Source organism: Vespa crabro, chromosome 15 (assembly GCF_910589235.1).
Source record: "Vespa crabro chromosome 15, iyVesCrab1.2, whole genome shotgun sequence".
Classification (NCBI taxonomy): Eukaryota; Metazoa; Arthropoda; class Insecta; order Hymenoptera; family Vespidae; genus Vespa; species Vespa crabro.
The window spans coordinates 3,162,978-3,303,629 of record NC_060969.1 but is presented as its reverse complement, the minus strand read 5'-3'; the positions used below and the strand labels follow the sequence as shown (position 1 = coordinate 3,303,629).

The following is a 140,652-nucleotide window of genomic DNA, read 5'->3' as shown; positions in this document are numbered from 1 at the left end:
ATTTTCGTCGTATTAATTGATCGATAAAAAGATTGAAGTCCTGTCATTTTGACGAACGTTTGATACATTCCTATAGTATTAAAAATAGTCTATTAAAGAAGATGCTTATGTAAGTATTCATTTACGTAAGTTATGTGTACTGTTTTGTCATCAACGCCTATCGCAAATAGACGTACATTCATAGATACGTACTTTTATGTCTTTGTTTGCAACAATAATGTAACTAGTTGGAGAAGATTATTTCCATTGCGAATTGTTTACTAATATTTTGCACGCGAAGTGACGTAGGGACGTCATTTTCCCATAATTTACAACAACGATACTTGCGTCAAATGTAATTTTATGCCTGTGTTAAAAAAAAAAAAAAAAAAAAAGAAAAGAAAAAAAAATTGCTATCGCTTATTTATAACTATAATAATTTCTTTTATGTCGACATCCCGTATATCTTCATTTCTTTATAAATATATCAAACGCTTTTCTCTTTCTTTTCCGTTTATAATACACTAAAAACACGAATATTAATAACTTTTTCTTTTTCTCTTATTTTTTTTTTTTTAACTTTACGTCAATGTAATTAACTTTACGTCAATTTTCCATAAGCGAAATTGAATTTTTAAATGTATTCACCCTAACAAATAGTTCGTATATTAATTAATACAATGCATTTCCGTACTTAGTGATTCATTGACAGAGGTCAATTAACATATCAATTAGTATCCGCACGCGATATCTTGCCACTCGGATAGATAACTTACATTGTTTCGTACCAAAATGTTATTAGCATACATTTTAAAGAAAATAATATAATCTTTAAATTTATCGACATTAAGGTGTCCATTCTTTTCACAACAACTTTTTATCACTTTAAACGTTACGGAAGCCACAAGAAGATAATTATCATAGAATAGACTTTCTTCTTTGAAGGATTTACTCATACAGATCTGATCTGATTAATTACTTATTCTTCCATCGAATTGCAGCTTAATATCTCTTGAAATCTTCTTCCTTCTCTCTCTCCCTCTCTCTCTCTCTCTTTCTTTCTTACTCTCTCCCTTTCTTCCTTCCTCTTTCATACCTAACACTTCTTTTTTATAACAACCAACTCATTTTACGGTCATTCTTTTCAAGACAGCGAATTTATGATATCGGAGTTGGGCCCGTTGTACTTACCGAGAGTTTTAGGTAAGGATAATAAAAGGGCGGCCCTTCGGTAGGGCCGAAGAAAGAAAGAGATAGACAGCGAAGGATCGGTAAAGTCCTCGTGGTAAGGAGAGAATAAGGAAGGAAAGGAGGAACGAATGTGATGGACGGTGGCCGATCAGCGCCGTCAAAATAATGATCAGCGTAAATAATAAGCCTCGTTATAATTCTAAATTCTTCTTCTTTTTATCCTTCTTTCATATATTTTTTTTTCTTCTTTTTCTTCTTCTCTTGTAGATGTTAAACCTTCTTTCCTCGTCTCGCTTCTCTTCTTTTTTTTATCTTCTTTTTGCTTTCATTTCTTTTATCACGTCCCCTTTTTTCGACGGAAGCCAAAGCTAATAATAAAGAAATAAAACAATTTCTTGTTTAGAAATGAGACCGACGAACAAACTTACTTCCAAAACTTCGTCTTCAATCTTCATAATCCGTAATTAGGATACACAATTTTTCGAAAAATATTGTCGTGAATGATGTTTTTTGTTAATACTTATAAACTATCTGTTGATACACTTTTTCAAAATAAATAAAGTAAAATGTTTTATAAATTTTTTTCGAAGAAAAAACTTGATAGGAAACTTGCCGTCGGTCTCTGTGAAATTTTCAAAATTTTTCACGGGTCTGTGACGTTTGATCCCTAGTGTCACGGTCGTCTGTAAACATGTTTTCTACGATCTCTACTGTTTATTCCCCTTTTTTCTTTCTCCCAAATGTTGTCGTCTGACGTTTCGCTACGTGTCGAATTTGATGGCGTAGGGATGTCAATTTTCGAACTGGAGTAGAAAATGTTTTAGGTAAAAATATCGTTGTATTGTTAGGAGGACTGTATAGTTCAACCACATTTTATATGTTGTAGTTACACATATAAAGTGTTATAGATTGCAATTTTGTATCAAAATTGTTTACAACTGTTACAGAACTGTTACAGAACTGTTACAATTGTTACAATATACTTTCATCTTCTGCTTATTAATTTCATAATTCAATAAATTGATGCGTAACATTAACATTAAATTAAGTTTTATCATGAACAAAATTTGTGTAACACTTCATATGGACCACTTTGTGTGTGGTTCATTCATGTATGCACATATTTTTTGCAAGTAACGTAGAAGATCATTTTAACATAACACAGAATCTATTTCTGTGTATATGTATATATATGAGCAAAACGTAGGAAAGAATATATATATATATACAGAAGGGTGCCATAGTCTATTATATTCGAATTACAGACTTGTTTAGGGTAACATTGTATAGATTGAGGCCGTGTTTTGGTCCCATCCCCCCACTACAACAACCCCCAATGGTGTTACGTCGAGGGGTTTGCGACCCCTTGTCGTCGTCATCGTGCTTGTCGTCGATGCTTCCTTTCTAAGCAATGCGAAATCCTATGGTGCATATTGCGGTTGCCTTTTACGGGATGGGCCAGAACAAATCGGCTAGCGAATCGAGCGGTTACATTTAAAATAAATTGCCCGCGCGATCCCTATTCGTCATCGACCGAGCGAGACGCGACTTTTACGCATCGTCAAAGATCACCATGTGGATGAATCGTCCTTCATTCTTTCTCTATCCGACTTTTTCTCTTTTTCCCTATTCTTCCCCTTCTTTTTTTATTTTATTTACTGCTGCTGTTCTAATGGATGGCACAGGACATATGACATATTTCTATCGTTTATGTTTCTATTGTTTAAAACGATTTGTTTTTATGTGTGTTATAATAAAAAGGCATTATAACAAAAACCACATAAATGATACAAATAATATAAAGAAGCTATCACGTTAAAAATGTTCAACGCTCAACGATACAATATTCTCTTCTAATTTTCTCTCGATAGATCATTCTTATGTTACTTTAAAGACCAGCGATATAATAGTTCCTACCCTTGAACAGAAATTGCGCTCGTACCTTCGTCTCGTAGTTTTACGGCGAAAAGTTACACCACGTTCGTTGATTGAATATCGTATTGCTGTTCTTTGACGAGAGGCCGCGTGCGCTCGCGCACAGCAGCTTTCTCTACGACGATGGGACAACACGGTATTAACGAAACATACGTATGTGTATGTAGGAGTCCTGCAAACCGCGACGGAAAGCTACAGCGTACACAAAGAGCGCATTAGCCCTGGCCATAAAATAAAATAGCTGAGAGAGAGAGAGAGAGAGAGAGAGAGATAGAGAGGGAAGGAGAGAGCCCATTTCAGTTGGTTCGTTCTACACCACACACACGCAGCAGCACAGACCCATACGCACGCGCGCGAGCGTTTGTATAAGAACACTCGCGAAGGGAGAATACAACAACGCGAGGTGCACTTCGTATTGCCTCGAACGTTATGAGTCGACTTATTTACACGAGAATAGAAGGTAGAAGGTCGACCATTACGTGGGGTAAACGATGTCAGCCATTTTGTGAACGCAATGTCCGTGACGGCGCGTATTCACCTGTACCGATACGCTGTGGTCATTTCGTGGAAGAGACAATTAATCTTCTACTTAAGTAATCTTCTCTTCCTTTTCATTGTTTCGTAGAGTTATATATATATATATATATATATATATATATATATATATATATATATATATGTATATAAAGACACACATACGCAATGAGAGAATATATTTTGTCAACGATCGTGACATTACTTTTCTACACATAATTTAAAGCCAGTATAATAATATAAGAGTGGAAATTTGTAATATATCGACGTCTTATAAGCGTAAGAAGATAGATAAGTAGTAGGAACAGCGCGTTCATCTTTCCTGAATAAAAGGGAGACTGCAAGAGAAGAGGACAAAGTCAGGATCGAAGCGTGGTATTAATCATCGAACGAGCTACGATTGTTAAGGAACAAAAAAGGAAACTCGTTCATTATTACTCGAGAGCTGAAAAGTAAAAGAGAGAGAGAGAGAGAAAGTGAGAAAGCTTCCTTCTTCTTAAGTTAGAACGGATATCCGTGTTAAGAAAGGGTCAAATTGATTGAAAACGTACAAGTTGGGTCGTTACGGGGGTTTTTTAAAACCAGTACTAATGAGGATCGAAAGGAAAAAGTCGAGTCATCGGAGATGAATCTCGCGGTAGGTAGACCTTCCTTCTTTTGCGAGGAAAAAGAAAAAGGGATCAAGTACGATAAAGAGGGATGGAGGGAGGAAGACAGAGAGAGAGAGAGAGAAAGAGAAAGAGAAAGAGAAAGAGAAAGAGAAAGAGAAAGAGAAAGAAGGAAAGAACAAGGGGTTCGCTCGGACAAGCTTTTATTATTTCTTCGGGCATTGTTATTCATTCTCCTCGGTGTCGGAACGCTAAGAGCGTAAGCTTGTCACGGCGAAGAGTCCCGCGAGGCACCCTCCGTACTCTCCTTCTGATCCTGCCGAGAAAGCGCTGTGTTTGCAGAATTCATTGAATCATTGCCATTCCGGACGCGAAGGCACCGGGCATGCAGTGGCTTCGCCCGTGCCGGTGAGCGCAATTTTTCAATTGTGATTTCCGCCAGTAGACTAGAGAAGGAAGGCGGGGGAAGGTAGGGGGTTGAAGTGTTACCGAGGATGCTTGGAACGGGAGGGATGGGTTGGGGGTGAGCTTGGATCGCGTGCACACTGAGGGGGATGAGTTTCGGGCGATCAAACTGGTAGGGTGGTGGTAGTGGTTGTGGAGAAGGAGGAGGAGGAGGAGGAGGGTAAATGGAGAGACCGCTACTAGCTCGATGAATAATGCCCTTCGCGAAAATTGCCACAGAGGCAAGTGTAAGAGGGGTTGCTACTAGTGAGAGAATGCGTGCAAGAGAGGAGGAGAAGAAGAGAGGGAGAGGTGGCTGGGACCAAAACCATTTTGATTTCATCTTTCGGAATTACGCCAAGTTTTAATTATCTCTCGATTACGTGCCGAACGGCCTCTGCAAAGTCATCGGACGGATAAATTGAGTAACTTTTCGATCGGTGCTGATGGTGGCTACATAGAGATAGGGTTGAAGTTTTGTTCGATCGTAATTCATTTTTATATGTCGTTAAGCTGTTCATTTATGACGAAGCAGTTGTGAGAAAATTATCTTTTTATAAATAAACTATTATTTTAATTGAAATGAATTCATCTCGTACTATGATCGTACGTAGCTTCTAAACGGACGAATATTTAAACAGAAATATGAAAATGTATATAATGCTTTTTAGTACAATAACATTTGATCTTAATCCTCGGCTACGTCGTAACATAAAGTCCATCGTAAAAGTAAGCAAATCGTTTTCAAGCCATTCTAGTAACTTTCTAGTAATTTTCTCAACGCTCGAAAAACATCGTAACGTCTCTGCGAATTCCGCTCTCACTTCCCACACACACACACACAGTCATTCGTTTTTATAATAATCAGGAAACACTCGAAGAAGCATGCAGCGTGAATAGATGTTAGTGAAAAAAAATAAGCTAAGTTGCTTGGTTAATATATAGTCGAATAGATATTAGTTTATAGCATTGAGAAGCTAATGCCGAAGTATAGTATTAGTGGGTAATTGAAGCCGGTGCTAGTAGCTTTAGTCTCGTTATTAGGAACGCGCGCATTCGTTCGTTCGTTCGTTCGTTCGTTCGCTCACTCGTTGTACAGCAAAGAAAGGAAACGTCCGTCGTAGATGTATAATTAAAGCGAGATGAATGCCATGCAGAGAAAAGCACATCGTTGAGTACCGGAGTCTATGAACTGAACGTGTATACCCGATTAACAAGCTTGGAAGATCTACTACATGTACACGGCGATTCATAAATGAGCTTCGATATGTTTCAAGAGATGAATTTAAAAAAAAAAGAAAAAAAAAAGAAAAAAAAAGAAAGAAAAAAAAGAAAAGAAAAAAAAGGAAGAAAAGGAAAATAAAACAAGTTAAATTTATTACATGAACGCACTCAGATAATCGAAAGCATAATAGTTTTTACATTTATAGGCAATTTTTAAGAAAGACCGTAAAAGACGCTTTTATTAATCCCCCTAGACTTTGTTAAAGCTTCCTTACTTTTCTGCATCAGGGAATTACAACATTAACCAATGAGAAATAGAATTCAGACACGACGTTGTTTCCCATGCCAGCGAAAAAGGAAGAATCTTCCTAACGGAAAGTCAAGCGTATGCATATACATATGTATATGCTGAGCGAGTGCAACGATCCTGAAGTATACAATTTTCCAAGATCTGACTACTCCTAACTACTTCTGACTTTTTATTTTTACTACTTAAACTCTTTTAGATCCTTTATTTCATTGCTAAGTATGTAGAACAGTAAAGAAAACTCACGACAACGAGATGTAATGGTATATATATATATTTATATATATATATATAATGTATAATAGTAGTAATAATAATTGTAACCACTTAAACAAAACGAAACACAGAAATCCAATGCTTATAAATAAGTAGAAAGTTAACGTGATTTCATTGAGCAACAATATCGGAATAAAATCATACGATCTTCACGAAATATTTTTATATTATACGATGTCAAAATGTACTTTAATGGTTTCAATGTCACCCCCTCGCTATTGTATAGATTGTAATGTACTGGTTCGTTAAATTTGAGAGGTATGATAGATCACAAGAAGATGTTAGTTTGAATCGACCACATACTTCTTTATACTTCGTCGAGATTTCCCACATAATATTGCCATACCATAGAGAAGAGAGAAAGAGAGAGAAAGAGAGAGACACAGAGAGAGACCGATATAGAGAAAAGGAGGAGGGTGAGCGTGTGCGCGCCCTATCCACCCTCTTTTCGAGTGTTTCGAATGCGAATGTAATATTCGCGTACCATTAACCCCAAACATGTGTAGGGCGTAATCGTTTCGTGGCCCCTACGAACTTCTAACTGATCCGAGTCGACTATAGATGATCATTATTATTCTTGTTATTATTATTATTACTACTATTATTATTATTGTTATTATTTAAAGAGCTAAAACTTTTGTTAAAAAAAGGCATCGCGTTTATCCATGATGTGCAAGCTCGATGTCGCGTTAAACGTGGACATGAAACTTTTCAAACTTTTTTATCACAATGGCGAGTTTAAACACGATTTAACAATTTAACCTGATACACGATAGCGTTCCTTTCTCTCTCTCTTTTTCTCTCTCTTTTTCTCTCTCTCTCTCTCTCTCTTTTGGTTTTACATTGAAATGCACGTTCTTGTGGATCTTATTCAAAATTAAATATACGTCAGTTATATAAATTAATTAAATTGTGGAATATCAACTTTGTTCGATCAAAAAAAAAAAAAAAAGAAAAAAAGGAGAAGAAAAAGAAGAAAATTATAAAAGAAAAGTGTTAAGAGAGAAGAGAAATCGATTATGTCTACCAGTTAAAATTTATTTGCTCGAATAATACTCACAGTTTAAGATAAATGTTTGGTACAACATAACGTGCGAGTTCCCGTAAACTGTTAAAGTAAAAGAGCGGTCGATTGTAAGAATGGTGAGTTTCTGAAATCATTGTCAAACCTTTAATCAAGCGTCAAGTACTTGTCAGACGTTAATGATCGTCGAAGACAATACCGAGGTAGTCGGTAACGAATGGTTAGAGTTTAACAGCCCGATCAAAGTTTCTTGCAACGTAACATTAAGGGAGGGGTTGCACGAATCGATCCGCTTTTGTTCTTCTACAGGGTATATCTATACCAGGAACTTATGGACAAGAGTACCATCTACCAACCTTACGTTGAATATCAATTATTCGAATCGAGACTTTGTCAGTACACGGATACTCAAATGCTCCGATATTCAAACGTAATAGGTTAAGAGTATCCGTAAATAGACTTAGGGGATGGTCAAATACACGCACGAATATATTCTATTATTTAACGATCCTATGACAGCAAGCACGGTCATTTCTTTTCTTTTCTTCTCTCTTTTTTTTCTTGTTCAACCCGAATATACTATCTCGTTGTAACGTCATAACTATCGTTAAAAAAAAAAAGAAATAAAAAAAGAAGAAAAGAAAATGTTGAAACGATTATAATCGATAAAACTTCAAAATAACATCCTAATGAAATATTCCTTGTTACCTATTTCACCATTTTCTTTATATCTTACTTGAATAACGAAACATTTATAATTATAATTTTCGTACAACATATTCTTTTTTTCTGTTCACTTACAAAAATTGCGTTTCTGTAGTTTCGACAGAGAACAGCTGTGACATGGTCAATATACACATACTAAAAAAAAAAAAAAAAAAAAAAAAGAAAAGAAAACGTAATATCGTATTTTACGGTATAACGAATATTTCGATAATGATAGGTAATAATCCGAATTCGTTCGAATTTACAGGAAATATTTCGTAAATAAAAGAATAAAAAGAAAAGAAAAGAAAAAAAAATACAAAAAGGAACAAGAAAGAAAGAAAAAAAAGAAGAAAGAAAGAAAAATACACACATTCGCGTAAATTTCTTGAAATCCATTTACTGTCAGACAGATAACAGGCAAAGCAAGTAGGCACGCTTGAGGTGTGCGCGCGCGCGCAGATGCTGTCGCTTCTTTTCCGTAATCTGGCTCGACCAATCACGCTACGGGAAGCCTCGTTGATCCCGCCCCTTTGACGAGACCTCTGCTTGTCCCTACCCCCTTCTCATTCACTCTGTCTTTCTCTATCCCCCTCTCTCTCTCTCACTCTCTCTCTCTCTCTCTCTCTCTCTCTCTCTAACTCTATCGCTATATATCTGCCCCTTTCGCAATTTAAACAAATCACTGCTGTTATTACGCTTCGCAAAGTATACACGAGTATCAATAACTTTGTCACGGTTCAAGATATATATCTACTTACAGGCAAACCATCGAGGATATCAAATATTATGCCGTACGAATGATTTCTTTTTTTTAAATTGAATTTCTCGCGTAGAAACACGAAAAGATTGAAGAGAAAAATCTGATATGCTCCAACGATTTTACTGTTCGTCTTGTATTCGAATGATATTTTTTTCTGTTTTTTTTCTCCTTTTTTTTTTTTTTTTTTATCATTATTATCTCGATTAAGTGTCAGTGTTTTTTTCTGACGTGTACATTTTAGCAGAATTACTTTCGTATAATGATAATACCTATATTAACGAGAATAAATGAAAATGTTAATTTAGAAATCGAAAAAATCAAAACTGTTGTCCTTAACGTAAAATTATAGTGAATTAAAAGAGTACTTGGCAATCGTAGAACGTAATTAAAATGATCACAAATAATGGTAAAAAGATAAATGTATAACAAGTAGATGTCTACTTGTCAATTTGATTTATGAGCCTAAAACGTATAATATCGATTTCGAGAATATTCCTTTAATATCTAAACAACTTAATCTCTACCATAAGTACATATTCTAATGCAAGAACATTGTAGGAGATATTGTATTAATTATAAACTTTGATAAAAATCAAATATACGTTTCGAAATACAAGAGATTAAGATTTTCATTTTAGTTCGATCTTGCAAACGAATTTCTAAATATACCTACATCCTTTTAGAAAAGTAGGTACCTGGTACGTTTAACGAGGATCATAATGATCACATCGATACGAGTCGTAGAAAAAGTGGAGTCATTTCGCCGGTCATTCAGATGGCTATCGAGCGAAAATAAATAAAATAAAGGCGGCATACGAAGAGCTGCATTATGCAAAAGCGTCATTAATTGAATGTACAAGAAGGAGAAAGAAAGAGATATATTAGAGACAGAGAGAAAGAGAGAGAGAGAGAGAGAGAGAGAGAGAGAGAGAGAAAGAGATAGAAAAAGAGCTAGAGAGAAAGAGAGAGAAGGAAAAAAGAAAGAGCAAACTGTTAGGAGTCTCAGAAACGTGGCTGTCACGCGAACCAAAGGAAAGCCTCGAAAGGAAATAATAAAAGGAACTCAGCGTGTTCCTTTAAACCACCAGCTGAACTCCAAGCTAAACGTGTTCGATGACAAACAGCTTTACCCTATTAAACCAGACCCCTTTCTGTCTTACCCAATATCACGAGAATTTTGAAATCTTTCAACACTTTACCAAGATCTAACCCGTCACAACGATCTGATCGATCAATCGCATTAATAAAACATATGAACGTACTAGACATCTAATTATCTTGATTTTCATGCAACATATTTCTGATACGAATAACCTTTAATTAATATTTCCTAAGTCAAATCGTTTCTAAATATTTCATAAACGAAATGTTGAAGATTGCCAATCGAAAAATTTTAATGTCATTATTAACGAAAGTATCACGAAAATGAAATATCGTGTCATTCCAAAGAATTCGAATATTAATTTGTAAATCTTCACTATGTTTCTCTAAGAATACATTTTATAATGTTATCTAATCAATCCGTCTGTTTAAATACGATTAGCAATATGTAATATATTCAAGTAGCGTAATATTTAGCCATAATTAGAGAAAAAAGAACATTTTGGAAACGTACTGAAATAATATGCAGCCATTCGCCCGATAGTACTTGCGTTACATGATTTACAATTAGATTTCGATAAATCGCAAGTAATACCGACCCAGATCTTACCACGTGGAGGTTGCCGCATCTGAAGATCCACGGACTAAACATCATGTTAATTAGTCGCGTTTCATGAATCTTCTTTCGACCCGATCGCAGTCGTCAGAGGATTCATCAACCGCGACTTTTCTCTATCCTACCCGTGAGAAAAAGCGTGGATTTTATCTTGAAAATATCATCAAAAAATACTACAAAACAACCTTGACATAATTAATTAACATTGTTCTTGCATGTAATTTGTATATCCCGGGAATATACAAAGTACATGTTCTTTATCTACTTAATCACTACTATGCTATAGTTATAATTAATATATTTATAATTAATATATTGTATCAATGATAAATCTAAAATTGGGAATTTAAAAGTTAAATAAGCTAATTGTGAAAATCATGAAAAAAATATTGTGTTAATTCATAAATGATTGCCGTTTTATAACTAACGACATTCATTCGTGAATCAATCCAATATATATGAAACAAAAATATTGTGTTAATTCATAAATAAGTGCCGTTTTATAATTAACGACATTCATTCGTGAACCAATCCAATATATATGAAAAAAAAAATATTGTGTTAATTCATAAATAAGTGCCGTTTTATAATTAACGACATTCATTCGTGAATCAATCCAATATATACGAAAAGAAAACAAATATTGTGTTAATTCATAAATAAGTGTCGTTTTTATAGCTAACGACATTCATTCGTGAATCAACCCAATATATATAAAAAGAATTATGAAATTATAAAAAAAAATATTGTGTTAATTCATGAATAAATGCCATTTTATAATTAATGGCACTCGTTCATAAATCAACCCAATATGTATCCACGCTTTTTAAACTATCTTAATTACTAAATAGCAGATAATAAACCGATCTGCCATTTTTGCCTTAAATTAACCTTAAAAATAAGATAACCTTATAACTATTCGAATTCTTAATAGAAGAAATTTTTATTTCTTCTTTATTATTGCCTTAAATTAGCCTTAAAAATAAGATAAACTTACAACTATTCGAATTCTTAATAGAAGAAATTTTTATTTCTTCTTTATTATTGCCTTAAATTAGCCTTAAAAATAAGTTAACCTTACAACTAGAACTAACTTAATAATACTATTAGGATAATTGTGCTAGAGCGTAAAATGATAAAGCATAAGCATCCGAATGTGCATCATGCATCATGCATCATGCATCATGCATCATGCTACAAGATTATACCCTAATGAATTAACATGCAATAAATGAAAAATTAAAACATGCAAAAAATGAAAACGTAAAAACTTACTAATATATTTTACCTATATATAGAATATTATATAATATTGAATTGTTCTTAATTAGTTACACATAGTTTTTTATTAGCATTGCAATGATCAAATTTTATTTTATTTTTTCGATGCAAATTTACGTTCATTCTCATTATCAAATCCCTAAAACATTAAAAAATTCATAAAAATAACAATTTATTAAAAACAAACACAATAAAACCGCATTGATATTTTATGCAATTTTATTCCGTGTTTCTTAACATATATTATGAATATAAAAAGCAAACCAAAATAGATCCATACAACGATTGAGGTCGTACATCTGAAACATACATTTTCAATAATTAAACATTTTATTAATAAATATTACTATATAGTGAGAAATGTTGCATTTATTACAAAAATAATAAGTACTAAATTTATATAATTAACTAGTAATTTTTAATAATGATATGACATTAAATAATAATTCTATTATACCAAACAAAGTATAATAGGTATTCGAGAAATTTTAAGAATACAACAAATCTTCAAAGTCTTTGGTACATCCTAAAAGATATAAGAGATTATATTCGTTATAAAAAGCTATTTTAAAGAAAAATAATTATATTTAATATTGTTAGTAGTAATAAGTGTTTGCCTTCAGAAATACATATACATATATATATTTTTAATAGCAATCATTTTAGACACTCTAATAGATGATAATTGAAAGTAATTGATGTTAGCAAATCCAACGATGATCACCTGTAACAAAAAGAAAATATATTAATCATACTATCAATGTGTGAAAAGCATGAAATATAGCACATCCACTTGATGTGCCAATGTGCTATAAATGCACTTATCAATTTAATTCCCTATCTATAGTTATTCTATTAATCCCGTGACTTTACGTTAAAAGCATATTATGTTCAAGCAATTGAAAAATTTCAAATATTACACTGTTAATAAAAATAAAATATATTTTAATTATTACGAGTATTATTTTTATATCGCGTTCTTTACACAGAAATAGCAAATAATATTAGAACAAAATAAAAAATTTTAAAAGCAAAAAAAGAAAAAAAAAGAGAAATTATTATAATATTAAAAATCGTTTAATTTAAGCTTCGAAATTTAACGATAAGCAAATCTAAATATTCTTGACTCCAATTAGCTAAAAACTTGTGCGTCTGTTGGATGTTTCGGGCACGAATTTTGCGTGCCGAAAAGATGATATGATCCATCATCTTCAATTATAACAAAAATTAATGACGAGCAAAATGACAACGTGGTAAAAAAAAGGAAAATAGAAAGATATGATAAGACTACGAGCTATTATTTCAGAGGAACATATTACGATCCTCTAAAAAAATGACTCGTCGTCGATAGTTGCCCTCTTGAGCCACATATTGTGGGGGCCTCTTCGGCATATAGCCTCTTCTTTGCTTCGTGCCCTAACCACTGCTTTATGGCATTCCCTAAATGCAACGCATAAAAAAAAATTAAAAATAAAAACTTATTATACACTTGATGAACTATCCTAGTCTGTGGACGATCAATGGATCGAAAAAATCCAACAATCGTACGCATTTACACAGACACATTTACTCGAATGCCCAAGCAGATATTTATTCTAATTGACGAACCTATTATTAACACTTCGCTTTGGAACAATTAAAAAGTATCGAACAAAACTAAAAAATCTATGATACGTCATATGGTCTTTTATCTGACCACTCTTACTTCGTATCTTTACTACTTTTACTTTACCATATATGTATAACAAAACTACGAAAGAGATTGCAAAGTGTTAATATACTTAAGACTAAGTATCCAACGCGTTAAAAAATCTTTGCTATTTCGAAAGAAATGCAAAGACTTTTAAACGGTTTGATACTGATATATCTCGCAATACAGAGCATCAGCAAAATATGAAAAGAAAAAAAAACAGACATGTTAAATAATTCTAAAATTTGCTGAAACTATGCAAATACCCGGAGACGGAACTTTCCACTCCTGAGTGGACATTAGATTTTGCGTCTTATCCGGCCCTTCCTACTTAAAATTAAAGATACATCCACACAGAAAAGTATGCTACCTGCCTGCCTATAACCTATATTTAAAAAATATCAAAACATTCATTCCAACACACACACTCCACGATTCTCTCACATACCGCCAGGGTGCAAAAGCCTACACTAGAGAGTATGCCCCGGGGCACCTCCGACACCCTAGCTCAACCACGTTTTTCTAGCTTACATACTAAGGTGGGTACGTACCAATTGCTGTAATCGACTGTTAAGGCTAATGATTATTGCGTAAATAACTAAGACAAAAAATACTAGTACATACTAATATATATACATACTAGTAATATACGAGTATTTCAAAGTTTCGAAAAGGTCTGATAACTCTACTACGTACAAAACGTTATTAATAATATATTAGGAATTGATAGGATATATATATATATATATATTTATTTAGAAGTTATCGCGAACCGACATACGATTCACCTCCTAATACGCACACACAGATGAACCATACATCGGGCACAATCACTAACGCATTGACAGTCGCCAATAAGGGAGAACTTAAAATTAAACCCATACGAACTGTTTCTCACCCATACGAGTAACACCTGGGTTCACGCATAAATGAGAACGCAGAAAGCACGGGGGGGAGAAACGGGAATTAGTTTATTAGAAGCTGAAAATCCTGATCTAAACATTAGATTAACTTAAATAATATTTTTGAGCTTACGAACTATGACTCTACAAGTCTCTTTGTTTTTTAAGCAATGACTCTACTCGAATTTTCACTTTTAAAAGCAATGACTCTACTCGATTTTTCTCTTTCAAAATCAATGACTCTATTGAGACTTTTTTTTATCAATAAAATTGACTGACTATTTAATAATATTTCATGCAACAATAATGAAAAAACCTCGGACGACTCCTTTTAACAAGTAGTCATTCTAATCAAAGAACAAGATCATGATCCACCACTTGTTTTCCAGAATCTATCCGTCGCGTTTGTCTTCTTGCACATTTTTTTGTACATCGATATATCCAAATAAACCGTAATTGAATAGACTATGGACGAAACAATGCATGTAATATAAAACCATATCACATGCTTTTTTCCACGAAATCGGGTAAATGAATGCCCGATTTCACCACTAACATCACGAACAAATACGAACAAAAAAGTGCTTATTAATAGCACTGTTAATTAAATGACTCGAACCGATGATACAAGAAGACCCTATCCTGAGCTAATATAAAAATAAGCATGCACAATAAATGGACAATGGAAAAATATACCACTCATGATTAAATCCAAAAGAGGAATTACTCATGGTCATGCTCGTCAATAATTTATTAAGAAAATTACAACCAGTAACTCGTACCGATTCGGACCTTTCGTCCTCGGTATGATTGAGTACCGGAGGGACTTTAAATTTGTTCACTCACTACTTAAGAAGTTCTCTGATGGCTCCAAAACACTCGTCCACATTGGCCCAATCGAAATTGAAGAAAGCTGATCCGTAAGAAGTTAAAGATAAGGAAGGTCGACATTAAAGAAGGTTGACATCGAAGTTTGAAAATGAAGTACCTCCACGTCGTTGTAGAATGATAAGTACAGGATCACAACGATGATCTGTAAAAGAACAATAAACAAATTTTTATTAAATTTATTGTAATAAAAAAGTTGTGAAATTATTAACTATGAAATCTAAAAATTTACTTACCAATATTATTCTATGAAAGAAAAGTATTAATTTCTCGATAATCTTCAATGATGCACTGACTCTAATACGCGAACAGTCTGTGTGACTGTTTAAAAAGAAAAATAATACTTTATACGAACAAACCCTAAATCTATGAATGACTGCTTTGCTCGCAGTCAATTTAAGTATATATATTTCTAAAATTGTAGTCGCGAAACGCGAGTGTATTCAAATTAACGAACGAACGATGATTCTAATTCGCGATTTTGATTTTATTTAAACGATACAATACTCCAACAATTGCCACGCGCACGATTGCAATGATGATCTGAAAAATTAAGAAAACCAAAGTTATATTAGTATCATTTTTATAATGAAAAAATTGTTTTAATTATTAAAAAAATGTTTGAGGAATTTACTTACTGGAGTCTTTGTTGATCCTTTGCACGATGAGCATCCTGCCCCAGGAAGATGATGAGTGATTCCTCTTTGGTTCGAGCTAGAAAAAAAATAAAAAGAAAATTATTAATATCATTGATATAAAAAAAAATCATTAAAATTATTGAGGAAACATTTAAAAAAGAATTTTACTTACCCAGAGCCGTTGTTGGTCCTTGCACGATGAGCATCCTGCCCCAGGAAGATGATGAATGATTCCTCTTTGGTTTGAGCTAAAAAAAAAGAAAAGTAAAATTATTAGTATCATTGATATAAAAAAATCATTAAAATTATAGAGGAAACATTTAAAAAAGAAATTTACTTACCCAGAGCCGTTGTTGGTCCTTGCACGATGAGCGTCCTGCCCTAGGGTGATGAACATGCACTAACACTGATTCTAATTCGCGGATTTATATATTGAATTTAATTTTATTTAATATTAAATATAAATATAAATCAAAAATATTACGAACAAACACTGATTCTACATCGCGAATTTATACCGAATCTACAAATTTTATTTAATTACTTTATTTAATTATAAATCAAAATATTGCTAACAAACACTGCTTCTTTTCAAAAAACACTGCTTCTTTTCAATAAACACTGATTTTCTTTTTATTTAAGAGACACAACACTTGATTTATTCACTATTTCACACACAATAATAATGGTAATCTGAAACAAAAAATAAAAACAATATTATTAGTATCTATTATTATTATAATAAAATGTTATTAAAATTATGGAGGAAACGTTTAAAAAAGAAGTTTACCTACCCAAAGCTGTTGTTGGTCCTTGCACGATGAGCATCCTGCCCCAGGATCATGAAGAATATACACTAACACAGACTCTAATTCACAATTTAGATGTAAAAAAAATAAATAACAACGATACGAGCAAACACTGACTCTAATAATTGATAAAAACTGAAAAGTTGAAACATACAAGAGATTATAGAACAAGAAAGAATAACAAATTTTCTGTATATCATTTCTGAAGGTAACACATGAAAGAATTTATCATCTAAAAGTATCAATCATAATGTATATTTTAAAATTGAATTTTTAATAAATTATGAAAATTTAAATTATTTTCAAAGCTAAATATATACTTTCGGAATGTACCAAAGTATGCAGCCATTTGCTCGATAGTGCTTGCTTTGTATCTTAGGATACAATCTCAAGCAACATCGATTGCCCAGGTCTCACCGCTTGGAGGTAACTGCACACGGAGACCCAGTTGTTAATAAAAATCTTATAAATTTGCAAAATATAAAAGAATAACTACAGAAATAAACTCGATCGTAAAGTACCTAAAAAAGGTATATAAATTCCTATACTATCCTATATAATAAAATACATTTCCTATAATATGAAATAAATTTAAATTAATGTGCGTTCATGATTTAATAAAATACAAATTTAGAAGAGAGTTTAATCGCTTCTTTCGTAAATGCGTACTCGACGACATCCAGCAGAGAAATAAAGATCTCTTTCTTATCCTTCAAGGAGTCGAACGTTTGATTGTTTTGTTTTGTACTTACTCGACCGGAGAATTTCTCGGAAATCTGGAGCCTCCTGATTGTTTACATACCAAGTATGTCTGTCTACCTCACTCTATTAAGCCTCGCTTTATGTCCTTATAAAGAGATCGAATTACTTCTGCGATATTGGCTTCGTAACATCGACGCTGTATTACTATATATTTCCAGTTCGTCGAATTCTCGGAAATCTAAAGAATGTGAGATCGATTAGAAGAGTATAAAGGTAAGTATGTACATACGTATGTATGGTACGTGAATGTGTGTACGAATATCTATATCCCTGTTGTGTGTGTGATGTGCGTATATTATATATATATATATATATATGTATATGTATGTATATGTATATATATGTATACGTATGATATGTATATATATGTATATATATGTATATATATGTATATATATGTATCTATATGTATATGTATGTATATGTATATGTATATATCTATATGTATATATGTATATATATGTATATATATATGTACATATATGTATATATATGTGTATGTATATATATAATATGTATATATATATCGTGTGTAAAAATCGAATATAATATGAAATACGATCTGTGAAAAATTATTAATCAGATTATCGTTAAAAATCGAGAGAAATATCGATTATCTTAACGATAAAATTGAAAAGATCGAAAAAGTAGTTATTACGTAATGCTCTCCGGGTGGATTTCGAGACGCCGATTTTATTTTCGCGAATATCTTTTAAATGAGATGGTACCACGTTTTATAAACAATACAGATTAGAATGCGCGTTTTAAGAAATCGATTGATATATACGGATACGATGTATGTTAGAAAAAAATATGCTAATTACCTGTAATTATATGGACGACGAAACTCCGTTGTTCCAACCTGTCAGCACGTCCAAGATGTCGACAAGACCACGAACAAGGAAGCAAAGAGGACCCCGTAGCTTGGGTAGAGCGTCACTTCAACTACCTAATGAATCAATGATAATATTAATTTTTTCGAAATTATTATTATCATAAATTAATATTAATTATTTCGAAAAGTCAAAAGATTATTAATTGTAATAATGAAAAAATAAATAATTACTTCCTAATTAAATAAATTAATTTTTTGTTAATTAAATAATACGTAAAATGATGTACGTGTGTGTTTGTGTGACTATAGAAGATATTTATACACGTATATATGTATAGACATATATGTGTGTGTGTGTGTGTGTATGAAAATCGGATATAATACAAAATACGATCGATAATAAGTAATAAATAGAAAATTACTAATTAGAACATTATTAAAAACCGAGAAAAGTAACGATAATAGTAAGAATAAAGCTAGAAAATTCGAAACAAATTATTACGTAATAGCCTCCGAGGGGAACGCCGAGACCAAGATTTTATTTTTGCGAATATCTTTTCAACGCATTGAGATCTCAACTAACAAGCCCGGCCTTATGAAAATCACGTCTTTAGCTATCGATTGATATATAGGAAGAGGGTATACGTTAGAAAAATTTTGCTAATTACCTGTTAATTAATGAGGGGACGACGTGGACCCCCGCGTCAAGCTGGCACTAATCGACTAATGGCGTCATCTTCATCGGTAAGACGGTTGAACAATTTATTTAGCGCATGCGCACTGCATTACCATAGGTATATTACACGCCAATAAATATATTAATTTCTTTATCTGTTATTAAAAATTAATATGTAATATCAAATTTAATAGGAAAAAAATCATAAAAATTTTTATTAATCCGAATTATGACGATAGATAACTATTTTCTATTACGATAACAAAAGTAAGTTCGCGCCATAAGTACATAAAATCCCTCCAAAAGGTACGTATATACATATATAGCTTTCTTTTCCGTTATACTTCGTGAGTCAAAAAAAAATTAATTTATTAATCGATCGAAGAATATAATAAAAAAATGTCTCTCTTTATCTCTCTCTCTCTCTCTCTCTCTCTCTCTTTCTCTCTCTATCTTCCTTGTTTTCTCTCTCTATTTATTGTATATCCATATATGCAAAGAATAATATTTTTTATAATTTTTACCAATAATTATTTAATTAAATAAATCGTTTATATACGACGTATTTATTATGAATTCGGTAGTAAACGGAAGTTATATTTTAACAATTTCGAAAAGAAGAAGAAGAAAAAGAAGAAAAAATTGAAGTGACATATATGCAGAAAAATGCCTTAGAATGCAATAAGAAAAAAGAAAGTTTCATTCCATATATTCGTACGCTACTGACCCATATGAATCTTCGGAAAATGCCTGCTTTCAATGCCAAGGTAATGTACAATTAAATTCTCGTGCTTGCTTCCACACAAAAACTATGCACACGTATAAAAATTGAGCTCGACGAGTATAAAGAAAATAAAAAGAACATTATGTGCCATCTCGAAATACTATTAGAATATATTCTACGTGATCAAAGTCGATAATGCAGAATGTATTTATGCGGAAAAAACGGTTATGGTACCAGTATTAATTCACGATGATCGTTTTATCGGCTTGATAATTTTTTATTTAATCTCTTATGAATTTATCACGAATGACAAGGACGATATGTAATTAGACGAAAACAAGGATAGAATGAGTTGGCTTTTAAGTATTTTTTGTTTTTTTTTCTGACTTTTTTTAATATCATTATGAGATGATAAAATTGAAATCTATCGTTCGAGGTTATGTTTGTTCTAATAAATTATTTCTACCGTTCTTTTAGTAGGAAAAATATCAAAATGATGGTGAACAAGGTTTACATTACATCAGTTTTTACTTTAGTGATTGTTTTTTTTTTATCGTCGTACGAATGAGTTATGTACTTTAGCTATGCAAATCTATTGTCAAAGAAAAAGAGAAAGAGATAGAAATATAGGAAAGATCATTTAATATGGCTTACGCGGAAAGAGGAAGCCGCGAAGTCAGGAAATAAGGAGGGGCGAAGAAAAAGAAAAAAAAGAAGAAGAAGAAGAAAAAAGATGATACGTTCGATTCGTCACGAACTCACGAAGCGTTACCTCGATGAAAAATAACCGGCAAGAAGAAATCGTGAAATTATAGTGAGTAGAGCATCCTCTCCTTACGTGCTGATTCAGTTCGTGACTCGATTATCGTTGTTATCAAACAACCGGTGTAATGAGCGTTCGTCTGCTTAGGTTTACTTCAAACTGAACTGAAAAATATATATGTTCGTTGTTGTCCTCGGAAGCTCTTCTGCAACGATGTACGCTTAGATATTGAAAAAAGAAACAAAAACGACACCTAAAGTCTATATGTATATTGTTTAGGTATGATTTCATGATTATTATATTTAAATTACTCGCTCGTTCAACTACTTTCTAACGATCTAATTGAAACAAATTTTCTTCTTTCAGTTATATGAAACACTATTATATAAATAGCATATAACTATTGTTATAATTCTAGGATGATAAGAAGAAAACAAAATATAATGTAAGTTAAAATACATGATTAGTTCTTTCAGTTATATGAATACTCTTATACTTGCAGTATAATTATATGTATGAAATATATCTATTATTATAATTCTAAGAGGATAAGAAATATAAATTTTCTTTTTTCAGTCATAAAAACTATTCCAGAAACTATTACATATATATGTATATATATATATATAGTACAACCATATATCAAATATAACTATTGTTATATGTATATCATTCTGAGAGTATAAGAAAAAAAAAGAATATCATGTAAGTTAAAACACAATTAGTGTTTCAATAATACTATATATTTGTTATTATTTATTATCGTATTTTTTACTGTCAGAGCTTCATCTCTACATGCAATAAAAAATTTTTTTCTTTTTCTACTACTTTCTCTTTTTCTTTCTCTTTCTTTTCTTCTTCTTCTTCTTCCTCCTCTTATACTTCTTCTTCCTCTTCTCTTCTCCTTCTTCTTCTTCTTCTTCCTCTTCTTCTTCTCCTTCTTCTTCTTCTTCTTCTTCTCTTCTTACGTTGCTTGACGAGAAATTCAATTCGTTGGGGTTCCGATTCCTATCGCGGTTAGCAGCTACGTGAGTTTGATCGAGTGACTTACAAGAGTTAATTGACTATTAGCACGAAAATCGCGCGAGGAACTCATAAGGGATTTTTGATAGCGTTTCGTTGATAGCGCTTTAATGAGTACGCGACGTCGGGCAAGTCAATTTACTTGAGTCGTTACTTCACGCTTATCGTGTTCGTTAGCTTGCTCGGATCAATGTTTACGTGGATTTATTTTTGATTTAATAATATAAAACTTGTAAGAACCACTTACGGGTCGTTTTTTGTTCATGTCTAAAAATCTATTATACATTATCATTAATTAATTTTTTTTTTTTTTTTTTTCTTTTTTCTTTTAAATGTCGATGACTCAAGACGAAGAACATTGATATAAATTTTACAATACATACATAGAGTATATATAATCTTAATAATATAATATTTTATTTTACATTTTAAACATTCTTAACATATGTTTTCAAAATATTACCTAATTGTTGCCTCCAAACATGATCCACTCATTTAATTTATCTATTTGCAGCATTCGAATCCACTAAACGTGAGATCTATCAACGATAAGAACAACAATATTTGTCTCGATTGAAGGACGTTTTTCACAGATAATATTGAGATACCCTTGTACGTGTCATTGAAATTACTTTCGTACACTGTGATAAAAACATAGCAAGGTACACACACACTCAATTCATTTTAGTTCAGTATTACTTAGTAATCCATCGTTAAAAGACGTATATATATATATTCACAGTGTATTCACAATTTCGATATCTTATCTCCTTGATATATGTAATTCTTCCTTTTAGATATATCATAATTACAAGCTGACATTAGACTTATAAAAATATTGTTTTCTAAAACTTGGTATTGTATACTGACGTAAGGTATTATTGTAAACTGTATGAGATTAGTCATCTTCTTATCGACTAAGACATGAAGAAGAATTCGCATTGTGTAAGATGGATCGCAAGATTCTAAGCTAAAAAGACATAAATGGGAGAGAGAGGGAGAGAGAGAGAGATAGCGTGTAAGATCGTGCCAACGGCGATAGGTCGTAAATGCGAAGTGCAAGGTTGTAGGGCACGGAAGAAGTGATTTATAGGGATTGCCTTTGTGCCGCGTTGTTTCGGCCGTCGGACCCGCCCGAAAACAGATACTCGTATACCGTCGGCGCGAGACAGAGAGGCGACCCAAGAGGAAGACAAAGCAGTAGAAGAAGAAGAAGAAGAAGAAGAAGGTACCATGCCGAAATCAGGATGAACGACGAGACTTTCCAGACAGCGTGGCTCTACGTGACCACAGGTGTGCCTTTGGGCATTCGCTCACCGTCCCACGCAGGAACCGCACCCACGCATCAGCCACTCATCTCTACTCTCTCTCTCTCTCTCTCTCTCTCTCTCTCTCTCTCTATTTATCTATCTATCTATCTATCTATCTATCTATCTATCTATCTATTTATCTATTTTGTTCTCTTCTCAAAAGTCATTACTTTTTTAGTAATACCGCATTAATCGATTTTTGTTCCATGAATTTTTCAAGGTTTTTGATTATATATGTTTTTTTTTGTAAATAATTTTTGTCAAAGTTTTGTGGCAAAAATTGCATTGCGTTTTAAATTAGAATAGACATTTCATTCAACAGATATCTCAATATATATATATATCCGTATCGATGTGATTTGAGATTAGATTGAAAACAAAAATGAATCATACAATATCGAATTACAAGATTAAAAATTAATATTCCTTTAAGATTGAACACATAATACAAAGAAAGTAAAGATAATGTCTATTGAATTTGAGATAAAGATAGAGCGTATTAAGATCAATGAAAAGTTAATAAAAAATGAGTCTTTCTTTCTCTCTCTTTCTCTCTCTTTCTCTCTCTTTAGAAGGAAAGATCTCGAAAATAATACGGAATGAAAAGGATTAATAGCAATATAATAGTTTATTCGTTCTCTCAACGAAGGTACGGCGATGGTGGTCGCGAATGGTTTCGTGTTGGGTAGCTTGCGAACGGACAACAAAAGACTCGCATTAAAGCATTCGGTCTGCGAGCAATTTTTTCTGCTTCGGTTTTGCCGCGGCACCACAGTGAGGAATTCCATCCATCAGAGTGCCGAGACTAGATTATGCTGGTGGTACGAGGCAGGTATCAATGTATACGTCACTCAACACATTCTCATCCATACCTGCACGCGTCTTCTTGGACCATACTTGGAGGGTGTTCAAAGGTGTTCTCGAGTAGAGAGGGTGAAACGAGCTTCTCCATCTCACTCATTCTTCTCTCTCTCTCTCTCCCTCCCTCCCTCTTTCTCTCTCTTTCTCATTTTTTCTCTCTTCTCGAAGGTGAAGAACGGGCGTCAAAGTATGCCTGAAGGCTAGGCGAGCTCTGGGTATTGAAGAAGGAAGAAACATTCGACCGATCGTGTATACCTTTCTCTCTTTCCCTTTCTCTTTCTTTCTCTCTTTCTCTGTCTCTGTCTGTCTATCTTTCTCTCTCTCTCTCTCTCTCTCACTCTCTCTCCCTCTCCCTCTCTCTCTCTTTCTCTGTCTCTCTCTTTCTCTCTCCTCTGTTTCTCTCTGTAAGTTAGAAAAAGAAGAGAGATAGAGAAGGAGGGAGAAAACGGTCTCAGGACTCAGGTGTTGATGACCAGACACCACGGCGACCGCGGTGGCTAAAGGCGGGATGCCTTTCATCTTCTCATCTCTGTCTTTCGCTTTACCAAGCGAACAACGTATAGTTGTCTTCCTCTTCTTCTTCTTCTTCTTCTTCTTCTTCTTCGTCTTCGTCTTCGTCTTCGTCTTCGTCTTCGTCTTCGTCTTCGTCTTTCTCTTCTTCTTTCTCATCCTCTTCGAACGAGGAGAGCATCGTTCGGTTTGTTCGTCCTTCCTCGTTCAGCCGTTCTCAAAGTTCTACTTGTTACTCCTCTGATTCCATAGAAGAAAGAGTAAGAGAGAGGGAGAGAAAGAAGGAGAGAGAAAGAGATCCACTTTCGACGTGCTTTCGTTTCCCATCGGAACGCCGAAAGAAGATTTCGATTTGGCGAGAGAGAAACTGGTTCGCCGCTCGATGGGACGAGTTCTGGTCAAGGTTACTCGATGTGTCAGATCGAGGATTTTTCTTTCTTGGGGTGCCGTCGCGTGCCGACGATGCCTCTTCACTCCTATGTTTGTTTCCCTTTCGATGAACTCATGAAAAAAAAAAAAAAAATCATCACCTTACGATCTTATTTGGATTCTTATAGATCATTTCCATAGACTTATTTTATTTTATCTCGGATCAATGAAATTGTGCAACTTTTCAAATATTATAATTATTTGAAGAATCTAACTATATCATTTAATCTTTAATAACAAACAAAAATGTCTCTTTTTTTTATAGGTAAATAATTATAATAAAATCCTAATTTTAATTCAAAGTCATTAAAAAAAAAAATGTTGTAAAGCATGGAAAAAATGATCATTTGGAATGATGAAATACCTGACAAGTGACCAAAATAGTAGGAATTATTTATATTTATCATGAAAACATGATGACAATACTACAAATGGAATACTTAATTTTTATCCAAGGTTATCAACCTATCGTCGCACAGCTACCCTCGGAGTTATTGCCCTTGGAGAACATATTTTTGATCAATAAATTACCTTAGTACAAAGCGAATGAAGTATTACTATTAATCATTCTTATTAGGTATTCTTATCCCTACGGCAATGACGCGCAATTTCTAAGAGTGCACCAGTATTCTTTCTAGGTATTACAAAGAGAATTTAATAAAAAAAATTTTTATTAAGTTGAGGAAATCTAATAATTATTATACAATAAATTAAAAAAAAAGAAAGAAGAAAAAAGCCAATGTAATCACTGAAACTATATTTTGCTTTTATTTATGTGTTCTTTCTATCAAAAAAATATACTAATCTTTACAATTTTCTTTGTGTTTCAGATGAGATCGTTTAAAATTAAAGAATTGACAAAATAGTTTCTATAAAAATTGATAAAAAGAAATGACAAAAAAGCTAAATGTCTACATATTTAACGCTTCAATGGAAGTCTTCTGTTGTGTACATTAGAAACGTCGACGTTAGTATGTAATACTGGTAACGTTTCAACGTTCACGTCAACAATTATAACATTACTGTAACGTATAATTTAAACGATAAGCCTGCAAAGTTGCGCGACCACCTATCGCGAAACTTGACAGCTTCGTGTTTCTGCAGCGAGCTTATCTGAAGATCGTGTTTTACATGTGTCAGTCATATATACACGAAGTATGCTTAAGGTTTGTCCGAGAAGAACTGATTTCTCGCATATTTTCATTATCATAAAACTGATGTTTGTGCCACTGAAAAAAATTCCTAACTAATTTCAATAACATTAGATAAACTTATTTTTCTAATCAATATTAACGACCATTCTATCGTTAAAAATAATTTATTTGATATCTTCTTATCTTCATTATAGAATATCTTCAATTTTATAATTTATAATAATTTTCTTTCGATAAATCAATTTTTATTTTTTTTTTCTTATTATTAAGTAAAATCTATATACAAGTATTATTTAAATTGATCAGCTTTTGTTCATCAACAGAAAACACGTGAATGATAATTGTTATATCATCAATAAAGAAAGAAAGAGAGAGAGAGAGAGAGAGAAAATCGAAAACAAAATGAATGAAGTAAACGTAAATATATTTTTAAACCAGAGAGATCTTTTCGCCGCACATGAAATGTTTCGATGGTTCGAACGAAAAGAATCCGACGGGGTTTCAACAGGGTTTCAACGGGGTTTACACGATCGACTTTCCTTCCTTTGGAGAATCGCATTTCCGTCGGTGCACGCGGATGTGGAGTCGAAAGAGTGTAAAAAAAATGCAATTAAGGAGCCACGAAGAAGATTGCGTGCCGTTCCTTTCAATAAAAGTTGCCCTGGCTGCGGGAGGTAGCCTATTGTACACTAGAGTGCGCCGTGTCGGCGAATGAAAGAGAAAGAGGTGGAGCGTGGAAGCGAAATGGTAGAGAGAAATACATTTGTATATGTATATGTAGATACATATGTACGTATGTAAGTATGTATATCTACATAGAAATATCTTTATGTGTACAAAAATGTATGTGGAAGTATGTTTTTAATACGTGTGTGCACGTACAAGTATATATACGCGAAAGAAAAAAAGAGAAAGAGAGAGAGAGAGAGAGAGAGAGGGAGGTAGAATGGAGGGGATGAAAAATAAGCGAAAGAAGAAGAGAGAAGGAAAATAAAAAAAAAGAGGGAGGAAAGAGGTTCGTGGAAGAGGAAAGGAGAAGTTAGCATGGGGTATAAACGAAGGTTGAGGCGTAAGGTACTCTTTATCCTGTGCTACCACAGCCGGCACCTACGTACACTCTCCTCCGACCATCTTTGTCCTTTTATGTCGGCGCGGATTTGCTTCGAGCCTTGTTAAATCCTCGCGTTCGAAGCCGCGTTAAAGGAAGAAAGAGAGACTCGCGTTGTAATAGCATCAATAACGATGCAAGGACTTACAAGTCGAGATACCCTTACTCTTTCCTTCTTCCTTCCTTTCTCTCTATCTTTCTCTCTCTCACTCTGCATCTCTTTTTTTACTCTTACGCTCTTCTCTTCGGCAATTCCACTGTTATGCTCCTCCCTTTCAAACACGAAAATCTTTTAGTTTTCTTCGTGCCTTGTCCAGAGAAAGATCATATCACATTTTGTTTTCTGTTCTTTTCTTTTCTTTTAATATGATTTTTCTTTTTTAATAAAATTAATCTTACAACGTGGATATACTTATATCTTGATCGTTTCAATTGACAATGGATAGATGATTTAAATGTTAAGAACGTATAAAAATAATAGCGATATCTATTATATAAATATTTTCTACTCGACAATTATTAATATCATTTTAGTAAGCATGACAAGACAACTCTAAACGCATCTTGATACATTATAATATTCATTTTGATACACCTAACGTTGCAAAATGAAAAGTTGCTGGTCGAGCGAAAAGAAATGGAAAGCCGCAAAAGTTGATTGTCACCGCGAAATAACGGAGGACGTCAGAAGAGAATGATCTTTGCAGAATACACCAGAGTCTTTACCATAATCGCCAAGCGTAAAATCTTCGATTCGATGTTTTCCCGGATTGCCGATCTCTGTACAGCTATCATGAAAGTTTTATTTTGAAAAAATATAGTGGGAGCATTGAAAGACAGAGAAAGAGAGAAAGAGAAAGAGAAAGAAAAAGAAGAGAGAGAGAGAGAAAGAGAGAGAGTTCAATACATAATCGAAACCACAACATCCGGCAGTTAGTGTTAAAGGATTCTCTGTCTGTCTTACTCTTTCTCTTTTTTTCATTTTCTCTCCCTCTCTCTCTCTCTCTCTTTCTCTCGATGCATAGATAGATAGATAGATAGGTAGATATTTTTCTTTTGGAATTTCATTTTATCCGTGACAGTGAATAAGTATCTGTTTCGTCAATTTCATGCTCGAAAAAGATATTTGCGGACTGTTTAAGAGTGTGCCATAGTCTTTCTAATCATACCACAACCACACTTTTATCTCTTCAAAGTTGACTCGGTCAAAAAACATTTGTCGTAATGTTAGATATCGCAAAAAGTTTTTTACAATTACATTGATTGATTGATAACATTTATTATCTTTTGCTGTACAGTAATACGATAAAAAACGGAATATATATAGGTATATATAATATAATAATAATAATAAAAATAATAATAATAATAATAACTGTAAATAAGTATCACAGTAAAAATAAAAATAAAAGAAGAAAACTTCTATTTCTCAATAATTTAGTTTATATATTAGTTTTAATTTTACTATTAATTTTATGATTTCTTGCACGTATATATATCTGCATACTATTAACTATTACAGATAAATTCTTTTTTATTATCAATGAATAAGACTTTTTCATTGTTAATGACTTTATAGAAAAAAAAAAATTATTGATGCTCTGATATCTATAGATATAACCAGTTTTGTAATCGGCGGTAAGGAATCGATAGCCGTTGATTCGTTCACATTGTAACATCTCACATTCTCTCTCTTTCTCTTTTTTTTCTTTTTAAAAGAAGAGAAACTATGAAAAAAAATTTTTAAAATAAAAATGAAAAAAAAGAAAGAAAGAGAAAGAGAAACGACGAGGCCACCGGCGCGATCATGAAACTGCAGTTCATCCTATTAAATCCACCACGGCGTCGATAGAAATAGAAGGCAGGGGTGTAATCCTTTTTATTACACGCACGTACATAAAGCGGCTCTTCTCTCTCTTTCTCTCTCTCATACTCTCTCACAGAAGGAGGGTTCCGGGCATCAGAGAAAGAAATCAAGCCAGGTCCGGCGGTGGTCCGTATTTCCCATTCCCGGCAACAAAGCGCTTTTAAACAATCTCCATTGTGCTCGGTAATTCCGAGCCATGCGTGAAATCAACACGTTTTTCCACTTAATTGACATACACACATAGTTCGACGTAAATGTGAGTCCATCCTCCTCATCTCTTCTCTTCACCTCATCCATCTTTTCATTCATATCGAGAATAATCACACTCTTTGAAATAAATCCAAAAATGATCTAATCAATAGTTCATTCTTTTTGTGTTAATTTCGCGCGTTGATAATAATATAAATGTAGGATGTTAGAATTTTACTTAAAATTCTGTAAAAAAGAAAAAAGGGATGACTATTGTTTGTAATAGTTTGTAATATCGAAGAAAATTTAATAAGAAACGTAATGTTTCTATGGTTCATTTCGAATGGTTAATTAACGCTTGATAAATAAATTATTAAGAAATCTTACCTTCATGTTCGTCAGTTCATGTTCATCAATTTTAAAGTTCATATGTTCAAGTTAAAATATCCCAAGTACGAGAAGTGATAGAAAAATAATCTCTACTTACCAATCATAATGATTTTTATAATTTCATAGGTATCTTAATAGTCTATTAATATTTACAACAGAAATTCCCAAGCTTTTTTGGACCATGATTCACTTTTAAAAACGAAAAATTTTGCGATCCATTAAATTGGTGTCGAGAATTTATTGGTAGAAACCATTTAAAATTAATTTAATACGTAATTCGACTTTGAATTGTTCATTCGACAATTTTCAATGATTAAAACTCTCCTGATGAGTATGTAAACATTTTAAATATGACATGAGTCATATTTAAAAAACTTTATTGCAGTCCACAGTTTAGGAATCTCTGTATCATAGAATATGAGTAAGATGAGCGTGTTGGCAATTGAATAATATAACATCGCGTTTTTTTTTTATTGATTACATATATATACAATAATTTATTTCACCACTCATATCTCATCCTCTACATTTACAAATACATTCTTCCGGAGAATATTAATAGAATAATCAGAGTAATTGCGTTTTTACGAAGAAGAATCGGAATAGTTTTTTATTTATTTATTTATTTATTTAGTTATTTATTTATTTTTTTATTTCTCCCTCTTTACTACTCTTCCTTCCTTCTCTTCGACGAGAACGATCATGAGAAATAAATAAAGAGAGAAAAGTGTCTTTACACTTTAACTAATACAATTACTCATTTATACTATAGTAAATATTGCTTACTATAGTAAGTCTCCTAGTTCTTTTTCTCTCTAATCTCGAAATAAACTTTTCAACTTTACGCCATAAATCGATGTTCTGCCATTTTTATTGCGACCAATAAAAATTTTTCTAATCTTAGATTATTCTTTCCTTTTTATTAGATGCTCATTGATCCTAACTTCATTTTATTCACAAAATTTATCATACTTTCTCTTCATGAAAAAAATCATGTATATAATCATATACTCATAAAGCTTTTACTAATAAGCAAAAGATTAAATGAGAATCATCGTAAATTAATTTTTTAAAAATAAAACAAATAAATTAATAGATATACATAACGATACTTTTTTTTTTCATACCTTCGTTAAACGAGAAGGTAATTAATTCTAATCTTTTTTACGAAGCTTCTTCGTTCTTAAATATACATACATTATATACGTATATGACTTTTTAATTCAGAATAAATAGATTTTCGCCGTTGACATTTATCACATTAGAAGATATAATTAAAGAAATTAATAGGAGTCTTCTTAACCTGGTAGTATACGATTGCCGAAGAGAGAAAAAGAGAAAAAAGAGAGAGAGAGAGAGAGAGAGAGAGAGAGAGAGAGAGAGAGAGAAAAGTCTTTGAACAACACCTTTGAGTTACACTAAAAAAGAAAAGAAGTATTTCTTTTGTCTCTTATTGATTATGTCTTTTCAATCGTCAATTTTTTATTTCCCGAGAAAAAAACACTTCCTTTATCGTTAACAGAACGTATCGACAGTAAAAATCTTTCTTAGTATTATTCTGGAGAACGTTCGATGTTTAACGAAATGGCCTCTCAGAATGATCACTAGAACGATCACTGTGTTCATCCACAATACTGTAAGCAATACAGAACGATAATACAGAACGGGAATCAATTAGTTTTGACAGTTTTGAAGACTCTTCCCCTTTTAATAGATCGTCGCTTATTAGATATCTATCGTTTAAAGCGAAGTATATTTTCCCCATTATCGTCTCTTCATTATTATCGTTTCATGTTATTTAAGTTGCAGTTCCATAGGAATGTCTTTGAATGGCCGAACTAGCGACAGGTAAAGGATAACCAGCGGCATAAAGTGGTCTGGGTGCTAAAAGTGGTGACTTCTTTGTCGTCGATTCGAGTGACACAGTTTTTGGTTCGATTAATTCATTTTCGTCAGGTGCGATGATATTCTCGATTGTAAAAGGTTTCTTCGTTTTCTTCCCAATGCCCAGCGAAGACGATAGACTGGTATTATTGATGGTTGAAGTTAGATTAACGATAGGATCTCGATTATTCGGTGATGATGTCTGAGACGTGACACGATCCGTTGTTAAATTAGTGATTGGGTCGGTAGTTATGCTAAGTACAGGCGAGGATCGATTATTATTAGGTCGATAGCTCTTAGAAATAGGTGAGCCAGGTGACATGGATGAAGTTGGTGAAGGTGGTGCCGTTATGATGCTACCATAGATTGCACTGATTCTTGATGAAGACGACAAGGATTCATCCTCGTTAACATTATCGCGGTAACCCAATTCATAGAGATTGTTATTTTCACTCAAGAAACGTTCATTGTTCTCTCTGACATCGAGTCCAGGTAAAGATGAACGAGTACAAAGTCGACGAGTATCCGGGGACTCGGCGGTATTGGATGGTTGAAGTTGTCCCGTCGTTTGTTGAAGATAAGACAATTGGGACACATAAGGTGAGACAGGGAACGTAGAAAAGTTCCAAGTACCTGACTGAAGCAGGGCAGCTTCGTATGTCCTTAGAATTTCGTTGCTACCCTCGGTACTGGTCAATCTTTGTCTAACTTCCGGTGACAAGAGGTAATATCCGGCAACAGCTTCATTGTTAGCTTCGAATCCACTTGGACTTGGACTCGAGCCGTTCGGGAAAGCCGCGTTTGTTCCGGAACTAGCCGAAGTTATCATCATTCGTCTTTCCTCCATTTCCCAACGTAACAGATCGTCTCTCAATCTATGTAAACTCGCTACGTTTATACCTGTCCCTGTTGTACTGCTCGTTGGACTGGTATTGACATTATTTACTGGCGATTGGTCCGAACACGGTGGTGGCATCGCCGAAGCTAACGCTTGAAGTTCCGATTTTAACAATTCCTTGTCGGGCTTGTGAAGTTTGAAACGTTTCCGACGACGAAGAAGCGAGCCGTTTTCGAACATCGACAGAGCACCTGGATGAAGGGCCCAATAGGCACCTTTGCCTGGTCTGTGCGGTCCACGTGGTACCTGGAACGTGGAGAACATTTTATCAGACGTTTCGAATTGGTCACAATTGGACGAGTTGACTTTGGTCGTTGATTTTTTTCGTGTTTTAAGATTTTTCTATTATATGTATTATATTTCTTTTCAATTTATATCATTTCAGCCCATTCTCCAAAAATATCTTTGTATTCTGAAGTATATGTTTTTTCGAACCTGACATTACAATAATATAATGCATTCAATCGCATTCCGAACGTCGTAATTGCAAGCAATGTAAACGTATATTTGAATTTCTCTTAATTAAATATAACCATTCGACGTTCCGTTATATCATTACCCAAGATAATTATTATTTAACTCGATAAGAGAAACTTGGGGAAAATTATTTATAGGACATAAGCATGATCGTAAAGAAAATAATGCAAAAACTTGTTGAAATGATACCATTGAATAGTTTCCTCTTCGCATTTTTTTTTTTCTTTCTTTTTCCTTTTTTTTTCCTTTTCGGTTCTATCTATCTTCGCTTACTTGTTATAGAAAAAGAGGTATAGCCCAGCCCAGTTTCCAGTATCACCCTATATATCTCATCGATAGTACTACATCTCGGAAGTTCAACCGTAGGCTATCCTCCTCTCCATCATCGTAAGGAGAAGACGAGAGCACAGTTGGTCCATTTACCGAGGATGCGGTTTGTCGGCGCAAATAGTAATCGCTCTCATCGAATGCGCTGTCGGAGGCACTAATAACGTCGACCATAATATATTTTCCCCTGTACTCATAGTCCGCTTATTATAATCTACCGGGAGCGGACGAGCTTCTTTTCCAATCGAATCAACTTACCCGATCGACAGATAATCATTTCGCCTTATTAAATGTAAAACCTGTTCATTCTCGGTGTAATGAACTTAGCTCCCTCCTTACACCTCTCACCTTCCTATATATGATCTCTTTTTTTTTCTTTCTTTATATCTATCTAACTTGTGACTCGTCAATCGAATGACGACATGTATCTACATGTACTTACATGTATAATCGGAAAATTAACTATGCAATTTTCATCAAAGGTTGAAATATATGTACACACGCACACACACACACACACATATATATATATATATATATATATATATATATATTAAACGATCATTTTTATTTATTTTTAAATAGATAAAATTTAAAGGCATATGTTAAAAATAAAAACATATTTGATGTAAATATAAGTGATAAATGTAAGTGATCATGTATATTTACAGTGAATAATACTGATAATATTTCACGTCTTTATGGGAAAAAGGTAAAGAAAAATTTTTGAGAAAAACCTATAAAAAGTGTGAAGATATATTATGTACATAAACTCACTTTAATTAATTTTTGTAAAAATATCAATAATTATCGTTTTTCAATCACATATTTTTATTTACTTCAGGTCTATTCTATTCATGACTGTACGCAACTATAATAACGATATGCATCATTGACTTTTATCGTTAACATGTTCATACTTATTTAGTTTCGTATCTTTTTATACTTGTTCGTTTTGTTTCATTTGCTTTCGCCAACGTGTATGTATATACTTTGTGTATGTGTGTGTGTGTATCCATATTTCATAATTTTATCCAGTCAACTTACAACATTCTTTAATTGATAGTATCGAAACGAGTTTGCTTAGTATATATAATTACCTATATCTTTGAAAAAGTATAGACTTATTGAAAAATAGTATCTATAAATAATATGTAATGGAAATAAATAAATATGTTGACATTTGCAAACTAATATGAAAATAACTATATATATAGATGTTTCGTCTAGTTTTAATTTATGATTCTATTTTGTTTTTTGGTGTTTAATGATTCACATCTAAATATAATTGATTTCTGTTTGGGTAGATATTGATGAATGGGACGGGAGAATCAGAAAGAAAGATAGAAAAAGAAGTTGAATGAAACCCGATGAGAAAGTATAAAAGCATGAAGATAGTTGTAACATTTAATCCTTCAGATAAAATATTAGCATACTTGCATAAGTACGCTGATATATCAACTTAGCATCTAAGTATCAGGCAGTTAGTTTATATAATTTCATTATATTCTTATTACTTGTAATTGATTTTATCGAGTATAGAAAGGTCGAAGTTTATAATCCCTGAGAGAATTACATGAAAGTTAATCATGATGATTTTGTATCATAAAAACGTCAAAGAAAAAGAGACAATTTATTTTTATTGCTTTGAATGTTTCCTCTTTTCTTTTTTTTTTTTTCGCTTCTTTCTTTTTCTTTTCCCTTATAGAAAATTTCTGAACAATTAACGATGTAAAAATTTTTGAACAATTAATCTATCTACTTGTCATAATGAATATTAAAAAAGTTGGATATCTTTTCATTTAAAAAGACATTCGTCCGAAAGTTACTTGGAAATATCATTTGACGATGTGTTTCCCTGAATAAAATGGGGGGTTGAAAGTTTTCGCAATAATCCTTGCGTGTCTTGTAACACGACGTTTACACGCACATACATTGAACATAGCGACGACGTTACATACTAGTCATAATATATTATCGGCTATATAACCACCACATGTGTTAATATTTGTGGTATATTTGAACTTCTATCATGGTAGGGGGAGAAATAAATATTTTATTATTATTTCTCCGTTTCATATACCTATTGAAAGTATCACCAGTGACATATGGTATATGTCACATGGAATGATCCGACAAACAGGACATCCTGAATGTGCACACAAAGAAAAATATTTTTCTTTTTCTATTTGCAATGTCGAATATAATAAAATCCCTGAAAAAAATGTAAAATGGCTTAATTAGCTAACGAACGATCAAATGAAATATATAACATAATTTTAATGAATGAACGAACTAGTAATACTTTTATTTTATTATGATTTATAAAAAATTAACGTGAGTTAAATTTTTAAGACAAATATGAAAATAATTAATTGGGATATAATTATATTTAATAAACATCAATTTTTATTCGATTTGATAAAAACATTAATCGAATAAGCTTTTTCAAACCTTTTCAATGACTTATTTATTTTTCATAGAAGAAATTAGTTTATTATTATTCTCAAAGAAAATAATATGACAGATAGATTCGATGCGATATTATTGAAGCGTACAAATAAAAGAAAACTTTTAATAAGTTTTATGTTGAATGAGAAGGGAGAAAACAAGATTACCCGACGGCAGATAAAAATGAATTGTATCTAACAAGGTATATCTAATTATAAAATCGATTTACTGTATCTTAGAAAAAATATTTTTAATTATTTTAAACAGAAAACAAAAGTTTTATATCATTTTAAATGAGCATATGAAATTGAAACAAATTTTTGTTGACAATCCTAAAAATTGCACTACCCAATATTATTGTTAATGCGTCAATATCTGAATTTTTATTGTATCCATTTTTTACTTATTGTTTTTATTTTTGTTTATAATAATGAATGAATTAACAAATACGAAGGAAATAAAATAATGATTGTAATAAAATAATGACGAATAATCATTAAAAAAACGAGTTGAAAGCTTTGTTATCACATTATCTAAGATAACTTGTACGGGAAATCACATTAAACCAATCTAAATAAATTTTCTTAAAAGGCTATTGCATTATTTTCACAGTGAATGACAACGAAGGCTTGCTCGAAATAAGAATGAATTATATTCTCATTTTACAGTTCCTGATTTCAGTATAACTTTGTATTTTCACGAGCGTCACGCGTACTTTCATATTTGATTGACACGAGATCGTGTTAGATGAAGAATTAGACGAAGTGTTACATAATAAGTCATTCGTTTCCATTAAATGTAAATTATTCATAAATTGTCGCGATTCAAATTGAGATAAAAGATAATTAAAGAAAAAACAATTGTACGATAATTTTTTTTATCAGTTTATAAATGTTAAAAAGTGACTTAATTATATCGAGAGATTTTAACAATAAATTACTTACATTTTAACAATAGTTTAATTCTTAAAGAAATAAAAAAAAAAGGTATATAAAATTAACTCTCACAATGGAAACAAAAATTTTAACAATAAACTATCTATATTCGTCGCAATAATTTAGTTCTTGAGATATAAAATTAGTTTTAAAAGATATAAAATTATCTTCCAGAAGTGAAAAGAAAAATTGTTCTTCGGTATCATTTTTTTAATAGATATATTTTATGTGGTAAAATTATAGACAAAAAGAATTCAAAAAAGAAATACTTTCGTTTGAAAAAGAAACCTCATTCGTCGTGATTTTTCTCAATGGAACGGATATGTCGACAAGTAATAATACTAATACAGAAGGCTTTTATCCGTTTGGAGAGCGAAGACACGTTAAGTCGATGATCATGTTGGCAGGTGCGAAACGCAGATGGTCACAGAACGTAATAATACGTTTATAGAGGCGTGAGTCTCTTCTCTTCTAAAAGAAGAGAATAAGAATAAGGGACACCTTGCCTTGATAGAAACCACGTTTGAAAAAGATTATTAAATATAGTCGAAAGTGAAAATTTCTATGCTTAACGCACCCTCTCCCGTCATGTTTCTAATCTGATTTAAACAAATATAATTCGAATAATGAATGCTTCGTAAGCGAGTCAAGTTAACGACGACTAATCAGGGAAAAAATTTCTTGATTTAGGAGAGAAAAGATTTTTGAGATTTAAGATTAATAAGCATATTAGATATCGAGTTATCTCATAAAATAAGTAATGCCTTTTTTCAATTATATGCCTAATAAATTTATGTAAATTTCGATTGTGATTTATAGAAACATTATATCAAGATTTTGCTTGATAATCTAACATTTTTTTGTTATATGAATTTTTGATCAACTAACGTTCTACGATTTAGCAATGAAATATAATACGATTTTGATAATTTTTTACCCTAAAATATAACACGCATTCTATATGAAATTGACGTTTATAATATGTTTGTATATTGGTGATAGTAACCAAAGTATTTTAAGACCGATCAATGAATTAGCGACGGATGGAGATAGATTGGTCTTGTATACATATAAACATAATTAATTTCACGTATATTTAGAGTAATTTAGAAAAGAATCTTTTCAATAATTTGCATAATAATATTTAAAAAAATAATTGACCAATTAAAATCGTGCCGGTACATTTACTTTACATTTAATTTCTCGAGATAACTAAAAAATTAAAGGAAAATAAATAAATATTGTTTATGCCAAATAAAAATGTTTGTCAATGCAATTAACTTTGAATATTTATCGTAACCTCTTCAATGAGGGAGTATTTTTCAAGATCTATTCAGTCCTTCTAATAGACCACAAAAAATTATCTTTAATCGTTTGAAAGAAATTAGAAAAAGAAAAAAACAAAGAAAAGAAAAAAGAAAAAGAAAAGAAAAATGACGAGACAAACCTTGATGAAGCAATCGTTGAAGGAAAGATTGTGCCTGAGTGAGTTCTGCCATCGGCGCGTGTCCTTACGATAATATGGAAATCGATCGGCGATAAATTTATAAATTTCAGCGAGTGGTAACATTTTATCTCGAGAAGACCATATCGCCATTGCCGTGAGCGATATGTAAGAGAACGGTGGCTTTTGATCTCCGTAAGTATCGCGCGACGGCCGCGGCATTCTTGGAAAGCCAACAGCCTGACGAATGGAAGCTTTGCGAGCGGATTAGCCCAGGCTTCTTAGGAGACTTCAACACCTATTTTTCCGTATGATTCGAATTATTAATCGACGAGACACCAATAGCCAAAGAACTATCATTCTTCTCTTCTTCTTAGATTAGACCTCTTCGAGCTTAGGCTCCTTTTTTTTATCCTTGATTATTTCGAATAAGGAACACCGATGATACATAGGTACTTAACTTCTCACCCAAGATTAATCCCAATACGTGTAACATTTCCAACAAATCGATCGTTTCTTATCTATTCGTTAAAACAAAAAGGAAGAAAGAAAGGAAGAAAAAAAAGAAAGATTCACCGAGAAAAATTCTCTTCTTCCTCACCGAATAACAAGATCACGATCAAATTCGTCCTTTTTCTCATTTATTCTATTCACCAGATTCTATTAGTCCGACACTGTGAATTCACTCGTGATATACAAACGTCACTTGATATATAATACGTGAAACATCTTCATATCGAACAAAATAGGAAAACGAGAGAGAAAGGAAGAAGGAAAGAGAGAGAGAGAGAGAAAGAGAGAAAGAGAGAAAGAGAGAGAGAAAGAGAGAGAGAGAGACCGAGGGAAAAAAAAGGAAAAGACACAAACTCGACGGGTTTATATGAAACTGAAAGAAACCGTTGGATACGAGAGGAGAGTCTTAAGGTATACTCTGTGAAAAAGCTTTGAAATCTAAGCTCCCACGATCGTGTCTCCACGGATACTGGCTACTAACCATACCCACACCCCCGCAACAAGTTTCCCCTACTCAAACGTAGGCACGGTAGCGCTTGGGATTGGTTCACAAAGAGCCTCCTCGAGTCCTTGGTCCCACCTGATATTATGGTTTGTATCCAATCATCGCTCGTCTTTCTTTCATGTTAACCCCTACCCTGCTAAGATTATTGACGATGGGCGTTTTGTTAGATACGAGGAGGGTATATATATTCTCTCTCTCTCTCTCTCTCTCTCTCTCTCTCTTTCTCTCTCTGTCTGTCTGTCTGTCTCTCTCTCTCTCTCTCTCTCTTTCTTTCTCTTTTCATCGGCAAACGCATTCTCCAGTTCGCAAAACGGAAGGTGGAGTCGAACGAAGTGAGAACCGTCCCGGGGACGACGATTCTCTTGTTCTTTCATTTTTTTTTTCTCATCCCCACGCAATAGTCCGATCTCCATGCGCATCAAAGAGGCCGGACGATGCTTCCAAGGATGGAGGACGGTGTGAGAGGACAATGTTCCCTGCGTTGCAGCCACCAACCAATCGATCCAGCCGTATGCTCGATGTTTAATGCACGAGTGCACGCCTACCTTGCAGAAATGTGCCTTCGAGATTGGAACATTGTCTTTCTTCCTCTTTCCTTTCTCGTTTAACCTGCGCGCGCACCATCTAACTAACAAAATCGCTAAGTGGGAGGGTAAATTCCCTCCTTTTTTTCTTTTACAACAACCCCAAGATATTCGTGCTTACGCATTTTATGTTAACGCGTTATATTATAGAATTCTTTTCTTAGTTTATCGATTCTCTTAAGTATACCTTCCCGATCATTTTATCGCGTTAATGTCTCCGATTCAACGATATTCGTGCTCTAAATTAGGTGATGAAAGTATAACTCGAGATAATATATTGAATTTTGAGATTCGTATGTTTTAAGTTAATTAAGAAAATTCGAATTTGAAAAATTGAATGAATTAATAAGCTATACTTAGATATATGTAGATCATCGATCGTCCAAATAAATATAACAATTGACTTGAAATGCTCATTTTTTTTTTCTATGCACTCACGAATATAGAGTACTTAGTGTATAAAAATTATTCAGATGCATTAAGTATTTTAATATTTGTTGCAACTCATTATATATGTCGAGCACATATAAAACGCAGAGCTTAATATTATTCTTAACTTTAATAATACATGTAGATTATATATTTAATGGTTTAATATAAGAAAATGTATTGATTTCAAAAAACGAAATTATGAGATCATTTTTCTTTTTAGTAAATAATATTTAAACAATCAAACTTTTCAGTACACGATATACGAATAATTAAAATTATATTGTACTGATTAAAGCTAATAATAATAGTTCAAGATTTCTGAACCATAAAAAGTGTTTCCAATGTTTTTATCATCTTCACGTAATGTTCTAGTTAATCGACGAACCTTTGGAAATACATCACAACGACATGATAATGGTAAATACAAGAATTCTGAATTATCGACTGTAATATACCGAGCGAATTCTGTCGGTAACAGATTTTGGTTACCGACAAAATCAAATCTTTTTATCGGCTGTAACAAATTTAATTAAGTAGGTCGGTAATATTGATTTTCATACACGTGTTACGTTGTGTGTGTACATATATGAGTAACAGTAAATACCGAACTTTCGAAGTCGCTATCGTTCCTAGTTCAAGATATAAACAATAACGAAAACGGGGAGATCCCAGACGATTTTCACGGGCAACAAGTCAGTCTACCATCGAATTCTGAAGGGTAAATATCGTAGCATACTTACTTCATATTTGTCGACTTAGTTAATTACTTCTTTCGATCGTTTAACATATATTTAACTAATTTATAGTGCATTCTTAGCACATTATATAAAATAATACAGTTCACTAGTAAATATTAATTTCTTAGAAGAATGATGTAATATTCGAAATCATCACTTACCAGTGATGTAAATAAGAACAAAGATGTAGGAATATGATTGACTTTGTTAGGTTAATATTCAGTCTGCCGTTGGATTTCGAAGAGTCAATATCGCAATTCTTTTAGTCCAGTATTCTCCCATTTAAATGATTCATTCTTACGATTATTTTGCATTTATTTAAATTATATACAGTGCATGTGTAATATTGTTAATATGATTTTTATTTGTAATTAATAATTTTGTAAAAATTATTAACAATAGTCAAGTTCGTGTAATTGTTTAAAAAAATGGCACATTTATTTAAACATCGATTTATGGGAAGTAATGTTAACATTAATGTTAAGTAATTTTATGGTGAACTTTTTCATTAAGTGTGAATTTGAAATTCGTTACCGTTACGAACCAGTGATACAAAAAACTGCGAAGATGGCGGTCTTTGGGCGGATGTATACGTTTACATGAAATCTTTACATATACTTTAGGTATCGCTCGTTAAGGGCAGCACTAGTGCACTGCGACGCGATAGGTCTATACTCATGAATAAACGGCTTGTGTTTCCGAAACTATGATTGGTTGTAACTAATTTAAGTACAATTTGTTGAATCTGGATCTAAGCCAATCTACTTGCACGTTTCAATATACAGTGCTTTTTTATTGGTTGATCGCTTAGATACTATTGAATCATTGCTGATTATTGGCTTAAATAATAGTACTATAAAGTGTAAAGAAAAATTATCTTCAAAATTCGCCTACATCATGTGATGTATTCATCGCGTCAATCTTGTTTGGTGCGTGCTGGTGCGTGCGTAGGGCACGGTGTGTAGGTGGAATATCTAAACGTTTAAAGAATTGATCTTATTTAAATATCTTTAAACTATAAAAAACTTCAAAAATTACGCGTATGTAATACTTTTCTTTATTCTTAATCTTTATAGTACTTAATTAGATAATTTAGGTCATTAAGAAAGCGTTGATTCGTTACAGTACCATAACCATTTTGATCTTGCATTCTATTTTCTTCTATTTTCGATTTGTAATGAATTTTTATGATATCCTATATATGACACATTCAATTAGATTTGTTTTTATTATAAATATCTTTTATCTCTAAATAAAATATTTTATTGATATATTTCTTTGTACATGGATTATTGTTCATAGATTGAATTTAATTTAACTGATATTTGGATATTGATTAACCCTTGCATTGCCAATGCTTTGTTGAATATCGCAAGCAGCCGATACCAAATCACTTGTTACTCATATTAAAACTTATCTTTATAGTTCGAATCCAGTTTCTATATTAAGTTTTCTTTTTTTTTTTTCATGTTACTAATAATACTTTTCAATAAAAATACATGAATTAGTTTAAAAATTCTATAATTTTTTACAAATTTTATGTATTTTCTATCAATTCATACTTCATTCTTTTTCATTGTTATATTGAATACCTAAATTATTCTGATATTGTTTATGATAAATTTTTAAGACCAAATTCCATCGAGTATGGCAAAATATCACATTGACTTGGATCGACTATTACCGTTACTTACAAACATATCTGAAAGCTTGGCCATGAACGATTCAGTAGCAATTGGATAAGGGTTAAAAATTAAAATCCTTGCTTTTACATTTAAAAGAATTAAAATTATTATATATTTTGTTTCAATTAGAAATTCATATAATATGCATTAAATTAATACATTTTAATGTATTAAATACAATGCTAATACTATAATTTTTTCATTCTGTTAATAAATAAAAAATTCATATTTTAAAGAAATATATTTATTTATTTCAATATTAAAACACATTTTAATAATACGTAACGTATCTAAATTACTTATAGATTAATGAGAGAAAAATATCGTACTAATAACTGTCATATAAATGATATTTTGTTATAGAAATGTCTGAATCAGATTTATTAGCTAATGACCATATTGATGGCCTTGATGGACTTGAAAATGGTCAAGATGGTGATGCTATTATGCAGTGTGATGGAGTTAAACGTGAATTGAATGAAGCAAATATAGATGATCCAGTATGTGATAATCCAATAACAATATTTTGTATGTTTTATTAAAATATATGCTCTATTTTATCATATTATAGGAACTAGAAGCTATAAAGGCGCGTGTAAGAGAGATGGAAGAAGAAGCAGAAAAATTAAAGCAACTACAATCGGAGGTGGATAAACAGATGAACATGGGTAGTCCACCTGGAATCAGTAAGATATTTTTTTAGATGGCTTCAGGCATCATAATAAAATTATCACTTTTGTTTTCAATTTCTTGCTTATTAGAATTAACTTTTAAATAAAAGAAAAATAAGAAGAAGACAAATCCCTTACTATTATATTAGATTAGTAAATGTATATTTTATTTCAGCGAGCCCATTGAACATGTCACTCGAAGATAAAATGGAAGTTGACAATCGATCTATATATGTTGGAAATGTAAGTTAGAAATAATAGTACGAAGCATTGTTAATATTATTGTTTTTCTTACACAAGGGAATCATTTTTTGTTACATATAATAGGTAGATTATGGTGCCACAGCAGAAGAATTAGAACAACATTTCCATGGCTGTGGTAGTGTCAACAGAGTAACAATACTTTGTAACAAATATGATGGTCATCCCAAAGGTTTTGCTTACATCGAATTTGCAGAACGTGATTCTGTACAAACTGCAATGGCTATGGATGAATCTATGTTTAGAGGACGCCAAATTAAAGTTATGCCAAAAAGAACAAATAGACCAGGGCTATCAATGACAAATAGGTAATAAGATTGATAAGAACCTTATCTTTTAGATAATAACACGTATAATCTTTAGTTTCTATCATTCTATGTACAAAGACTTTTCTATGTACAAATATGAATGTAAAAAAGAAAACTTATAAGAATAAATAAATATTAATTATAGGGGGCCTAGGGGTGTACGAGGTTATCGTGGCATGGCTCGAGGGATAATTCGTGGCAGTGCATACTTTGGATACAGACCTACTAGGAGGCTAAGGTATTTAACAGCTTAAATATTTTTAATTAAACCTTCATATTATTTAACATATTCTAAATATATCGTTTTTTGTATATATTTATTTCAGAAGTTACAGGCGAGGGTACTATATGCCATATTAAACATTTTAAACATAGTGCTATGGTTCAACGACTTCAAGGTAAGTTCTTATTTAAATATATTACTGTATATATGACTTTTATTAAAAATGAAACACTTTGTAATTTATTTTTTTGTAAGTATTTTCTCAAAGAAGAACTTGTCCAATATTTTTTTTATAAATATTGAAACACACATTCTCTTTTATAATATATAATGATTTTATACTTCTTATACGTGTGTTTTAAAAAAAAGTAATATTGAAAAGAAAATAACAATTACAGCTTTAAATACGTAAACACGTAAAGCTTAACATTTTTTTTGAACAGGATTTAAATTTCCTCTTGTGTTGCAATTTTTTTTTTTTTCGATCATAGAAAGAATAAATTAAATTAGAAATTATTAATAATTTTTTCTGTTAAACAATAAATATATAATATTTTTAATCATTTGAAAATCAAAATCATAAAAGTAATTGTTCAAATAATCTACTTACTTTATTATTTTCTTATTAGGAGATACAGCTATTTTTAATATTATACGTGTACTAATACACGTTTTCTTATGTATGTATATATATACATATATATATATATATATGTATATATATGTATATATATATGTATATATATATATGTATATATATGTATGTATGTATGTATATGTATATACATATTGCAAGTATAATATTTCAAATCTAAAAAAGGACAAATATTTAAATATTTCACATACAAAAGAACACATTTTACATTGTGTATATAAATATCTAACAACATTTAAAATATTAACTTAATTAATTTATATAAATACTGTATATTATCATACAATGTATCGTTCATTTACAAAATTTTTATCATCAACATTCATTTTGTTGGAAATATATTTTATCTAATTGAATTTATTATTTAAAAATTGTAATGAGTTGTTGTATATTTTTGAATTACAAAAGTTAAATAGAGAATGACACTGTTTCATATAGTAAATATATTTTATAAAATAATTCATACATTTTATATCTATACATGGTAATTTAGTTTTTATAAGAATAAAAACGAATTTTGTTCATCTAATTTGTTTATCACTTTATAAAATTACATATATAAATGATGGCATTAATGTGTGTGATACTTTTTTGAAAAAAATATATTTTAATACAAAAAACGTAAAACATTGAGAAACAGTGTCATAATTTAACTTTAAAGGATACAGATATGGTACGTTAAACAATGGTAACACAAGTTATAAACTTTTGTGCAAAATTTATTTGTAAGTGACATAAAAAACTTACAAATCTATATAAACATATGTTCAGATATTTAAGTAAATTCTTATGATATGTCCACAGAAAAAAAAAACTGATACGATGGGAAAAAAAGAGAAAGAAAAAACCTCATGTCAAAAGAAAAAAAAAGATTGGACAAAGATGGGCACAATTAAATCATTTGATTTTAGTAAATCACGACATAAAATTACAACTGTAGATCTGCGACCATTCACAATTGTAGTTCAATTAGTTACTTCTACCATTTTCGTATTATATAGTAATGGTAGAAATAGGTAATAGTATCAGTCTTGATTATTTTTTAAAAACCAATATCTTATCTCATAATGTTGCTAATAAAATTTGAAGTCAAAAGGTACATATTGAAAACAAAAAAGAAAAAAAAATAAGAACTATAACATTCCCTTAAGAATATCGTGTTTGTATAACAAATTACCTTATGTATTATCATATACATTTCTCCTGAATATATGCTAATTTTACTAATAATTTCACAAAAATATATTTAATAATAAATTTCTTTATTTAATATTTATCTTCTTTATTTAGAATAAAAATTCAAAATGAATGGAATTATACCAAACCTTGTAATACGTAGGGGTTTATATAAATTAGTTACAAATACAGAACACATGAGATATGTATAAAAATATGTTAAGAGAATACAATATCAACATATATGTTTATAAAAGTTTTATTATATATTTTGGCTTGTATAAAAATGCAAAGAAATTTCTTTTTTTTTTAACTAAATACACATCAATTTTAAAGCTATATAATTTAATTTACATTTTTATTTAAATCAAAAATTTATATTTCAAATATTCATTCAGTTATAATATTTGTGTTTATTCAGATACGTATATTGTATTTACTACATTTAAAAAGTTATACAATTTCTTAATATTATTAAAATTCCAGAAAATATACAAATAAATTCCATGCTGGGGTAAAACATCTGTTATTTTAATATATTAAATCTTTCTATATATTACGTTAAAAATTATTTGTACTAACTAAAGTTAATCAAAATTAACACGAGGGAAGATTAGACATTTTTAAATATATTTGTAAAAGAGAAAAAAAGTTTGAACAAAAATATAAATTTTGATTGTATATCTTATATATTTATGTCACTTGTAAAATTGCACTTGAAAAACATTAAAATATATGAAGCAATCCCATTTTTAACTTCCAAGATGATGCCTGAAATAAAAAAAGTATAATGTATAATTATAAAAAATAAGAGAGCTTTACAAATACTGTTATATTAAGGCTGATACAGAGAAATATAATAATAACAATATATAAAGAATTTTTTGATTTTTGTTTTTCATCTTATTTAATGCAAAAATAAAATTAATTAAACATAATTTTTTAATTCTATTCCTGAAAATAAAAATTTTTTTCCATAATTAAGTAATAGAGAACAAAAAATTGAACTACAATGTGAATGTTTAGGATAATACCATACTACAATAATTTATAGTAAATTTTGTATGCATGATAAATGAAAGTTGCTAAAACTATAACGTCATCAGTTTTATCTTATAATATGTCTATCTACAAAAGATCATGTATGCAACTTTCATTTATTCACAACTAACTATATACTTTCAATTTTATCTTAAATATGTTGCTACTAATTTGTAAGATGATGTAAAATGAATTTCTGAGTCATTAACCCACTATGCTATGATATTAGGAGGAGAGCTGATTTTCAACATTTTAATGATCAAGCCAGATTTCGTATGTTGCTTCCACGTCGCTAAGTATTTTGCAGGTGCAGTGCAGCATCAGCATCAATTGAGTGATAACAATACAAATTTCATGAACATTTTTTACGTTCCATTAAAGAAAAAAAAGAACAAGAAAAAAAGAATAATTAAGGCATAAGTGTAAAGAACTAATGTAAAATGAATGGGTGGTAAATAAAGATTTTCTTGGCTTACCTCGGAAGAGTTCAATGGAATTTAATAAAGATATTTATTGGTATAGAGTAAAAAACACATTAGAAGCCGACGTAATTTGTTTATTAAAACTCAATAATATTGAGCTTGAGATTTCTTACATATCAGATCAACATTCGATGATATATCAGAAGAATAAATTTCACTTATATAAATTCATAAGATTTTAGTAACAGATATAATTTGAACATTATTTCTCTTAGAAATTTTCACTTCCATATAATCTCTGAAGGCATAAAAATGTACAATTAATTATTAAAAATGGTCTAATGATTATTAGCATTTCAACATTTACAAGATACAGCTATCAACAAAACACGTTGAGGACCTGAACTAAATATATTATAATATGACATAAAGTTTCTATTTATTTTAATATGTAAGCGATTCTCTCTTTCTCTCTCTCTCTCTCTACATATTTCTATTATGTATAATAAATATATATATATATATATATATATATATATATATATTCTTAGATATTTCTATCAAAAGTAGAGTTTTAAAAAATAGAAATTAGATGTCATTTAATACATTTAAGTTACTAAAACGGTAAAGTAGCTGATACTTTTTGCGGCATTATTGAAACTTTTCTGATATTAATTCTTTTTTATATATAACAATATATATTCTTGAGCTTTTATAATACTCTATTTAGTACATTCATACCTACAATAATAATTAAAACGTAATATTATAAAGAATATGGTAATATAACCATCTTACAGCAATTGCAGAATATTGATATTGTTGAACATAATAATGTAAGAAAAAAAATTATATTCCATACTACATAGCACCTCGTTAAAACGATTATACCATTAGATTTAAAAGTGATATGAAATACAAATATGTTAGGAAAATAATTATTTTGTTAAATTATAGATTAAAAATAAGATTTTCTAATATGAAATTACGTTAATTAAATCATTCAGTTTTATTATAAGTACTATTAGTTACAAGACTTAATACTTTTATTTTAACAGTATAATTGCCTTAGTGAAGTGAATCATTTCTTAAGTTCAATCAAACGGATCTTTCTAAAATAACTAAGGTAATTATTTTCATCTCAGGCCCTCAATGTTAATCAATGTAATTTAAATGAACTGAATTGTACTTGTTTTGATTGCAATGCTTGCTTGATGAATATCATTTCCATACAGAAATTTTAATTATTTGGTCTAACAAACAGAATACAAGATTGTAATAAGATAATTATTGACTAGTATACCATTTACATGGTATTTATTTCTCAATTTGGAAGGCAGTGGTTGATGTTAACAAGAATTTGATTCCAGTGTTTCAAGAATTGATCGACATAAAGACTGCAAATTTGGATGTGTTGTATTTTCTGTATGTGTTTCTTCCAGATATTTTAATGTTTCTACTCCACCTTCTCTGGTTAACATGCTACAATAGCGTTTTGCTGAAAATATTAATGATATAATTTTAATAAAAATGATAATGATCTCAAAAAAAAATTTTAGAATAAAAATAATTTAGAAAAAAAACCTACGATTTTTTGTGCACACATGATGTATCGCCCATACTGCCCAAAGCTGAACAGGATATGCATCTGAACAACGCAAAAGAGGGAAAAATGGTTGAAAACTTCTATAAGCAACCATCTCTCCTTGTGGAGTTTGCCAGTGAGTAACAGCATGAGCTAACTGATCTAGTAATTGTTCTCTACTAGGTTGTGAAAGCATTGAACTCCAGGCACTAGGACCATCGCTTAGCAAATGTGCTGCGATACCAGCAGCGAAGTAAGATACATCAATGTGTACAGAATCTAAGAGCAAGGAAAGCATTGATATGAAACGAGTTTGCATAAGTCGTGGCCTCAGATGTACAACCTATAAAAAATGTAATTATTATCACAGACTCATAGATTTGGTCAATAGAATAATATAATTTGATAAAAATTCTTATCATTTAATAATTATAAGAGAAAATAATCTTTTTGTTGTTAGAATACCAACCTCAGCTATATTATTTAATAGACCAAGTACTTTAGTCTCCACGCTAGATTCACCTTGAAAACTTTCAAGTACTTGAAGAAATAACTCCATTCCTCCCTCATCCAAAAAAACTTTGCATGTAGTGGCACTTTCGTCCGTTAAATTCCATAGGGCACTTAATGTGAATTTCATTGTAATATCAACTGATTTAGATTGAACTTTTGATCTGACCATTGTTAATAACTTTGACATATATTGCGGTTGTGCACCAAGCATAGATGTTTCTGCTGTTGATATTTTTGCTGCTAAAATGGAGCAAATTGCTACTGACATTCGATTCATTGATGCATCATCGAATGTCGATAAACAATTCATTACTAATCTTGCACACCTATTGAAGTCAAAAATATTAAATTTATGTAATAATATTTCAAATGTTATGGATTAAAATATTAGAATGTCAGGTATTTGTTATACCTTCATATTAACTGTATATAAATATCATTTACCTATATTTATCAAATGCAACATCTTGTAAAATTCTGTCACTACACAGTGTCAATAATGTATTTTTTTGTAGCTGATAGTGAGTTGGGTATGATTCCATGGCAGTCAATGTTAAGTCAACTATTTGTTTAAGAATTGATGGATGAATCATTATTGCTGATTCACCTTTTGTAAGATTGTAAAGGCACGCGGTTGCTGCCATTTGCACACGAAATTCTTGTGGATGTTCTCGCATTCCAGGCAGCACTAATTTGATTACATCTACGCGTGGTTCGAAGAAATTTGGTGTTAAACGAAACAGATTAAACAAACATTTTTGAACATAAACTGATCGACAAGTATATCTTCTCAAAGCTTCTAGAATTTGGGATTCAGTTGCTGTACCACTGACCTACAATAACAAATAATATTTATTAATATATTTCATATTCGTATACCCAAAACAAAAGTATTTATAATTATGTTATTAATATTTAATTTTATTATCACGTTAATTCTTTATTGATTAACTTACGATAAGGTCAGGTTTATAATCTTTATTTTCAGGATTTATTAAACTATCCTCATAACAAGTGTCAGAATGTACAAGACCAAGAAATTTTAATTGTGGGTGCGCTTTAATAAATTCTTTTAAATCTTTCGGATTTATTTCATCTTTACCTAAAAAAGTATATATATAAACAGTAAAAAAAAAATATATATATATATACATACATAAGTGTAGTAAACAAAAATATTTAAATACTTACCGGACAAATCTAAACTAGTTAAATGTGGCATACAATGTACAGCTTTCAGAAAATCTCCTATTTTTTGTTTCTTAGGCGCAAACATTTCAAAAGCATATGTATCTTTTTCATCAGAAATATCCAAGTTTCTCAATTCATTTAATTCCAATAAAACAGGTATTAGACTTCCACATCCACTTATTTTTATATTGTACATAGTTAGAGTTTTTAAACGGTCCTTACATTTTCTTAATGGTGTTATATCATCAACTCTAGTACATGATATATCTAAATTTTCTAAAAGTGGAAGATCTTCAACCACTATTTCTAATCCATGTTTATTAAATTCTGTTCCTGAGACATTCAAAGTATGCAGCGCGCGTAATTTGCTCAGTGTTACTACTACACAATATCTAAAAACATTAAGTTGTACATAAATTAACTTTGATTACCTTATATAAATTTTTAAATAAAAGATAATATATATTATATATATGTAAAGACCTTGAGCAATCCATAAAACTGCCCTTTGCTACACTCAATGATCTAAGATTTTGCAAACTCCAATCGCCTAAACAGCTGATCAGATCATTAACAGTGACTTTTAAGCCATTTACTACCAAATCTACAACTTTATGTTGTTTAAGAACTTTTAAACCTTTTGCAGATAGCGTAGATGCATCTTTTAATTTTACATGCCTAGAATATTATATCAATTGCAATTTTATACTTTTATATGTCGTATTATACTTTTTCTATGACTCATGTTATACCTTAATCTAGTTGATTTTGAATCAAAAAGTGTAATCGTTAGATCGGATAATGTTTTCTTTTCACAAAGGCTAGACAATAATTGTTCTGATATTTCAGTTGGCAAAAAGGCATCAGGATATTTGAAACTAAGTCTTGTAGCCAAACTTGGTGATACATCATTGGACAACGTACGTATTGTTGTTGTAGTTTCAGAGCTACTATCACTCAATGTACAACTAACTTGATCTGGAATATATTCTTCTTTTAACTTTAATCATTCTATTAAATGTCATTTACCATGTATCAATAATTTTTATTTTATATATACAAACATGAATTACTTACCACATGCAGTGGGAGAGAATGATCCATTTGAATGTTCACCTGTGTCACCAGGATGTACTTCACACAAAGCCAAAACATTATCGCAAATAAAATCTATGCAGACTTCTTGCAAACTTCTTGGTGACTCGAACATTTTATACTTTAAATTTCATTCAAATATATATTTTATTTGTTTTCCTTTTTGCAATATACTTTTTTTTAATTCTCTTTGGCTTATTCTATTTGTTGAACTATCAGTACCACAGGCATCAAAAATTCACTTCAATACTTATTCAATAACAGATTCCCCTTTGTACATTGTCGATTTTTTACGAAGTACAAACGTACATCTGTGCAAGTGTTTTGCATTATAGACTAGCCAAGAAAATATTTGACATCAGAAAAACGATTACTATAGTGCTAAAAAAATAACGTATATAAAAATTAACAAATAGAAGTCGAATCAAGAACAGTCGAGTAATTTTCTTACTCCGTGAAAATAACAACGAATTAAAGTCGACTATTTTTTTTTCTTTTTCTTTTTTTTTTTCTTTTTCTTTTTCTTTTTGTTATAACATGAATAAACAATACTTTTAAATAATCATATTATGTAATAATAGTCTCGCGTGTTAGAATAAATTTCATTCTTCATGCGTACAAACGTATATCTTAATAGTGTAGAAAACTATTGCAGAAACTTACCAGATTGAAAAGAATATAATGGTTCATAAAAAGAAACATTGAAAAAATTCGTTACGTAATATTATGTAAACGAGATATTAATCGCAAAATTTTCTTATTATAATAAAATCGCAAGTAAGATGCGTTTATTAAAATAAATGAGAAAAATGATGGTCTCTCACCTGCGAAAAGGCCGCCATATTGACTGACCAAGTGTCAAAACTATGTCAAAAGCATTTGTGCACAAAAGAAAAGGAAAATAAATAACTTTCCTTGATTGACGTAATTATACCTCTTTATTGTATAAATAACGCAGATAAAGAAGAAATGTGATAACGCAATTCGTTTAATATCTATAGAGTTTTAATTATGAAACACCATTAAATTCGACAAACTTCGTCGGAAATTTGACGCGAACTACTGTGCAAGTTTCAAAGTAATTTGGTCATGCTCTTTCCCTCTCTCTCTCTCTCTATATATATACATATATATACATATATATATATATATATATATATATACATATGTACGTATGTATAACTCTCTATCTCTTTCTCTTTTTATTCGGACAAATGTTTAGTTTTAAAAATGTAATGAAATTTAAAGAAAATATTAATATGAAAGAGCTTAAAGTATTATAAATTTAATGAATAAATAACACTTTTGTAAATCCCGCGAGGCTATCTACAATTCATCGGTTATTGACACATTACCAATATGGCGCTTAAGTGTAAAAGACGTGCTTTTATGGTATATATCGTAATCAGATTCTCATGCAATTAAAAAATTCTGGGTAAGATATGCATTTTTTTTTAAAGAAACTGATGTAAATATATATGTATATATCATTACATATCGTTATTTATATATTAAAGAACGTATTCGTCCTTGCTGTACTTTGGGTGAGTGAAAAATTTAAGATAATGTGATTTGGATGTCTAAAAACCAATTGTGTATATAGAAGAAAATAATCGTTTTTATTCATATTCATTTTATGTGTACGATGTTTTTATACGTAAAAGAAAATTTTTGTTTAAAAAATAGATATATGTTTAATTATATATCGACGTATATAATAATAATCAAATCATAATAATCAATAATAATAATCAAATCAAAGAATATATTCTTTGTCAATTGTATTTTTTAGGTTCAGAAAAACATTCCTCAAACCTTGAATCATGACTTGAATTTAAGGAAGAATTTTTTTATTATTATATGAAAGATGCAAACTTAAGAGATTAAATTTATAACTCGTACCAAATAACAAAAAAAAATGCCAAGTTTACGCAAGAAGGTAGCTGGCTTTATGCGCCAACTATCTATTAGTAATTTGGCTGGTGCTGTTGAAAATATGGGACTAGGAGAACAACCTCTTCGTAGTCCAAGATCAGTAACACAGGATTTTCCAAGCGAATGTTTCATTACACGGTATCTTAATGGGTACAAATCGATCCTTTTCTATATGGAATGTAAAATATTTATATTATAAGCATTTACATTTTATTTTATATAAATAGAATAATTAAATGCAATATATAATATTTTGCATAATGATTTACAGATTAGAAACAAAACAAGAAGGTCCACCGATCTTGCACGGTAGAAATCCAGAGGAATTACCTGTTAAGCAACTTGGGAATTATCAAGATGATAAAGAAGTGTTTGCTGCTTTAACAGGTCCAGATAGTGGACTTACAGCAGTTAATCTTCAAGAAAGACATCTAAGTATGAACGATATTGATATTGATTATATTGATATGCTGGATCAAAGTGAGCAATATAGAACAGGTTAGAAAAAAAGAGTTGCAAAATATTTTATTATATAATTATGATTTTTTTTAATGTAATTATCTTTAGGATCAAATTCATCTTCCGTTGTAATTGCCGGAGCTCCAAATTGGTTTCTTCCTCATGAAATGGCTTATGGTATTGCTACAACATTATATGAAAAAAACCCTATAAATAGTATTAACAATGGAGAACCAATTGCCGACTGCTTTGGCATTTCTGCAAGACAAAATTCAGCAATATTGGCTCTGGCCGATGGTGTCAATTGGGGTATTATAAACTAGATATGAAAAAAGTAATTTATATAGAATACAATAGAATAGTGCATTTTGTTTTATTGTAACGCATGTTTAGGTACAAAGGCAAGCATTGCAGCAAGATCTGCGGTGCATGGAAGCATGGAATACTTGAATAAAGCTCTTTTTTCACCTTCGATAAATAGTGCTATAACTACGACAAAAGATGTTTTTGTAGCCCTCCTACGTTCATTCCATGCAGCACATTCGTTAATACTTCAGGAACAAGGCATGCTCACAACATTGACCGTATGTGCTGTTCTACCTTTAGAGAGCACAACCACTAATTCCAGTATTCACCATAAAAAATTTGTGGCTTGTACATGCAATGTTGGTGATAGTTTAGCATACGTATATTCAAGGTAAAATACAATAGCAGACTAAAGTCATTAGAATTTAATGAACGTAATATAACATTCAAGCTATATAAAAAAGATTTAGATATGTAGATTTAGTATAAACGATTAATAATATAAATCCATTAATATATAAATACCCTTAACAAATTGTTATAGAAAAACTGGTGTCAGAGAAATAACACGAGGATCTCATGATATTCATTGTATGCGTGATATGCGTGATGCATTAGGGGCTTTGGGACCTGTTGATGGATCTAATCCAGAATTAAATAATTTAACGCTCGCTATAACGGAAGTTGAACTTGGCGATGTCGTATTCTTAACCAGTGATGGTATATCAGATAATTTTGATCCAGTAGTTGGAAAATTTGCAGTTCTACCAAATCACAATGCTGCTTCTGATGTAACAATATCAATGAAAAGTAACAATGATGTAAGAACAAAAACAAGAAGAAAATCAGCAGAAAATTTACGGCATGCAGAGTCTGGTAATAGCAACGGAAATAGTAATAATTTACCTGTGGTAGAAGCATATCAAAGACACGAGCTTACGCTCCTTAGAATGGAAGATTTATTACGAAGAGGAGTTTCTGGTGAAGGACCACCATGTAATAGTGCCAAACATCTTTGTGAACTTCTCTTAGATTTTGCAGTAAGTTAATTTACTATAAGACAATATCATAATCATTATCGTACGAACTTAAAATCTAATTTGTATACAACTGATTTTTACATAATATATCTAAATATATTGTCTCTTGTAATTTTTTATGTTATAAGGTACGTATTACAGCTGCCAAACGAAGAATATTAGAAGATACAGATTTATATTATGCACAACACAAAGATGGCCAATTAGTGCAATTGTCCAAGCAAGAACAACGAAGTAAACGAAAAAAGACATTAGATAAAATATCTATGATTCCAGGGAAATTAGATCATGCAACGGTCGTGGCATATGTAGTTGGAGCATATAATTCATCAGAATGTAATCTATAATCATTTCGAATATTAGACATTATTTTTTATTTAACCAAAAAAAAAAAAAAAGAAAAAAAAAAAAATCTTTTACAAAATGTCAATATTTCTGTGTCATATAATTTGATAAGATATGAAATTGAATATCAGAATATATGGAAAAGAATTTTGTTAAATATTTTAATATTCGTAAAAAAGAACTCCGACATTTATTATAATAAAACTTCATCAACAGGAATATCTAATATTTTGTTTACGAATTTATGAGAAATACATTTATATAATTTTTTTACTCAAACATAAAATTAAAACAATGTTCCATTTTTTATTTTTTTTTATTTTTTTATTTTTTTTTTTTAATATAGTAAGAAAAATTAAAGTATTATTTTAAATATTATAAGTTCTTACAACAAAAATGTAAATGTACGTTGTAAGAAAATTAACGAATCTTTATAATTAATCTCTACAAATAAATATAAGAAAAAAAAAAGAACAAAAAAAAAATAAGAATACAATGTACAAATGTGATCTTTACTCATCAAACACCTGTCCGCGTGATATAATATATTAAATCATATTTTTATATTTTTTAGCAACATCATTTAACGCGTGCGTGAATAAGCATATTAGAATGTGAAGTAATATTTATATTTATAATATCATAAAAAATATTATTATATGTGATATTTATTTTAATATAATTGAGATCATTGCCAAAAAATTGGCAATTTTATGAATGACAATATAAAATTTTTTTTTTAAATTAAAGTAATTCGATATTATCGTTCGATTATTACTTTGAAGTCATAGTTCAACTATCCGTCGTCAAGCCTAAACAGACACTACCTGACTTTAGCAAAGAACATTGAATCAGTCGATAGCGCGAAAAAAGATGAATAGTTAGAAACACAGATATTCTTTACTCTATAAAGTTTATTGGTAAAGAGAAAATATATGCGCGAACTCTTTAAAGTGCTCTTGCAACTAATTCACAATGGATTTGATGCGTTGATTGGTTAAAATTTGAATGGTAACCAATCAGTGTTCATAGTCATATAAAGTGCATCATGCAAAAAGTTACAATGCCATGAACAAGGTGTCGCCAATGTTAGAAACGTTGGGATTTTATGAGCTCGTAGTAATGGCAGCCTTGACAAATACATGATGGCCGTTGCCACCGAATAGTGTAACGCGTACTTGGATCTGTCTTGTGCCAGAAAAGTTTATTGTTTTCGCGATAATATTTCATCGCGTACTCAAAGTCTGTGTCTTTTTTCCATAGTAAAAGTGTGATAGAACGTGTTAAGAACACATATCACGCTGAAAGAGATGCGAAAAAACGGAAAAGCTTAAGAAGAAAACACGGGTGGCAAAACCGCGTTCGCGGAGGTAATATTGACAATTTTTCATCACGACGCTATGCATATTTTTAAGCGTCGATACTACTTAAATGGACCGTGCGTTAACCCGTAGACTTTTTTATCGTTTTCAATCGTACAAATCTTCGCGAATGTCCGTTTTTTCTTTTGTTTACGCCTTGTCAGTTGGGCTTTTGTTGTGTGCAACCGCGCGCCGCTGTTACCTATGTACGAGTGAGAATGAGATGTATATGTGAGATCCGTGTGTACTTGTGTTAGTGGCTTGTGTGGCACGTATGCTTGCACACAGGCGCGCGCGGGTCATAACCTCAAAATATGCTTCCAGCTGTCGAATTATTTTACGCTACTCTAAATGTCTTATTATTGATGTTTTTATATCACGGAATGACATATGTAAATTAATGGTTCTTATATTACCTTTATGCAATGATCAACGTTTCATCGTTAATTATACCTTTTTTTTAAAACATTATACTCTTTCTTATTCATATTTCTCTCTCTTTCTCTCTCTTTTTCTTCTATAACTCCTTTCTTTTTATCTCCCTTTTTTTCTCTCTGTCTCTCTCTTCTCTCTCTCTCTGTTTCTCTCTCTCTCTGTTTCTCTCTCTCTCTGTTTCTCTCTCTCTCTCTGTTTCTCTGCTTTTCATTTCTCTCTTTCTCTAGTATATTCATAAAAGTATATCTTTTACTAATTGTCAGTCATTTATTTAAAAAAATATCTATTTCATTCAATACAAAATACTTTAATTCACATTGTTCCTATTTCCATTATATGTTGATCTTTCATGTAAAAACTACATTATATACTTTGTTACAGGGTAGAAGAGACGAGCAAACTTAAGATGAGCACAAGTGCAACTTGATTTAACATCAGCCACTATAAAACTAAGAGAAAAGCTTGTTTGAATCTTTCATTTTCTCTTCTTCTTCTTATCTTTTCCCAATATTTTCTCTTTTTTATATTTATTGCTAAATATAAACAATGAATTTAACTTAATTATAAAAGAAATTAAATAATGTCATCTAATTATTTTTTGGATTTGGGATAATGTCAATTTTGTATATTTAATTATTTATTATACCATTCATATCATTTAAAAAAATAAATGTATACATAATGCTGGGGAAGAATATAATTACATTTTATTCATAAATGGATGAAATCCTGCAACAAATGTACCTTAAAAATTCATTAAAATTTATACAAAATGCAAATGAGCATTTATTCTTTAATGGATAATGTAGTTCAGAGAAGAACTACCTGCAATATGCAAAAAATTGAAAATGTTAACATACTAATGTGGTCAATGAAAGAATACAACTATAAAACAAGCTCTTTCCAACGCGTTTGAATATAAGTATTAGAGAAGTCTAGAAATACTGCATAAGTAAGAGAAGATATACGAAACTATATGCATGACAGGAACAGGAGACATAGGTCGAAGACGCGTTGAGTGGCGCAGGAGCGCAAATCTAACAAATGTGTTTCTTTAAATAGAAAATATAAAAGGTAAATTCACAATAATGTCTATAAAATTATTTTTATATATTTCAATATTATGTTTGTATAACACAGACATATATATAATTTTATTATGCACTTTGTTTAGATTAAATATTATAGAGAAGCAAACAATCTAGGAAGGTGGCTACAAGCTGCCCAATGTAAAGTGGGGCTGCGTGGGCATGCAGCAGCCTCAGTCACGCCCTCTTCTTGGGGACTCAGTATCCTCTACAACTTCCCCGACTACACGTCGAAATAATCAAGTTGCTGTCTTAACACAACAACAGGTATAATTCTCATATGAAAACAAAATTTCTATTATTATTTTATCATGAATTTAGACTATATATTTTATATTTATGATACTTTGCTTTAGTTACAGCAGTTGCAACTGCAAACTCAAAATACACGAGGTCAATCACTAACTTTTGCTGTACAGCAACCATCGAATACTGTAAGTATTACATTCTCTACTATGATGAGACAAAGCTTTCTATAAAATAAATTTGCCTCACAAATTGCTTTATTTTCGTAATTATAAGTATAATTTATTTCCATTATAGTCACAAGATCAAGGAAATGGATCTACAACTGGAAATCACATAGTCTATGTGAACCAACTAAACCAATTAAATCAGGGTACCATAAATCCCTCAGGGACTGGTATGGGCCTACCCCCGGCCACCCCCACTTTTGGGGTGGGCCTTAATATGGGATTGCCACTATCACTTTTAAATACCAGTCTTACATCACTCACGTCTAATGTAATTACTACATCTAATCCTTTACTTAATTTGGGCCTACCAAGTATAAACACTGGACTAACGTCGATAAATCCTAACTTAAATCAGTTAAATGCTATAAATTCAAATTTAAACACCAATATTGGCTCAAACAGTATTAATAGTGGTTTGCCTGGTATAGGACAAGATATAAATAATATAAATACTGGGCTAAATCGAATAAGTACACTAAATACTACAAGTATCAATTCTGCACTGACTAGTGTAAATACAGGATTAACCAATGTAAACCCGAATTTAACGAACTTGAATTCAAATATCAATCAAAATCTGACGCCGTTAAATTCGAACTTTAATGCTACAAGTTCTGGAGTATCTAGTTTAAGTACAATTAATCAGAACGTGAATACAAACCTGGCAACTACTAGTATAAGTTCTAATATAAATCAAGGACTTAATCGACCAGTGAATGCTTTGGCATCTGGTTTGACATCAACTAGTCTAAATACTAGTAGTGCACAATTTCCATTCCAAACTATACAGAGTATTCAGACTATCGCTCCACATATTGTTGGATCAAATATAGCACACGTACCAAGTTCTACTATATCACAACACTCCAATAACGTATCGATTTCACAAATTTCTAATACTGGAACATTGTCAAGTTCTACTATATTTACAAGTACTCCAAGTGAATCAATTCGTTCAACTGCAGCGAATGTTAATCATGCGTCGAACGTAAATATTACGACGAACGTTGCACATCTTGGTACAATGCACTCTAACTTGTCAAATATATCATCCAACATACAACACATATCTACTTCCAACGAGTCAAACATGTCATTGAGTCATGTTTCACCTTTAAATTCCTCACAATCAACTGGATTTCAATCGCAACGGCAGTATTCTCAAGGAATAAATCCTGGTTTAAATTCGTCTGTCACATTGACAGGCACAACGCAATCAACAAATATTGTCAGTACAATGAATACTGTGAAATCAATGCAAAATATTCAGAATCAAAATATTAATTCTCCAGGCAGTCCATTTTCAATGCCATTAAAAAGTCCTGCATCTAATATTGCACCACCAACACCAAGCCCTAGTCCAAATAGGCTGTTACTTAGGAGTCCAGCATCAAATTCTATACAGTCAAATAGAAACAGTCCAAGCCCAGTGGGAACATCAACTACGAATAATAATTTTAATGTACAAATGCAAAGTCCTATGCAAAGCCCAATGAGTGTTAGTCAAATTCAAAGCCCTGTGCTTAGCCCATATCCTCCTGCTAAAAGTCCACATATGTTAAGTGGCAATAACTCACTGAATAACAGAAGTCCAGCTCCAGGAGGTAGTCCTGGTCCACCACTGGTAAGGCTATAATAAATATACTAAAAAAAATGTCGTATCTTAAATATTTATTTGTACATCTTGTAATTTAAGGTTAGACCAAATACACCCATCTTGCAGCAGGGTATGCAAGTTTTGCAGATAATTCATGGTACACCACAAGGATATCAGCAAACACCTACACAATTAGTAACAAGAACCCATCTTTTTGGAAATCAGCAAATTCAAATAGCGGCTACAAAACCAGCCAAACAACCACCACAAATTTTGCCTAAGCCACCAAATCAACAGAATACTACTTCTCAACAAAAGCCTCAACGTGTAACAACAACCATTACAAATCAGGTAGGAGAATTTCATATTCTATAAATTATAAATAATTATACCAATGTACAATTTATATTAAAAATTTTACTTCCTTATTTTGTTCAGATTACACAACAAACACAGCCACAAATTGTTCTTGCTGGTCCACAACCAAATCCTACAACAGCAACAATGATACCAACTGCTCAAGGTCTCCTATTAAATCAGGTTATTATAATTTTCCTTTATACAATGATACATTACTATTATTCTGCATGTTCATTATTTTATCATTCAATAATGCAAATATCATGGCAATGTGTAAATATTTATATTATAATATTTCAGTATGCTCTCTTTATATTTGTCATAATAGCTTGTGTGCATATATCTTATCACAAAAGATTGCTTTGTGCTTCATGTTTATCACATTTGGTATATAGGTTCTACCATCAACTGGACCAGTTATTGTTCAACAACAACCAGGTGGTGTTCAACTTATACTAAGGACACCAGCAAGCGCCCAGCAACAAACCCATACTGCACAGGTGATGGTGTCATCCATATAATCATGCATTGTCATATTCCAAATTCATATTCATTGCTTGTTTGATTTTAAATTAATGTAAAAAGTTACTTGATTTTTTATTTCATAGATAAAATATTTTTATATAAATATATATAATAAAGAAAAATAAATCTAACTAAAATATTATATCTTTTAATGAATTATAGTTAACAAAATTCGATTAGTTATTGAATTTAAAAAAGCATATATTTGAGATATTATAAGTTAATAATTTTAACATGACAAGAATGATCAATATTAATATATAGAAACACTTTTCTATACAAATACTAATTAAACTAGTATTTCACTGAAGTACTTATTAATAATAATAATAATAGAATATTAGAATAATAAAACAATAGAATAATGTTTTTGAACAAGATTAAATGTAGCAAGATACAATTATATTTTACAGTTAACACAACAACAATTAGTAAGAGTTGTCGCAGCACAAAGTATGCAACTACAAGGGATTGCACCTACATTTTTTGCTGTACCAAATAGTTTTCCACCAACCGCATCACCAGTGATTAGACATACTCCTTCTAGCCCTGCTCCATGTAAGTCAATCAAAATAAAACTATATTTTGATTTTCACTTATATTTATAATAACATTTTGAGATATTTACATTATGGAGAATTTTTATATATCTGCATTAATTAAATTTTGTTACAATTATTATATTATCATAATATGCTTTCCAGCTAATACAGGTGCTGGTAATTCCATAGTAATTCAAAATGCTATGGTACAAAGTCCCCAACCGCAAATTACACAAGTTGGCTCAAGCAATACATCTGGTAATACTTCATGTACCCAAAATATTGTTGAACATAATTTACTACCTCCGCCAAAGAAGAAAGCAAAGAAGAAGAAAAAAACTAAAAGAAAAGACGATGAACCTCCAAAATTAGATTTGGCTAGTATCATGAAAATATCAGGAATTGGAGATGATGATGATATTTTTGACAACGATCTTACAACTGAAACAGATGTGTCATGTCAAGTTCAAGTAGAATCAGGACAAACTTTAAGTCAAGTTACACCACAAGTAACAGTAGCAAGTTCCATAGCTCAAAATCCAGCACAAGTACCTGTAGCAAATACAACGAATACGCAAGCCACTGTTGCTTCTCAAAATTTTAACAGTCAGCTTGTTGCTCAACTTCAAATGCCTGTACAGAACACGATTTCGGGATTAAGACTAGCTGTTGGGGAAGATGGAAGAGTTGTTTTACATCATACTCCTGATCCAAATCAACCTGAAATAGATCAAGCAACTGCTCAAGCATTAATAAGATCTCTTACACAAAGTGGTGGTCAAAATGCACAGATTATTTCTCATCTTCTAGGTCAAGCACAAACTGTATCACAAAGTGCTCCAAGTAATGTAGTGCAAAGACAGAAATATGTGCAATCACCAAGTAATCCGACATCTACCAATACTACAAGTTCGGTATGTTCGCAAAATGTTATCTGTACAACAAGTCCACAACATATACAAACATGCTCGAAAGTAAATAATCCGCAAAAAATTGTAAATATTTCTCATGATGCCAATTCTACATCAAATACTTGTGTGCAAAATAGTCAAGGATCATTGCACACAGTGGATATGCAGATTTCTAAAAACATTAATATACAACATCTTATACAAACACCGAAGAATATACAATCATCAAACTCTACTATATTATCACCTAGTAATAGCATTTCAACATCTTCAGATGCTATATCATCCAAACCTTTATGTACAGCCTTTAGCATACAAAATTCTCGATTGTCAAATACGAATCAGACAAATATTAATCAACATTTGTCTAATCCAACACAAAAATCTAGTCAAGTGCGCCTTACAAATACTTGTATTAATACTAATATACGCCAGAATTTGAATAAATCATCACAACACAGTACTCATGTTCAGAAATCTATATCCAGCAATGCAGGAGTATCAAATGAACATATTGTCAAAAACAACAATCAGAATCAACAATCAAATCAACAAGAGTCTTTAAATTTGCAAGAATCGCAATTATATCAACATAATCAGCATCAACAAATAACTGCACAAACTGTACAAACTCAAAATGTACAACATGTATTTGAACAAAATCTACAAACTACCGGCTCAAATATACAACATAATTCTGTAAATATGCTACAGCAAAGCTCATGCAATACTATACAGCATGACACTATGAATGTTTTACAACAACATTCTAGTATTCAACAAAATACAATCAATGTCATGCAACAAAATACATCTGGTAATGTGCAAAGTATAGAGCAAAATGTACAGTCTGGTGCAAGTGATATACCTCTAGGCCAACAAAATGTAATGACTAGTTTGCAACAACAAAATACATCTTTATTGCACAATACAAATGTGCAGCAAAATGTGAATGTACAACAGCAAAAAATTGTTTCTGCAAATACGTTCTCTTCTGTGAATGCACATCAATATGAGTCTCAAAATTCAACTAATGTCATGCAACAGGGTATTAACACACAACAAAATAATCAACATCAAAATATTCTTATTACCAGTACTCCTGTTACTAATACTACTCAACAAAATGAATCGCAAAAGATAGAATCACAAGCTAGTAATGTACTAAATTCTGCAACTAATAATATTTTAAATAATGCACCAAAAATTACCCCAGAAATTTTGAATGCATTGAGCAATTTAAATCCCAATGATCAATTATTAATTGCTAATGCAAATGGGCAAATGCAAGTGATAAGCCAACAACTTTTACAACAGTTCTTAGCTGGACAATTAAATACTACAAATCAGACACAAAATCAAAATCAAACGCAAAAAATAGTAATTGGAGAACCAGATGCGAATAACCAAAATTTACAAGGTGTTCAAATTAATACACCTACCAGTCAAATAATAGTAAATAGTTCTGGTGGAGCTCCTACAATTCAAAATAATATACAAAATATAGTTGTTCAAGCTGCGCCGTCGCAAATGCCACATCACATACAAATCCAAAACTCTGGCTTCCCAAATCAGTTTATTGACAACCTAAATCAACAGCAAATTAGGAATTTAGGAAATAATCAACCAAAGAAAGCAAAAATTGTAAAAAGAGCTAAAGTTACTGTTACAACGCAAAATGTTGGAAATACACAGGTAAGTGTACAATATATATTTTGCTTTTATATTAAATATTATTGCAATTAACTATAACTTTTCATTTAATCATTTATACAATTATTATCTATTAAGTAAAATTATTTTTCATATTAGACGACAAAAACTGTTACTACCTCCCGGCCAACTACAGTAACAACAAACACGTCTAGTTTGCAAAAGGTTGACAGTGCTAATAAAATAGGAAACATATGCCAGAATACAAATATTAGTAAAAGTGAACCTACACAGATCATTGCAAATGGTCCTTTGATATGCTCGTCATCTGGTAGTCATGTGTCTATTCCTTCAAATGGCCAAATGGTGCAAAGAGTGCAGACTATACAACTTCCTGCACAGAAACAACAATTATTAAAAAATATACAATCACAAATACAAGCTATTTTAGCACGAAAGACTGGTTTGCAGCCTGATCAAGCCCTTTTAACAAAATTATATCAAGAACAACATAAAATTTTAGCAAGTGGGAAGGTTGTCAGTACTACAACACATCCTGTTAATAATGTAAGTGAATAAGTTGGATAAAAAACATTTAGACATAAATTTTTTTATTAAATTACAACACTTAAATTAAAACATAAATAGTAATTACAAAACTTAAATTAAAACACTAATACATATATAGTAAAATTATATCATATTTTTTAATTATAGGGACCAGAGCCAAATTTCAGTGTCAATATTGTGACAACACATGCTACTAATACACAGTCACAAAATACATATAAAAATCAAACATCAACTACTCAGTCACAAACTCAAACGTCTACTACTGCTTTACCAGTAACATCAAATCTAAATACAGTTACATCTACTTCTTTACAAAATAATTCAAGTAATAATTATATAAACAATCTTCCGGTAAGAGATATAATCTAATCAAATATTATTAGATCTGTCTAATTTGAAATGGCTTTTCTCCCAATGCTGCCATCTTCTCTAAATTTGAATGAGAATAAAAATGAGGAAAACAGGAATAATATACGATAACGTTCATTTTATATTTTCTAAAAAAAATAATATAAATAAAGCAACAAGTGATAATTTTTCTTACAATTGTTTAGTATTCATAAGTAAATATGAGTTTATAAGCACTCAGTTAGACAGATCTAATGTGAATATTATATTTACTATTATTGTTATTGTTAGTATTATTTGTGAAAAGAATAGAATAAATTAATAACAATTTTTTTATAGGTTTCACAAAATGTTCAGGTTCAACAATGTGTAGTATCAAATAATTCCACTCAGAATGTGCATCAAACGCACACCAAACAGCACAAGTTTTATCAGAATCATGGAAATCAGATGATAAATCCGTCCTCTACCAACTTGCAACTTTTCTCACCACCAAGTACATCCACAGCTCCTATGCAAAGCAACGCACAACAACAATTACCCCTAGTTCAAACACAACAAGTAGCCATGCAACAATCCACGCAGTGTCAGACAGATCCATTGGACATCAAGCCAAACATACAGACACCAAGTCCTGTCAAACAAGAACTTTCCTCGCCAATTCAAATTCAAGTCCAAAGTGGCTCTCCTGCAGGTCAGGTAGCCTCACCTAGAATGATTGGTAAAGGAACACAAAGGATTCAGAGCCCTGTAAATAATACAGGAAATTCAAGCAAACAACTTGTTAGTCCTGGAAGTAGCTCAAGTCCTTTGATAAGTCCTAGACAAGGTGTAAAGAGACCAGCATCAACTCCGATTTCTAGGCAAATCAATCGTAGTGATCTGTAAGTATTATACTATCTTCAGAATATATTAGATTTATAAAATTAACTCATAAACATTACACTATCATAAATTATATATATTATGCTATACATTATTACAATCTTTTATCTGTATTCTTAGATTGGAACAACAACTAAAAATCGATCAAAATGGTGCAACTAATCCAGATGTAAATACTCCATTTTTAAGCAAGCGTGATGCTTGTAAACGGCTTGTTAGATATCATTGTTTGAATGAACAAGTTTTAAGTACTAAAGATTTAGCTAAGGCAGACGAAATTTTTGAAGAAACAGCAAAACATTTATTATCTAAATTTAATTCTATGATGAATAAATACACATATCTTCTCTTAATGGAAAGCATGGTATGAATTATGGTTTATATTTTTTTGAATCAATTTATTTACAAAATATTAATAAAAAATATATTATTAAGAAAATAATATAATTATAATAATTTTTAGAGAGAAGTAAGAACATCAGAATTAATGATGATAGACAGAACTTTTGTTGCTGAAGAACAAAGTATTCTAAATAGGTTGCGTGAGCAAGAAGCTAAAATAAATGGTAAGAAATGATATCTTATATATCAGAGATTATTAAATAATTATATTTTTTAAATGTATTCACCTGAAAAGTTAAGAAACCATTAGTAAGTATGATAATGATAAGACGAAAAAATTCAAATGATTTTTATTTACAGAAGAATTTAAGAAAGAAGAAAAACCACTGGTACCAAAAGTTGAGCCTGGCCTTGCAGAAGATGACAAATTATCATCACCTTTAGAAAATGTATCCGTAAAGCGTGAATTAGAGGATGACTTTTCAACAGAAGAAATAGAATGTAAACCATTGATAAAACAAGCTAGTTGTACAAGTGGTGATTACGATGAGTGGCTTGAAATTCAAAAAGAACTCGGTGTATATCCATCTGCCACGGACTCCTTTAAATGTAAGAGCACTAATAATAGTGGCAGTAATGGTGCATGTACTATGACAATTCCAAAATCATCTAAAAATGAAAGAACAAGGGCGAATGGTGAATGTCGTGTTGCGAATGCAAGTATTTCCGGAGTTTCGAATACCGTTGTAAAAGACAATTGTGATCAAGATAATACAGCAGTTTTTGAAAGACGATGGAGTGGTGCTACGGACCTTGAAAGAGATTTATTAGAGGACACTGAAAGTTTGGATGGTTTAGCATTACATTCTCAAGCCCAATGTCCTGGTTCTCTTCATGTAAGTAGCGAAAGTGGAAATGGTAATGAACATGATGACATTACTGCACAAGTACAATCTGCTATTGATAGCATTTTAAATCTTAAAAAACGTCCCACAAATACTTTATCTGGCAGTAGTGGTAGTAGTGCATCGCAATCCAGTGAATCAAAGGACACAGTGCTTGACCAAGCAGTCCGTAGCATACTAGGCTCGTGACCCTCATTTAATAAAGTATGTTAAAAAAGTGAAGTTAATAGTGAACATCAAGCTGGTTATTAACCTTCAAAATTTTAGAGGAACTTTAGGTATTCTTCTGAGTTTCTGACGTTGACAGAAGAACTTTCTTTGCTATTGATTCTGCAAGATCATCTTCAAAACCCACACGTTTTGAAATGTCATCTATTCAAAGTGTATTTAAGAAAATAATGTGATTTAAAATTTATATAAAAACTAATTATAACAGACAAATTGGATTGTGCAAGTACGTGATTCAATATGATTTTTTAAAGTTTTTTCATTCAAGCTTCTGTTTTACAAAGGCAATAATTACTCATAACAAAAAGATATGTATACTTTACAGTAGTAGTTTAGGTGTAATAAAGTAATCGTGTTAATCTAATTCTAGCAGCTGTACATGTGGATAAATAGATATATAGATAGATAGATTACTTGCTCAGATTTTTCAATCTGCCACTTTGTAATGTAATTTTGTAAAAAGTAATTATTTAAAGCAACTATTCCACTTTGTCTGTAGTACTTGTAGGAAAATCTTATAGATACTTAAATATGGGTTGGTGAATTGTACATAAATTTTTAGCGTGTATTATTATTAATATTATTATTACTATTATTTGTATTATTGTTATTGTGAGATATTATCTCGGAAGTACTATTATTATTATTTTTATTATTATTAATATTATATTATTATTATTATTATTATTATTATTATTATTATTATTATTATTATTATTATTATTATTATTATTATTATTATTATTATTATATTAATAATTATCAATGATACTATCGTCTTGGTTGATGGCGAGAGTATTGAACTAAAGAGATGGTAGTGGATTACGAGACTGAAAAGATAACGGTATCGAACATGGAAGTAAATGAAAATGATGTGCAGAGTGAGAAAAGTACATAAAATATTTACGTTGTTTCTTTTATTTAAACTTATTACTATTTATCGTATATACAATTTCAATCTTATAAGGTGCAAAATCAAATGAAAAGAAACATTTTTTAAATGATTGAAATATTTTACAACTTTTCTGACATCACATGGAATCACAGTGGATATGGAGAAATGAATAAGAATGCATATATAAAGAGAATATATATGTGGTAAAAGGATATGAATATATATATAAAGTATATATGTATATATATATATATATATATATATATATATATATATATATATATATAAAAGAATGATCTAAATACATACAGTAAAGAAATATTATATAGTATACACGAGCCTTTATATATAGTTCTTATTTTCTTAACGACCATGTTGTAAAAGTTTTATTAGTGACATTAAACATCACACAAATTTCATAAAATGACATGCTAAGGCAGCATATAATATTTGTTTAATAAATTATAGCTGATAAGAAGTACAGTTTTCTATTTAAAAAAGAAGTGTTGTTTTTATTATTGGATAATACTTGTACGTAGAATATCTACATATTATAGACATATCCTTTTCCCACATCGGCATAACCACTCTTTATATGCAAAGAAATAATGAGACGTTTTTGGCAAATACAATCCAAGACTGACATATATACAGAGAAACAAGCAAAACTATATAATGTATTACAGTAAGAATAATAATCATTTGTACATAATAATCATTTCCACTCTCAACGGCAATCGCGACTTAATTCCTCACAGATTTTAAAATTTGGATATGCTACAGTTCTTTTGATCCTAATAAATTGCCGATATTTCACGAATATATATATATTTGAACCTTTTTCTCCTTGTTATAAAATAAAACTCTTCATTTCTAACTTTTATTTTTTTTTTAATTTAATATGCTCTTCTAATATGCTATAATATTATTATTATGTAGCAAAGTAGAGCATACAGATATTATATGCACAAAATTTTGTACTTATGAAAAAAAAAACAAAAAAATAATTTTGGAAGCATAATGACTTCACATATTCTATATCTAAAATTATATTTCATATAAAAGAAGAGAATTTAAAAGATTGGTCGTCATAAAATTCTTTTGCCACAGGTAAATTAACTAGTATGTATGCATGTGTACACTATGTATATATATATATATATGTGTGTGTGTATGATATGTGTATATACATACACATATGTGTGTGTGTGTGTATATATATATATATATATTACACTAGGAAGAGAGTTTTCTTCAATAAAAATATATTAAAATAATGAATTAATGTTAATAATTTAAAATAATTGGCAGAGATGAATGAACAAATTTTACCATAGAGTAAAGGTATTATATTTTACTTTATAAAAACAAAAAGAAAAGCGATATATATTATTTCTTATAAAAAAAAATCACTCCTTCCAGTACATACATACATAAATACCACAATTTTCGGTATATGTAAATACATATATACTTATGTATACGTACATACGTACGTAAGAAATATGTGTATAAGGATTATTGATACTTTTAGAAGCACTGATATAACGTTTATTTTACGTACGTGTATATCTACGTACATATATATACATACTGTATATAATATCGTTGTATAAAAACGAACTTCTGTAACTCTCTAAATACCATGGACGCTGAGGAAAAATTTGAAATTAAGGAGAATAGAAAAAATAAATGTATATTTTATATTCTACATCTAATGTGTTTAGGAAAAATGTGAATTAGAAACTCTTTTGAGTAAATACGTTATAGAAGTTTGACTATTTTTAATGTAGTAGCAGCATGCTATTCAAATTTCGCGCTAAATAATTAATTGCATGATTTTTGTATTTTTACTTCTTTTACAGCAACCAATGAGCATTGGTTTTTCCATTGTATCCATAATAACCAAATTTTCAATTGCTTTTCTTTACGATACATAAATAATACTATTATTTATTACTATTTACTATTAATACAAATCAATATTACATTTATTACATTTTCTATACAAAAAAATATTTATCAAAATGGACGAATTTTATTTGACGTCACAAATATCGAAAGTCAGTTCGATCATATGATTCACTTGACGCATACGCATATATGTAGTATGTTTAATTGAACAAAAAGTCTGACGAAAAATAGATGAAAAATACGAGTTCAAATATCAAAAATAAAAAAATATTGTTCATTTTTTCCAAATATTGAAATAACATTGCATTTACTGATATGTGTCTTAAGTGTGTGTAAAATAAATTTTTTCTTTTACTTATACTTAACCTCCCGTCATCGTTGTTGTTGTGTAAATAAAATTGCGGAGTACAACTCAATAAGAACAAAAAATCAGGTTAGTTGAAATCATCATTTATAAAAATATTTCGGATTTAATTGTAATTAAAAGCATATTATATATACACATTATTTATAAGTGACATAAAATGTGACAGTAAATTATATAGACCAAATTAATACAACAATTAGATAATCTCAATAATTTTTTTAAATAATTGACATACATTGTTAAACATTACTTATAAAAGAAAACAGAGATTATCATGGATTTGATAATTTTTCAGATAATATATATGGCGGCGGAAGAGATAAATTGTAATACAACAATAACCTCTTCAGAAGATGCAAAACAATCTGTAACTAGTACATCACAACATGCAGAAACAAATAAAGAGCAAAACACTGTCAGGCCAACTGAACAAACAAGTCGTCCCAATAATTTACAAAGAATTCAACAAAGAAAGCAGCAAATGTTTAATTGGCCACAATTAAAAAAGTTATTAAAATTAGCTACATATAGTGCCTGTCAGGTTGTAGATTGTAAATGTACTGGTTGGAAAAATGCACAACCTTTAACAAAATCATCTAAAAATGAGGTACAACAAGCTGTTACCAATCTCTTTGACCCATGCAAAAGTTGCACTCACATTTTGAAAAGTCATATTACTCATTTACCAACTCAGTCAGACGAAGAAATTAATAAATTATTGGGTATGGTGATTGATGCTGATAATATATTTATGGGCATACATAGAGAAGAAGACCCAGATACAAAAAAAGTATATTATTATTTATATAAGCTTCTAAGAAAATGCATACTATCTATGACAAAACCAACAATAGAAGGTCCTTTAGGTCAACCACCATTTGAAAGGCCCAGTATAGCAAAAGCAGTGATGAATTTTGTTTTATATAAATTTGGTCATTTATCTCAAAGAGAATGGCAAGCTATGTGCGATATGGCAAAAATGTTTTTACATTGCTTGAATCATTGGAATTTTGAAGCACCTAGTACTAGAAAAGCAACAGTCAATAGTGACGAAGCACCAGCTTACAAAATAAATTATACACGATGGCTTGTCTTTTGTTATGTACCTGCATTTTGTGACTCTTTACCTCATTATGACACACCATTGGTATTTGGTAGAACTTTGTTACAAGCTGTCTTCAAACCAGTGTGTAGACAATTAATGGATAAATGTCACAATGAAAGAGACAAAATAACCCCTGAAAAAAGAGTTCTTGTCTTGACACATTTTCCAAAGTATGTATGATATTTGTAAGTTTACATTAATAATATTATATCATGGAATTTATATTAATAGACTTGTAATCTCATTTACAGATTTCTTTCTATGCTGGAAGTAGAAATTTATTCGGACAATTCTCCAATTTGGGATCCTGAATTTAAGCAAGTACCTCCTTCACATTTACAAGTTAATTTAGAATCAAAAGGAAGTCAAGGAAGGAGAACAGGGGAATTTGAAAAAGTTACAGTTGTTCCAAATGACAAAGACAATTTTACAACAATAAACATAAGCCCAGGAATTAAAAAACTTCATGAAAAAAGACCACATTCTGAAAGTCGATTAGATGCAAAAAGACGAAAAAACGAAGAATCTTTTGAAGATCTACCTGATGAAACTGTTGCAGAAATTGTTGCGACTATTAACGATCCTAATTACATGTGTGGGCCCGATGCTGTATTTCCACCAAATGTACCACGAGACGAAACCGCGAAAATAGAAGAAAGTAGAAAAATTATTGAATTTCATGTTGTAGGAAATAGTTTGACACAACCAGTTTCAAAACAAACAATGCTTTGGTTGATTGGTTTGCATAATGTTTTCAGCCATCAGTTACCCAGAATGCCAAAAGAATACATATCTCAATTAGTTTTTGATCCGTAAGTATTGGAATCAGATAATAATGGATTTTTCAACAAATATATATAGATAATTCGAGCAAAAAAAAAACAATATTTTCATGTGTCTAGGAAACATAAAACTTTAGCTTTAATAAAAGATGGACGTCCTATTGGTGGTATTTGCTTCCGCATGTTTCCAACTCAAGGTTTTACAGAAATAGTATTTTGTGCAGTAACAAGTCAAGAACAAGTAAAAGGATATGGTACACATCTAATGAATATGCTTAAAGATTATCATATAAAAAATAATATATTACATTTTCTGACATTTGCGGATGAATTCGCTATTGGCTATTTTAAAAAACAAGGCTTTAGCAAAGACATAAAGTTACCACGTGCAATGCACCAAGGGTATATTAAAGACTATGAAGGTGCTACGTTAATGCACTGTGAATTAAATGCTAAAATTGTATATACAGAATTCACAGCGGTTATAAGGAAACAGAAAGAGATCATTAAAAAATTAATTCAGCAAAGGCAACAAGAAATCCAAAAAGTTCATCCAGGTTTAACATGCTTTAAAGAAGGCGTAAGAGGTATACCAGTAGAATCTATTCCTGGAATACGTGAAACTGGGTGGAAAAGTTATGCTCAAACTAGAACGAGGGGTGTAGCTAAAGGAACTCAAGGACCAGAACCAATGGAAGCATGTTTAGACATTACAGATTCATTGTACAATGCACTCAAAAATGTACTAAATAGTGTGAAAAATCATAGTGCAGCTTGGCCATTTTTAAAACCAGTAGATAAAAATGATGTACCTGATTATTATGATCACATAAAATATCCAATGGGTGTGTACTGTATATATACTTGTTTTTATATTTAAAATTTAGAAATTTTTTAATTTTTTAATAAACAAATTTTTTATCAATTATGTATCATTTCAGATCTTAAAACTATGACAGATCGTTTAAAAGCTAGATACTATGTAACTAGAAGATTATTTATAGCCGACATGACACGAATTTTTACAAACTGTCGCTTATACAATAGCCCTGACACCGAATATTATAGGTGTGCTAATGCTCTCGAAAAATATTTTCAAACTAGAATGAAAGAAATCGGACTCTGGGATAAATAAAATCTTTCTTAGATTTATTAAAGTAAAAATATTATTTGAATAAAAATTAATTCTTCATATAAATTCAAATTTTAAACCATCAAGCAACGCTAATGTACATTAATTGTTTAAGGCAATGATTTTTTTCGTAAAATCAATATTATTTATTTTTGAATATAACTAGCATATATTTGAAATTTTCAATTAACAAATTGAAATTGTGGCAATGTCGTCGTTGATGCCACTAATTTTGAAAAATCTGTGGTGAAGGATGAACTTACTCATCTATTTTTAAATATTTTTATTATAGTTATTATATTAAGGTAGGAATATAGGAGTTGTACATTTTTAAATAAATATCTCTGTATACTATTAAAGGATTGTAAAAACACATTTTAGTTTTATTAGAATAAAAAGTGTTAAGAGAAAATGATGAGTTTATAAACTGTTTTCAGCATCTCACTTTGCAATTATTCTATCGAACAATGATTTTAATTATCAATTCTACTATTAATAATTATAAAGTAACACGACATAAATATTTAAATGTGAAAACTGTAATTCTGTAAATCATATTTTTATTGATAATACATTCTTAATTACTTTTTTTTTTACAATGAGATGAGATGTAATTATGCATCAAACATTATTCGTATGAAATAAATAAACTTATGTTTATTTTAAAATTATACTCAATATTATGTACACTTTAGTATATTTAAGGCAGATCTGAACTTAAAATGGAAATATCTCCCTTAAAAATATCTATTACATTTACACGATACAATATGCATCCACTGGTATGGAGGAGGAAAATTCTTTAATATACACATATTAAAAATAATAATTTATAGTTTCAGTCATACATTTATATACTACAATAACATAAACTAATTTTCGATTAGACGAATGAATATATTTACAAATTTTTAGTACCATACACATCAAGTTCTTTGTAATGTTCACTCATTTAGAAAACTAACAGTTCTTATGGACGGTAAATCATCTATCCTGTCTCCTTATCGTTAGATAAAATTAAATAATAATTAAAATCATACTTCTCCTAACTTTGATATAGTATTCCTCATATTATTATAATAATTTTACGTACACGAGTTAGCATGAATGTGATTACTAACACAAAAAGACAGATTTATAATTTACACATTGTTTGAATAAAGTTAACATTTTTGTGTGACATTATTTAAATTCATTGAGCAGATAAATTGTACAAAAATGGTATACATATTTATTTTTATCTCACATATTTTCTGTTTATAACAATGATAGTTAAATACACAAATGCGCGTATTTTGATATAATAATGTATAAGGGTAACAGATGAATCACTTCTTCAAATGATTCATCCTTATCGTGACTATAAAAAAAAAACAGGTTGATATCATTTAATAGCTATAGAAAATTGTCATTAAATGAAATAATGAAAAGAAAAAGAAATTCAAGATAAAAAACCGAAGATTGTGATTGATTGGAGCTACACAAAATTCACAATTATGTGATATGGTTCTACATAATATCATTTTATAACATACTACTTAACATTATATCTTCTTAGTACATTTTTTACTCTAATCTTTATACAATCAGTGGCAAAAAATAAATGTAATTTTAAATAGTACAGTAATCACTTTGTACAATTTTAGACAAGTTTCAGGTATGCGAAATAAACATTACCGACAATTAACGTTTTATCAAACTTAACAGTACATTAGTACAAATAAAACAACCGGCACCAATTATAACAAAATTTAACAATCAAAATATATAGAAATTATCACGGTTAACACCGAATCGCCAAGGATATAAAAAGTTCTATGATCTAAAATCCGGTATATCGTATATGTATTTAAAAAAAACAAAAAAAAAAAAAAAAAAAAAAAAAAGAAACAAAAAAAAAGTATAATAAAAATGTCTTTGGTGCCTCCATTCTATATAGCAAAATATAACACGTAAAAAAATGTGGTGGGGAGTCAATATTATTAATAATGAGTTTAAAATTGATGCATAAAAAAAATTTTGCCAAAATAAAGTTTATCTCCTAGATGTTTTTCTTCTTCCTGTAGACCTTTTAGGACATCGACTTTTTGTTCGAACCATGTGAGTCCAGGGTAAGGAAAATTCACTAAAATAAAAAATTGATGTAATATTTATCATTGGCAAATATTTTACTATCAATTAACTACTTTCATTACCTTGGAGTAAAACTAGGTATAGGAGCGCCGAATGCAGTAACTGGCAACTGATGATCCACTTGAAGGCTTTGTATCTGTTCTACATCAGGCCACAAAGATGTCACAGCCTCCTCTTCCATTGTCGATGGACATGGACCAGTATGATTTGTATTATAACAAGTAGCTTGATGATTTTGTCGTTCTTGCCTTTGTTTCAACTTTTCTATATGTCTTTGCTCTCTAAAAAAACAATATTAAATATGAAATTCAATAATATGCATATTACATAATAAGTTCAATACAAATCGAATTACAAAATCTACAGAGAGAAAGTAAATACCTTATCCTCTGTACATCCCATCTTTTCCTTCTTCTTTCATCGTTTTCTAACTTTAAGTGCCTTTTGTTGAAAATTTCATCATCAAGATTCTCCGTTCCTTCCATTGTATAACAGCTAGTATATACTTTAACTCTCCAATTTGGAACTTCTAATGTAGTATTAATATCTGGTGGGGATGATTCTTTCAAACTTAATGTATAATTTGGATCACCGACTGCTGTATAATAATGTTCTTCTGTCGTTAAAAACGATTCCTTTCTTACAAGAGATTTTCCTTTTCTATCCGTTTTTCGACTATTTTCATGACTTAATTGTTTATCCTGTATCGTCGAAGTTGTGTCATTACTAATCGTAGATGAACAAGAAACTCCTCTTTTTCTTTTAATGCCACCAGATAATGGCGTTGGATCAGATCTTCGTTTTTTCTTTTCTTCCCACTCTAGTCTAGATTCGTTGCCAATGTCCTGTTTCTCATGCTTACCTTGATTATCATTACATTCTTGTTTGACCGTAGTAATTCCACCACTGGTATTCAAGCGTATTTTAAAACTTTCATTATATTGCGTATTACTAGACTCAGATTGAATACTTTTGTGAATATCACTGGTTGATGGTATAGTCACTGAGTTTAAACTGGGAGGAGAACATGCACCTATATGTTCAGATAAAATAGAATTTTCACTACTTTCTGATCTTAGCTTTTGCAAATTTACTCGTCTGTCCATACGTTCCAAACGCAATTTGAGCTGCAATAAAAAAAACAAAAATATTAAAATATATTCACGCGTTAAGGCTAATAATTTGGTCATAGTAGTTAACAAATTTAATAAGAGAAAATAAAAATTTCAACAATGAATTATGGTTTAAAGTGTAAACAATAACATAATAGTAAATATACTTTTTTAAGGGATGCGCCGCGTTTTTTCCTTTATTTGGAATATGAATGAATATTATCATTCTCATCTTCGAATTACTTGACATTCTTACTGGATCAAATTCGGTAGAAATTAAAGATAACAATGTAAAGTCAAATCAACGTGTATCGTTGTATGTGTGCATGCGGTAAAGCATGACAAAGTAGCGCCACCACGTGGTAGAAACTTCACGGTCGACCTTCACGGACAGTTTGATAATGGAGAACAAAAGAAGTAGGAGGGATAGAGTGGAAAGAAGAGAACTGACATTCAAAGCATGTGCGCGCCATGTAGCACGTTTTACAAGATGGAGTCAAAACGGCGACGTAAGGAATTGATACGAGAGAAGGAGAGGAAAGGAAGAAGCGAAAAAGAGAGAGACAGAGAGAGAGAGAGAGAGAGGGAGGGAGAGAAGAAGACGAAAAGAGAGAAAGAGCGTGCGAACAAGAGAGAGAAAGAGAGAGAGAGAGACAGAATGACGACCAAACAGGAAGGAGGGGAGATAGAAGAAAGGCGGGAAAAAAGAAAGGAAGCGCGATGGAAAGACGTAAAAGAGAATGAAGGTAAAACGAAGAATAAAAGTAATGCAGTATGTCATTCCCACATACCGTCTCATTTTCCTGTCGAAGGGCAGCAAGGAGTTTATCCTTTGTGACGATTTGCTCTGACTGTTGTTGAATAAGATCCAAATGAAGTAATAACAATTCTTTAAGGTGCTTGACCTCGGTGAGATCGTTCTGACGTGGCTCGTTACCCCTTAACGGGCTTACACCGAGAGCGGAGGTCGCCGTTGCTGCGGCCGGCGTCCCACCGTCAGTCATGCTGGCGTACATGTGATCAAAATCGCAAGGAAAACTGAGTATCCCGGCGACGGATTTGCTCTCCTCGTCAACGTTACTCTGGAATTCGTTCCGTGGACAGCTACTATTGTTGTTGTTATTGTTGTTGTTATTGTTGTTACTCGTGGCGACGTTACTAGTTGTCGTTGTAGTTGTCGAAGCACTCGTGCGTGCACCGCTCGTCGCCGACGAGGTGGACAAGTGCTCGTTCATCGCCGCGACCATGTTGTCGTTGTCGTACGTCGCGACCCTCAGCGCCGTCGTTGTCGTCGTCGTCGTCGTCGTCGTCGTCGTCGTCGTCGTCGTTGCTATTGTACTCGTTTCGATAGTAATAGTAGCAGTAGCGATGATGGTAGTAGTAACAGCAGCAATAGCAGTAGCAGCAGCAGTAGTAGTACTAGTAGTAGTAGTAGTAGTAGTAGTAGTAGTAGTAGTAGTAGTAGTAGCGGTAGTAGTAGCAATAGCAGTAACAGTGTTCGTCGTGATACCACCGTCAAGCCCCAACGACGTCGAGACGTTCGTTAGAGAGCACACTTCGCGGTATTCAGGAGCGGCGTCAGCGTTGCCATCGGCGTAGCAATCGTGAACCGGTGACGACGCGTCCCTCGATGGACGTATTTCAGGAAAATTTACCGGCGTCGCTCGTGGATCCAAATTCGCGTCGTGTAAATCCACGACGCCGACGACGCCCTCGTCGGTAGAAACGGTAACGACATATCCTCCACTACCTCCTCTTCCTTCTCCTCTTTCTCCACTACTCCTTCCACCATTACCTCCTCCAGCTCCACCACCACCACCACCACCACCACCACCACCACCACCACCACCACTACCACTACCACTACCACCACCACCACCACCACCACCACCACCACCACCACCACCACCACCACCACCACCACCACCACCACCACCACCACCACCACTACCACTGCCACAACCATTGAAAACAATATCAACGGCATCACCACCACCACTACGTCCAGGAAAGACACTGGGAGCAGCAGTGGCAGCGGCAGCGGCAGCACCGAGCTCGTTATTCTCACCGTTCACGAGTCCTCGCGACGGCAATGCGTTTGACATTTTCCTTCTGCTCGGTTCCAGTAATCATTTGTGGACGCCTCGAGCGTACCACGCGTCCACCCCGCACACATTAAGCTATTTCGTCGATCACCGACACCATCGAACGCGTGCCACGTTATACACCTCCACCTCCCTTTCCCTTCTCTCTCTTCCTTTCTTTCTTTCTCTCTCTTTCTCTTTAACGTTTCTAACGACACGCGCGAGATCACTGTACAATATATCAGGACAAAGAACCTTATTTTTTTCTCCGCTTATCTTTGTATGAAGCAAAAAAGAAAGAGAAAGGAAGAAACAGATATCAAGCTCGTCCACCGCGAACGAGTCGCGAGTGTGGCGGCGCACGAGGTGCGCCGCTCCGTTTCGTTTCCCTTTGTGTTTACTCTGACGGACTAAGAGAAGCCGCACACCGCATTTTCGCGGTCGCTTTCATGGAATCACTCCTGCCATCTGACGGTGATTCGATCAATTATTCTCAAACAGATTTCCCGCCATCACTATTTTACGACATGTCAACATGAGGAAAATCGGATGCGTGCGCATGAGCCCTTGAATGTGATTGGTCGATTCAATGATTTGCAACAGGCGGTAAATTTGTCTTAACAAATTGGTAAGTTTTTCATTAAATAAATGGTTTTTGCAACTTATACAAAAGCACATACTGAATTTTTTTTATTAGTTTATTTCTTAATTATTTGAACATTAATATGTGAGAAAATATCTGTTAAGAGATTTATTTAACTTTTTTATTTAAATTTCTTCTTTACTTATCTTCGAAATACAAAAAAGAGAAAGAATTGTCAATATTATTTGTATATCTATCTTGATACAATAGTATGATTTTTTTATGCATTTAGCGGTTTATTAATATTTTACGGAACAAAGGAAATTGAAAGGAAATATGAGAGAAAGTAAGCGCAGAATAAATAATTTATGCGTTATATTACGAAATTTATTTCATTCAAAATGATATATCACGATCATAAACTTTTTAGGATACTTTATATACATAAATTAATTTTCTCACTGACTTGTATTACGATTGAAGGATGTTCTAACATTTATTTTATTTTACATAGTAGTCCATAAGATATGCCGACTATTGTATAAATTAAACATAATATTGTATCTATAATAGGAGTTCCATTAAATGCAAATATGCATGTTTAAACTGTAAGTATGAATGAAGAAATTTTTTTCTATAATATATTTTTCAAGAGATATCAGTGAGAGTTATGATAATAAAAATACCTTTGTGCAGAATTCATAAATTAAAATCAGATATATTGTAACTTATATATTTTCTTTGTTTCAATGCATGTTGCAATCATGTACACACACTTTTAAATTCTTAATATTCTTCGTTGTATCGATACTAAAAATGATTTATATTTGAGTATTATTTGATTTTATAAATACAACTAGAGTGAATGTATTCATATGCTATTCTTACATTTAATTACCAAAATGATTAGCTTTCAGTGAAATATGCTTTGGTACATTTAATATGTATAGATGTCATTAGAATAATGATTGTGTACAGATTACAAACATAATTATGCTGGTGGATAAATTTTCTTAACTATTAGTAAACTACATGCATACATAAATATAATTATTTTCTATTCTGTGATATTTATACTTATGATCCTATTATAATCCTATTATACATCTACATCCATATTTACAATTCTTATCAACCTTTTTTTTTATTTGATAAAACATTTAAGATCATTATAATAAAATATGTATACTTCAAATTATTGTATTATATTTCAAATTATATAAATATATCACACCTACTGCAAGAACCTACTTTAAAGGCAAAAAATCTTTCCATGTTTAGTAATTTTCTTAACATCTAGCGATAAAATGTACTCTACCACTTTTTTAGAACAATAATCTCAATCTTGAAAACTCATCTCATAAAAAATACACAAAAAACAGGGTTTTGTAATAAGAAATTTACTGATTTTTTTTTGTTTCTCCTTCAAAGAAGACCCCTTTAACTATTTTTATTTAATATTAAACAAACGTCTTCTCATGACTAGAATTATAATTCTTTGCAGGCACAAAAATTCATTTGCATATTTCATTTGGGTATCTTCTTGTAAAAACAGATTTCTATTTACGAGTCTCCTATACAATATTGATAATCTTTTTTTCTGCTGACACAATCACTGGGATAATAGGAACTAAATTAAAGTTTCATTAAAAATTTTATAATCATAAAAGAAAAAGAATAGTATCTTATAAAAATGTGCGCGATCTAACGATATATTAATTGATGCGCTTTTATATGTGACACGTATAAAATGAATATTGTCAATAAAATTATACATTTAAAAGAAGTTATTTTTTATGAAACGATATATAATGATATAATTTTGTTAACTATCGTGTATCAAGTGGTATATACAATTTTTAATGAACATCTTTTTTTTTTTGTCATGTTTGTTCATCATATATAAACTTGTTGATGTAATAATACGAAATGGAAAATCGAATGAAAATATGAAAATGATGTAAATAATTAACGCAATATTACTAATCTATCAGATGGATGTTCTCCCGTAAGAACTACACATCGGCACATAAAATTTTTTTACTGATGAATCTCTATCTAATGCGTATTATTCTCTTATTGATAGGATATTTGTCTAAACATACTAGTAATTTCCTCTATTGTTTTATTCTTCGTTTCTGGTACTTTCTTATAAATGAAGAAGGTAAAGAATCCTTGTAACGCGGCAAAAATTATAAACACATAAGCACCAAGTGCTTCTTGGAGAGGAAGAAATCCAATACTGACAACAAAGTTAGCTGTCCAATTAACAGCAATGGCTACAGAGGTAGCAGCGGGTCGTGCCGACTGATTAAATAATTCAGACACCAAAAACCAAGGAATGCTTCCGGGACCTGTTGCGAACAATACTACAAATAGAATGACCCAGATTATGGAGAAGTAAGCAGCTACACGTGATGTCTCCTACAAAGATAAATGATAAAACTTGTAGATAAAGATAACAAGATAACAATTAATATATCTTGATGATGTAATGATATTGATAAATGTGAAATACTTACAGAAAATGCAAGACAAATGGTTAATAGAACCGTGTCCACGAACATGCCGGTGAAGCCAATCAGAAGTAATGTCTTCCTTCCCGCTTTTTCAACCAAAATCAATGATATTAACGTCATGAGAACATTCATCGCACCAACTCCTAACGTAGCATTCTGAGCAGCAGGCTTGTCAAGTTGTGCCGATCTGAAGATCTTCGTTGAGAAAAACATAACGGCATTGATGCCAGAAAGTTGTTGTGCGAGCATAACCATGACGGCTATCATCAGCGGAATCCTAAGAGCGGAATTTACGAAGAGTTCCTTCAGCGTAACCCTTGATATGAGTTTCATCGATTCGTATTCCGCCCGCATCTCTTCCATCTCATCATGAACTTCAACGGTATCACGTAACCAGGTTAAAGCTACAATATAAATTACAATATATTATCAGATTAAATTATATGACGAATTAGCAAATTCGGAAGGACTATTATAGAAGGACAGATAGTAGTAATATATTCTTACCTCTCTGTGCCTCCATATCTTTTCCTCTATTAATCAACAAATATTTTGGTGTTTCAGGACAAAATGGTAGAGTAATAACTTGGAACAACGCTGGTATCACGGTTAAACAAAGCAAAAGAGGCCATTGATTTTCCGTTCCCATTACTTTTTCTAATCCAAGAATTTGTGCCACCAGGATTGAAATTGTAATGACAAGCTGATAAACCGTTCCTACTGCACCTCTTAAATTAATAGGTGATATTTCAGACAGGTACATAGGCGCCAATCCTGCGTTTAATCCTGAGTTGATACCGATCAATAAACGTCCAATTATTAACATCTCGTAACTTCTCGCTATTTTGGTGAATCCCTCGAGTAGTACAGTTAATAGGACGAGTATGTTATTCAACATCAAACCTCCTTTTCTACCAAAGCGATCAGCGATCGTACCCACCAATGAACCACCTATCATACCACCAACGCAAAATATCGATACTGCTATCGACCAGATCACCGTTACTTCGGATTGATTCGTCACCACTCCAGTCCTATTCATTTTCACTTCGCTAATCCAGTTTTCAATAAGCTGAAACACATCATACGATCGTATTAACATACTTAATCCGATTTATATATACTGTGTCATAATATCATAATATGTAGTTATTATTTATAGGGCTCAGCAAAATAATAAAAAAATGTTTCTTACAAATTAAAACTATTCTTTTAATCAAGCTGACAAATTTTATTTTCATTATTTATATTTGCTATGTGTATTCCCTAAAGTTAAACCGTGCATATATTTATATATATATGATAGTTTCATTATTAAAAATTTGTTATACCTCTTGAGGAGCATTAACCACACCAGTATTGTATCCATGTTGAAACGATGATCCCAGTACAGCAGCTGTGATCGCAAAAATTAATCGGCTATTGAGACCCTGCAATAATAATACATCGAATTATAATATGTAAATGATATAAGTGATATAATAATCGCACATATTTTTTTTATTTTTCTTTATATATATATATATACGTATATAAAGCCCTATTACAAAACTCTTACCGTTTTCGTAAAATGTCGCATTTTAATTAATGTAGAGTGTTATAGTTTGTTTAATTAATATAGAATTCGTTATAATTTCACTTTCGAAATAAAACACTCCTCTATACCGCGGTTAATGTAATATTAATATCTTTATGTAATCCGATAATTTTTTCCTATGTAATATTAAGCGCACGGTATGTTTAAATGCTTACACACGCAACTTTTTTCCTTCTTTAGTAGACTGAAATATGTGTTAAAGACTGACGGGTCGGTACCCCCGTCTGCTTTCTTATACCAGCTTGGCCTATATACTAACACAAACAACGATGATACGTAAAAATTAATACTAACACACGTATAAAACATTACACTTCTATTTACTGATCTCTCATCGACGCACGTGTATAACAGCCTTATATGATCCTTGAATAATATGAATTTACGTGTTAGTTTACACACATATATATATATATATATATATATATATATATAAAATACACACACAGGTAAATATTCTTTATAAATACTGTAGATCGAACCCATATGCTAATAAACCGAGCAACAGCGTAGCAACGACGTTTATTAATTTCTTTATAACATTTTTTCTCTAAACGATACTAATTTTATTTCATCATAGTTAACGATTAGCTAATCAATGAGAATGGGATTCACGTGTGTTACGAACTTAATATACGCATTACTTCTTTGATAAATACCTATCAGTTTCATTTTATATACTGGAATATATTCAAATGGTATTAATCATCAACTGATGATACAAGTCAATAATAATGGATTCTTCCAATCGAGGTATTATTTACATTTATATTACAGATAGAAAAGAAAATATATTTTCTAAATATTCGAAAAAATATTTATCATTGACAACGATGATAATTTATAAAGGATCGAAAAGATATCCTTCTCTCTCTCTCTCTCTCTCTCTCTCTCTCTCTCTCTCTTTTTTCAGGGATATAAAACATGAAGATTTTTAATTATTTTTTTTTCTTTCCCCTTTAAAACGTTAAAAAATAAAAACAAAAAAGATGGGGGGAAATGAACTATCGAGCAGAAACATAAAACTTAATAATGTAGATAATAATAATACGATTTAATTTATTGTCGTTGATCAAAGATTGCATCTCTAAGACTGATCTATGTGGAATTTATACTTTAGATTTATCGAGAGAAAAAGAAAAACATGATATGAATTTTTTTTGAGAATTTATTCTAAACAATAAAGTAATGTTATTGTTTATCCATATTGTAAATATGTAATACGTTATTAAATTCAAATAACAAAGCTTTTTATAAATATTATAGAGATTTACCATCATTATACTTCAATAATATTAATTTTGTTAATATAAAAATCATCTAAGAAATTATGTCTCACTTAAGTTAGACATAATATTCGTATAATAACTCACTATAATAACATCGTTGCATGATTGTTTTAATCAATTTTTTATAAACATATTAAATAGAAAAAAAAAAAAGAAAGATGTATTTTTTAATAGTATTCATTGACGTATACAATAACGTAAACATACGATAATATTACGTCTATGCATAAAAGTACGCGTGCACCTTTGATGCACCTTCACCGCGACCTTGTAACGCATATATTACAACAAACCGGCACGAAACACTCAAAGTTGTGTGCGAGTGATGCGTCCGAAATAGGTGTGCCAATTCATGAAGATTTTCTATTGGCCATAGGATGGACGAGCCTCCAGTCGGAATGGCTGTCTGGTGGATGAGTTAAAAATAACAATCGTTCCACGCGCATGCGTAGTGTAGTAATCTATACTACAGACAAGCGGAAAACTTTTTACGTGCTTTCTTTACTAAGTGTAGTCCCATTCAAATATACCTTATAAAATCATATTAATTCTAATCGTCGTTTCTCTTTGTCTGTCTACTTTACTACATATCATCTTTATAAAGAACGTTAAGCATGCATGAATCACAAAGAGTGGTGGTGTGTTGTAATTGAATATTTCGATGGAATAGAATTGACTTTTTTTTTTTTTTTTTTAAGAAAAGACGAAATCGTCGTAGTACATTCTATAATAATAAATCTTTCACATTATCAACAATCGGCAATTATTATTTTATATTGATAAAATAATATGTATAGACATTTATAATTCGTTGTTATTTTTACAACAGATGTTCTTATTTTCTTTTTTTTTTTCTTTCTTTTCTTTTTTTTCCTTTTTGTCATCGAAAATATAGTCCGACTGATTTTAAGAAACATAAACATACTTTGTCTTTTATTCATTGCAATACATATTTATATACACGACATGTGTTTTTTTAATACATATTTTATTTTTCTCTTCCTTGTTTGTTTCTTTTTTTTTCTTATTTACTACTTAGAATATAAAGCATAGTTATTATCGTTGTGCTTTAATTTTTCACGGACTGTACAAAATCCGGACAATGCCCTCAATTAGACTTAAATTATATACATTTTACATTTCATTTATTTGTACACATTTTTACAGACAAAACACGGGAGAACGAATTTAAGTAGAAATGAGAATCTAACTTCTTTTAAATCAATCATATGAATCTTTTGAATCATTCATATGAATGATATTAACTTGACAATTACAAAATAATCAAAAGAGAATAAAAAATAAAAATGAATGTCATAAATATTTTGATGTCATTACAGAAAAAAAAAGAAAAGAGAAAGAAAGAAAAATTAACAAATAATACAAATTTGATAAAAATTTATCGTATAAATGTTTAGTAAAATGATTTTGAAGAACTTCAATTTTTATTTATACGATTTGTCCACGTTATGAAATATTTTCGATAGAAAAAGAAAATAATAAATAAATATTTCTTTTCTAGGCGTGAAATCTTTTAATTATAAGAAGATAATATAATATTACTATATTGATAATATAATATTAGAAATTATTTAACAAAATAATACTAAAAAGTATAGATATCAAATTCTTTATGTAAACTTGTCGATTTCAACGTATACGCATATTTATATGTATATATATATATATTTTTTTTTTACATGTCTTTGCATGAAATTAACTTTCGAATATTCAAGCTATACTTTACGATGAGGTGAAGACCTTTTAAACGTGTATTTTACATTTGAATAATTCTCCAATGATAATGGAGTTATTCGATATATCTGATAGTGACTCGAATATTACATTTCAAAATATATAGGCATTAATTTAATAATCCGATGTTAAAAACAATATGTAAGCAGAGATTACCTAAATTGTAAAATATGTTAAGCGAAATAATAAAAAAATATCCATTGATTATTTTTCATTGAATAATAGCATTTTAATATTATTTTTAACGATCTATTTTATATATAATAAAAAATATTCCAAACATATGTAAATAATTTGAAAACCGGAATTGGAGCTATATCTCAATATAAATAAATAACAAAATCCTTATCCATATAGAAGATAAATTTTCATTTGCTTTCTCAGCTACGTTTATCGTTCTATCATTATGAAAATAAGTTTCTGTACGACGACATGAGGAATGCATACACGAGAAAGTTCCATTAAAATTCTTCTTTAAAATTAATTCTGTAAATGTCATTTTTTTCAATTTCTTTTTACTTTTTTTAATTTCCATCAAGATCATGTTTAACAATTAATTACATTTATAATTATTATCAATAATGCATGTACTTGTTTATACTCATATTGATCACATTTATAATATAATATCCAAAGAAAGAAAGTAAATTAATAGAACTTTCGTTTCGATCGATTATTGCATAAGAATAAATTATTTTTTTAGTCTAAAATTCTGCATATTAATCAATCACATATTATTTGTCTTACCTTCAAACTTTTGATACCCATTTTAAGAGACGGAACCACGTTTTTTTTTCTTTTTTTTTTTTTTTTTTTTTTTTTTTTCAACCGTACGAGAGAGAAAGAAAAAAGAATCGTATGTATCTGGAAGAATAGGAGATTTTGTTTCGTCGATAATTCGAGAGAAAAGTTAAATAAACGAAAAATGGAAAGGAAGGATAAGAGAGAAATATATGGATAAATGGATACAAAAAGATAGGGAAAGAGAAAGAGAAAGAGAGAGTAACCCGTAAGAAAAAGACAACGACCTCAATCACTTCGTTTCACGGTCAGCACTTCCGTACAACATCGTACAACTGCCGATCTGCGTGCACGCTTACACGAATAAAGGCGATTTTCAAAACGTGTGTGGTATCTCCCCTCCTACGCGCCCTTCTATTTCTCCCCTCCAACCCTTCTACTCCTCCCCACCACCTATTACAAACTCTTTCTCTCTCACTCATTCTTTCTCTGGTTTTAGAACTGGAATATCCAATTGGCCGGTCGGTCACCGGTCACAACCTTTCACGCTCATACACACACATAACAGCGACCTCTTCGTATTTAAAATTGAGCCCAAAGAGAAATTCGATCTCTCTCTCTCTCTCTCTCTCTCTCTCTCTCTCTCTCTCTCTCTCTCTCCCTTCTACTTCTTTCAGGCACCGTTTACATTCATTTCATATATTTTTTTTTTCTTCCTCTTTTTATTCTTATTCTTTTTTCTTTTTTTTTTCTTCTTCTTTTTCTTCTTCTCTCCTATACTTTATTTTATTTTTTTATTATCAGTTCATTATCAGTTAGTTCTTTATCGTTCTTATCGTCGAATGATTTAGGGGAGAAATTTGTCTATTTCATGCCAATGGAATTAATTTATAATGTTAGTTTAAACAAAATCATAAATCTATATGATAATATTCACTGTTTATTAATTCGCAGACTGATCGATATTATGGTAGTAGAAAAAAACATGAAATAATATTATTTATATATTACTTGATGATTTTACTTTCTTCTCTCAAAAACTTATAATATCGTGAGTGTGTGTGTGTGTGTGTGTGTGTGTGTGTGTGCGCGCGCGCGTGCGTAAATCTCAGGAAAGATTGGAGCTATCTTGCTTGAAATATGATATAAATAATATTTGTGGGTAGAGAAATGGTGGAATCGATACCAAAGGTCGTGTCTGATTCTATGAAATTACATTCGTGTAATAGTTGTTAAGTTTTATTCCATTACATGTGAGACGAACTAACCAATAAAATACTTCAACGTCAAATTGGATAAGATTTTGTTATTTTTAATTTAAGGAAACAATGGTTGCATTATATGTCAAGGAAAATAATTTTAAAATATGAATATAAGAAATAAATGAACAAACAAATAAATAAAAGTCTCCTATGCTTTATTACGACGACGTGTAATATATCAAAGAAATATTCGATCAGAGAAATATTCGATATACCAAATCTTTAATTAATTTTCTTTCATATTTATTCTAAAGAAAATTTACAAAATATTTAACTTAATTTAAAAAAAAAATTAATTTCACTTGTGAAATAGAATTTAAATATTTCTACGGTTGAGAAATCGTATTGTACAAAATATCACAACCAATTTGAAAACTAGATTGACTGACTGTTTCCCTCCCTTTCTCTCTCTCTCTCTCTCTTTCTTTCTATGTAATGCTTTGAACGGAGAAAAGAAGAAAAAAAAAGTGAAAACGAAAAAGGAAACGAAGGAGAAGAGTTCATAGAATTGGACCTTTTTTCTCTTTAGTTCCCCCTTATGTTCCTTTTCTTTCTTTAAAAAAAGAAAAATATAAAAATACGTGTGACTACCTACTATACTACCACCATCATCGTTTTTACATCCAACAAACGCCCTTGTAAGTGGAACAATCGTGAACGGAATACGAAAGTTAAACAGAAGAGTCTCGTCACGTTACATAGAGCAATTTTACAATTACGTATATTGAACCTGAGTGCCGATTATATACCGCCATTTGTTCGTCTTTAAGAACGCAACTTGCCGATAAAACGGACTGTTGAACAATACTTCTCTTTTAAATTAAATGCTATGAAAGATAAATAACGAACAAAGAAAAAAGAAAGAAAAAAAAAAAAGAAAAAAGAAATCCGTAAAAGTTAATTATTATCGCGAAATAAATTTTTTATTTAAATTGTTTATTAAATATGAAAAAAAGAAATTTTTCTTTTTTTATCTCGTTCTAGTAATTCATAAAATTATTATCTAAGTTTTTATGATCGGTCGAATTCTATTGTCAGACCATGTCTCATTAATATTTTCATTGATGAATTAAAACTTCGTTTCTATGTAACCTGCGTACGTATAATTGATTATTGTTAATTTTTACGTATATATATATATATGTGTGTGTGTGTGTGTGTGTGTGTGTGTGTGTGTGTGTGTGTGTGTGTGTGTGATAAGTTTAATTTTGAATATGGAAAATATTTTGTAAACAACTTATGTAATAACGAAGTAATAAGTTTGACAGATAAACAATATTTCACAAAAAAATATATATATCGTGAGTAGATTAAGATATCAATAATAATTGTCATGTAACTTAATAAGTCTCGTATAATTTTGTTATCTGAATTATTTGAGGGACTCTCAAGAGTTAAATGTTATAAATAATCGATTTGTATATCAACGCGAAGAAATTCTAAATCATAGATTATGATTAAAATCTGTTCTATTGTATCAAATGTCTGTTAATAGTGAAATTAATAGAAAAATATTGTAAAGGAAACAATGTCTTGCGAAATTGTAAAAATGTACTCACGCGTAGTTGCGTGACAATTTCTTTTTTTTTTATAGCATATACAGCGCGATTAACATGCATTTAAAATCGATTATACTATGCATCGTAAAGAATTAAATACATATCTTCACTTTGTTGTACACAAAGTTAAATGAGACGTATTATTACTTATTTGTAAGTGAAAAAGAATATGACATATTTTTTTACAAGTGTAGGTAAACAAATAAAAGGAGATTTTAAAAATTCTAAAAAATAAAAAAAGAAACTACATTTCGTCAAATTTAATATAAAATTTGTTTCTAAATTATCGTCTAAATAAAATTTTTTTTATCACATGTTGCGTTATATAATACAATATGTAATAATTGTTGTTATACGGATAAATAAATAAAAAAAGCAAACAAAACAATTGATCAATACAAATTTTTTTATATGTACGAAGAAGTATACTTAAATTGTTACAATTTAAGATTTTACAGAGGGAAATGACGCGTGATGGGTGCTAAAATAAAATTCGCCGCAAACAAAAGCCACGTGTCGTACATATATTTAAAAGATAAAAAAAGAAAAAACAACTTGACCGCCCAAAAATTTTTTTCCGTCGTGACGCAACAGTTAATATCCACGCCCTCCTCTATTCTTCCCACTCTCCTTCGCTTGTCCAATAGAGATGAAGAAAAATAAGATAACGGTATAATATTTAAACAGAGAATATCTCTTATCCTTTTATCGTTACACCTTTCGTAATTCTTATATTGAATTATCAAATGTTTAATGTATTATCTTTTAGGGACATGGGAGGATAGGAAATTGTAAACATTTCTATTAGATTTAATGTAGATAATGAAAAAAAAAAAAAAAGAAAAAAAATCGCGTGGTACATTAGAAATAAATGAAATAGAAATAATACATATATATATATATATATGTATGTATATATACATATAATTGCTCATTTATTTTTAACCAGTAATTTTCCATAAAAATTTAAATCTGTCAAACGAAATTCATTTATTTTCTGTAAATTATCAATATTCTAATAATTTTTACCGAAAATAAATGATAATAAAAATATTGATACCATCTTACTTAAAGACTTATTAAAATATTTCATAAGGTCAGTTTATAATATGAACTGATCATATATATTTTAATTGATAATTATAATTAAAAAATTTCGATGACATAGATAAATAACTAATTCGACAGTGTCTTATATTAATCATTAATTTAATTTCAATTTTATTATAAAACATTGCGAATATATATGATACAAAGTACTCACCAAATCCTTATTCGTAGTAGAGGACTGCGTGAAAAAAGAAGAGAAAATATATCGTAAAACTATTAGATAATTAACGATAACACGTTATAATTTTATTACATGTCCATATATTAACAATATATATATATATATATTGATACATATATATATATATATATATATATATATATATATATATATATATATATATATATATATACCATATATGTAATTACCTTTGCCGTAGGAGCCAACGCAGTAGGAGTCGTAGTTTGTTCTAGCTGAATATCGTCATTTGACTGGAGCGAAATTGTTAGTTAAAAAAAATACCAAAGATTATATCATTTAATATTAGTTTATATATTATTAAAATAGTGACTTTACCTACCTTTTCCTTTTGCACGTCCATTGTAAAGCAGCTTTGGAGAAAAAAGCGAAAGAAACTTACTTAAAATTAAAAATTTTTATATCTACATATATATATATATATATATATATATACATATACGCATTATGTACTAAAATGTTGGATATATGTGTGTTAAATTAATATATTTTTCCAAAATTATCTAATGCAAGATGAATCGATTTTCATCGTTAGATCATTAGTATTACTCGTCCAATTACTGAAAAAAATTATATTCGAAAATTGTTATATTATTTGATTTCTCGTCTTAGATTCCTTCTAAAATATATTTTTTATAATATATATACTATTATTTTTAATATAGTCTCGGTAAATTGATTAGAATACAGATCTCATTGAACATACAGAATAAGATCTTATAAACAATTTCGCCGAGAGCGAAAATTGTCGACAAAACAAAAGGTTATTATGATAAAAAGGTTATCTATATTTCTGCAAATATATATATATATATGTGTGTGTGTGTGTGTGTAAATATCTTTATTGAAGGCTTATATTGTAATTAACATTATCATTAAGACGAATTGATGAATTATTGCATAACCTTCAAATGACCTTGATCAAACGAAAATCGGTGGCAATTTGATAACTCGAAAAAATCTCATATAGAATTATTTGATGGTAGTATATTATATTAGATAAAATATAGTATATACTCTAAATGAGAATTTTATTAAAAATTTTATTGAAGTATGAAATTATTCGAAAGATTTTGAGCAAAGTCCGATTATAATCCATTCAGAAGGATCATGTTGCGCCAACATACGTCGGTGAGTTTTTAGCGAACTTACTACGAGATATTATGTAACTCCTACGAAGAAATATATATGCACAGATACGGTCATCTTTTAATAATTTTGCATAATTACACTCGAGTTATGATTATTCTTTCGATGTTGACGGTAAACGTTCGACGAGTAAATGATCACTAATGAAATGGTAGTCTTTACTTTTCGATGAATTAACTTTCCAAGATAAAAGAGGCAAGATCAATAGAACCAATTGTAGAAATTAATTGTTTGCTATGCAATCGGTTACACACATAACCTCGATCGCTCTAGAATCGATCAGAATGTTTTGCCACACCCTGTTGACGTAAAAGATCTTCGGCATTAAGATTACAGAGAAAGAAAGAGAGAGAAAGAGAAAGAGAAAGAGAGAGAGAGAGAGAAAGAGAAGGAATAAGAGAAATAATAGAAATGATAATAATTAAAAAAAAAAAACATCTTAATCATTTTTCAATTGTTCTCTATATTTTCATCCCCTAAAAATTTGTTGTACTCTCAGTAGTCATATTACAACACGGTTGCTTCATCATTTAAAATTTTTTACTATCCATGTGTGTAACTACACAAAGTTTATTTACATGGTCGACGATCAAGGCGTGCGATAACCCTAAAGTCCAAGATAGTCGAACATACATTGTTATTATAAAAGATCACTGAGATATTATTTCGAGCTTCTCTCATTGTTTACTCACGCATTACATTACACACGTTTCTAATCAGTTCCTACTGTTTAACGAACAAATAGTAGAGACTGTTCGAACGTTACCCTCGTCCACGCAACCCTGAGTCAATTTTGTGATAATTGGTAAGATTAATTGACGACATTGAAAAAAAAAGGACTAGTTAAAATCTCTGTGTGTGTACGCGCGTGCGTACGTATATGCATGTGTACATACATATACATCATTTTCTGTTATATCTTTGACAGAAAGAAATTTCAATTTTTTTTTTCTCTTTTGTAAAATACATATACATATGTTGGAAACCAATAATTCAGCAGCCATTCATCTCTCTTTTGTATATTCAGTTATTAATTGACTGTTAAAAAAGAATATTTTTTTCATCTATTTAATCATTCATAATGTTAAATAAATAATCTATTATTTTCAAATAAAATATCGATCGAACTGTATCACACGAACGATAGATAAATCAAACATGTACACATATATGTATATACATACATATACACACACGCAGGTTAGAATTTGGATCAATCAACACGTTTGTTGATTTAGATACATCATATCTTTTTTTTCTCCTACTCACCCACGATACTATAATATATCGATGATAAAAGGATAAAAAACAAAGTGTTTTCAGAACTATTCAGAACACACTATCCGTCCGATCTTCAAAACGCTTATAACTCAGTTGAACAACACTTACAGAAGATATTCAACGGCTTACATATATAGGATAGATGTAGAATTTTACTTCGGCGCAAGCGCGAAAATTTGACCTCTACTTATCTCTACTATTAGGTATTTTCAATCATATGTCTTTTTTTCGAAGTTTACGATGGTTCGTAAATATGTAATGATTATGAAATCGAAACACGCGGCGTCGTTCTATGATGACACTATACGATATATTTGTGCAATGTGTACCTTTCATTAGCTCGAAGAAAATTCTTTATCGTTTGCGTCATACAAACTTCGATGACTTCATTTCTGATTCGTTTGCTTATGATTTTTTGCCTTTTTTCTTTTTTTTATTTTTTACTAATCAATATATGAAAAATATTTTAGATAATAATAAATACATAGATACACACAAAGAGATGCGTTTGACTTTCATTGTTTTCATCGAGTCTGCGCCCTTTATTTGAAACATTTGCTTATTGTTAGATCGATATTGTATGAATTTCAAGCTCATATGTATATATAATGTCAGAGAAATATATAATAATTTTATATATCATCTTCGATATGAAAGATGCATCCATATCGATCGATATTTCAAAATCAATATTTAAGAAAAAAAAAACAAAAAAATGATTATAAAATTTTTTTTTAACCTGTTAGAATGTCCGATTTGTTTTGAAATAATTTTTGGAAATTTTTGAAATCAATTTTTCTAATCTTCGAAAGTTAAAAACCACTTTCATAGGTTAGGAACAATAAAAAGTTATATTCAAATCGATCGTACATTAACCTAAATTCATCTCTCAATTAATTTGATATCCTGGTTTTTAAGATAAAAATTAAAATGAAGTATGTTAAAGCATCTTAATCTTTAAACTCTTTATAAGCTACGGCGAAAATGCATTTTGTTTGAAAATGTGGGGAAAACGTGGAACGTGACTATGGTCACGCTATTCTGTAAAGCCACGTGAGAACTCATACATAAGAATATTTTGGTCCATCTCCTTGATTAACTTCACGCTAACTCGTATTTAAAAATACGAAGTATTGGCACGATAAATAAAATACAAACAAACGTCACAAGCCTTATGCATTTGGTTAAGTAGCGTGGCCAACAAGAAATAATGAATATGTATTGATAACAAGTTTCTTTACAAGCATTATACTTAAGCATTATACTTTTAGAAATTATGTAATATATATTCACAAAAAAAGACGAAAAAAAATATATATAAAATTAATGTTGAATGTCTATTCAATGAAATTTTCATGAATATTCATTATGATTAAAATATTTAAAAAAATACATTTTTTAAAAAATAAAATTAGAAATAGGGTTTATCCTTTGCAAAAACATATTCTTTCTTTTCAAAACGTGTAAATAACCTCTAGGAGATCAATTTGGATCGTTACCAAAATAGTAAATAATATTCATCACTTTGGAAAAATTTCGGAGCCATTCAGATATATGCGAATTCAAATTCCCGAAATGTCTTCCTACACGTGAAAATATATTTGGAATTTAAAAAACCATGTAGTCGATTCTCACAAGATACTGACGAAACAACTATACATATATACGTAGTCATCGGGCTTTTAGCTTCTTGTGTGACCCTTCTGATGAAATGACGACAGTACCAAATAAATACAAGACGAACGGACATAGAAACCATAGGTGATTTTGACCAATAACAATAACACTTTCGATCATTTTTATCGATAAATGTTCATTTGTATTTTACATGAATATTATATGTCTATTAAATGATATATATATATATATATCATACATATATATATACACATATATATATATACATATAATAGCTTACTTTAAATATCAGAAAATTTGAACTCAAACTATATATATCAAAATCACATATCACAGACAAACATGATGCAAGAAAACATGGTAACGAGAAATACTTTGAGAGATGACTGAACCTTATTAAACACACACTCACCGAATCAACCAATCACAGATCTAAACCATACTTCCCGCGAATACTATGGTTAACAACTTCGTTATAATGATTCATTGTCTTGACGTAATAAAAATCGGAGAAAAACATATATCGTAATATTTTTAATGTCGTAATTATAATACCTCGTTGCAACAGATAACGTTATCGCAAAGCATAGAATATACGGACTCGCGGCAGATAGACGTGCCTCTGCGCACACCCACCGTATTGGCCAATCAGAGAACATCTCGTATGGATGTACTCCGTCTTTCGTACCGTAACCTATTTTTATATGATATCGACTAAATTATTATGACAGGTTTATTGTATGTAACAAATGTAATACGAGATAAAAACATATAGTTAGTTGGAATATATTCGAATGTTATTTATATAATTATTTAAGTATATTGACAGTGTTTTCAAATTCTTTATACACGATAGAAATGATAATCACTGACCACTAATCTGTCAATAATTTTCTTCATATGTGTATGTATATATATGTATATATACATCACGTGAATGCGCATAGTGAAAGAGATCGAAACGTATTCCTGTCTATTAATAATAAATACATATATATATAACTAACCTAAAAAATTGTTTACCTTTATATGCTTTTTCTATCATTTTTAAATTATATTGAATTAAATGTGATAGATACGATCGATAATTATAGATATATCTATTGTATTGTCGTTTAATTATACGATGAAACCTACAAATATATTAATCGAATGGTTAGAATTCTAATCAATTCAAACCAAGTATATTTATATATACATATCCGTCTGTATATATATATATAATATGTTGAATATCGATATTCATTTTTTTAATAAAAGCAAATATTGTAAATATACATATATGTATGTATGTGTGTAATGATACGCATATCGAGCATGAATCTGATAATAGAATGAATTAATAATAGTAAGTAAAAAAATATGTAAATAAATCATATAAATATTGCAAATTAATACTAGAATTATCAGTTGATATTTTTTTGTCAACCTTAATTCATTAACTTATTTTTGTATCCATATGGTGTATTTATTAATAAAACCAATTTCTATTAGATGATATTTTGTTCTCATAATAAGATAAGATACTCTAGAATAGTAGAATAATGATAAATAAAAATAAAAAGAAAATAAATTTTGAAATATAAAATATTATGATGTAAACATTTATAGAATTCTGATTGTATACTGTATAAATCTAATTATAAATAATAGATCAATGAAAATTCAGTACAACCAGATTCTCTCTGTTTTACGTCATAATTTATCTTTCACAATCAATTTCTCTTACTGTATGTATGCATATCATACATAGTATATGTATATACGTATGTAGTAGTATTTACGCACATTGTTGCGTCACGCAAAAGGAACTTTACCGACTATTTCCCATCGAATAAAAAACAATCATCGCGACAACGAAGAAACGAACAAAGCGAAGACATCGCTTTGAAAAATTATCGATAGTCAAGGACGTAGTCATGACACGACGTGTAATGATTGCAAGGTGGTTAAACGGATCTCGTTTAAATCTCGATAAAATGTTTGATTTCAAAACAAAAAATTTAACAAAAAAATGTTAAGAAATAAAAATGATTATATAAAAATTAACAAATTCGTGTAAATCATTTAGAAATCGCATCGATACGCGTGTAACGTGTTTAGTATATATAAAGAAAAACTTAGACATCTTACAACCTACGTGACATATGCTCTTCATAAATCCTAACGTATTATAATAAATATATTAAATATAAATTTTTCGATATGATATACTTGCCGAGAATATGTCGCTTGTGTGTCTTTTCGCGTATAGCTTTGAATAACCGCGCCATTTCGAAACTTCGCTATAAATAGAGTATTTTCTTGCTAACGTGTACGTTTTCCATCGATATACTATATGCAGATGCATCGCGAAGTTCTCTGATCTAAAAGGATATCAATAAATTTCATATTCGTTAACAAGCGAATACGATTCTCTCTCTCTCTCTCTCTAAAATTTTTTTCTTTACGAATTACTTTGATCTTCAACACTGATTTCATAAACAGATTTTTTTAATAATTCTATATTAAGATCCAATTCTATATAATCAAATATACGAATTATTTATTTATATGGATATAATTAAAATAATTATAGGTTATGTGGGGTGAAAATTTGATAATTTCGAAGTTTCGATACAAATTAGATTTTTAAATCGAAAAAATATAAGAATGTATTTAATAACTTACCCCTTTAGCAGAAATCGGTACGGTAGTTTCTCTGGTATAAATTGGAGCATCCAAATCACTGACACTGCTACTGATACTGGGTGCTCTGGAATCACCCCTACCACCTAAAGGTACTGAGAGATGAGTAGGCCTGAGTGGATGCGATTCTGCGATGTATCCCTCACCAAAATCTTCGTCGTCTCGATCCATCTTAATAAAAATAAACGATTTCCGTGAAAATAATTACATTATTAATATTAATATAAGAATGAATTAAAACATATTACCGTAGAGATTATAAATTTAAATTTCGCGCCATTGACGTGTTTGAATAAAATTGACTCTTACTTTTTTAATATTATAATGACGATCTCGTATATATTACGTAAATTTAAATTAATATCTTTATTAATTGATACAATGAACGAAAGAGAAAAAAATAAATTAATCGATTTATATTTGATAACTTTCATTTTACTGCGTCGTAGATGGCTAACATAAAATTAGCACGGTAGCGTGACAACAGTACGCTTTCCCTGCTAAGTATTTGGCTACTGATCAAGGCTAGTAACCCGATGGCATCCTCGATTTTTATATTACTCTTCGTCTGTATCCTACGATCATTCAATAATGATAAATAATACTCTAAAACATTTATGATAGAGTATTAACGAGATTGAATGATCTCCCTTTAAATATCTATTTTTTTTTTTTTTTTTTTTTTAATTAAATCAGATTAATATCGTAGAATTTATACGTATTAAAAGATCTAATTCGTACAAATAAATAACACAAACGATAAAATTCAATAAATTTGATTTATGATCAATCCGATATCATTGACTGAATTATCGAATAATTATATTGGCATAACTTGTTGTAATATAAATCGATCATAGTTATAATCAGATCGGAAGAAATACAAACGCAAGGTACGAATTAATTAAGAAACTACGTCATATATTATCAAGGTTAATCAATCTCCAATAGTCATCCTATATCATGTAATAATTGTCTCATTGCACGTAAGTGTCTTTTCACAAAAAAGAAATGAAAATAAAAAGAAGAAAAAAGAAAAGAGAGAGAGAGAGAGAGAGAGAGAGAAAGAGAAGATAGAAAAAAAAGAGTATCATCATGATATTAGAATCTTCTCGTCTTTTAGAATCTTACGATAACTACGATCACATTACTATTATTCAAATAAAACCGCGGAATATTGTATGAAGAGTCTCATTCGAACGTCGAAGTATAAATGATCATTTACATACATGCATATAGACAACGTAGTTACCTGATATCTGCGGTCGAAAGTCCTTACACGTACAGGGAGGTTTTATATGTCCTCTTCTTTTTTACTACTACTACACAACGAAACCGCAACACCTTCCTTCTTCGTCAATAATTAACACACAAGGAAATTTGTTACGCGTTAATTACCTCACTCGAAGTTTATATTATAACTTACATACGTGCTGTGAAATTATTTTTTTATAAGGGAAAAAAGAAAAATTGGTAAAAATTATGGGATTAAAAAGAAAGAAAGAAAAACAAAATAAAAATAAAGAAAACGGATGAATCTTGAAAAAGAATCAAAGGAAATATATCTAATTAGAGCACCCGTACAACCGGGATATACTCTTAAGACTGAACCAAAGGACGTGCGTCTCGTTTCGTCTCGTCGTCGTCGTCGTCGTAGTCGTCGTCGTTGTCTTCGTCTTCGTCTTCGTCGTCTTCGTCTTCGTCGTCTTCGTCTTCGTCGTCTTCGTCGTCTTCGTCGTCTTCGTCTTCGTCTTCGTTTTCGTCGTTTTCGTAGTCGTCTGCAAGAAACGTAGCCGTTGGCCTCTTTCTCTCTCTCTTTCTCTCTCTCTTTCTCTCTCTCTCTTTCTCTTTTTCTCTGGCTAGATTTAATTTTAACGTGTACGTTGTCGGACGAGCCTCCGTTTTGTTATAACTAAGAAAAGCTACATGCAACAAGCCTCTCTTACTCTTATTGGTTCCCTCCCCTTTTTCTCTTTACTTCATCTTCTTTCTTAATACGCACATCAATTGATTCTTTACAAAGACCGCACAATTGATTTCACTTAACCCTTGAATACAATCCACCCAACTCCTTGACGTTGAGAGACCCTGAAGAATTGCAAGGACCAAACACCTATTAAAGATGTAAAATAAAAAAAAAAAAGGAAGAAGAACAAGAGGCAACTAATATCTTTAATATCTTTTCAAATATTAACGCGCCGATATCTCATGGACATATCAATTTTGAATAACAAGATAAGTTTATTACAAACTTACATATACAATGATAATTCGTTATAACAATTAAACACTTATTAACGTTCATGTTAGTTATTGTGATTTATATTCTTTAATTATCAACGTGAGATTCACTGAAGATTCATTATTTCGTCGAAAAAAGAGTTAGAGCTTTTGCCATATTTTTAAATTCGAATTTCTTCGCGCCGTATTGTGATATACTGAAATGGTTGCCAATTTTATTTTTTGTTTTGTTTATATTCAAATATAAATAATTTATTAAGTGACGCGATGTTTAAATCATAATAAACTATAAACTAATCATCAAAGATTATTAGATAATTAGTAAGGATAGTTGCGTATAGAAGTTATGTAAGCGTTATGATGATATCATTATTAGATCGTTCTCAGACAATGTAGAGGAACGAGAGAAAATTTACAATATTCAGTTTCTACATGAATCAATTTCCAGAGATGTAGTATTCATAGCTATATGTTTCATCTAAGCTTGTTTTTTTGTATAAAACATATAGTATCTACATGCAATTATAATTATAACATTTATATGCATTTCAAAAATTGAATAACTTTAATATAGTTGTTTATAATTCGTATTTTTTTACATTACCTAATATTTTCCTATGAATTTTATTGTTAATAGGTTTACATAAAATTCTTACCAGGAAAATATATTTCTGTTTTTTTTTTATAAGTATTTAGCTACCTACTATCTAGTTTGATCTCGTATAATCTCAATTATATTTCAGTGTTTATGTATTTAAATGGTGATTGGTTTCATTGTTTATATAACTGTATGATTGATATAGTTACAATAAGGAGATAATAAGATTAATATATAATATTGTTTTTATCGAACATCTATAACAAAAAATATAATCTCATAATAATACAAAGAAATGGTATTTCTTACAAATATTTTAGGTTATGTTATAAAAGTATGTATATCATTTATGAACAAGTATTATGCTACAAAGAAAAATTTTGTTTTTAATAAATTAGATAAGATATCTATACTGTAGGTACCTAGAAAACATTTACGCGATGGATTCATAGATTCTTTACGTCTTAATGTAAAAGGAGGTACCGGAGGATCTGGTCTTCCTCGATATGGTGGAAAAGGTGGCTCAGGTGGTAACGTTTATGTTGTGACAAAAAAAGAATTGACGTTAAGAAATGTTAAAACGAAATGGAAAAAAGTAAATATACATGCTGAAGCAGGTACCAGTAGTTCCAGTAAAGGAATTCTAGGAAAATCTGGTAGTGATATAATTATTGAAATTCCGTGTGGTATAACTATCTTTGATGATAATGGTTTAAAGTTAGGTGAGCTTAATTGAAATCTTTAAATAATATTATGTATCATATATAAATACATATTTTTAAAATTATATATTATGTTAAAAATAGGAGATTTGAATAAAAACGATTTAAAGTTATTAGTGGCAAAGGGTGGTCTTGGTGGTTGTCCAGAAACAGGTTTTTGTGGTCAGAAGGGACAAAGCAGAACAATAATACTTGATTTAAAACTGATTGCTGATGTGGGTTTAGTTGGATTTCCCAATGCTGGAAAAAGTACATTTTTACATGCTATGTCTAAAGCACGTCCAAAGATTGCCCGTTACCCGTGTAAGTGCAATGATAAATTTGTATAAATAATAAATTTAAAAGATATAAATATGTTTATTAAATTTTTTTAATCCTTATGTTTTTTTTCAGTTACTACTTTAAAACCGCAATTAGGTACTATGATTTACGATGATCATAGACAAATAACAGTTGCAGATTTACCAGGTTTGATCGAAGGTGCACATGTTAATATTGGAATGGGACATAAATTTTTAAAGCACATAGAAAGAACAAAGTTACTTTTATTTATCGTAGATATTCAAGGTTTCCAATTGTCCGTACATAGTCTTTATAGATCCTTTTTAGACACAGTTATCTTACTAAACAAAGAAATTGAACTGTACAAACCAGATTTATTAAACACACCTTCTATGCTTATAATAAATAAGATGGATACAAATAATGCTGATAAAATTTATGCTGATATAAAAGATAAATTGGAAGATTTACCAAATGTTGCTTCAGAATATCCTGAGGAAATAAGACCTGATCATGTTATAGAATTTGATGATATTGTGACAGCATCATTAGCTCTAAAAAAGAAAAATGAAATAGAAATGATTAAAGAGAAAATACGAAATATACTTGATATTAATCAAGAAAAAGAATTAATATCAAAAAAAGAAATTGTATCTAATTCTGATTTACATGAAAAACTAAAACAGCAAGTAAAGCAAATTGGTCCTACACTTGTATAAATTTGTTTTTAAAATCTTCTAGATTAATAAAAGACAGTTTTATATATAAGTAAAATAATTATTATATATTAAATATACATTCAATACATATAACTTACATAGTTGAATCCATAGCAAGTTTTTTTTCTATCTTTATTCGTTTGCATTTTAATTTTGAAAATTGTACTCTTTCTGTCCAATCTTCCCCTATGGCTGCTTTTGTTTCTACAGTTACATTTTTAATCTCGCTTTCATTTCTGAGTATATCAATACCTGAAATCCATTTTTCTACTCCATTCCAAGCTATCATGACACCATTATCAGTACATAATCTTGGTGGTGTCCTAACAAGCTTATAGTTTAGTTCAGAACATATAATATCCAAAGCTTTTGCTATAAAATTATTACATGCAACACCTCCTGATATTACCTATAATCATATCAGTTATATAATTGAAAAATTACTGAATTGAATCAGATAAATGTATACCTACCAATGTTCGTTTATCTTCAGGAATTAAATTAATGTAATCAAGAAATTCTATTGCTCTTTGAGTTTTATGACAGAGATGTTTTGTAATTGCAAGTTGAAGGCTAGCACATAAATTGTAAACATCAGGTATAATCATGTCAGCTATAATATTATGTTTCTTCTCTTCTTCAGTAATGTGATTTATACATGTTGTTAATATTCCAGAGAAACTAAATCTACAGTCCTGATATGACTTCAGAGAGTCATTAAAAATAAATTGATTTACATTAGATGCCCTGCATGCCGCTGCTTCTACTGCTTGACCTCCACTCATATTATTAAAATCTTTTATATTATTCAATTTAAGTCTACGAGCAGCCTATAAAATACTTCTATATTTTATTTATGTAATTGCAATATAATATTTATAAAAATTATTTTATATTTATTAATATTATGATAGTGTACCTTATCTAAGATTTCTCCTGGTGCATTGTTCATCGATGAACCAAGTATAATAAATTTCTGTACATTTTGAACAACTACAAGCAGACTATGACCACCTGATATTAAAAGTACAAGATAAGGAAAATCTACCTAGAATAAAATATTTGATGTTATTCTTAATGTCCAGTTATGTATAAAGAATAAAAATAAATTCTCTATTTTATACCTTCTCTGTTATTCTAACTGTAAGTGCATGAGCTTGCATATGATGTATGGGTATAAATGGTTTATTACCAAGAACCGCTAAATATTTTCCAAACTTTTCACCTATTTGAAGTGATAATGATAGACCTGGCTTTACAGTAGTTGCTATAGCATCTATGTCTCTTAATTTTAAATTTGCTGATCTCAATGCTTTTTCACATACCTCTGTAATATGTTGTCTATGCATATTTTTTGCAATTGTAGGTATTATACCTCCGTATCTATAATCATATAATATATTATGTAAATAAATGCAACTGTTATAAAACTATAAATCATTAAATCTTTTAACATGTTGAAATTACTTCGAATGTAATAAACATTGTGAATTAATTGCTTCACCCAATATATTTCCATTACTATCTACAATACCGCAACCAGTGTCATCGCAACTACTTTCAATTCCTAAGATTACAGCTGGTTTATGACTACTAAATTTTTTGGACTTTTTTAGACTTTTTAATATGCTATATCGAGGATACAGGTGCTTCAATGGAAATAGCATTTTTTCTGAAATAAAAAAAAATAAAAAATAAATAGAAAGTCATAATGCAAAGCTGAAAATAAATTCTATATTTTTTATGAATTAAAATTATTTTTAACAAAACCTAAGTATATACAATTATTGTAAATAAATAATACTTGATATTTTTTTTATTTTAATAAAATTAAGATTTTTTTCTCGCGTATGTATAGATATATATATATATATGAGAAAGTATTACACTAGAAATATATCGTGCACAACGACAAAGGTTGGCAACGTAATGCAGCTGCTATTGAAATTGCAAGTCCATATCTTCCATTTTCGTTTAAGCTATGATACAGAGTGTTACATCATTCTAGAAAGTGGGGTTAATTTATTTTTTTTATTAAAATTAAATTTTTTATATGCGTTACATTAAATGATAATACCGACTGACGTAATTAGAGAAGAAAAATTGTAATTTTTAAAAAATAAAATAAAATTAAAGAACAAAGAAAAACAGTAAGATATACACAACGTATTGTCATTTTTCAAAATGGCTCAACAAAGTGAAATAAACAGAGTCTCTGCAAAAATACCACAATTTTGGGTGGAAGAACCATTGGTCTGGTTTACATTAGCAGAAATACAATTTAATTTAGCAGGAGTAACGCAAGACAATATAAAGTATGGATACGTTTTAAGCAAGCTCGACGATAAGTATATTCATGAGATGTTTGACATCATAATGAATCCACCGACCACAAAAAGATATGAAAATTTCAAAGAACAGGTAATAAAACGATTCACTAATGCTTCAAATATAAAGCGTCTACAATTACTGGAAAAAGAAGAACTTGGCGACCGCACACCCTCTGAGTTTCTAAGACATTTGAGAAATCTGGCTGAATCCAGATTATCTCAAGGCTTGTTGTATACAATTTGGACTAGCAAATTACCTGCACATATACAAACTATTATAACGACAATGCATGATTCACCATTGAACATTAGAGCTGAAGTAGCAGACAGAATTGCTGATCTTTCTTTGCCATACAATATGCCAACAAAAGCAGCAGAGATAAAAATAAAAAATATTAATAATGAAGATGTTATTAGCCTTAAGCATCAAATAAATGATTTGACAAAGACAATTAAGGAAATGTATTTAAATGAAAAACAAATGAAGCTCGAGTTTTATGGAGCACAAAATGAACAAAATAGAAAATATCAGCTAGATAATCAAGAGCAAGGACATCAAAGTAACATGAACCTGAAAGAGATATGTTACTTCCACAGGAAGTTTGGTAATGAAGCAGGAAAATGTATATTGCCATGTAGTTTCAGATATTTAAATTACACATCACAAGTCACCATTGATGCTCAACACATAACAGGTAAAAACAATGTTATTGTAGATGCATTATCTGAAGTATCAGGGATTGCAACCACAATAAATTATAAGGAAATAGCTCAAGCACAAGAACATGATTCAGAATTTCAACAATTTAGACAGAGGGATACTGAATTTTTGATCAAGAAAGTGTATATTAAAGACTTCGATGCAGAAGTATATTGTGATATTTCTACAGGTCAACCTAAACCATTCTTAACAAAAAGTTATAGAAAGTCAGCTTTTAACTCGATACACAACTTATCACATTCAGGGATGAAAGCAACAATCAAGTTGTTAAGACAAAAATATGTATGGCCAACAATTAAAAAGGATGTAAAACAATGGATCAAAGAATGCATTGTATGCCGAAATTCAAAAATAATAAGACATGTCAAATCTTCAGAATATTTCATAACTTCATGCCAAAAATTCGAGGATGTCCATATAGACATAGTGGGACCACTACCTATTTCAAATGGATATAAATATTGCTTAATATGCGTGGACAGATTTACACACTGGCCTGAAGTAGTTCCCTTAAGAAACTCTTCAATGGAAAATATAGCACAAGCATTTTTGGAAGGATGGATTTCTAGATTTGGAGTACCATTAAGAATTACTACAGACCAGGGCAAACAATTTGAATCTTATTTATTTAAGGCTTTTAGTAAATTTCTTGGAATCACTCATTTATGGACCACGGCCTATCATCCTGAAGCAAACAGTTTAATTAAGCGATTGCTTAAACAACTGGAAACAATCATCAAATGTCATGGCAACAAAAACTGGACCGAAGTACTTCCAACTGCCATGTTGACTATTCGGTCAGTGATTAAAGAAGATATCCAAGCAACGACAGCAGAATTGGTATATGGAGAGACAATAAGATTTCCAGAGGAATTATTAATCAAAGGAGCCAAAGATAGTATGCTAGAATTTTTGAAGCAGAACTTAACCACGGCTACTGATACATTTTTTTATCACAATGGAACGATGAAGCCACTACAACCATACGATGAAACTAGAAAAGAACTAGTAGGGAGAGAAAAATATTTTACCATTAAGGTAAATGGTAAAAGTACCAAAGTAGCAATTGACAAGATCCAATAAGCATTCATTAATGCAGATGTGAACAATACAAATGATATTCTTCACAAACATGAATCAACTTAAAAGAAAAAAATGAGACTTTAAACATAATAGTTCCTAATATTGTAATATTTTCATTGTACAAATTTTATATGCATTTATATTTACTATATTGTTACTGAAAGAAGGGTCATACAGTAATGTTAGAAACATACTGTACACAAAGATTCTTTGCAATACAACACCAACACCATCTGTTAAATATTAATAAGACTACAAATCTGTATCTTTTTCACTTCCTTTTAGACTACAGCATTCACCGTCCAATGTCATTTCAGAGAAAGTTACCTTAACTTATTTTAATAAAGTCCTTTTCTATTACCAGTGGTTGTTGACTTTCCCGATACGTTATACGTTACAATTTATATCTCTATATAGTAACTTTTTATCCACGATTAAAATCTTAATTAGTTCAATATCTTTTCTTTGAATTTGGAATTCTGAACAAATTTAATTGATAGTTTAAATAAAAAGAATAAACATACTTTAATTTTTAATTAACGCTCCCATTATAAATGAAAAATATATAAATAACAATAAGAAAAAAGATACCTTAGCAAACATATTTAAGAATATTTATTACCACTGGTTTTATAATTATTTATGCCATCAATGAGAATAGGTGTAATTCTTGAATGATTTTGATTAACAAGGCGAAAAAAAATCGCGTTAGAAAATGTTATTTTTTCAAAAATAGTTTACGCTCAAATAAAAAGCTATTCACAAAGAATCGAAAGTAAATGAAGCTTTAATTCCATTGGTTGAGAAGATATCGTTATATCGATAATATTTTTCGATATATCGAAGAGACGATATTGATGGCATCGATCGAAGTAAAATAACGAAGCCATCATAGGTTTTCTCTTGACACGAAGAAGATTGGACGTACCATGTCAGAACAGTGAGTTATTTTTCAAATATGAATTTATATTTGATCTTAATACTTTTTCTTTAAACTAAATTTCGTTAATAAAATATATGGTATTGTTTCGAAATCTTGCATATAGTTATTCTTTTATAATTTTATCAATTTTTAGATGTTTTTTTAGCCTAATAAGTGGAGGTTAGGGTTTTCGAATACAAGTGTGACAATGATTCAAATTATTATATCAAGTATAATCATCAATCGACTCTTTAAATATATTTATTTATATTAATTTTTTACGGTTATAAAAGAAATAAACTTTTCAGTGACGATACTTTACTTGATGAAGATCTTGGGGATGAGGAATATGATTTGGGCAATGATGAGGAAGAAGCCCTCCTAGCTGATGACTATGAATTAGAGAGGGTGAGCATAATGTTTACCCATTATATCCTTATTAAATGAAATTGTTATTTAGTTTTTCTCTTCCTCAGCTGATATAGAATAATATAAGATATATTAGTTCTATCAACATTAAAATTAATATAATTAATTTTTTATTGGATAGATATTTTTTTAACTTTATATTGAATGGTAATATTGTCATATCGTATAAAATAATTTCATTTTATTTTATTACTAAATTATTTGAAGATAAAAAAGTTAGATTATCATTTTTATAGATTTATTTTTATATCTTTGATATATATTTGATATATATATATATATATATATATATATATATATATATATATATTTATATATATATTTGTTTTTTACTCTGTGATTCAAATTTAATATATTCTCAACAAAGCTTTTTTATTATTCTAGTTGTATGTTGGAATATTTTCATTTTTATCATTCTAGCTATATGTAATTGTCTTAAAATTGAATGATTTTTATAAATATTTTAAAATATGTAAAATTTGAGGTACAAGATTAACAGATTTAAATATATTAAAAGAATTTATATTACTAGTCTTTCTGTTGTAAAAATCTGATCTTTTACTTTATAAAGAAATAAGATAATTTTTATCAACATGATATAATAATAACAATGTGATTTACATAATCTAAATATATTACGAAACTATTTGAATATGTAAAGCATTAAAACAAGATTTTCAAAAGGTAGATAAAGATTATATTTAATAATGTAATGTTTCCAATGATCGATGCATTTATATTGTATTAATTGTGAAGATTCTACAATCTTTTACTAATAGTATTTTGCAAAAAAATAAATATGTAATGTAATATAATATAAGCGATGTTATCGTTAAGTAAAAAATGTAAGCTTATTTGGATGAGTTACAAAATTATGAAAAGTAGCCATTATTATTAAAAAAATATAGCAATTCTATAATATATTATTAATTTCTTCATATATATAATGAGATTCTAAATAAAAAAAGTGAGTAAAAATAAATTTGAATGTGAGGTAGAGAATGTATTTGAAATATGTTTTTTACATTTTTGGAGAGATACAATACAAATAATAATACTAAATGATGCTAGCACTATGAGCACAATGTCATTTTTATCATAAATTCTTATCTCTTTTTTATTATTATAATATAATAATAGCTACTATTAAATCATTGATTGTGTGTATGTGTGTGTGCGTGTGAATATGTGCGTGTGCATGCATGTGTGCGTGCGTGTGTGTGTCTATATATATAGCATCTGTAAAGTGAATCATATTATATTTCTTCTTGCCTAATTCACATTCACATACATAAAAACATGTGCACGCATATGTATATGCGTTTATCCTTTTTTGCTTATATTCATCAAACATAAAGAATATATATCCAGTTGTTCTCAATTGTCTCTAATATGGCATAGAATAACAATTGCTTCTTTTAAAAAAAAATGATATATGGACTATATATTTTTGCTGTTTTAATTTTTCTACATAATTCATAAATCATTATATTTAAATAAATCTTATGAATGAATGAAGAACATTAAAAGTTCTAAATTATATCAGATATTTCAAATTTATTAACAAAAACCAAATAAATAGCCATTGCTGTTTTATACGGCTTGCAATTCAAGCATCCTATAATACACTAATGTATAATTATTTTATATAGATTTCGTCTGTTTGATTTATTTATCAAAAACAAAAAAAATTATTTATTATATTGAGAAAAATATTCTGAATGGTTTAATGTAAGAATAAAATTAAAAAGTATAATTGATGTCAAAGTATTATGTAATACTTAATTATTAATTATATTTTATTTTGATTTAGAAGAAATAATTTTATTTAAATATTGAATATAACTTATATTAATAATATATGCTAATTTATACTTCTGATTGGAAAAAAAATTCTTTATATTCATGATAGTATATTTTAATATTGTTAGATATAAACTCTACTGTTCCAAAGAAACTTACATAAAGCTATTCTTGAAAGATTGAATTTTCATCTACGAACTATCAATTACATTACAATCATAGAAAAACTAAAAGTACATTTTGTAAAAATGACATGTATTAAACATCAGCCTTTAGCATTAGCATTAGAAGTTAAATTATTTTCAATTGCATAAATGAAAATTATAATTCATGTGCATAAAAAGTAACAGTAAATAATAATTCAGACAAAATTGTAATAATATAATTATAAATTAAAGTCATCTGTACTAAGCATAATTCATATTATTGTATTTAATTATGTTTTAAATATTTGCATTAAACTATATCAACAATCTAAAATTATTATTACTATACAGAAATACTTAAGATAAATTATGACTTAAATTCATGTGACAGGAATTAATTTTCATATATAAAGTTGCTTTGACTGAAATATATACTATGCTGTTACACTTTAAGTGCATGTATGATAAATATATTTGTTATATAAATGCAATCTTCAATACACAATCTATTTAAATGCAATTTATTTACTAGTGCAAACCATAGATAATATTGTGATATAAAATTAATCGAAAAGATATCAAACACACAATTTATAAACACAATTAGTTTCTTTGTCTTATTCACTGCATACAGATTTATTTTTTATGAAGAAGCATGATACATAACGTAATTATCATGTGTTTATATTAGGAAAAAATATTCATGTATAAATCATAATACTGAACATGTTTGTACAATAGAAACAGTATTACATATTATTTATTGTTTATAATAATTAAGTTAGATATGAAAATGAAACTATATTGAACTTTTAAGATTTTGTATGCAAGATCAGATGTAATCAAGGTTTGAGGTTTGCTATTGTAAAAAGGTATAATATTCCAAATATAATTATGTAGTTATTATAATATTATGGTTATAACATTTTAGTATTTATAGAATGTAATTTTTGCGATAGTACATTGTATTTACATTACAAATGTTTGGCAATTTAATTCCTTAAGCAGCACAATAGCTATAAGGGAGAAGAGGAAACAGATGATGTACTGGACTTAGGAGTTGCTCTGGATGACTTAGAAGGAGAAGATGAAAATGTAGAATTTAATAGAACAATAAAGACTGATATTCAAAATAATTTTTATGAAGATGGAGAACAACATGATGATGAAACAGGATTTTATAAGCAAGAAAAAACCACTGAGTATAATACAGATCAAATCAGTCAGTATGAAACAAACTCTGGATGTAGTAGTGCTAATATGTCTACCACTATTGGGAAAGGTGATTTACGAGAGAAGCTACAGAAAAACATGCAGAAAGTCTACGTTGGAAATGGACAGGGACTTGAAGATGATGATTGTGAAGAAGCAAAGGAAAGACGTAATAGATTCCAGAATGAAAGAACTATGATTTCACCAAAAATGAATAATAATATTCCTGATACTTTGGAAAATGTATTGACATCTGAACCATCCAAACCATCATTTAGAGGTAGAGGAAGAGGACGAAGCTCAAGAGGAAATAAAGTAGGAAGATTTATTCCATCGGTTAGTGGTAATTATAGTCCAAGGTATGTTTAATTTTTTTTTTATTACAATCTACATCATTCTTTATACCTTTTACTTTTATATCATGTTTGGTATGATTTGTTCTTTTATAGGTTTGGTAATACACGTGGTTTTGATAATCAGCAACCATTGTGTAGACCACCACTGTTGGAAGCTAGACCACCATTTCTTCTTGGTGTACCTAATAATGTACAGAATCAACAGATCATGTATCAACAACCAACTAATTCTCCAGTACAGAATTTCCAACAGTTTTCTCCAAATAATCCACTACAACAAGGACCTACACATTTTATAGATAATAGACCACCATTTAATCCTAATCAGTTTCAAAGTTCTTTGGGTCCACGTACAATTGGTCCACGATTAGAGTTTGGTCCTAGAGGACCTATTACAACACCATTACAAGCTCCTCCTTATAATTGTTCGACTAATCCAACATCTTTTGTGCAACTACCACAAGTTTTTCAAAGCTCAGGAGCAATTTTACAAGATAATCCAAATCGACATTTGCCAAATAGCCAAACCTCTTTATTGCATGGAAATTCTGGTGGATCTCTTCTTGGCAATCCAAATCCAATATTATCTGGTAATTCATCACAAATATTACATGGTAATCAATCATTACCACTTCAGGGAAATCAAATTTTGCCAATACAAGGATACCCACGTCCACCGGTATCCAATCAGGGACCACCAATACAAAATCCTCCAAGTACACAAATATCTAGTGGTTCTTCTTTTGAGAATAGAGCACCTTTCCAAGAACAACATTTTGAAAATCGATCTTCGTATGATTCAAGACATCCATATCCAGATCAATTACAGAATAATCAATTTAATAGCAACATAATTCCTGCAGTCTCACAACAGTCTAATTCAAATATACCTAATGTGCCCTTAACTCCAGGGCATAAAATATTGATTAATCCACATTTTCGAGGTGCTGTGCAACCTACTAATGATGGTGAGTTTATATTAATAAAATTTTTAAATTTTTTAAATAACATATTTATCTCTATATACACTATTAAAATATATTGTTTTATAATATATAAACAGCAAGACTTGCATGGGATTCACAACATTCAACGCCACTTCAGGCCCAAGGTACTGGTGTCCAATTTAATCAGCCCACTATGCCATATTCAAATCAAAATCCGTATAATCAGTCTCAATCTCAGCCAAATCAATTACAATATCAACAGAATTATCAACAGAATAAGAGTGATGTAAGTACTTTTTTCTTCCAATGATTAAAATAATTAGAAGATAGAGTAGTCATTCATATAATATTTTATTTATAGGATCCTTATGCATACTTTTCTGACGTGTGGCAAGAGAATAAGCCACAAAAAACATTAAATGTTAGCCCGAATAAACAACAGTATCCGTTAGAAAGTAATTATACGCGAGAAAGCAATTACAATGACAACAGTAAATATAAATCAGATGATCAATGGGAACAAAGAGATAATTATCAAGAAGTAAGAGAAATATATATGCTTGTATTTGAATAAGAATAATTTCTAAGTATATTTTAAAATGATTATTTTTCATTTCAGTCGGAATACAGAGGATCTCACCCAAATTATCGAGAACGAGATTTATCATCTCGAACAAGAAGTGATCATACTCACAAGCCTCCACGGCCACTTTCTTCATCTGCATATCGTAGTGAAACTTATGAACAACAGAATCATATGCAAAAATCTACTAGTAATAGTAGATCTATAAATACTACACGAACAGTTAATAAACTACAACAAAAGAGAACATGTGAAATTCCCGATAGAGGAAATCCAGGAGATACGAGCCAAAAAAAAATAAAATCTAATAATAGAAATTTGCAAGAAGTACGAACTATAGATGCATTAGGCAATCAAGCTGAAGGAAAAAAGGTAATATTATTATATAACGTAGAATTATTTTGCTATAATAATATTATAGTAAAAGTTATGATAATGTGTATTACTATTACAATATTAATCTGTCTATAAATTATAATATAAAACATATGTATAATATTATTATTATTAACTTTTAAGGAAGAGGATAAGGAGGAAGATCCAGAAATGCAAGAATATAGAAAAAAGATGGAAGAGCAAAAACGCTTAAGAGAAAAAATATTAAGAGAAAAAGAAAATAGAAGAAAAATGGCCGCTATGGAGAAACAGAATGAACAAATTAATAAAATGGAGACAAATGTCACAGGTAGATATCATTTCTTTTTTATCTCTCTTTCTCTCTCTCTCTCTCTCTTTTTCTCCCCACCCTCCTTATTTTCTTTATATAACAAAAGTAAACATTTATAAAAAGAAATTTATCATTGTTTCATATTTAATAGGTACAGAATGTACGCAACAGGAAACAAAACCAGTATCGGTTCTGTTAGGTGTTGTGAAAGATGTTGCACCAAACAAAGGTCGACCTGGTGTAGGTAGGGGACGTGGACGTGTTATCAATACACAAGTTACAGAGGTACAGCACTAATATATCATTATATTTTATACAAATTTTCAATATAAAAAAAAATATATATATATATATATATATAAAAGCTAAAAACTAAAAAAAATTGAATATTATTAATTATATATACTTTGCATCTCTAAAAGAAATACAAACAAAATATATTCCATATACAATGTCTAAAAAGGATTAATGTTTTACATGAAATTCTTTTGTTGTCAATTATAGATATATAACTTGCTATTTGCTACAGAAATATTAAAATATTAAAAAAAAAAAAAAATGGACTGAACCATAATTTCATTATCAATCATATTATTCACTTCTTATAAATAAATATATATGTATACGTATGCTCGTGCACGCATTATATATGCATATTTATATAAATAATATATATGAATATGCGTGTATCACGCGAATGCGTATGATTTATATACACAGTCTGTGATAGATGTGTATGCATGTACAAAATACAACATGTATATACATATACAAAATTTTATATTGTTATATTTAAAATTATATATATGAATTTATATATAATATTTATATATAAATTATATATAAACTTTTTATATATATATACACACACATACAGATTTTAACTTTTATTGTATTTTTTGCTTTTGCATTTCAATAAATATATTTTAGAGTATATTTTGTTTTCTTTCTTTTCCTCCAAATATTCACATACTTTGTTATATTATTTTACAAGTTGTGTTAACGTTAACAGATCGTTTTCCTTCATATTATACAACAAATGTCACTCAATGTTTTAATGAGTATAATAGGAGTATAAAATATATTTTATTATTACATGATTATACACACACTTTACGTTTTAATTTATAATTATTTCCAATATCACAATTGTGCATATTTCTGTTGTAGGGAATCGAAAGAGCATCCGCCACACGAATTGTTAGAACTATTCAAACTATACAACCAAACGATTCAGCAGACGGACTTACAAGTAATCAAAGCGGTGATAAAGTTTCAACGATGAGACAAATAAATCCACAATGTGGCACCAGAAGGGTTGTGATACAAAAATCTATCCAACCATCTAACTCACAAAAAATTGCGACGACCATACAAAAAACCGTTTCAAATTTACAAAAGGGACAAGTTTCTGGACCGAATATACTTCAGAAGCTTGTACAAACACAGTCTGGTATTTCAAGAAAATCACCAATTGGACAGAAGATGGGCAATATCGAAAGAAGCATTACTCCAAAAGTTGTTGTAAATGCTCAAAATAATCAAAGAATTGTACTTCAAAAAGTTACGGTATCGCCAAAAAAGTTACCAGAAATGAAAACGAATACTGTTAAATTGGAAAATTTAGCAGCCAGTACCTCTGAGGCACAAATTAGACGTATGTGTCAAGGAATCGGAACTATAGAGGTGACTATTTTTGCATGATAGTTTTATGATAAATCTATCATCCCACCCCTTGCAAAATACTCCAAATTACAACTACTTTTCGTATTATTTTTTATTTAAAAGACAATATTCAGATTTTTTTTTTATTAATGAGATTAATTTCTATTAATCACTTTGATAAATTTGAATAATTAATATATTTTTAGTTTATCTCACAAATTCGTTTACAATTATTAATTTCTGTTTAATGATTCATTTGAAATACCATACAGACAGACCTTGTGCCGAAGTATATGTTTAATATTGTTTATAAAATGTAACATAATGATCAAAAATATAAAACTATCTTATTTGTTATTTTGATTTAATTTTTTTATTATAATTATAAAAAGTCCATATATTTTATGTTTAAATACAAGATAATAAAAGATATAAAATATAATGATGTTCACACTATATCATATATAATTAAATATATATTAATTAATATATACTGCGATAATATATTGAAAAAAAAAAGAAAAGAATGTATTGACATTTATAAGAATATAAGATAATTTTTTTTCTATTTCTTTTTATTTATTAAACAACATAAATATTTTAATTCTGCTTACAATCAAAATGTAAAGAAGATCGATAATTTTATGATTTAATTTGGAAATTTTGTGATCTCATAATTTTCGTTTATTATAAATATTTTTTTTTTTTTAATAAATAATTACGCAAATATCATATAATAACTATCTTTTTATTGTTCGTGTTATAGAGTATACACATGGGCGAGGGTAATGCAACCGTTGTATTTAAAACACAATCTGCTGCCATGGTGTTTCACAAAAAATATCAGCGTAAAATGCTTGACCTTTCGCTGATAACAGTTCGTCTTATACCACAAACGAGTATAAACAAAACAACGGCTACAATCGTAAAAAAGTCTTAAATAAGATAATATGATCTTAGCAGAGTACCCTTTTTAGCTTATTCTAGTATAATAATAATATAGTACATTTATATTAATAATATAATTATACCTTCGTAAATCTATTGTCAATATTTACTACTTTCATTGCCATTTTAAGGCAAAAATATGTATAAACATTTGATATATATTCAAATGTGTGTGTATGGAGATAAGTCAAAGAATATTTGCAGTGCATAAAAAAAAGAACATTATATATCAAGTACAAGAAATTTATAGAGAAGACTAGAAAAATGAGATCATTATGGATTACTTGAAACAAAGAAGAACTGTAACATAATTATGTATCATATTGTATAATCACTTATATGCCACATAGTTCAGCGTGATTAATGAATTTGTATATATCATATAACAAAGAAAGAAAGAGAGAGAGAGAGAAAGAGAGAGCGAGAGAAAGATAGAGAGAGAGAGAGAGAGAGAGAGATGTATATTTCACATATAATATATAAAATTAGATTAACTTATATTTTGTATCTTTATATATTAATTTATCATTTAAGTTTTTTTTTTGTTACTACTATATTATTGATTGATCTGATTAACTTAGATAGATCAAGTCAGATCAATCTAATTTGATCTATGAAATAATTATTTAATCGATAAATTTACAAGAACAATTAGTTGATGCCACCTTTAGAATTCCAAAGATCAGACAAATTAAATCACATTAGATAAAATTGTAACTATTATCTATAACTATAATATTCAGAGTTTATATATTGAATAGATCTTAAATGGCTCCTCTTTAAACTTGTAATAATAATGAATATAATTCTTATTGCAAAATGAAAGTATCGAGAGATACATTTTGTTTAAGAACATTTCTTTTTCTTTGTTCTTTACTTTCATTTTTTTGCGAAAGTAATATATGATAAAATGATCTTTTCTTTTTTATTCATCTCTATTATTATATGTATACCATCACTATTAATGGTAATATTAAACATTTATACGCAAAAATACAAATAATTATATATATTTTTTTTTCCTATTAATCATGTTTCCAATCTATAAATTACTTAAGATATAAACTATGGCACATGAATGGAAGAGTTGTATGAAAAAAGAAAATGGCGGAGATCCTTCGCAGTCCTCGATTCATAACATTATACAGCAAATAAAGAATATGTCTGCTGCGTTGTTTATCGATTTGTTTCAGTAATGTAAAGTAATTTTTTGTGTAACTGCATAAAAAAAAAATCCTAATAAGAAATTGATCTATGTATATATTTTTCTATATTCAATACGACCTGTAAAAAGTACAGTTGGTAGTAGTAGTTGGTAATAGTAGACAAATCGTATGTACGGACATACATATGTATCGACTGAAATATTCGTTGGAACGATTTAATCAAACTCAATTTTTGGTAGCTTATGCCGTTTATAACGTTAGTGCACGATAGTAATCATCTTGCTATTTATTTTTATAAAATTTAATTTATCTTTCAATATTAACAAAGTGTCGATGTAAAAATGGCTTCTGCCAAAGTGGATTGGGGGAAATTTGCCGAAGAACAAGATAAGTTGGCTTCTAAGGTAATGTCATCCTCGTGTATTCAAATACCGGTATAACCATGCTCTTTTTGTTTATTTGATTTAAAAATTGTTCAAGTATAATCAATTTGAGGAAAGCAATAGCGAATGTAAAAGTTTTGAAATTCTTTTACATATATATATATATATATATATTCATAACAATATATTTATAAAATACATTTATCTGCATATTTAATTTCTTTTTCTACTTCTTTACATAGGTAACAAATTTAAATCTAGAAAAGTCAAAAGAAACACCAGGAAATGCAAGTGAGGATACAAAGAGTGATGATGGTACAGAGGAACAGATTTCACCGGCAGAGAAATCTTTATTGCAAAAAATTATAAGGAAAGGATTGGTTGAAACAACAAAAGACATAGAAGTACAAAGAAAGGACCCATCATCTCCTTTATATAGCGTTAAATCTTTCGAAGCACTTCATCTGTAAGTTTTCTGATAATATATCTTATATGTACATGTAAAATCCTAATCGTAACTCAATGTAAAATATTTATAAAATATTATTACTTATATAACAATTTATGTATTATATATTAGCAAACCTGCATTATTAAAAGGAGTTTATGCAATGGGTTTTAATGCACCATCAAAGATTCAAGAAACAGCACTACCAACTTTGCTTGCCGATCCGTAAGTAAAATATGATAAACTAACTAACATTAGATATATAATAGATTAATTATTATAAGAAATAATAAAAATTTTTAGGCCACATAATATGATAGCACAATCGCAATCTGGAACCGGCAAAACTGCAGCATTTGTATTAGCCATGTTAAGTAGAGTAGATACAACTAAGGATTATCCGCAAGTGCTTTGTTTATCACCTACATATGAATTAGCAATACAAACTGGAGAAGTTGCTGCTAAAATGTCACGTTTCTGTCCTGAAATTAAATTGAAGTATGCTGTTAGAGGAGAAGAAAGTAATATCTTTAATTTAAACCAGTATATATATATATATATATACATATAATAACTTATAAGCAATATATGTTATAATTTTATATATATTATAAACTTTTTACTCATTAGAATTTTTTAATTTCAGTTCTTCGTGGCACAAAAATCACGGATCATATCATTATAGGAACACCAGGAAAAGTTTTAGATTGGGCAGTCAAATTTAAGTTCTTTAATTTAAACAAAATTTCAGTTTTTGTTCTTGACGAAGCTGATGTAATGATAGCAACACAAGGCCATCAAGACCAATGTATTCGCATTCACAAGTAACATATTTAATATATTATACATCAGCACATTTCTAAAATAAAAAATGATATATTTAATTTACATATTATATATTTATTTGTAGATTACTTCCACGCACATGTCAAATGATGTTTTTCTCAGCAACATATGAGAGTGCAGTGATGGCATTTGCTGAAATTATAGTTAGCAATCCTCTCATAATACGATTGATGAAAGAAGAAGAAAGTTTAGATAACATTAAACAATATTATGTCAAATGCAAAGACATAGATGAAAAATATGCAGCTATTACCAATATTTATGGTGTAATAACAATTGGTCAAGCCATTATTTTCTGCCATGTATGATACCGTTTTTTGTATTGTTATTAACAGAACTATAATAATTCGTTTGTATATTAAATTATGGTTTTTGTTTTAGACCAAGAAAACGGCTAGTTGGTTAGCAGAAAAAATGACAAAAGATGGTCATGCAGTAGCTGTTTTAACTGGTGAATTAACAGTAGAACAAAGAATTTCTGTATTGGATAGATTTAGGGCTGGTCTGGAAAAAGTTCTCATTACAACGAACGTATTAGCAAGAGGTATGTAATCATAATTTTCTCTAATACGAAGATACTGTTAAAAGATAAGAGAAAGAAGTTTATATTTATAAATTTGTAGGTATCGACGTGGAGCAAGTAACTATAGTAGTGAATTTTGATCTACCAATGGATCAAAATCGTCAAGCAGATTGTGAAACATATTTACATAGAATCGGTAGGACAGGACGTTTTGGCAAGTCTGGAATTGCTATTAATTTAATAGATTCGTCACATGCAATGCAGTTATGTAAGGATATAGAAAAACATTTTGGAAAGAAGATACAATACCTCGATGCAGAGGATGCTGATGAAATTGAAAAAATCGGTGCTTAAATCATTTTACACATGGAGTGCCTAGAACGATTCTGTATCAGATATTTCTAGATCACTATAAAGTATTCTAAAAATGAACTCATATTTGAACCATCTGCAATGCCATATATTTCTTTTCCAATAGCACATATTTCTACTAGACAAGTCTTATACGTATTTGTCTTTATGTATATTTATTGGCTTATATCAGTTAATGATATGGCGATTGGATAAGAAATATAAATAAATTAAATTCAAGAATATAATCACGACGATGTACTCTCTATAGAAAGGAAAAAAATATTTTTATATGTTGTATGAAATGTTCTTATCCATAATAGGTTAATATGATTTTAATTGTTATTTTCCTGATTTTGTATATAAGACAACAAATATTTACTTTCCCATACTCATGTAAAAACAAAGCTTATCTAAGGAAAAAAAAAATACAAGATAATAAATATGTCATTAAATAATGAAAACCACATAAGAGAACGTATTCATAAGTTTCTTCATACTTATATAACGACATTACAGATCATGGCATATACAATTAATAAAATAAACTTACTCCCTAAATATTACATGTACGGAAATTTTTTATTGTGTATAAACAGGATTTATTGAAGAAAAATATGTAAAATAATTTTCCATTTATTGAAACTAAAAAAATGAAAATAAACTATGCTATTGATAAAAGTAAAAAATGAAAACCAAAAAACTGAGATTATTACTATTTGAAGATGTAAATGATTACATAAATTTACATTCTTATTTATGAAAATATAAATTTTATGCACAAAATGACGATTAAAATTTCGGATTATCCATGTGCCTATTCAATGTTATTCATTATATATATACTGAAATTCTGTACAATTTTTATTTTAAGTAGATCTTAAAGATTTATGCTTTTCACTTGGATAATATAACCAAAATAGCTAAATAGAATATAAAAGTAATATAGACACATAAAATATTTCAAATATTTTTTTACTCAAATCGTTTGAGCATTAACACTGGATACATAAAATGTAATATATTTTTGTACATAAATTATATTATCTGCAATATTACATGCTATTTGCATTATATTTAAATTATCTGATAAAAAGAGAACTTTGGTAATTTTTCAGAAATATGTGTATGTATTTGACGTAACGTTTTACAAATGCGTAAAAAAACAATGGAACGTACTGTTATGACTCTTCGGCCATATATTGATCGATCTTTACCTCTTCCTTATTTTAACTGTTCAAACAATAACTTGATATTTGAACTGATTCTACAGATTTCAATTGTAATTGTGTAGGATATTCAGTCTTTTTATTACATGCCCATTCCACCCATACCACCCATTCCACCCATACCACCCATACCACCCATTGGAGTCTGTGGTTCTTCTTTAGGCAATTCAGTTACAACTGCCTCTGCAGTTGTAAGCAATGATGCAACTCCTGCTGCATCTGTAAGTGCTGTGCGTACTACTTTCGTAGGATCAATAATACCTTTTTCTATCATATCAACATATTCGTCATTTAATGCGTCATAACCAAGTTTTCCTTCACTGACTTTTGCAACGACAAGACTTGCATCAACACCTGCATTTAGAGCAATTTGCAAGCATGGCATTCTCAAAGCATTTGCTACAATCTTGATACCTACAGCTTGATCAGGATTGGATGCTTTTAATTTTTGTAATGATGGAGCACATCTTAACAAAGCAGTTCCACCTAAAAGTGAATAAAATATATATTAGAAAATAATATTTCTAATCATAAAAATTTACTTATATACTTAAATAATAAGATGAACTTACCTCCAGGAACAATACCTTCCTCAACAGCAGCTCTAGTAGCATTCAACGCATCAGTAACGCGATCTTTTTTTTCGTTAACTTCTACTTCACTGCTTCCACCAACTCTTAAAACTGCTACACCTGATGATATTTTTGCAAGTCGTTCTTGCAATTTTTCTTTCTCATAGTCAGATGTGGTATCACTAATTTGATCTCTAATTTGTTCCGCTCTTCTCTCAATATCACTCTTCTTTCCTTTACCATTTAAGAAGAGTGTATCATCCTTCGTAATAACAACTTCTCCAACTTGCCCTAAGTCACTTAACTGGAAGAATATAAAATTTTTTATTTATTAATAAAAAATAATCAAACTATATTAGTATGGATTACAAGTAAATCTTATAATTATATTTACCTGTACATCTTCTAATTTAACAAGATTTGCATCATCTCCAAAAACTATACCACCTGTAGAAATAGCCATATCTTGCAGAGTTGCTTTTCTGTTTTCGCCAAAACCAGGTGCTTTGACTGCAGCTACTTGCAATCCAATTTTTAATCTGTTGACAACTAAAGTTGACAATGCTTCCCCATCAATATCTTCTGCGATTATAACGAGTGGCTTGCGCTGTGTATTTGCTAACTCCAAAGCAGGTATAATACTTTGTACAGATGATATTTTTTTTTCACTAAAGAGTAATAATGCATCTTGAAATTCTACTTTGGCACCTTTACTAGAATTTATGAAGTATGGGGAAATATATCCTCTATCAAATTTCATTCCTTCTATTACTTCAAGTTCATCATGAAGGGTTTTTCCATCTTTAACTGTAATAACACCTTCATTTCCAACTTTTCTCATAGCATCAGAAATTAAATTTCCAATAGTCTTATCTCCATTCGCAGATATAGTGGCTACTTGAGCAATTTCTTCAGATGTTGTTACAGGTTTACTTAAAAGCTTTAATTCGTCTTTAATTTTGTCTACAGCTAACATTACTCCTAAAATGATGAATAGATTATTTTTAGAATATAAAATGTCTAGTTATATAACAGTACTATTAATATCAAGATTGCAATAATTATTGTACCTCTTCTGATTTCAACAGGATTAGCACCTTTACTAATCTTTTCAAAACCTTCTTTAGCTATGGCTCTAGCTAATACAGTAGCCGTTGTAGTTCCATCTCCAGCTTCTTCATTGGTGTTATTGGCCACATCTTGTACTAATTTTGCTCCAATATTCTGAAACTTGTCTTTTAATTCAACTCCTTTGGCTACCGTCACACCGTCTTTTGTAATTTTAGGGCTACCCCAACTTTGTTCCAGAATAACATTACGTCCTTTAGGGCCCATCGTTACAGCTACTGCATCTGCTAAAATATCTACACCTTGTAACATCAATGCTCGTACTTCTGCTCCAAATCTAACATCCTTAGCGTAAGTTCGTGTCTGTAGCTGCATTTGGCGCAGAGCTACAGAGCGCATCATGCTTGGTAATCTATACATCTAAAAACAAAAAATAAAATAAAATAAAATAAAAAATATATCAAAAATATATCAAAAGATGTAAATCGTAAAAATATTTAAGTGTGAAAGTACAAAAGGGCTCGAAAGACAACGTTATCATTTAAAAGTGAAATTGAATAGCAAGATAATAAAATTTTCCTTAACAAACATGAATACTACGATCGCTAATAAATTACAAAATCATTCAAATAAAAATCTCCATGGAATATTTGATCGTTAAATTCGTTCGTATTCAACCACGATTGCGGTTATGTAAATACCGCGTGCGCTGATCTTTTCTTTAAAGAAATATAAAAAAAAAATAATATCGGAGTAATGAATTTATCTACATATGCAAGAAAAAATAAAAATTATTAAAACTAAAAGAAATTTTGTTGTATTCTAATAAAATTCTTATTTGCAGAAAATAGATACGTTCAATACGAGCTGAGCGATTCCGGCCGGCTTAAATAAATTTATTAGATTTTTCAACGTTGTCGATCAAAAAACGAAGGATTAAATCAATTTAAATTATCTTCTTTACCTTTTATATCGCAACGAAGGACACTTTTAAGTAGAAATGACGATGAAGCTTTATAAGAAGTAGTTGAAAATCGACACGGCGTGACCGCACGTTGTCTTGAGAATGGAATGAGAAGATATGAGCTTGGCGCTATCACATGGGCATCTCCCGTACTTTCCTTTTCTATTCGTAACCTAACCTTTTCTACACGATTGAAAAATTAAGAAAGTTCTTATTCTTTTTTATAAAATAATGCTATAAATAAACGAATAAATCGACCGATCTTTTATTTAAATATTATTCCTAACAAAATTATTTCGAATTTCATTGAAATTCAGCATTAATTTATCGATCGATGTTGAAATTCATGTTTCTAGAATGTACGTAGATTTCGATGACGCAATATGTCTATCTTAACCAATCATCTTTTCCAGCATATATTAGAAATAAATTTGGAAATATATAATTATATATAATAATATATTATAATTATATTACGTATTTTAAAATTATAATTTTAATAATTTATTTTACAACAAAATCTATATATATGTACGATAATTTGATTATAAGAACAAAATGGACGCCATAAACATGTCATATATTGATATAGGATTACTTTCTATTCCAATTGAAGTTTTTTCATTCTAATACAAAATTAATCTATAAATAACAAAATGTATAATTTTGTTAATAAAACTATTGATCAAGAATCTTATTTATTTACGATAGATCCAGAAATTTGACGAAAAAATTTGCATTAAAATGTGTAAAAAAAAACAGAATAAACATTATGCCTTAATTTTATGTTTACATGCTCTAAAAAAATTAATGATGATGATAATAACTGTTATTAAAGAAATATTATCTACATTTATTTTCAACATGAGAGTATTGCATATGATTATGTAACAAGAACGTTATCTTCGTTGGAAGCTTCGAGTAAATCAATGAACGTGGCGCTCGGTTAGAGTGCTGACGAAATATACGAACTTTCGAGAAAAACGGGAAGGGTAAACTCTGGTCTTTTGCACGAGGAGGTTACACAACGTGTGCAAGTGTGCTTGCCGGTAAGAGATATCAGACTAAAAGCAAGAAATAATCAAAGTAACATGGTAAGAACTTAATATATTTAAATATTTAATTTTAATTGTTTAATTAAAGAAAATTATGGATATTATCTCATTTTTACACTGTCCATCGTTATTATTAAAACGAAGAATCACTTTTTAACACGATCATTCGGGTGTGACTTATTTTATATCAGTTAACCTTTAAACTTATTTATTAATAATTCTTATACGTATAAAAGACAGTTACTGTTCGTTGTTTTTTTACTAACAACATTCATAAACGATTGCAACGCGAATCTCACGCATTTCGATTCGATAGCATTTGTTTATAATTTTGTTTGCTAGAATTATAATATGTGAAATATACAAGTTTTGCATTGGAAAGTCGTTTACAGCTTAGAAAGTTGATTACAACTGCATTTGAAGTGGTAATTCTTATTGAGAAGATTTTCTTTTTTCTATTTTGTGAAAAGGGAAAACTTAAAATTACTCAATTATGCAACAATTAAAAGTATTAATTATTTATAATGTTAATATAATGATAGTTCATTCGTGTAGTAATGAAAACTTATTTCAAAGGAATAATTTTTTATTTTCAGGCCGCCAGTGTTGCTGCTAATGCCGTTAAGAGGCTCATTCCCTTGTTTGATAGAGTTTTGATAAAAAGAGCAGAAGTCGTAACAAAAACGAAAGGAGGAATCGTTCTTCCTGAAAAAGCGCAGGCTAAAGTATTACAAGGAACTGTTGTGGCTATAGGACCTGGCTCTCGAAATAATGTATGAATTATAATACTCTATATATTTATATAAATTTTAAGAAAAAAAAATTAATGAAATTTTAATCTGTTTTAGAAAGGTGAACACGTGCCTTTAAGTATTAAGGTTGGTGATACCGTGTTGCTGCCCGAATATGGTGGTACAAAAGTTGAACTTGAAGACAACAAGGAGTATCATTTATTCCGTGAATCCGATATTTTAGCGAAATTAGAAGTTTGAATCTCTACTAAAGTATAGAGTATAACACAACACATTTTTGTAAGTTCTCAATAAACATCATTTGAAAAATCTTCAAGAATATATGTAAAATAAATATAAGTGATGTGTGAAAGAAAAGATTGTTAATATTTACATTTTCTTTGTAAAACAATTGTTAAGATAAGTCTCATTTTTTCGTACATATAACAAATAAAATTAAACTGTTTATTTGTTTCTCATAAAGTCACATGAACATTATCCTAATTCAATGTAATAAGTCTGATAATGAATATAATAGAATTATATTGTAACGTTATATACAATAATAGATTTCATTAATTCAGTTATATTATTAATTAAAGCATGTACTTATTATGTATTTACTATTTCAATTTAATACTCTTTTTCACGCTTGCTTTAATTCCTGATATTTCTCCACTGTAACGAGTTAATTCTTTCCTGACTTCTCTAACCTGAAAGAAGAAAATATGTGTACACTCAATAACTTTACACATATATATATATATACATATATAAATTAGTAAATTAGATATTTTAATACGCACTGCTCCTTTCCTACGTATTTTTGCTTTACGATATTTATTTCTATGTTTAACTCTTGGATTTCGTTGCTCTTTCTTACGATGTGGTGTAAGACCTTTATTCTTTGCTATTTGATATGTAATTGCTCTTTTTTCTTCTATATCTTCCATTTGTTCTGATATCTTGTTTTCTTGATTATCTGTTTCAACATTCAATTTTTCTTCATCATCCTTTTCAGATAAATTATTTTCTTCATATAATTCATCATCTGTAATATTGTCAGATTCTTTATCTTCGCTTGTTTCATTAATTTGTCGTTGTCGTTTTTTCGTGTCTTCTACTACAGTAACAACTGTTTTCTTTTTATTAAAGCAAGTCACAGATTCTTCCGATACATTATAAAGAGATCCACCATTTTTTTCAATTTTTAATATCTCTTGAATTTTTTCTAATAAATTTCCTTCTCCTGCTTGTAATTGGCTAAGAAGTTGACGATATTGAGCCAAACGTTTTATAACAGGGTGCGAACTGACAGGTAATCTTTTGGCTTTTAGCATTAAATAAAAAGAAATATTAACGCAATAATTTAATACTATTTGATATTTTGTTTTAACAAAAGCAACTGCAGGACAATCAGGACATATGCCTTGTTTAACAAGTTCCAAGAAAGGTGCAAGTATATTTTTCGCTTCATTCATGCATTCTGTAAAAAATTATAATGTGTGGTAATATATTGGAAAATATTGGAAAATATAGAATAATATAGCAACAAAAAATAATATGTAGGATTTACCTTTAAAATCATTAACAAGAGCCAGAAATTCTGGACTTTCCTTTTGAACTAATATCTGTCTCTGTCTTTTACTAAGTTTGGTAAGATCTGTTTTTACAGTCTCCTCTTTATCATGGTGAGCTTTATCATCATCATCTTTTACTTGTATAAAATCTAAACCAAAATCAGCATCATCCAATTGTTCAGCTAATCTCTTTTGAATGCTTCTAGCTTCTTGTTCTTCTATTTCCGCATTAACTAAATCTTTTTGACTAGCAGAAGCATAATCAGGATCTACATAATCTGTAGAGTAGTATGTTCTTTTCTTTTTGCCCCATGCTCTCTCATCAGGTATGTTGAAATCATCTTCCAATCCCTCGATATCAGATTCCATAGAATCGGCTTGTTCATTATCCATTTCATCATTTTCGTTTTCTTCATCATCTTGCAATCCGTATACCTCATCATCGCTATCAAAATTTTCTGGTGCTTCTTTTATTCTTACCTTTCTAAGCAAATCTTGATCTTCTTCTGAATACTGATCTTCAGAATCTGAGATTTCATCCATGTTTACATCTTCGATATCTTCAACTTTGAATCCATTTTTTACTCTAAATTATAAGGAAAGTTTATAGTAAAATGAAGTTATATATAAAATTAAAGTAAGTTGCATCTATTCTTTTTTTACAATAACTTTACATAAAAATAGAGAATATTATTACAATAATAATATTTATTTGATATGTTATTACTATTTTAAAGTACAGAAATGAGAAAAAATAATAATTACTTATTAATATAGTATAATATAACATAATAATATAATCACTATTATATTGAATAAATTACTTAATTTTTTTCATTTTTATGAAAAGTGTTTGCAAAATGTGAAAAAAAAGATGCAATCCTATCATTCTATATATTTAAAATATAATACATTATAGACTTGTCATTAATTCTTACTTTTTTTTCCCAACCATTTTATGTGAAGGTATATATATATTTACTTTACAAGACAAAATATAAACGTGTTGATATCAAACGAACATATATACTTTTCATCATGCACGTCACTGATTACAAAATTACTTAGAGTTATATTTATGAGGTTATATCGAAATAAAATTAGTATCGATATTTGGTATTCGATAGGCGGCGATCAGTGCTGTTCCATTTTGAAGCAAACTAACCTATATAATAATTGTACATAATAAAAAATTAATAATTTCTGTGAGAAATCATGGTATTTCTGTCGTTAAATTTATTAGTTCGATCCCGAGGACCAGATGAATTCTGGCGAAAACGTAAAATATTTCAAATTGCTTCTGTAAGTAATAATATAGTATATACATAATAACTCCTATGAATTATTTATTATAATTGTATCTTAATAATAATAATTGTATCTTATAGCATTTTATAGGTAGAAGAAGAAATTGTTACTCTATCTGTATTAGAAATGTTCATAGATCTTTACTCTATACTACCAAAGGACGAAAATTAAAAAAGGATGATATGCGCGAGGTAATGTTAACAAAATATACATTACTAGTATGTAATGATAATTTCATTATTTAGTGAAATATGAAAAAATGTATTATCATATTTTTGAACTTACAATTACAGCTTTGGATCACAAGAAGTGCAGCAGCTACACTAGAACATGATATGGATCTAAAAACATTTAGTGAAGGCTTAAACAGATGTAATATTTTATTAAATTATAAAAGTTTAGCTGATTTGGCTTGTTGGGAACCAAGAACATTTAAATCACTTGTAGCTATCGCAAATGCAAGAGCGCAACAAGATGGATTTAATAAGCAAAAAATAAAAAAAGAATCAACCACTATTATAACAAATGGTTTAATTGAATAAAGTAGATATGATGTATAACATTTATACAATGTCTTTGTTATTTTTATTATATCTTCATTAAACAACTTACAACAATGTAATATATATGTATGTATGTATGTATGTATGTATGTTATATGAAATATATATTTAAATCTTATTTTATGGCTGTTTCAAAAAATATTTATTACTATGATTTAAGCTTTGTAGATAATGTTTAGTAATTAAAATTTGGAAATTAAAATTGTAATGAAGTATAAGAAAATATATGCTTTGATAATATGCATGTTTTAAAAATATATCCTTTAAATATATAATTGGGACAAGAGCAAACATTAAAATATTAAAATATGTTATCCATTGAATTCACTGTTTAGCATTTACAATTTGTACAAAATCTGGTTTCAAAGAAGCACCTCCAACTAAAAATCCATCGATGTCCTTTTCTTTTGCTAAATCTTTAGCATTTCCTGCTGTTACGGATCCACCATAAATAATTCTAAGTGTTTCAGCAACATTTGCATTTACATTCTTAGTAAACCAGCTTCGTAATTTCTCATGGACTTCTTGTGCTTGTTCAGGTGTAGCAGTTTTACCTGTTCCAATTGCCCAAACAGGTTCATATGCAAGAACTACATTGTCCCATGATTTAATTTTATCTGCAATAGCTTTTGTTTGACGAAAAACTACTTCTTCTGTTTTCCCGTCTTCACGTTCTTCTAATTTTTCTCCAATACAGGCTATTACCTTCAAAATAATAATATTTCCTTAAAGTGTTATATCATAGACATTAAAATATAATATCATTAATAAAAGAATCATTTACTTTCAATCCAGCTTCCAATGAATGAGCAACTTTTTCTGCAATCAATTCATCTGTTTCTCCAAAAACATTTCTACGTTCAGAATGTCCAAGAATTACCCATGGGATGGAATTGTCAAGAAGCATAGCTGGACTAATTTCACCTGTGAAAGCTCCCTTAGCTACTTTATATGCATTCTGACCGCTAATATCAACATTACTAGGCAAAATGCTTTTTACATATGTAAGATAAATGGATGGTACACCAACAACAACATCTGAAATAATTCGTATATTACTATATATAAATAACTAAAGTCCTATATTACATAAGTAATATATAAAACAAATAATAAAAGTCCTTTTTCACTGAGTTAATAATTTAACATTAATTTGTATGAATAAACAGGCAATGTAATTTAAAGATACAAAAAATAAACAGAATGATAATGTATTGATTAATGGTAACATATAATATAGCATATATAGATTGAATCATATAAAGTGATGAATTAGAAATTGATTTTGAATGTTTTTGTTATTAGTAAACTTCAAAATCTTTCTATTTTTCAGATAACTTTACAAGAAGTTACAATCAAATTGTAGTATAACTTTTATACCCTTTTAATTTTAAGTTTATACAATATAAGAATAAGCAGAGATGATCATGTTACATGATTAATACTGTATATATATGCGATAGATTTTATATTTTAATAGGCACATACCAACGTTAGGGTCCAATGGACCAGCTTTAAGAAATGCAACGATATCGTCAATTTCTTTTTTGTTCCCATTCATTTTCCAATTTCCACCGACAAAAAATTTTCGTCCCATGTTTGGTTTGATTGTGTTACAGCTAATGATAGTATTTAATGAAATTGATATTGATACAATAACAAATTTTTTTGACCGTTCGTCCTTATGACCTTCACAAAAGTGAGAAGGTGATTCTTGTCACGTTAGGCTCGATCTGCTATCGGATTTCAGTATAGCCCGGTAGGACTACTTTGCGCATACGTGTAGGTACAAGGTTACCTGACGTCACCATTGGACAAACTCGTTGAACTATATAGCACGTATTACTGATTTGTTATAGGTAAATCTCATGATGACGTAATAACAGATGCATTTGATTTGTGCATTTCAAACGCGCGGATGCATTTGATAAATGTTTATAACTTCTTAATGTGTGATTATTATTTTGTAAAAGTAATAATTAATAATAATCTTGGAAATATAGAAAAAGACTAATCATTAAAGAAGGTAAATACATCTTTTTTTTTTGTGTACTGTTATAATAGATACATAAAAAATTTGATATTAAAAATATCAGATTTTTAACCTCTACGGATAAATTTTTAACCTTTAACGATAAATTTATATGTATATATATATATATATGTTTTCGTATGAGTTCATATATTGACGTATTTATATGTATAAAAAATTTCTTAAATTATAATATTTCCATAATCGATCACGTTAATTTATTATATTTATATATTACGATAATTTACGTACGTGCACATTTTGAGAAATTCTATTTTAGAAAATACAACTGCAGAATGCTTCATATTTTATTAATATTCTTTATACATTTGTATTTATTCATACTTAATTAATATTTAAAGTATATATATATATATCCGGTGTGTGAAATTTTTATGTAGATAAAATGTTTCCATTGGTTTGTTAAAAAAAAAAAAAAAAACCGCTATCATACTTCTGTTATTAGATATATTTGACCTCTTTTGTTATGTATACAAATAAGTAACATATTTAAATGCAATATTATACATGATCAATGCAACAAACCATTATCATTTCGGAATAAGTATGCTTTATATGTCGGCTTTTAACTTGGATAAATTAATACATTCGCTTATGCAAAGCTTGGGTTATGGGAAGTCAGAAAAAAGACACTTCTTAACCTACATGGATAAGACATATAAGATACAAAATGAGAAACTAGATATTTGTGAGAAAATGAAAGATGTATATCAAAGTAATCTTGATTTTTCAAATCCTTATGACATAGAACATTTTATGGAAAAGCACACAAATATTTTCGACAAATCTGTTTATTCAAGAAACATTCCAGTTCTTGCACCTCATTTGAAAAATATTAATACAAAAATTATTCAAAAAATTAATAAAATAAAAATACAAAATAATGTTACAGATAGTAAATATAAATTATCAAATTCTTATAAGAAGAATTCTCGCATTAAGAAGTATCAAGGAACCTTAGATAGTAAATTCAGTAAACACACATTAAAAAATATAACTTCCAAACAATATAATAATTCTTTAAAGAACTGTCTACAACAAAATAATAAAAATAAATATAATGGTATTACCTGTAATTTAACAAATAATATGATAGAGTATGTGGAGTATGAAAATGAATTAAATAAGAAATTATTAGAACTTTATACGAAAGATGAAGATTTTATCAAAAAATATATACATATATCATTATATATAGCAACTGAGGTAACTAGTAGTATGAATTTATAAAGATATATGATATATATACTTACTTTAAAACATGACATTTATATATAATAATTTTGTTTATTTGTGCATTATTATAATCGTATATGCAGAAGATTGATTGTTCAAATTTTGAAAATACCGATAAAAAATATCAACAAATAATTTTGCTATGTAAGCAAGCAATATTGTGTTTGGTTGAACCAAGTGAAAAAGCTTATGTACTTTGTACAAATAATTTGTCTGCTATTATACAAAAACATTTATCACAAGGATGTAGATACCATTTTGAACCTTCAAGGTATTTTTATATACTTATAGAATTTACTTTTCATGATTTTTAATTATATAAATTGTCCTTAGTGATTCTACAGAGTACTATAATGCTTTATTGGTTGTAAGTCATTGGGCAAAACTTTTGGTAAAGCATCAAAATATAACTATGATTAATATGATTTGTGCTATACTTGGTTGTGAAATAAACAAAATATTAATTTTATCCTATCCAGAAGATGTTTTATCGAAAAGGTATATATTTATAGAATATTGTGACTCATACATAATATAAATAATTTACATATACACATATATGCATATATAAATTTGATGTTATGATACAAAAAATTCTTATAAAATGTAAGCTAGTCATCATAGAAGAAATTATAGATAATATACAAGTAATTATAAAAGTTGCTTCTACCTTATATTTTCATTTTTAGATGGTGAATGAAGAAGCAGTAGAAAATAATAAAAAAACTCAACCTGTATTCAAAAATCCATCCTTCCACCAACAATTTCGGCCAATAAGCAATACTGGGAAGAAAAGAACTTGGAGATCTCTTAAACAGGTTTTGGCTCAGGAACGTAGTTTACCATGGCCTACTGAAGTAGTACATTGTATGATTTATGATTTTAATTTACATTTAAAATCTAAATTAAAATACAGTAGTAACAATAGATCAGTCAATGTTAAGAGTAAACGATTTTATTAATATTCTCTAGCGAGCGCAAAACATTTTTATAGAAACAATGCAAAATTTTGTCAGAACATCCAAACCATATCATAAATGAAATAAATTTTTACCACTGGCTAGTTTATCAATGTTATTAATTCTACATTAATGTAAATTCCAGATAGTGCTATCAATGCACCGCCAAGTTTTAAACCTGCAAAGAAGTATTCTGATATATCTGGTCTGCCTGTAAGTAGTATACGAAAAATATTTTACTTTTGATTTTTCAATTATGAAATATTTTATCAGTTAAGTGCATTATTTAAAGAATTAATATTTTAAAGAATCCAGTTTCGTACAATGTGTTAATTATATTATTAAGATAAGAACACAGATGTTAATCACATTTATTTGCACAGGCACGGTATACAGATCCACAAACTAAGTTATATTATGCAACTGCTGAAGAATTTGCCACAGTTCGCAGTCTGCCAATGGATATTACTGCCGGATATTTAGCATTACGTGGTGCTTCTAGTATCGTTGGTTAAGTATTTTAATTAAATTGCAAGGAATATATCATTCTTTTTTAAATTGTATGTTTCAATGTCCCTTTTTAATCACATAAAATATTGTACATATTTTAAATGTAATCAATTTTATACATTTATATAGAAATTTTGCGTAAATTTAGGAAAAGGCTAATCAAAATTTATAAGGAAAGAAAACATGCTTTCCATCGATCTGTTTTAATCATTATTTACCTTTTATTTATTTTTAATAACTATTTAGCTTTGATATATTAATGGGCTGTACTGAAATAAACAATTCTTCAGACAATTTAAGTAGTTATCATTATTTTACCTTCTTGATATTTTACACAATTCATTAAAAAAGCTTGTCCATTAACTTATTGTATGAACTACAGACTAAAAAGGGATTAAGAATCCTTTGATACTGTATTACTGTTCATATGCCAACTTCTGCAATTATCTTTCAAATTTGTTTAGCACACCGCACAACTTGGTTGTTTGCTACTACATCGGCCATCAGCAAATTTGTAAAAATGATTTGTAATTGAAAATACAAACAGCACATGGCCTACTGAAGTATCTCTCGACGGTGCACTATTCATAGGTCATTTCTTTTAAGAGGATTAATTTGCTGCATTATTAAAAAGGTCTTCATTCCAAATCAGGTATATCTTCATCATCACTGTCCATTTCATCCACCTCATCTGCCAAATCATCGAAGTTAGGCTTACTATCTCCTGAACCACCCAAGCCACCCATGTGTCGCATCATCTATGAATGTTAATAAAATACGATATAAATATATGCAATGAGTCAATTTAAGCAGAAAAAAGAATTTCATGATATTAATTTTAATAATTTCAAAACAAATTTACTTCTTCTAATTCATGGCTGCCACCTTCAAAGTCACCCTCCTCATCACTATCGTCTTCATCCTTCCATTTGTTGAAATCACTTTTCAACCAATGAGCCTTTGTTTTTTCCTTGGTTAATCTTGGCCAATATGGCCCTTCCTCTTTTTTAAAGAGCACTAATTCTATAGTTCTACCTCCTAAATTCTTCATTATCTTGTCAGGATTGATCTCTTTATATAAATTAATTGTAACCTCATGCATTTTTTTTTCTGTCCCACCCATACCCTTGAAATGTAACATTTCTGGCTCAATTTTTAAAACAGGATCTTTGCAATCCTCTAAGCATATAGTAATGAAGAGTATATCACTCCTTTGTGCCCACATAACAGGTGGAGGAGGTAATCTGAAACACGTTAAAAATTTAGCGAATAAAAAAAAAATCATTGAATATTTTATATCTGCTCGTAAAAAATTAGTTAGGTTAAGCGCGATATAAATACAAATTCGTAAGAAAATATTTTAATACATATATTTTTCTACCCCAAAAAAATATCTATCCAAACAAAATTCATATTATCAAGCCAATTTTTAATAAACTATAACTTATAATTGAATTTTGTGATCATTCGTATAGGTTAGGATAATAAAATTTATATCGAGAAAAATCGCTGGTCATTACGGCATAGTAAAAACCTTATAGGAAATGATAGGACAAAAATAGTGATCACTAAAATAGGATATAGATATATATAAAAAATTGTTTGTTTTATTCCGCAAAGAATGTCTATTATATCATTTAGAAAAAATCGAAAATAATTCAAAGAAAACGCTTATATCAGAAAAGATATCACGTTTGATCACCGGAAAATGTATTACATGTTAGGCATCGTTATCAAGATTGTTAGATCGATGGGAATACAATTTAGATACTACGTAATATTGCTATTACTATTTCGACAAAATAAAAAAAATGTTTTGAATAAAACGTGCGCTGAAATGCAATGAATTACGTCTGTTTTCCAGAATCTTCGAGAATCAATAAAACCATCCTAATACAATATGGCGGCCTTTCGAAAGCCACGGGGCGGCAATCATATTTTATTGAGCACTAATATTTCATAATATCAAGGTTTTAGCGACAATTCAAAAGATCACGATGAATGATTCTAAAATTAGTGCAGAGAAATGGGAGGGATTTTGCTATACTTACTGGCCTTCCTGAGTCATTTTTTCTCACGGCTTTCAGAGTACGTGAAGGAAACAAACACAGCACACTAACGTATCGCGTCGCTGATCTGATTCGAGTATATTTCGAGACCTGAACTATCGATTTAACCAAACGTTGTGATTGGTCCAATGCAATATATCTCGAATCTCGATTTATCGAATTTTACATACTTTTTTCCGGTATACGAACTTTAAACCTTATTCTCAAAACATATTGAATATTCGTCTTGTTTTAAAACAAAGAAATGTTTCTCTTTTAAAATGGATCAAATTTCTTCCTCTTTTTTTAATAAAAAATAATGAACGAATGAAAAAAAAATAATACATAAAATATATATTTGTTTAGAATTAAATAACAATGATAAATAAATCATGAATATTGGAAGTTTTCATTGTTTCTTGATAAAATACACCGGAATTTAGGCGGGAGAAATACAAAAATTTATTGATGACGAATCAATAAATTTTATAATTAATTGGAAAAAAATACATTAGATTAATAATAGAAATACGTACTTAGATAATAAAGATATAACAAAATAGAAACTATTTATTTAATACATATCTAATATATGTAGAAATTAGTATGTAAAATTATAATAACATAAAGGATGAGACATCTAGTTTTATTTATATTATCTTTATTGTAAATATATCTAATAAAAAATTTTCTCAATGAAAGAATTTTTTGAATTGAGTTAAAAATTTCATAAAAAATTGTTAAAATACTATGTTTATAAACAATTGATTATGATATGAGTGTTTTATAGTATTTGATTTTTAATCAAATAGTTAAAGTTAATAGTAGTTTTTTAAATAGTAGTATTTTTCTTTGCTTACATATTTTGCATATTTTTTTTTTATAAAAAAAATCTATATAGTATATCAGAGAAGATTACAAACAAAAAAAATTACTCAATAGATTAAATGAATAAAATGATAATAAAGTTAGGTTAAGAGTAAAGATTAGATTTATAGACAATTATTAATTTATTCATAAAGGAGAATATCTCAATTTTGAAAACAATTAAAGTATATCAATAATACTATGATTCTTTTAGTTTTGGATACGTAGAGTTTTTAAGTTCTCTTACATTTTTATATTTTCTAAGTTCTTTTACATATTATTAGAAGTTTTTATGTAAGACCTTTTCATATTAAGCTTTTAAATACTTTTAATGAAAAAACTTTTCAGCAAATAAAACTTAAAATAAAAATATGACAAAGTTTCAAACATAATAATATCAAATCAACCAAATTAAAAATAAAAGTGAAAGAAAATTGATATATAAAATGTGTTAATACGACATTTATATAAGTCCTTTTTACATCAATTTACAAAGTACATTTCAAACTTATAAATCTGACCTCGTCCAAAGTAAACTGAAAAGTGTCTCTTATGCAATATTTAAGTCATATTTTTAAGAATATCGTGATAACGTAGAAAATAGTAATATAATAAATAAAATTATAAAATAATGTGATAACGTTACTCGAATATAAAATATAGAGAAAGAAAACTGGCTAAAATATGAAAACTAATCCTCTCTTGAATTCTAATATAAAATGACGATTGAAAAAGAATGATATAAAGAAAAAAGAAAGGTGTATCGTATAAAGGAAGAAAGAAACAAAAAGATAGAGAGAGAAAAAGAGAGAGAGAGAGAGAGAGAGAGAGAGAAAGAGAGTGAGTGGTAGACAAAGGAGTGGGAGAGAAAAAGAGAGGATGTGCTAAGAGAGGATCATATTTATACAGTGTAAAAGATAGGAGAGGGGGCAGGTAGGTTTAGATTGTAGGTCATTGGGCGGTAATGGAGGGGTTTCCCTTCTGACTTGCTGTAGTCCGCTAACAAACTGGACAACGCGGAGACGCTCCGGCAGTTTCTTTCCTTCGTAGCATCGTTTCAGGTGATAAAACGTGTTCCTGCTGGTGTTGCGCGTGCGCGTATACGACATAAATAAATACAATTTTATAAACGGATGTAATCGCAAGTGATATATCGTTTTATTTTACTTTTTTTTTTTATTTATTCTTTTTTGTTTTCGTTTTTTTTTTCTTTTTTATCGTGTATTTATTTATTTTTTTTCTTTATTTTCTATCAATTTTATGGTTGCATGTATATGTAACGTATTGATCGATAGATCAAGAAAACCGAAAAAAAATAAAAGAAAAATAAGTTTATCGGTTGTGCACGTGCAACGAAACGTGTTTTCCCGCGTATTCACGCGATATTCATTTAACCAGCAAATGAAGATAACGAAAAGAGGATAATGGAAATTGTTATGTTTTAATTAACTTAATCAATATTTTTCATAATCGAGTTTTTCGACATGTCAACGAGCTCGCTTTTTTATAAGGACAAATATCCGGTGAGTGAATTTCTGTTTTTTGTTTTTTTTTTTGGTCTTATATTTCTTTTTCTTTTCTTTTTTGACATGTGTAATGAACGCTTAGAGAAAGGAAACTTGGTTGCTGCAAGATGTTTCCTGTATTACGTTTAGATATAAACAGACTTATTTTTCTCGTGAATATAATATTCTTTTACATCGTAAAAGTAATTGTTTAAAGATATTCTAATAATTATTTTTCTTTATTGGGATCGGGAAACGAAATCGTTGTATGATTAGAAAGTCATCTTTTTTTCTTTTTTTTTTATCAATGTAGTAGTACAAGTTGATTTACGTTGTAACGAGAAAGCACGAGAGGTTAAGATTTGAAAGTTTGTTGTGTGCTTCTATACAGGAGCACGTTCGATCTCGCTTAGAATTCGAATGAGATACATCAATTTTGCGAACGTCATAAATTTAGAAAAAGGAAAAAGTAATGGAAGAAGAAAAGAAATAAATAAATTAGAAATCACATACGAACGTTCGAAGAGAAACTGAGATATTGACTCGCCTTACGCCTTTTCATCGAGCAAGCAAAGTATTGAATATCGGTGGTAAACGTGTCTTGTTATAAGATCCAGGTTAAGTTGTATCTACGCGAGTTAGACTCTTAGATGGGAATAGATAAAATAGATGCGTGGATATGTGTAATAAACTTCTTGGTTATTATGTAAATATATTGTATGATATTATTCTGATTCTACTAATAGAAACTATATTTGTTCATTTTTTTGTTTCTTTTCTTTTTTTGCAAATATTCACAATGATTTATGAAATGTTATTAATAAGTATTATAAATCTTTAAAAATAAGTCACTTTTGTAAGAATCTTTATAACCTCAAATAAAATATAACATTTATAACTCTTTCTATTCAATGTTTCGATAGATGTTTTGATCGATAATTAATTCTAAAGATTGATTGAAAAATAAAAACAAAGGAAACGTGTTAAATATTTCTTGGACATAATGTCAATCATATGTAAAAATAAAACATCGATCATATTGGAAGTATGTAAGATAGTAGTCATGATCAAGAATGACGCATTTTCGTTGAAATATCGATTCATGTTGATTATATTGATAAATCTTGTCTCTCGGTTAATTTTGAAATTAAGTCTTTTTTTTTTTCATTTTTTTCCCCTTGTTTTTAATTATGAATGATCATATCAAAGAAAAATATTATGATAATTTATGAAGTTATTTGAAAAATTTATTAAAAAAACATGATAAATATTTTACATTCAGAGTGACCGAGTTATCATAATTATTACTATTATTATTAGCAAGTATTTTTATCGTTCATTAAATTATCATTTCTATCCATTGTGGAAAAGGAATGTTTTGTTAATTTAGTCGTTTCTAACCTAATTTATTTCCTATCTTTCGTAGTTTTCTACAAGGTTTATGAACGTGAATTCGATCTAATCGACAATTAGTTAATATCTAATTAGTTATTAGGTGATGTTATTTATTACATTTTTTTTTGTTTTCTTTTTTTTTTTTTTTTAATAATAAATAAATATTCAATCGATATCACGC

At 29.7% G+C, this 140,652-nt stretch overlaps 20 protein-coding genes and 3 long non-coding RNA genes across 48 annotated transcripts; 13 read left to right on the top strand and 10 right to left on the bottom strand.

Moving 5' to 3' along the window:
* Positions 1-29,973: 29,973 nt before the first annotated feature.
* Positions 29,974-39,011, bottom strand: LOC124429355 (defective pharyngeal development protein 4-like). 2 transcript variants are annotated; one of them, XM_046974533.1, is made up of 2 exons: positions 37,936-39,011; positions 29,974-32,544 (listed from the first exon to the last, which is right to left on the bottom strand). In XM_046974533.1, exons 1-2 carry the CDS (start codon positions 38,152-38,154, stop codon positions 31,315-31,317), a joined length of 1,449 nt encoding a protein of 482 aa, XP_046830489.1. In that variant the 5' UTR covers positions 38,155-39,011; the 3' UTR covers positions 29,974-31,314. The 2 variants fall into 2 exon arrangements, with proteins under 2 accessions (XP_046830489.1, XP_046830490.1); XM_046974534.1 differs by having other exon boundaries at positions 38,401-39,011.
* Positions 39,012-40,545: 1,534 nt separating this feature from the next.
* LOC124429357 (polyadenylate-binding protein 2) lies at positions 40,546-44,026 on the top strand. 2 transcript variants are annotated; one of them, XM_046974536.1, is made up of 7 exons: positions 40,546-40,684; positions 42,752-42,888; positions 42,960-43,074; positions 43,235-43,302; positions 43,387-43,628; positions 43,774-43,866; positions 43,955-44,026. In XM_046974536.1, exons 2-7 carry the CDS (start codon positions 42,754-42,756, stop codon positions 43,986-43,988), a joined length of 687 nt encoding a protein of 228 aa, XP_046830492.1. In that variant the 5' UTR covers positions 40,546-40,684; positions 42,752-42,753; the 3' UTR covers positions 43,989-44,026. The 2 variants fall into 2 exon arrangements, with proteins under 2 accessions (XP_046830492.1, XP_046830491.1); XM_046974535.1 differs by lacking the exon at positions 40,546-40,684 and adding an exon at positions 41,594-41,743.
* A 3,232-nt stretch (positions 44,027-47,258) lies between these two features.
* LOC124429353 (protein zyg-11 homolog B-like) lies at positions 47,259-52,586 on the bottom strand. 3 transcript variants are annotated; one of them, XM_046974527.1, is made up of 10 exons: positions 52,354-52,586; positions 51,512-51,910; positions 51,187-51,412; positions 50,918-51,112; positions 50,435-50,826; positions 50,200-50,345; positions 49,688-50,076; positions 49,200-49,569; positions 48,734-49,073; positions 47,259-48,643 (listed from the first exon to the last, which is right to left on the bottom strand). In XM_046974527.1, exons 2-10 carry the CDS (start codon positions 51,642-51,644, stop codon positions 48,495-48,497), a joined length of 2,340 nt encoding a protein of 779 aa, XP_046830483.1. In that variant the 5' UTR covers positions 51,645-51,910; positions 52,354-52,586; the 3' UTR covers positions 47,259-48,494. The 3 variants fall into 3 exon arrangements, with proteins under 3 accessions (XP_046830483.1, XP_046830485.1, XP_046830484.1); XM_046974529.1 differs by having other exon boundaries at positions 51,512-51,865; XM_046974528.1 differs by lacking the exon at positions 52,354-52,586 and adding an exon at positions 52,193-52,347.
* A 148-nt stretch (positions 52,587-52,734) lies between these two features.
* Positions 52,735-55,688, top strand: LOC124429354 (PP2C-like domain-containing protein CG9801). Of its 3 annotated transcripts, XM_046974530.1 has the most exons (8): positions 52,735-52,964; positions 53,047-53,073; positions 53,322-53,614; positions 53,736-53,962; positions 54,032-54,232; positions 54,317-54,620; positions 54,774-55,269; positions 55,398-55,688. In XM_046974530.1, the coding sequence occupies exons 3-8, from the start codon at positions 53,448-53,450 to the stop codon at positions 55,614-55,616; spliced, it is 1,614 nt and encodes a 537-aa protein (XP_046830486.1). In that variant the 5' UTR covers positions 52,735-52,964; positions 53,047-53,073; positions 53,322-53,447; the 3' UTR covers positions 55,617-55,688. The 3 variants fall into 3 exon arrangements, with proteins under 3 accessions (XP_046830486.1, XP_046830487.1, XP_046830488.1); XM_046974531.1 differs by lacking the exon at positions 53,047-53,073; XM_046974532.1 differs by having other exon boundaries at positions 52,735-53,073; positions 53,322-53,602.
* A 2,314-nt stretch (positions 55,689-58,002) lies between these two features.
* LOC124429520 (protein PF14_0175-like) lies at positions 58,003-69,558 on the top strand. 2 transcript variants are annotated; one of them, XM_046974896.1, is made up of 15 exons: positions 58,003-58,484; positions 58,585-58,765; positions 58,855-58,932; positions 59,042-60,598; positions 60,671-60,922; positions 61,010-61,111; positions 61,327-61,431; positions 61,870-62,014; positions 62,161-64,604; positions 64,722-65,129; positions 65,280-65,486; positions 65,823-66,367; positions 66,489-66,732; positions 66,832-66,934; positions 67,071-69,558. In XM_046974896.1, the coding sequence occupies exons 2-15, from the start codon at positions 58,661-58,663 to the stop codon at positions 67,802-67,804; spliced, it is 7,029 nt and encodes a 2,342-aa protein (XP_046830852.1). In that variant the 5' UTR covers positions 58,003-58,484; positions 58,585-58,660; the 3' UTR covers positions 67,805-69,558. The 2 variants fall into 2 exon arrangements, with proteins under 2 accessions (XP_046830852.1, XP_046830853.1); XM_046974897.1 differs by lacking the exon at positions 61,327-61,431.
* Positions 69,559-70,029: 471 nt separating this feature from the next.
* On the top strand, positions 70,030-74,450 carry LOC124429521 (histone acetyltransferase KAT2A). Its single transcript, XM_046974899.1, has 5 exons — positions 70,030-71,085; positions 71,315-72,294; positions 72,376-72,936; positions 73,027-73,751; positions 73,848-74,450. Exons 2-5 carry the CDS (start codon positions 71,324-71,326, stop codon positions 74,039-74,041), a joined length of 2,451 nt encoding a protein of 816 aa, XP_046830855.1. The 5' UTR covers positions 70,030-71,085; positions 71,315-71,323; the 3' UTR covers positions 74,042-74,450.
* Positions 74,451-75,244: 794 nt separating this feature from the next.
* Positions 75,245-80,174, bottom strand: LOC124429522 (serine-rich adhesin for platelets-like). Its single transcript, XM_046974900.1, has 4 exons — positions 78,075-80,174; positions 76,553-77,298; positions 76,234-76,452; positions 75,245-76,163 (listed from the first exon to the last, which is right to left on the bottom strand). Exons 1-4 carry the CDS (start codon positions 79,386-79,388, stop codon positions 76,073-76,075), a joined length of 2,370 nt encoding a protein of 789 aa, XP_046830856.1. The 5' UTR covers positions 79,389-80,174; the 3' UTR covers positions 75,245-76,072.
* On the top strand, positions 77,457-78,309 carry LOC124429529. Its single transcript, XR_006943479.1, has 2 exons — positions 77,457-78,029; positions 78,180-78,309. It is a non-coding gene; the product is annotated as an uncharacterized LOC124429529 (long non-coding RNA).
* Positions 80,175-80,315: 141 nt separating the features above from the next.
* LOC124429523 (solute carrier family 2, facilitated glucose transporter member 1-like) lies at positions 80,316-100,589 on the bottom strand. 6 transcript variants are annotated; one of them, XM_046974901.1, is made up of 9 exons: positions 98,264-98,414; positions 96,605-96,743; positions 92,304-92,334; positions 92,152-92,214; positions 91,937-91,960; positions 83,801-83,899; positions 82,977-83,541; positions 82,473-82,873; positions 80,316-82,374 (listed from the first exon to the last, which is right to left on the bottom strand). In XM_046974901.1, exons 1-9 carry the CDS (start codon positions 98,397-98,399, stop codon positions 82,027-82,029), a joined length of 1,806 nt encoding a protein of 601 aa, XP_046830857.1. In that variant the 5' UTR covers positions 98,400-98,414; the 3' UTR covers positions 80,316-82,026. The 6 variants fall into 6 exon arrangements, with proteins under 6 accessions (XP_046830857.1, XP_046830859.1, XP_046830860.1 ...); XM_046974903.1 differs by lacking the exons at positions 96,605-96,743; positions 98,264-98,414 and adding an exon at positions 98,720-98,902; XM_046974904.1 differs by lacking the exon at positions 98,264-98,414 and having other exon boundaries at positions 96,462-96,635.
* Positions 93,574-94,453, bottom strand: LOC124429526. Its single transcript, XR_006943477.1, has 2 exons — positions 94,315-94,453; positions 93,574-94,168 (listed from the first exon to the last, which is right to left on the bottom strand). It is a non-coding gene; the product is annotated as an uncharacterized LOC124429526 (long non-coding RNA).
* Positions 100,590-101,663: 1,074 nt separating the features above from the next.
* LOC124429525 (GTP-binding protein 10 homolog) lies at positions 101,664-103,354 on the top strand. The gene is made up of 4 exons (XM_046974915.1): positions 101,664-101,910; positions 101,995-102,298; positions 102,383-102,601; positions 102,692-103,354. Exons 1-4 carry the CDS (start codon positions 101,872-101,874, stop codon positions 103,297-103,299), a joined length of 1,170 nt encoding a protein of 389 aa, XP_046830871.1. The 5' UTR covers positions 101,664-101,871; the 3' UTR covers positions 103,300-103,354.
* On the bottom strand, positions 102,826-108,142 carry LOC124429524 (probable tRNA N6-adenosine threonylcarbamoyltransferase, mitochondrial). Of its 7 annotated transcripts, none has more exons than XM_046974909.1 (8): positions 107,382-107,788; positions 104,767-104,971; positions 104,424-104,682; positions 104,219-104,347; positions 103,773-104,129; positions 103,398-103,708; positions 103,052-103,134; positions 102,826-102,921 (listed from the first exon to the last, which is right to left on the bottom strand). In XM_046974909.1, exons 1-7 carry the CDS (start codon positions 107,482-107,484, stop codon positions 103,092-103,094), a joined length of 1,407 nt encoding a protein of 468 aa, XP_046830865.1. In that variant the 5' UTR covers positions 107,485-107,788; the 3' UTR covers positions 102,826-102,921; positions 103,052-103,091. The 7 variants fall into 7 exon arrangements, with proteins under 7 accessions (XP_046830865.1, XP_046830867.1, XP_046830868.1 ...); XM_046974911.1 differs by lacking the exon at positions 102,826-102,921 and adding an exon at positions 105,187-105,303 and having other exon boundaries at positions 102,935-103,134; positions 107,382-107,786; XM_046974912.1 differs by lacking the exons at positions 102,826-102,921; positions 107,382-107,788 and adding exons at positions 105,187-105,303; positions 105,527-105,664 and having other exon boundaries at positions 102,935-103,134.
* LOC124429527 lies at positions 103,757-104,187 on the top strand. The gene is made up of 2 exons (XR_006943478.1): positions 103,757-103,897; positions 103,976-104,187. It is a non-coding gene; the product is annotated as an uncharacterized LOC124429527 (long non-coding RNA).
* An 80-nt stretch (positions 108,143-108,222) lies between the features above and the next one.
* On the top strand, positions 108,223-118,370 carry LOC124429332. Of its 2 annotated transcripts, none has more exons than XM_046974471.1 (11): positions 108,223-108,373; positions 108,664-108,763; positions 111,742-112,304; positions 112,395-113,269; positions 113,365-113,534; positions 113,610-113,789; positions 113,868-114,203; positions 114,351-114,516; positions 114,650-114,783; positions 115,669-116,184; positions 116,930-118,370. In XM_046974471.1, the coding sequence occupies exons 1-11, from the start codon at positions 108,363-108,365 to the stop codon at positions 117,101-117,103; spliced, it is 3,225 nt and encodes a 1,074-aa protein (XP_046830427.1). In that variant the 5' UTR covers positions 108,223-108,362; the 3' UTR covers positions 117,104-118,370. The 2 variants fall into 2 exon arrangements, with proteins under 2 accessions (XP_046830427.1, XP_046830426.1); XM_046974470.1 differs by having other exon boundaries at positions 111,739-112,304.
* Positions 118,371-118,433: 63 nt separating this feature from the next.
* On the top strand, positions 118,434-121,394 carry LOC124429334 (DEAD-box helicase Dbp80). The gene is made up of 8 exons (XM_046974473.1): positions 118,434-118,681; positions 118,903-119,126; positions 119,241-119,333; positions 119,412-119,629; positions 119,755-119,932; positions 120,019-120,256; positions 120,336-120,498; positions 120,578-121,394. The coding sequence occupies exons 1-8, from the start codon at positions 118,619-118,621 to the stop codon at positions 120,829-120,831; spliced, it is 1,431 nt and encodes a 476-aa protein (XP_046830429.1). The 5' UTR covers positions 118,434-118,618; the 3' UTR covers positions 120,832-121,394.
* Positions 121,395-121,935: 541 nt separating this feature from the next.
* On the bottom strand, positions 121,936-124,933 carry LOC124429333 (heat shock protein 60A-like). The gene is made up of 5 exons (XM_046974472.1): positions 124,662-124,933; positions 123,700-124,117; positions 123,024-123,610; positions 122,630-122,933; positions 121,936-122,543 (listed from the first exon to the last, which is right to left on the bottom strand). Exons 2-5 carry the CDS (start codon positions 124,115-124,117, stop codon positions 122,140-122,142), a joined length of 1,713 nt encoding a protein of 570 aa, XP_046830428.1. The 5' UTR covers positions 124,662-124,933; the 3' UTR covers positions 121,936-122,139.
* A 665-nt stretch (positions 124,934-125,598) lies between these two features.
* Positions 125,599-126,825, top strand: LOC124429669 (10 kDa heat shock protein, mitochondrial). The gene is made up of 3 exons (XM_046975244.1): positions 125,599-125,755; positions 126,313-126,489; positions 126,565-126,825. The coding sequence occupies exons 1-3, from the start codon at positions 125,753-125,755 to the stop codon at positions 126,706-126,708; spliced, it is 324 nt and encodes a 107-aa protein (XP_046831200.1). The 5' UTR covers positions 125,599-125,752; the 3' UTR covers positions 126,709-126,825.
* A 73-nt stretch (positions 126,826-126,898) lies between these two features.
* On the bottom strand, positions 126,899-129,124 carry LOC124429663 (something about silencing protein 10). The gene is made up of 4 exons (XM_046975233.1): positions 128,966-129,124; positions 128,024-128,613; positions 127,254-127,933; positions 126,899-127,160 (listed from the first exon to the last, which is right to left on the bottom strand). Exons 1-4 carry the CDS (start codon positions 128,980-128,982, stop codon positions 127,071-127,073), a joined length of 1,377 nt encoding a protein of 458 aa, XP_046831189.1. The 5' UTR covers positions 128,983-129,124; the 3' UTR covers positions 126,899-127,070.
* A 62-nt stretch (positions 129,125-129,186) lies between these two features.
* On the top strand, positions 129,187-129,901 carry LOC124429668 (39S ribosomal protein L20, mitochondrial). Its single transcript, XM_046975243.1, has 3 exons — positions 129,187-129,329; positions 129,416-129,526; positions 129,629-129,901. Exons 1-3 carry the CDS (start codon positions 129,243-129,245, stop codon positions 129,875-129,877), a joined length of 447 nt encoding a protein of 148 aa, XP_046831199.1. The 5' UTR covers positions 129,187-129,242; the 3' UTR covers positions 129,878-129,901.
* Positions 129,850-131,638, bottom strand: LOC124429664 (triosephosphate isomerase). Its single transcript, XM_046975234.1, has 3 exons — positions 131,387-131,638; positions 130,683-130,936; positions 129,850-130,603 (listed from the first exon to the last, which is right to left on the bottom strand). Exons 1-3 carry the CDS (start codon positions 131,493-131,495, stop codon positions 130,223-130,225), a joined length of 744 nt encoding a protein of 247 aa, XP_046831190.1. The 5' UTR covers positions 131,496-131,638; the 3' UTR covers positions 129,850-130,222.
* LOC124429667 (INO80 complex subunit C) lies at positions 131,606-134,973 on the top strand. Of its 5 annotated transcripts, XR_006943507.1 has the most exons (7): positions 131,606-131,680; positions 131,758-131,924; positions 132,844-133,157; positions 133,271-133,458; positions 133,521-133,685; positions 133,877-134,054; positions 134,292-134,672. XR_006943507.1 is itself a non-coding variant. In XM_046975239.1 (6 exons), the coding sequence occupies exons 3-6, from the start codon at positions 133,041-133,043 to the stop codon at positions 133,881-133,883; spliced, it is 477 nt and encodes a 158-aa protein (XP_046831195.1). In that variant the 5' UTR covers positions 131,606-131,680; positions 131,758-131,924; positions 132,844-133,040; the 3' UTR covers positions 133,884-134,250. The 5 variants fall into 5 exon arrangements, 4 of the variants coding, with proteins under 4 accessions (XP_046831195.1, XP_046831196.1, XP_046831198.1 ...); XM_046975239.1 differs by lacking the exon at positions 134,292-134,672 and having other exon boundaries at positions 133,877-134,250; XM_046975240.1 differs by lacking the exons at positions 132,844-133,157; positions 133,271-133,458; positions 133,521-133,685 and having other exon boundaries at positions 134,292-134,359; positions 134,530-134,973.
* On the top strand, positions 132,297-132,916 carry LOC124429576. The gene is made up of 2 exons (XM_046975027.1): positions 132,297-132,837; positions 132,894-132,916. Exons 1-2 carry the CDS (start codon positions 132,459-132,461, stop codon positions 132,914-132,916), a joined length of 402 nt encoding a protein of 133 aa, XP_046830983.1. The 5' UTR covers positions 132,297-132,458.
* LOC124429666 (prostaglandin E synthase 3) lies at positions 134,946-136,861 on the bottom strand. Of its 3 annotated transcripts, none has more exons than XM_046975237.1 (3): positions 136,708-136,861; positions 135,519-135,900; positions 134,946-135,414 (listed from the first exon to the last, which is right to left on the bottom strand). In XM_046975237.1, exons 1-3 carry the CDS (start codon positions 136,722-136,724, stop codon positions 135,295-135,297), a joined length of 519 nt encoding a protein of 172 aa, XP_046831193.1. In that variant the 5' UTR covers positions 136,725-136,861; the 3' UTR covers positions 134,946-135,294. The 3 variants fall into 3 exon arrangements, with proteins under 3 accessions (XP_046831193.1, XP_046831192.1, XP_046831194.1); XM_046975236.1 differs by lacking the exon at positions 136,708-136,861 and adding an exon at positions 136,508-136,649; XM_046975238.1 differs by lacking the exon at positions 136,708-136,861 and adding an exon at positions 136,374-136,399.
* Positions 136,862-140,652: the final 3,791 nt, after the last annotated feature.

Excerpts from the sequence above, each read along its gene's own strand:
- LOC124429355 (XM_046974533.1), bottom strand. The coding sequence starts at position 38,154 with ATGCCGCGGCCGTCGCGCGATACTTACGGAGATCAAAAGCCACCGTTC. Across the intron at positions 32,545-37,935 it reads TCAACGATTGCTTCATCAAG|GTACCACGTGGACCGCACAG; the intron begins GTTTGTCTCGTC and ends TCCACGTTCCAG.
- LOC124429357 (XM_046974536.1), top strand. The coding sequence starts at position 42,754 with ATGTCTGAATCAGATTTATTAGCTAATGACCATATTGATGGCCTTGAT. Across the intron at positions 43,075-43,234 it reads GGGTAGTCCACCTGGAATCA|CGAGCCCATTGAACATGTCA; the intron begins GTAAGATATTTT and ends ATTTTATTTCAG. Across the intron at positions 43,867-43,954 it reads AGACCTACTAGGAGGCTAAG|AAGTTACAGGCGAGGGTACT; the intron begins GTATTTAACAGC and ends TATTTATTTCAG.
- LOC124429353 (XM_046974527.1), bottom strand. The coding sequence starts at position 51,644 with ATGTTCGAGTCACCAAGAAGTTTGCAAGAAGTCTGCATAGATTTTATT. Across the intron at positions 51,413-51,511 it reads ATTCTCTCCCACTGCATGTG|ATCAAGTTAGTTGTACATTG; the intron begins GTAAGTAATTCA and ends AATATATTCCAG. Across the intron at positions 49,074-49,199 it reads TATTAAATAATATAGCTGAG|GTTGTACATCTGAGGCCACG; the intron begins GTTGGTATTCTA and ends CATTTTTTATAG.
- LOC124429354 (XM_046974531.1), top strand. The coding sequence starts at position 53,448 with ATGCCAAGTTTACGCAAGAAGGTAGCTGGCTTTATGCGCCAACTATCT. Across the intron at positions 54,233-54,316 it reads GGCCGATGGTGTCAATTGGG|GTACAAAGGCAAGCATTGCA; the intron begins GTATTATAAACT and ends ACGCATGTTTAG. Across the intron at positions 55,270-55,397 it reads AACTTCTCTTAGATTTTGCA|GTACGTATTACAGCTGCCAA; the intron begins GTAAGTTAATTT and ends TTATGTTATAAG.
- LOC124429520 (XM_046974896.1), top strand. The coding sequence starts at position 58,661 with ATGCAGCAGCCTCAGTCACGCCCTCTTCTTGGGGACTCAGTATCCTCT. Across the intron at positions 61,432-61,869 it reads AACAAACCCATACTGCACAG|TTAACACAACAACAATTAGT; the intron begins GTGATGGTGTCA and ends TATATTTTACAG. Across the intron at positions 66,368-66,488 it reads CAAATCAATCGTAGTGATCT|ATTGGAACAACAACTAAAAA; the intron begins GTAAGTATTATA and ends CTGTATTCTTAG.
- LOC124429521 (XM_046974899.1), top strand. The coding sequence starts at position 71,324 with ATGGCGGCGGAAGAGATAAATTGTAATACAACAATAACCTCTTCAGAA. Across the intron at positions 72,937-73,026 it reads TCTCAATTAGTTTTTGATCC|GAAACATAAAACTTTAGCTT; the intron begins GTAAGTATTGGA and ends TCATGTGTCTAG. Across the intron at positions 73,752-73,847 it reads TCACATAAAATATCCAATGG|ATCTTAAAACTATGACAGAT; the intron begins GTGTGTACTGTA and ends GTATCATTTCAG.
- LOC124429522 (XM_046974900.1), bottom strand. The coding sequence starts at position 79,388 with ATGTCAAACGCATTGCCGTCGCGAGGACTCGTGAACGGTGAGAATAAC. Across the intron at positions 77,299-78,074 it reads TTCGACAGGAAAATGAGACG|CTCAAATTGCGTTTGGAACG; the intron begins GTATGTGGGAAT and ends TTTTTATTGCAG. Across the intron at positions 76,453-76,552 it reads TGGGATGTACAGAGGATAAG|AGAGCAAAGACATATAGAAA; the intron begins GTATTTACTTTC and ends TTGTTTTTTTAG.
- LOC124429523 (XM_046974901.1), bottom strand. The coding sequence starts at position 98,399 with ATGCATCTGCATATAGTATATCGATGGAAAACGTACACGTTAGCAAGA. Across the intron at positions 96,744-98,263 it reads AAGCGACATATTCTCGGCAA|GTTACGGTACGAAAGACGGA; the intron begins GTATATCATATC and ends ATATAAAAATAG. Across the intron at positions 82,375-82,472 it reads CCATTTGTCTTGCATTTTCT|GAGACATCACGTGTAGCTGC; the intron begins GTAAGTATTTCA and ends TTATCTTTGTAG.
- LOC124429525 (XM_046974915.1), top strand. The coding sequence starts at position 101,872 with ATGGTATTTCTTACAAATATTTTAGGTTATGTTATAAAA. Across the intron at positions 101,911-101,994 it reads TTTTAGGTTATGTTATAAAA|GTACCTAGAAAACATTTACG; the intron begins GTATGTATATCA and ends TCTATACTGTAG. Across the intron at positions 102,602-102,691 it reads AAAGATTGCCCGTTACCCGT|TTACTACTTTAAAACCGCAA; the intron begins GTAAGTGCAATG and ends GTTTTTTTTCAG.
- LOC124429524 (XM_046974909.1), bottom strand. The coding sequence starts at position 107,484 with ATGTTTGTGAAGAATATCATTTGTATTGTTCACATCTGCATTAATGAA. Across the intron at positions 104,972-107,381 it reads TTTTACCATTTACCTTAATG|AAAAAATGCTATTTCCATTG; the intron begins GTAAAATATTTT and ends TTTTTATTTCAG. Across the intron at positions 103,709-103,772 it reads CTGAAGATAAACGAACATTG|GTAATATCAGGAGGTGTTGC; the intron begins GTAGGTATACAT and ends ATATGATTATAG.
- LOC124429332 (XM_046974470.1), top strand. Across the intron at positions 108,764-111,738 it reads ATGACTATGAATTAGAGAGG|CAGCACAATAGCTATAAGGG; the intron begins GTGAGCATAATG and ends TAATTCCTTAAG. Across the intron at positions 116,185-116,929 it reads AAGGAATCGGAACTATAGAG|AGTATACACATGGGCGAGGG; the intron begins GTGACTATTTTT and ends TTCGTGTTATAG.
- LOC124429334 (XM_046974473.1), top strand. The coding sequence starts at position 118,619 with ATGGCTTCTGCCAAAGTGGATTGGGGGAAATTTGCCGAAGAACAAGAT. Across the intron at positions 119,127-119,240 it reads TCTTTCGAAGCACTTCATCT|CAAACCTGCATTATTAAAAG; the intron begins GTAAGTTTTCTG and ends ATTATATATTAG. Across the intron at positions 120,499-120,577 it reads AACGAACGTATTAGCAAGAG|GTATCGACGTGGAGCAAGTA; the intron begins GTATGTAATCAT and ends ATAAATTTGTAG.
- LOC124429333 (XM_046974472.1), bottom strand. The coding sequence starts at position 124,117 with ATGTATAGATTACCAAGCATGATGCGCTCTGTAGCTCTGCGCCAAATG. Across the intron at positions 123,611-123,699 it reads TCCTGTTGAAATCAGAAGAG|GAGTAATGTTAGCTGTAGAC; the intron begins GTACAATAATTA and ends TCATCATTTTAG. Across the intron at positions 122,934-123,023 it reads TTAAATTAGAAGATGTACAG|TTAAGTGACTTAGGGCAAGT; the intron begins GTAAATATAATT and ends ATATTCTTCCAG.
- LOC124429669 (XM_046975244.1), top strand. Across the intron at positions 126,490-126,564 it reads GACCTGGCTCTCGAAATAAT|AAAGGTGAACACGTGCCTTT; the intron begins GTATGAATTATA and ends AATCTGTTTTAG.
- LOC124429663 (XM_046975233.1), bottom strand. Across the intron at positions 127,934-128,023 it reads TCTTGTTAATGATTTTAAAG|AATGCATGAATGAAGCGAAA; the intron begins GTAAATCCTACA and ends AATTTTTTACAG. Across the intron at positions 127,161-127,253 it reads AAATACGTAGGAAAGGAGCA|GTTAGAGAAGTCAGGAAAGA; the intron begins GTGCGTATTAAA and ends TTCTTCTTTCAG.
- LOC124429668 (XM_046975243.1), top strand. The coding sequence starts at position 129,243 with ATGGTATTTCTGTCGTTAAATTTATTAGTTCGATCCCGAGGACCAGAT. Across the intron at positions 129,330-129,415 it reads AAATATTTCAAATTGCTTCT|CATTTTATAGGTAGAAGAAG; the intron begins GTAAGTAATAAT and ends TGTATCTTATAG. Across the intron at positions 129,527-129,628 it reads AAAAGGATGATATGCGCGAG|CTTTGGATCACAAGAAGTGC; the intron begins GTAATGTTAACA and ends TTACAATTACAG.
- LOC124429664 (XM_046975234.1), bottom strand. The coding sequence starts at position 131,495 with ATGGGACGAAAATTTTTTGTCGGTGGAAATTGGAAAATGAATGGGAAC. Across the intron at positions 130,937-131,386 it reads TCCATTGGACCCTAACGTTG|ATGTTGTTGTTGGTGTACCA; the intron begins GTATGTGCCTAT and ends GAATTATTTCAG. Across the intron at positions 130,604-130,682 it reads CATTGGAAGCTGGATTGAAA|GTAATAGCCTGTATTGGAGA; the intron begins GTAAATGATTCT and ends ATTATTTTGAAG.
- LOC124429576 (XM_046975027.1), top strand. The coding sequence starts at position 132,459 with ATGATCAATGCAACAAACCATTATCATTTCGGAATAAGTATGCTTTAT. Across the intron at positions 132,838-132,893 it reads AATAAAAATACAAAATAATG|AAGTATCAAGGAACCTTAGA; the intron begins TTACAGATAGTA and ends TCTCGCATTAAG.
- LOC124429667 (XM_046975239.1), top strand. The coding sequence starts at position 133,041 with ATGATAGAGTATGTGGAGTATGAAAATGAATTAAATAAGAAATTATTA. Across the intron at positions 133,158-133,270 it reads CATTATATATAGCAACTGAG|AAGATTGATTGTTCAAATTT; the intron begins GTAACTAGTAGT and ends TCGTATATGCAG. Across the intron at positions 133,459-133,520 it reads TACCATTTTGAACCTTCAAG|TGATTCTACAGAGTACTATA; the intron begins GTATTTTTATAT and ends AATTGTCCTTAG.
- LOC124429666 (XM_046975236.1), bottom strand. The coding sequence starts at position 136,545 with ATGGTTTTATTGATTCTCGAAGATTCTGGAAAACAGAC. Across the intron at positions 135,901-136,507 it reads GAAGATTCTGGAAAACAGAC|ATTACCTCCTCCACCTGTTA; the intron begins GTAATTCATTGC and ends AACGTGTTTCAG. Across the intron at positions 135,415-135,518 it reads GCAGCCATGAATTAGAAGAA|ATGATGCGACACATGGGTGG; the intron begins GTAAATTTGTTT and ends TAACATTCATAG.